General features: G+C 36.3%; 19 protein-coding genes across 32 annotated transcripts in view; 10 read left to right on the top strand and 9 right to left on the bottom strand.

Annotated features, from left to right (window-relative positions):
- Positions 1-47, bottom strand: part of LOC113730653 (transcription factor DIVARICATA) — a 2,322-nt gene extending 2,275 nt beyond the window's left edge. The window contains exon 1 of one of the 2 annotated variants that reach the window (XM_072078666.1): positions 1-47. This exon is cut by the window's left edge and continues 526 nt beyond it. The gene's annotated coding sequence lies outside the window, so the exon portion shown is untranslated. The other variant, XM_027255491.2, reaches the window with a different exon arrangement.
- Positions 48-19,433: 19,386 nt separating this feature from the next.
- On the top strand, positions 19,434-23,435 carry LOC113730652 (cationic amino acid transporter 6, chloroplastic). Of its 2 annotated transcripts, none has more exons than XM_027255490.2 (5): positions 19,434-19,928; positions 20,034-20,250; positions 20,345-20,693; positions 20,906-21,140; positions 22,488-23,435. In XM_027255490.2, the coding sequence occupies exons 1-5, from the start codon at positions 19,508-19,510 to the stop codon at positions 23,153-23,155; spliced, it is 1,890 nt and encodes a 629-aa protein (XP_027111291.1). In that variant the 5' UTR covers positions 19,434-19,507; the 3' UTR covers positions 23,156-23,435. The 2 variants fall into 2 exon arrangements, with proteins under 2 accessions (XP_027111291.1, XP_071934766.1); XM_072078665.1 differs by lacking the exon at positions 22,488-23,435 and adding an exon at positions 22,072-22,481.
- A 4,886-nt stretch (positions 23,436-28,321) lies between these two features.
- LOC113730651 (pentatricopeptide repeat-containing protein At5g04780, mitochondrial) lies at positions 28,322-30,655 on the top strand. The gene has a single exon (XM_027255488.2). It carries the CDS (start codon positions 28,520-28,522, stop codon positions 30,386-30,388), a length of 1,869 nt encoding a protein of 622 aa, XP_027111289.1. The 5' UTR covers positions 28,322-28,519; the 3' UTR covers positions 30,389-30,655.
- A 422-nt stretch (positions 30,656-31,077) lies between these two features.
- LOC140036613 (small ribosomal subunit protein eS17) lies at positions 31,078-32,886 on the bottom strand. The gene has a single exon (XM_072078664.1). The coding sequence runs from the start codon at positions 31,682-31,684 to the stop codon at positions 31,256-31,258; it is 429 nt and encodes a 142-aa protein (XP_071934765.1). The 5' UTR covers positions 31,685-32,886; the 3' UTR covers positions 31,078-31,255.
- Positions 32,887-34,698: 1,812 nt separating this feature from the next.
- LOC140036612 (uncharacterized) lies at positions 34,699-42,479 on the top strand. 6 transcript variants are annotated; one of them, XM_072078658.1, is made up of 10 exons: positions 34,699-35,731; positions 36,000-36,127; positions 36,493-36,633; positions 37,380-37,466; positions 38,637-38,790; positions 39,497-39,556; positions 40,368-40,796; positions 41,048-41,343; positions 41,572-41,701; positions 41,939-42,479. In XM_072078658.1, the coding sequence occupies exons 1-10, from the start codon at positions 34,811-34,813 to the stop codon at positions 42,443-42,445; spliced, it is 2,853 nt and encodes a 950-aa protein (XP_071934759.1). In that variant the 5' UTR covers positions 34,699-34,810; the 3' UTR covers positions 42,446-42,479. The 6 variants fall into 6 exon arrangements, with proteins under 6 accessions (XP_071934759.1, XP_071934762.1, XP_071934763.1 ...); XM_072078661.1 differs by having other exon boundaries at positions 34,794-35,731; positions 36,008-36,127; XM_072078662.1 differs by having other exon boundaries at positions 35,593-35,731; positions 35,991-36,127.
- Positions 42,480-48,895: 6,416 nt separating this feature from the next.
- Positions 48,896-49,982, top strand: LOC113730649 (transcription repressor OFP13-like). The gene has a single exon (XM_027255486.2). The coding sequence runs from the start codon at positions 49,112-49,114 to the stop codon at positions 49,874-49,876; it is 765 nt and encodes a 254-aa protein (XP_027111287.1). The 5' UTR covers positions 48,896-49,111; the 3' UTR covers positions 49,877-49,982.
- Positions 49,983-52,549: 2,567 nt separating this feature from the next.
- Positions 52,550-54,145, bottom strand: LOC113730648 (eukaryotic peptide chain release factor subunit 1-3). Its single transcript, XM_072078657.1, has one exon. The coding sequence runs from the start codon at positions 54,059-54,061 to the stop codon at positions 52,748-52,750; it is 1,314 nt and encodes a 437-aa protein (XP_071934758.1). The 5' UTR covers positions 54,062-54,145; the 3' UTR covers positions 52,550-52,747.
- Positions 54,146-60,240: 6,095 nt separating this feature from the next.
- On the bottom strand, positions 60,241-67,323 carry LOC140036611 (serine/threonine-protein phosphatase 7 long form homolog). 2 transcript variants are annotated; one of them, XM_072078656.1, is made up of 6 exons: positions 67,123-67,323; positions 62,003-62,790; positions 61,832-61,914; positions 61,656-61,743; positions 61,078-61,524; positions 60,241-60,979 (listed from the first exon to the last, which is right to left on the bottom strand). In XM_072078656.1, exons 2-6 carry the CDS (start codon positions 62,771-62,773, stop codon positions 60,398-60,400), a joined length of 1,971 nt encoding a protein of 656 aa, XP_071934757.1. In that variant the 5' UTR covers positions 62,774-62,790; positions 67,123-67,323; the 3' UTR covers positions 60,241-60,397. The 2 variants fall into 2 exon arrangements, with proteins under 2 accessions (XP_071934757.1, XP_071934756.1); XM_072078655.1 differs by lacking the exons at positions 60,241-60,979; positions 61,078-61,524; positions 61,656-61,743; positions 61,832-61,914; positions 62,003-62,790 and adding an exon at positions 62,848-65,764.
- Positions 67,324-70,938: 3,615 nt separating this feature from the next.
- On the top strand, positions 70,939-74,381 carry LOC113730647 (protein SMAX1-LIKE 3-like). The gene is made up of 3 exons (XM_027255484.2): positions 70,939-72,345; positions 72,597-72,849; positions 72,951-74,381. The coding sequence occupies exons 1-3, from the start codon at positions 71,138-71,140 to the stop codon at positions 74,115-74,117; spliced, it is 2,628 nt and encodes an 875-aa protein (XP_027111285.1). The 5' UTR covers positions 70,939-71,137; the 3' UTR covers positions 74,118-74,381.
- A 13,344-nt stretch (positions 74,382-87,725) lies between these two features.
- Positions 87,726-91,912, bottom strand: LOC113730646 (uncharacterized). Its single transcript, XM_027255483.2, has 7 exons — positions 91,670-91,912; positions 91,382-91,499; positions 90,598-90,681; positions 89,711-89,750; positions 88,867-88,935; positions 88,673-88,782; positions 87,726-88,112 (listed from the first exon to the last, which is right to left on the bottom strand). The coding sequence occupies exons 1-7, from the start codon at positions 91,800-91,802 to the stop codon at positions 87,977-87,979; spliced, it is 690 nt and encodes a 229-aa protein (XP_027111284.1). The 5' UTR covers positions 91,803-91,912; the 3' UTR covers positions 87,726-87,976.
- Positions 91,913-92,788: 876 nt separating this feature from the next.
- Positions 92,789-100,281, bottom strand: LOC113730644 (exocyst complex component EXO70A1). Its single transcript, XM_027255482.2, has 12 exons — positions 99,850-100,281; positions 99,253-99,348; positions 98,777-98,982; positions 97,223-97,486; positions 96,378-96,516; positions 96,098-96,310; positions 95,689-95,894; positions 94,825-95,025; positions 94,625-94,724; positions 93,876-93,982; positions 93,619-93,765; positions 92,789-93,292 (listed from the first exon to the last, which is right to left on the bottom strand). The coding sequence occupies exons 1-12, from the start codon at positions 100,027-100,029 to the stop codon at positions 93,175-93,177; spliced, it is 1,977 nt and encodes a 658-aa protein (XP_027111283.1). The 5' UTR covers positions 100,030-100,281; the 3' UTR covers positions 92,789-93,174.
- A 2,153-nt stretch (positions 100,282-102,434) lies between these two features.
- On the top strand, positions 102,435-105,752 carry LOC113730643 (nudix hydrolase 26, chloroplastic). The gene is made up of 6 exons (XM_027255481.2): positions 102,435-102,942; positions 103,042-103,092; positions 104,047-104,139; positions 104,351-104,445; positions 104,955-105,069; positions 105,173-105,752. The coding sequence occupies exons 1-6, from the start codon at positions 102,541-102,543 to the stop codon at positions 105,236-105,238; spliced, it is 822 nt and encodes a 273-aa protein (XP_027111282.1). The 5' UTR covers positions 102,435-102,540; the 3' UTR covers positions 105,239-105,752.
- A 186-nt stretch (positions 105,753-105,938) lies between these two features.
- On the bottom strand, positions 105,939-109,141 carry LOC113729252 (protein CHROMOSOME TRANSMISSION FIDELITY 7-like). The gene is made up of 5 exons (XM_072077355.1): positions 108,954-109,141; positions 107,895-108,156; positions 107,093-107,161; positions 106,839-107,013; positions 105,939-106,404 (listed from the first exon to the last, which is right to left on the bottom strand). The coding sequence occupies exons 1-5, from the start codon at positions 109,076-109,078 to the stop codon at positions 106,211-106,213; spliced, it is 825 nt and encodes a 274-aa protein (XP_071933456.1). The 5' UTR covers positions 109,079-109,141; the 3' UTR covers positions 105,939-106,210.
- A 3,562-nt stretch (positions 109,142-112,703) lies between these two features.
- LOC113728468 (inositol oxygenase 1) lies at positions 112,704-115,161 on the top strand. The gene is made up of 11 exons (XM_027252872.2): positions 112,704-113,100; positions 113,180-113,315; positions 113,426-113,507; positions 113,610-113,814; positions 113,929-113,988; positions 114,085-114,137; positions 114,219-114,341; positions 114,423-114,492; positions 114,580-114,658; positions 114,777-114,858; positions 114,938-115,161. Exons 1-11 carry the CDS (start codon positions 113,070-113,072, stop codon positions 114,962-114,964), a joined length of 948 nt encoding a protein of 315 aa, XP_027108673.2. The 5' UTR covers positions 112,704-113,069; the 3' UTR covers positions 114,965-115,161.
- A 461-nt stretch (positions 115,162-115,622) lies between these two features.
- LOC113730642 (uncharacterized) lies at positions 115,623-116,629 on the top strand. Its single transcript, XM_027255479.2, has 3 exons — positions 115,623-115,914; positions 116,087-116,133; positions 116,243-116,629. Exons 1-3 carry the CDS (start codon positions 115,740-115,742, stop codon positions 116,372-116,374), a joined length of 354 nt encoding a protein of 117 aa, XP_027111280.1. The 5' UTR covers positions 115,623-115,739; the 3' UTR covers positions 116,375-116,629.
- A 376-nt stretch (positions 116,630-117,005) lies between these two features.
- Positions 117,006-119,518, bottom strand: LOC113730640 (uncharacterized). Its single transcript, XM_072078652.1, has 3 exons — positions 119,248-119,518; positions 118,962-119,118; positions 117,006-118,832 (listed from the first exon to the last, which is right to left on the bottom strand). Exon 3 carries the CDS (start codon positions 118,827-118,829, stop codon positions 117,315-117,317), a length of 1,515 nt encoding a protein of 504 aa, XP_071934753.1. The 5' UTR covers positions 118,830-118,832; positions 118,962-119,118; positions 119,248-119,518; the 3' UTR covers positions 117,006-117,314.
- Positions 119,519-119,673: 155 nt separating this feature from the next.
- On the bottom strand, positions 119,674-123,512 carry LOC113730641 (uricase). 2 transcript variants are annotated; one of them, XM_027255478.2, is made up of 8 exons: positions 123,190-123,511; positions 123,017-123,109; positions 122,494-122,569; positions 121,583-121,692; positions 120,992-121,083; positions 120,642-120,815; positions 120,380-120,473; positions 119,674-119,994 (listed from the first exon to the last, which is right to left on the bottom strand). In XM_027255478.2, exons 1-8 carry the CDS (start codon positions 123,397-123,399, stop codon positions 119,911-119,913), a joined length of 933 nt encoding a protein of 310 aa, XP_027111279.1. In that variant the 5' UTR covers positions 123,400-123,511; the 3' UTR covers positions 119,674-119,910. The 2 variants fall into 2 exon arrangements, with proteins under 2 accessions (XP_027111279.1, XP_027111278.1); XM_027255477.2 differs by lacking the exon at positions 119,674-119,994 and having other exon boundaries at positions 120,068-120,473; positions 123,190-123,512.
- An 8,706-nt stretch (positions 123,513-132,218) lies between these two features.
- LOC113730639 (uncharacterized) lies at positions 132,219-136,700 on the top strand. Of its 5 annotated transcripts, XM_072078650.1 has the most exons (7): positions 132,224-132,820; positions 133,116-133,163; positions 133,246-133,338; positions 133,459-133,508; positions 134,067-134,323; positions 135,210-135,655; positions 136,320-136,700. In XM_072078650.1, the coding sequence occupies exons 5-7, from the start codon at positions 134,107-134,109 to the stop codon at positions 136,587-136,589; spliced, it is 933 nt and encodes a 310-aa protein (XP_071934751.1). In that variant the 5' UTR covers positions 132,224-132,820; positions 133,116-133,163; positions 133,246-133,338; positions 133,459-133,508; positions 134,067-134,106; the 3' UTR covers positions 136,590-136,700. The 5 variants fall into 5 exon arrangements, with proteins under 5 accessions (XP_027111274.1, XP_027111273.1, XP_071934751.1 ...); XM_027255473.2 differs by lacking the exon at positions 133,459-133,508 and having other exon boundaries at positions 132,219-132,820; XM_027255472.2 differs by lacking the exon at positions 133,459-133,508 and having other exon boundaries at positions 132,219-132,820; positions 133,116-133,338.
- Positions 136,701-137,190: 490 nt separating this feature from the next.
- Positions 137,191-138,892, top strand: part of LOC113730636 (vacuolar protein sorting-associated protein 60.2) — a 4,701-nt gene continuing 2,999 nt past the window's right edge. The window contains exons 1-2 of the mRNA XM_027255469.2: positions 137,191-137,620; positions 138,546-138,697. Coding sequence (XP_027111270.2) covers positions 137,552-137,620; positions 138,546-138,697 — 221 coding nt within the window. The 5' untranslated portion in view covers positions 137,191-137,551. The remainder of the gene's footprint in view (positions 137,621-138,545; positions 138,698-138,892) is intronic.

The raw sequence follows: 138,892 nt of genomic DNA, 5'->3' as shown, positions 1-138,892 counted from the left end.
GGGATTTATATATATATTTGGGGAGAGATTTAAGGGGTTTTGACGCGTGACAATGGCGTAAATATAATATATATGGTGGGGTCTGAGAGGCAGTATAATTGGCGGAGGAAGGAGTTTTGTTAGATTACGTAGTTGGCTTTTGGAGTCCAACCTCCTCCTGTTTTTTTTTTTTTTTAACTTGACCTTTCCTTTGAGTTCTCCTTGACTTTTCCTTTTAATCTTTTCTTTTTACTATTTCACCATTTCAATCTTCTCCCCTTTTTGCCAAAAATTTTTATTTCCATATTATGTATTGATTTATTTAGAAAAAAAAATCAATCCCCCCTTGGCCGTGTTTCATCTTCCTCACTGGTGGCGTACCGTTCCCTTTTTCAAGGGATGGTAAGGACGAAAATTGCATGTTTAAAGGTCAAATTATACTCAACTTTGACTCATTAGATTCCTTAATTGAATAGTGAATCTTCCGTGCGGTTCCTTAATAGACTTTATCCTACATCACTTCGATGCATAATGCTACCAATAACAACAAAATGCGCAGCATCATATTTTTGTGTTCACATTATTAATTGGAATTGGAATGGAAGGTCATATATTCTTGGAAAAAATAAAGATTAGCTTCGTATATTTCTTTTTTTTTTATTATTTAGCTAGAGTGAGAAATGAAGACACTCATCATTACCTTTCACATTAAATTTATAAGATGGTGTACCCTCTAGATTATGCACTTTCTGCATCATAATCAACCTTAAATTATGCGACGCAAGTAAAGTCTCATCACTCGAAATTTGTGATAAATAACCCTTCAATCATGAGCATAACTATCAAGGTAATCATTTTAACTCGTAGATTTTGTTAGTATTAATCATTAATAATATGCAATCTGATTTTTTCAACTGATTGCATCGCTGTGAGTTATTAACTTATTAACAATATCAATACCAAACAACTATTAGGTATTGGGGCATATTGACAATTAAGCCTATTTAGATTGTTATTTTTTAGAGTTCTTGCAGAAGAATGTATTGCAATAATTTGATGTATGTAAGATAAAAAGATGATTGAAAAATGTGTTTACGAAAAATATAGATTTTTTTAAGGGATAATAACAGATACCTCCCTTGAGGTTTCTCCTAATATCACCTGATGCCCCTAAAGTTTCAAAAATATCACTTACATCCCCTAGTAATTGCAAAAAGACTATTATATTAACCTTCACGTAAAACATAATTCACATATCAAATAAATGGAACTTAAAATTTAAAAAAAAATGAAACAAAAGTCACTTTCTTTTCTTTTCCTTTTCTCCAATATTCTCTCTTACTCATTTTTTGGATGACTATGCAATTTTCTATTTGTAAAATATAATAAAATGAATTTTGTTACCTTTTACTTTTTATAATTGTGATAAAGTGGGGTATAATTTATTTGCTTATTTTGAGTTATTTTTTATAATGATCAGTATAATTTAAAATTTTGGGCACGAGTTGAGAAGAAGTTGGAAAAAATATAAAGTTCATAGGAAATCGGTTTCAAGCATATAGAATTAAATTAGTCAACTGTATCTCTTTGCAAATATCTTTTTTATTTTTTAAATATATATTTTTATAGACTATAACATTGCAAATATATATTTTTTAAATATATATTTTATAGTACTACTATAAATTATTTTTAAATGATGGTTTTTTTTTTGAAATAAACAAAGCGATCTAGAAGCACTTTTATTTAGGAAGTAGAAGGGTAATTTAGGGTTTTTAAAAATTTTGTTACACAAATAACAAATGTAAGGGAGGTAAGTGATTATTTTTAAAACCTTAGGGGTGCCAAGTGATATTAAGAGAAACCTCGGGGGAGGAATCTGATATTATCCCTTTTTTAAATGACAATCCAGACAAGAAATTTTAGAAGTTGCATTTATTTGTTTGCTTCGTAGTTAAAATTCTAAATTGTTCGAGACCTCTATAAAAGCCAACTGTATCTCCTTTCCAACTCCCTCCCACGCACAGATAGAAATAGAGATAAACGTTAGAAGCACACATGCATATCTTCATTTTCACACTTGCAAAATCCAAAAGCCATATGGCACTATGACAGGGTTATATTCTAAGGAATATACTAATTCTTGGTATCAGAAGCCTACATAAAGACTCATAATACCCCTTCTTACTACCCTAATACCCCCCTTTTCATTCCCCTCTCCTGCAGCATAATGTACTGGTATCTTTTGAGTTAATTATTCTCCCTTATCGAGACATAAAAATGAAAAGATTTTACAGGTGATGGTATTAGGGACTAAAAATTAAACCACTTTGTGCAATGAAACTAAAAGGCGCCCAATGCACATTCAAGAGCTAGAGATAGAGGAGTTCTTAAAACTTCAAGAGCCGTCAGCTGGCTGCTCGCATGTTTCCCAATTAATACGAAAGAAAGAGAGTTGATAGCAACAAAAGAAAGATATGGACCAATTATGCTAAAAACTTTCAAAATTTCTCCGGTGTCAGATTCAAATTTACCGAGAGAACTCTAAAAACTTTTCCCTAATCACTGAACCAGCAATCTTCAGACGTATTATCTATTTTTCAATTCAATATCATAAAATCTTCGTCATCTATCATATGTATTTGACTTTTTACCAATTGTAATTAGAGAAAATTGGTCGATAAAATTCTTTTCACCATGCTATCATGTTGTAATGTCAACAAGGACCGTAAGCCTCTAGTCAACCCTCTTAAATTTTCAACTTAGACCATCAAACAATGCATAGTTACCACTACAATATAACTACATTGTAAAGTTCCTTATTGGCGTCCATCACTTCCAGCCTTCATGCCACATCTGAACTCTTAAATAGATCATATATCTCCTGCCAAACCCCCTATCCACCCTTTCATGTTAATGTGAAGCCATCCTTCGAGACGCTGACTATCCAATTAGTTCAGCTGGTAGGCAAAAATCAAATTTAAAATAGATTACATTGAAAATAAAAACAAGAATGTCGCGTAAGAATGTCACATTGAAAAAAATACTATAATAGATACATGTTGATTCAATTGATAAAAATAGTATGAGACAATCGAAATACACTTGTAAAACAACCAATGCTGCTGAGGTATGCTCTATTCCGTGGAGATAATCGAAATCGAAACCGTTTCAAACCCTTCCTTACCCCCAAAAAAAGGGGGGGGGGGAATTGAATAAATTGCTGTAAATGGGACTACTATGGTAGTGCTAGCATACAATTCCTACTACTACTGGGGGCATATTTTAATTGTTTGGTACTGACAATGTTACATGTTTCTGTTTATTGATGCAATAATGAAGTCATAATTTGTCGACATTAGAGTTCGGGTGAAGCAACGTTGACGAGATGCCGGGAAGCGTGCGCTGTCGGCAACCGCATGGGTTGGGGGCGTGGAATGGAGCCAGGGAGGGAGGAGGTGGCTTTGTCGTCTTGTACAGATTGGTGAGTAACAGATGTCCCTCGTCAGCCGTCCTCCAGAATAAACTCCTCCTTATTATTGGAAAAAGCGTGTTCGTCGAATCTTCTTTCTGTGTGGAAAGCGCTTGTCCGGGCAGAGCGGACTAGGACGTTTCCGACTTTAGTTTTTGGCATGATTGAAGCCACCTCCTTTAGGGTTTGAAAAATTATAGAAACCTCCCCTTAAAAAATATGTCTTGAAAACAAATGGTGATGTAAGCACAAAAGGCCGGTTGAATATGCTATACTGTCCCAATTTGATTTGCAAACAAATTAAATGAAAAAGGAAATCAAATATCAACATTATTTGCTAAGTAAAAAATTTTAAGGTAGTTCTTGCAACAAAATTTAACCCATGTTTCAGGGCATCATTTTCTAATGTTTGGACTTCCTTTAATTTCCTTTGCTAAGTAAGTTGTGAAGAAAATGTTTTTAACAAATGCATCCCTACTAGTAGGTTATTTATAAAACTAAGCAAGAAATCCATTTCAATGACTTAGGAATTGAATATAATATATTAGGTGAGATAAGTTTAAAACTATTAGAAAAAGAAATATTTGCAAATTGCGAATTTCTTTTACACCCACTTTTCATTTAAGATTTAGAGAATTGTTAAGATTGTTTTTTATAGTCCTTTCGTAGCATCAAAAAAGATAAGTGTAATTTTTCGAACTCAATAATAGAAGTGAGTGTGATTGTCAGAAATCCCATGAGTTAGGTTTATAAAATTATCCCTAATTTTTTCAAGTCGACTATGTGGCAAGCGACTATACCCGCCACGTTTTCTCCGCTAGGACTTGACAGTTCAGATTATCTAGTTCTGGATAAGAATATTTTTGCCACATCAGAAAACTATTTTACAGATTACTCGCGCGGTGCGGCGTTTGAAATTTGGAGTCTATCGGTGTGTTCAATTTCACACTTGCACCTTTGCCCTTCGCTTCACTGCGACGGTGGCGTCATCATGAAAATGATACAGTACCATAGTGTTAATCCACTGAGCACTTTCCACCTGCAATAGAACAAGGGTGACAAAGATGCATCATTGTCAATAATATTTTGGGGGTGGTCGGTGATATTTGGAAACGGGCAGGAGCTGCCATCAGAATCACGGCTCCTGAGCTGTTAATGGCCATGATTTGATCTCAACAAATTGTGCGGTTCAGATTACAAATTATACATCGATTTTTACATCGTGTGTGGGATCCATAAAATTTTGTATTAAACTTATACGTTGTGCAAACAAAATTACGCCGTGTGCAACCAAAGTTACGCGCTGTTGAAAATGGTCAAAACCGTTGGGGACGGTTGCAGGTGCCCCTTGTCCGTGATATTTATTAACATCAGGAATTAGTCCCTTGACTTAAAAGCTATACACATCCACATTAACATAACTTTTTGTCGTGTTTAGGTCATGGTGCTGTGACCTTAACACGGCATAACTATTAACACATATTTCTTGTGTCTATAAGTCTTGCAACTCAATTGAATTCCTCTGCTTCTATCAAACTGGACGATTGATTTTGAGCAAGTCTCGTGAATAAAATTTCTTCTTTTTTTTAATATTAAAAATAGGGTCATGGCACTCTGATGTTTATTCAATTACAACCTTTCTGCCTCTGCATAATGGTTTCTCTTTTGTAAACAACAACACAGCATCCGGGGCGATCAAAAGTTATTCTTCACTCCCTAAAAACATTTTTTTCCGAGTGAAAACTGCCATTCAGATTGAGCGAGAAAAGGACCTTGTGGGGAACTATATATATAATCTGACTTCCTCTTTTGCTGCTTCTCAAATTTCCGGCACCATGCACATTTTGGGAACTCCAGGATTCATTCATACGGCCAACGACTTTTATAGTTGATTGCAAAAGAAACAGAAAAATAACAGGAGAACAAATGTACTCAAGTCTATATAGTCTCAGTCAGGCCTGCAATGTGCACAATCCCTCATCAAACTGCAAGAAATCAGCTCCAATTGTAGCTTTTTATTGGTTGCTAAACATACGATTGACATACCTAACAAAACATGAATGTTTAGTTATTTCTAGGGAAGCAAAATAAACAAACAAATGAAACTAAAATTATAAAGGTTGTCAAAAGGGATACTGGTTCATCAGAGACGTCTTGCCAACCTTGCCAAGCACCATGCAAATCCAAGTCACTCATGCTTCCATAACCTTTAAAAAGATTACTCCACGTCAACAAATTCCTGCTCTCCTTTTTTTTTTTTACCGTTTCCACCTTAAAAATCATCACTTTTCTTAAACTCTCCTGAATGCCAAGTATTTTAATGAGGTCCGACAAAAGATTGAGTACCTTTATCTGCATGAAGTTATGGAGCTTATAAAAGCTTTAGAAGATTTGATAACATTCGGGAATTAATCAATTTACTCTAGAACTAGTTCACTGTATTTGTCCTTTTTTAATGGAGAGAAGAAGTGAATGGCGTACGTTCTCATTTTGGATTGAATTGTATGAGTCTTAACTGTTTGTTTGGATTGCATTTTTCTGGATTTTTGTAGAAAAATTTCTATAGCAATTTGATATATGTGAGATAAAAAAGTGATTGGAAAATGTGTTCACGGAAAACGTAACAAATTTTCTTTGGAAAATTGCTTTCCAAACAAAGTAATTATGGGTACTTTTTTTGTTCAAGTGTAAGTTCCAAACCTCATAAGGGAGAAAGGAAAATGTTTAAGAGTTAAATCAGACACTTCACGATCACCTAATAGTGTTACTATTAACTGATTATAGCTTCTAAGAGTATATGTTTATTTTTTAAGATATCATTTACTTGCATCGTTATACTTCTTTTAATAACATTTTTATTTCATATAGATCACATTATAAAAAATACTGCAGTATTATTCTAAATATTTTTCTAAAGAAGTTCCTATCCGAATATGACTTCTATAGGAGTCATATTTGGAGTTATGACTTCCCTCTGGTTTGGGCCATAGTTGTGTACGAATCATCTGGGCTGAAAATTCCATGATAGGTCTCCCTTCACCCGCCTCCCAATACATGTCGGCTTTCATATAATTCAGCAATCAATGAAAAAAGAAATGAAACTCTAAGAGCGACATTTCACGGATTCCAATTTTCCACATTGGAAGCACAACAATTCCATGGAAAGTTTCATTCACCTTTTTTTCTTCTTCTTTGAGGTATTCGGAATCATCATAGATTCGTGAAATATGAGAATCCAATGATTTCTTATCTTGGTATCCTGCCAACAAAGTCAACGTACGTGCATACTAGAAAGAAATTAATAATGTGCACGTTTCTTCTTCTTCTTCGCCTTGCTTTGAGTTTTCGGCTGACGAGGGAAACGGGAGAGTGGAAAGGCTGAGAATTCTGGGCGAGATGACTGGGTTAAGCTAGAAAGGGACACACCATTAGTTGGGCCCAAAATATGGACATATCAGATAGGAGTTAGGAATTGGAAGGGAGATCCCATTAGAGTGGGCCAGTGTCGTGCATGTGTTGTTAGAGAAGCCCTTGTTTGGAACTGTGGTGCATTTAAAAATAATAATAATAAATTTTTTATACGCTGACAGTGTATACACTAGCGGGTCTAGATACATATCAGATACATAAAATCATATATATATATAATAAAGTCGTATTCTCATTCTTATCCCTACATGTTTTCTCTTTCCTACGTGGCTTAACGAGACGGCAAATAGTTTCCTAATAGAATTCTTAATAAATCATATATATATATATAATAAAGTTTTATTCTCATTCTTATCCTTTTAGTTTATTTCTTTCTTACGTGGTTTATTGACATAGCAAGTAGGTGCAACGTGCTCTATGAGTGAACCCCCTAATAACCTACGCTATTCTATCTCTCTTTTTTCTTTTGACTTTACAATTCTAGATAATCCTTCCATAATTATCTCTTCCATTCTCTCACCTTTTTTTCCCTTAACCCTAATCGTCAAGCCTAAATTTTCAGGGGATTAGTATAAATAATTTTGAATTATGTTTTTTACTCTCTCTCATCTTCAACTCAAAAGTTTAAAATATCAATTCAAATATTAGATTATCTTTATCAGATTATCACTATCGAAGATACTCTACATTTTTACTCATATATATGGTTATCGATCTATTACTTATCACTTTATCAAACAGTGCAGATGTTTACACTTTTCCACAATGTTTTTGGAAATATTTTTTTTTTCAATGCAAGGACCGAATTTGGAACTTCGTTTTTATTCCCTTCAATGCAAGGACCGCATTTGGACTTTGTTTATACTCGCTGTATGTGGTCTGTAATTTCCTACACCTTTTTCAGAGTTAGGTCATTGAATTTGAATTTTCTAACTCTTCAAAAGTTACAGTTTGGTTTTTATTTCTGGCAAAGTTTTTGTAATTAATTTGTTATTTCAATTTATGGATTCACTCTTCAATTTATGGATTCACTCTTCAATTTAAGTAGAACACATATTGCTTTTTTGGTTAGTGATTTAGAAGTGGCCTTTTAAACTATGTGTTTTCACACGATTTTTTAATTGCCTTTGTCAATTTATTAATTGTCTTCAACAACGTATTAAATTTTTTTTATTTTCTGGGTTTCTGGGGTTAAAAAAATTTTGTGCAGTTTTCAATATTTTTTTTTAGACTTTGATAGAAAGATTCTAAAGAACAAGAAGGTGTCATTGATTACATAAATGGCAAGGCATCAAGTTTATTGTCATACAGCAGTTTACGTCATGCAATATACATCAGACTATTTAGATTTTTTATGTTTTTGACTTAATAGCAAAATACATCTTATGTTTTCGTTTTGGTTTCTATTAGCCATGAACAGATTTAGAAGGTTGCTATGTTCCTGTGACTTGATTGATTCTGAATTATTATCTTTTATTAATATTTCATTCGGTTTCTTTTCTTTTCACATTAACCTTCAAGCCATTTATATTAAGTACCAAAATTGATGTTTTGGTAACGGGTTGGCCATTCTTTTGTTTACAGAAGATCAGCCAAGATTTGATCTTCCCTATTTTCAAGTTTTTGAATGTCATCATATTGTCGATTTTTTTTTTTTGCATTTCGAATTATTAATCACTGAATTAGATGTTTAAATATACATTATAAGACTATTTTTTAATAACAATGTATTTAAGAAAGGTTATAATAGATTATACAATAAGTTTGTATTTTATGAAAATATTTTTATGAACTACACTAAATAATTTATTATTTTTAGACAATTCCCATTCAACGAATGGGTACAAAACTAGTTTTATATTTAAATTCAAATTCAGATGATGTGGCATTCATCTAATCTTATCAGTGTAGAAAAAATTAATTCTTTAAAAAAATATTTTTAAACACTAAAAGTACTTTTAAAATGTTTGATAACTAATCCTTTGTAACCTAAGTAGTCCAACTTTTGAAAGCTTAAAAGCACTTGTGTAAGAATTTTTTTTTATAAGCCACTGCAACCCTAAATGGGGCCTTAGTTTTGTTGGGAACTGTAGCATAAAAAAGCTCTTTTATAATAATCGTTGGCTATTTGGTTTTTGGGGTTAAGTTTCATTGAGCATTCTCTTGGGGTGCATTTGGTTCACAGGCTAGATAAAAGGAGATTATTTATTTTCGGATTATTCATCTTGAGTTGAATCATTCTCGGATGAGTAGCTTTATGTTAGATGGAATGTCTTAGAAAATGGTCTCATCCTATGTTTAGTTGGAGATACAACAAGGTGGAATTACTTATTTATAGATCAAAATGCCCTTTTTAGCAGACTAACAATTAGGGGTGTTAATTAGGTTTTGGTAAGTCCTAACTCAACTTATAATATATATATATATATATATATATGGAACGAATTGAGCATGAGCTTGATATTAGTAAATAACACATATGTGAGCTTTGTGCGGTCTGGACCCAAACCAATATATAAGTTTTTTGTATTGGACCGAGTTTGCGAGTTTGACCTTATTAAGTGGATTTACAAGTCTCAATTTACATGTCTAATCTTTTATGAATTAAAATTGACCAAGAAAATATGGTTATACAGTTAATTAGTAGGGCCAAATTAGTATAAAATTTACTTTTGCTTTTCGTAGGGGTAAATAAGTTTAAAATTTTAGTAGGTCTAAATTAGTTAAAATTTTAATATATTAATAATAAGGGTAAATTAGTCCAAAATTTAGTTATTTCATTAAAATGATCAGATTTGTTTAAAACATAAATTTTTTATTAGTAGAAGTAAATATGTCCAACAGTTTAGTTATTTCATTAATATGGGCAAATGAGTAAAAAGTTTAGTTTTGTTAATAGTAGGGGCAAATCAGTCCAAAATTACAGTATATCATTAATATAGGCAAATTAGTCAAAAGTTTAATTTTTCTTATTAATAGGGACAAATTCATCCAAAATTTTATTATATGATTAATATGCGCAAATCAGTTCAAAAATTAGATAATATTATATCAAAAGTGTAGGCTTATACACTTAGTATTGAAATAAAACATACTCATCCCGAAATAACTTATTCTAGTAGCAGGGATAAATAAGTCTCAATTGTTATCATCCCAACTTTTACTCATTCCGAACTAACTAATACCACATTTCCCCATTGGATAGGATGTATTATCCCATATACAAAACATAACTAAACATGGAAAGACGTATGATTTGTAATGCAAATCCCTTATCAACCGTCGAATCAAACGAATCCTCAAGGATTGAAATTTAACTTGGGATATCGGGTTTAGCAGCGTTTAAATGGATTCCGATTTCAAATGGGGCTGCACTTGGTTCAACATATCCAACTTATTTTCATCTGACTTGGAAGATTGGTAAGCTCTTGAGTAGGTACTAGGGATTTGGGTTTGTTATTTCAATCATTTTTTGCACGAAGAGAACTCCTACGGTGAATCGTGCAGCCATGTATAGCTTGAGTTTGGAATTAGATGTTATTTCATCACCAGATTTGCCGAATATTTTTCGGTACTATAGTTTCAGATCTTGTGGGTGCTTCTCGCCATAAGCTGGCGTCTCTAAGTATAGCGTCATTCTGAACAACCAACCCCCCCCCCCCCCCCCAAAAGTGACAAGTTAATTATACATTTTTTTTCGGAAACGATAATTGATTATATTAGCTTGTGTAAGAAATATATACCTAATGAGTAAAAGCTCAAGTTGAATTATACAAGTGTCTGTGACAATGGAGATTTATACCAAAAAGGGATAATTTCACGAACCACCCTGATGACAATAACAGTCATATCTTTTGAGGTTTAAAAAATGACATTTATCTGTCTTAATGTTATAAACAAACTATAATAGTTTTGATAACTCTACAAATTCTAAGTAAAAAATGCGTATTAAAAAAAAAAAAACCACAACTTGCAAATAGTTTTTTATCCAAAAGTTCTAATCCCATCTCACCTAATACATTCTATGCAATTTGTAGGCCATTTAAATGGATTTCTTACTTAGTTTTATAAATAACTGACTGGTAGGGATGCATTTTCCAAAAATAGTTTCTTCACAACTTACTTAACAAAAGAAAAAAAAAAAGTCCAAACATTAAAAAATGATGTCTTGGAAGCGTGGCCTAAATTTTACTACAAAGAACTACTTTAAAATTTTTTACTTAACAAGTAATACTGATATTTAATTTCTTTTGTCATTTAATTTGTATCATACATCAAATAGGGACACTGTAAGATATTCACCAAACTTTTTCTACTTACATCATCTTTTCTTACGAAAATATACTTTCAAAGGAGGTTTCTGAAACTATTCCTACGGAAAAAAACTACAAATGATAAGAAACAATAGACATAATTTACACTCTGTTTCAAAAATAATCAAATGATTAAACATATTTTGCTCCCAAACTAGCTTTTTTTTTCACAATTTTTGTGCTCTTGAACACAATTGAACAATAAAAAGCCACTTGATCAATTGGGAAGCATCTTAGCACCTTTCACTTTACAAGTAAACGAAGAGATTTGCTCATGCAAAGAGCCAAATCCGACTAACGCATTATACGGTACTAGTATTTCCACCACTGTAACCATGTATCTTCTCAGGAGGCCAGAATCCTATTCTATTTGTAATATTCTTGGGTGAGATTTATATGCAGCCCAACGTCTTGGCCCTTAGTTGTCAATTTCGTCATTCCATCTAAAAAGTCAGTCAAAGAGTTAGCGGTTTCTGGTTAACGTTTCATCCCTCTGCTGATGTAGATAAAGTATTCTCCTCCTATTGGCCCGCCCACCGGATTTCTTCCGAGGATTACTGTCGACTTGTTTAGACTCCTTCCCTGATTAGTCGAAGGATTGATCCGGACACTCACTCCGTCAGAAAAAAAAAAAAAAAAAGAACCTTTTTTCTTGTTTTGGTCTTCGTACGCTAGAGTATGATCCTACCATAAATGGGTTAATATCAAAAATCTCTCACATACCAGGGGGACCATAAAAACCTCATGTCCATATTAGCAAGAAGCTGAAGTAACATCTCAAAGAAAAATGAGCAAGTCAAAAGCTAATAAACTTTGCGGAGAAAAGAGAATCTGAAAAAGCAAAGGACGTAGGTCTGTTTTGTGTTTTCACATATTTAATAATCACAAGTCACACTACCCCATTTTCTATTGTAGTTAGATCGGGTGACATAGGTCTGCGTCAAAACATAATTAAGCTGGTCTTCAGACTAAATTATCACTTAACCCGTAAGCAGGCCGTTTTTAAGAATTGTCAATTGACTTGTCAATGAATGCTCCGAAATGCAAAGATTGTATTCTTATCTTTTGGCAAAGTTTGCACGAGGCAATTAGGTACGGAATTCTAATTAATTAGGAGGACGACATTTTACAATTGATCCAGTTAAGAGCGAGTTTAGGTAAGAAGATTGGTACTAATGTCGAGAAAAAAGCTGTTCAATAACGAAAGTTTTGGTTTTAGCACCCTAATTGGCTGACACGTGAATCTAAGCACAAGATCTTAAAAGTTTGATCATGTTTCAACCCACTAACGATCTATGGCACTATATGTGTAGGTGCAATTGATTAAGTAAACCTTTAAACATCTTCACACTTGGCGTGCTAATGGTCAAAAGTCAAAACCCACAGGCAACGGTAGCTTCATGCTATATGAATCATACTTCCCTCCAATATTTTATGGGGAGGCACAGGCAGCTGCTACCACAGTGCATTTGTTCACACATCCAACAAACAAATGGAGTTTGATCAATTTTTCATCGTGCGAGAAGAAATCAAGAATTATCATGACGCATTAATTCAATTGATGATGAAACTTGACTAAGAGTAGTTTTTGACTCGGTCTTGTTACACCCAATGTTGTTAAACTCGGACCGGACAGCGATTCGGCTACACATTTTATATTGAGTCAGGGGTCGACTGATCGGATCGGTCGAACCGTTCTAAAAAATTCGCTGACATCAGCATGATGTTATAATTATTTTATATTTTTATAAATTTCAGAAATATTGAATTTAAGTTCTTAGCTATATTTGGCCAATCATGAAAAATGTTCCAAAAATATTAGACTTGCAATCAAATATACACCTAATAATTATATATAAAAATGTAAATTCATGATTTAAATATATCCATTCTTCAAAACTACTTGAAACACTAAATTAAAACAAATTAATGCAAGTTGGAATCACTGATGCTAAATTAATGAGATCATAGGGATGAAATCATCTTGATTTAGAGATCATTTAGGAAAATGAGTGATTTTGATATTTACACTAAATGGGTAACATTTTCTTATTCCTATTAATAAATGAAAGTGTTTACAATTTAGGTAACTCAATTCATATTTGGGAAAAAAAAAAGAAAGAAAAGTTTGAGAATCGGGTTAATCAATTGAATCGAATCACTGGTTTAGCCATTTTTTTTTATTGTTTTAACTGATTTTTTACTAAAATAGTTTTATACTACAAATTAGTTCTAAAAGAAGGCTGATTCGACCAGTTTACGATTGGACCGATCGATCCAATTTGGATCTAACAACACTCGTTATACATCAAATATTGGACAGATGCAAACGTATTGTGGATTTTGATCCCTCTGTAACTTCTTGAAGTAGTATTTTGGACATTTATGGCTCGATTTGAATTAAGATATCTGCACAAGTTCAACCGGCATTTTAATGAAGCAATTCAGAGAGAAGGCATGTTGACATTAGTCTAGGACAAATCCCTGCCTCGAGCACTATATAAGTAATGGCGGTGACGGGGCATGCGGCTTTTATTGGCATCTAAAAAGCTGCAGATCTAGGATCATCTAATCTAACAAAGCCAGCTAGAGCAGCATTTTTGGGTTCGACAACGTCTAGTCAAATTTGCACGGTATTTTTGACAACCCTTGGACCAGCCGTATGGACACGAAAATGGCAACATGGTAATATTAAGAGCTGATGAATCGGTCCCATAGAAAGAAGGGTATAATATAGAGTAATTCATTCGAATTTTCCAGCAAAAGAGGAAGGAGATCAGATCAGCATGACCAGTCTCTTCCACCTCTGAGCCAGCATCGGGGCCCTCAAAATGGGGTCCCGTAATTCTGATTTAGTAGGGGGCCACGCCCTTAATCAGAAGGAAAATTTAATAATTGGTTGCACCAGTTGTGATTGGTTATGGAACTGATAAGATTTCGCCCATGCTATAGCCCTCACACGCCTTCTTCATTTCATTTACTAGTAGCTGGGTAGGCTGTGGCTGCTGACTGGCGGTGTCGCTGCACAACCACAACTGGTGTCCCTCACTCACTCACCAGTGGCAGCAGCAGTAGACCTCTGACCATTTACTGTGTCAGATTGCTTTGTGGCAGACATGCCCATCCATCCATCCATCCATCCCCAAAAGGGAAGGGGAAAGGGCAGGAAGAAACAAGGGAGGGAAGGAGAAGTGGCTGCTACGCGATGAAATTAATGACGGGTGGATAAGGGTGGCTTTTCGGGTGGATAAGGGTGGGTAAAGTTACTTCCAAGCCCTCATATTCTGTCTACTGCTTCAAGACTTTGACCGGAAAATAGTAGTCGTGTCAACGACCACTCAGAGTATTTCCCACAGGAAAAAATTTGCAAAATCAAAAGTGGCAACTATTATGGGAAGGTTAGACTTTTAGAGGGGGTGATTTTTTTATTTGAACAATTGAAGTATAGAACGCTAACAATTTTCTTGCATCACTTTATAAACTAGTTCGCCAGTAGCAATGACAGCGGGACGGTTTTGGAGGGAGTGAAGCTTCCCTCCATCTCGTCCCACGTCGAAAGATCATGGGGCATTAGTCTCTGAATTTAAAGTTTACAGGTTGTCGATTCTGTTATCAATTGGCTGAATTCGATTATTTTGTGAGTTTTTTTTAGATTGTCCGTTTGATCCGTTCTTTGATGACTCTTCGTGTGTTAATATATTTATGTGCGCGTGTTCTTGATCATTTGTGAGAAAAAAAGCTTCCCTCCACCCCGCCCCCACATTGTTCTGCAAAAGTTCTTCTCACCTCTACTTCTCCAATCTAGCAAACCGTCTCCACTCCGTCCCATTTCCCCCTGCAGGTGCACCCATTTTGCCTCTCTATCATTATTACTATTTTTATTTTATTTATATTTTTTAATTTATATAAATCTAATAATAGTTATAATAATTATTTTTTGAAGTTTTATTAAAAAAAAATATTATTTTATTATAACAATATAATGTGTTACTTATTTCATATAATATATTTATATAATAACAATGACATAACATTTATTTTATATTATACATATAAAAACATAAATATATATTATACTATATTAAATTATAGGCAGAGGCGGCCTTCCCATTTAATGCGAGAGAGGAACAATTGCCCCGTCTCTGCCTTCCACCCATCCCTAATCTATATCCATTTTTTCACACCGGCAGACATCCGTTCCCATTATCATCCCTATTCACCGGGATGTGAGAGACTCATTGTGGACAAGTTAAGAAGTTTAATAACTTGTCCGCGGCTATTGAATTATGGTTAATTTGGAGTTAGGCATGCAGGTTTACTTATGCATCAAATGTTAAATATCAGGTCTAGTCTGTGCTACTTAAAACAAAAAATAAAATAAAATACTAGTGTCTGTTTAATGGGTCAAACTTATGAGTACTATTTATCGTTGACCGCCATGGGAGATTATTTAAAATATTTATTATTATATTTTTCTATAATGTAATATGATGTAGGTAAAATAAAAAATAAAATATAAATTATATTTATAAAGTAAATAAAATAATATTTGAAACAATCCAAACCCACAAATTTCGAAGAAATATCTGGTTGCATAAACGGCACAGCTTACCCAAAAAGGGGGCAGGTTTTTTGAGGGTTATGGTTTGGTAACTTTGGTATGGCATGAAAAATAAGAAATGCTACTGGCTGTACAAGTGCACGCGATCGGGCGAAAGAAGGCAAGAAGCTAAGACAAGCAACTGATTAAGCCGAGACCAAAGAGGTTTATGGAGCCTTTCCTCTTTTTCTGGGCAACGTGGCTTGTGCATTGCCGCAATTAAGTCCGTGCTTATCTTTCACCAAGAAACAAAAACAAAACCAAACAAAAAAAACGTTCCCTTACTTTTGCTAATGTCTTAGGTGTTTTACCACTTGTCATCGTGGGAGACTTGCGTCCATTGTTTGTAATCTACAACCCAAAAAAAAAAAAAAAAGGCTGATGCAACGGCCAAATCCCTTGTCATTACTAACAAAACCTCCTCCAAACACTAATTACAAGCCCACTACTGTGAGATTATTTAAAGATGGCAAGGTGGGTATGGCATATGCTGGCAATTTCTGCCATTTCTGCCTTGTCAATTGCTTGGCTTGGCTGCTCTGTCACCAGAAATCTATATGAATTAATTGTTCATTTATTTAGCACTGCTGAAAGAATGATTACCTTCTGGTCAGCAATTGCATTCCAGCTGAGAAGATAGTAGTGCTCTTATGAATATCTTGTTGATCTGTCGAGAAATTGTTGAGAATTCTGTTCAGAGTTATAAGGGTTCAAAGATTTCTTCTTCTTTTCTCTCCATTTTTTCCCCCTTGTAATGAATCGTAGCTAGAGGTTAGTGACGTTGTAATGATGAAGATCCAACGTACAACTCTATTCCGATTGTCCCGTAATAGTGGCAAGGTCGGAATAAATGATAAGACGAGAGAAATTATAAATATAAAATATCTCACATTTTTTTTTTAAAAAAATAAGTCCTATACTACTGCATATTATTAATGATGTGCTAACAAATATCATCCTCATTACCTTAGAAATTTTTTCGAATGCTTTTCTGACATATTTCTTAATTATTTTTTTGATCTAACACACCTCGTAACACCACGGGACATTTTTATACGAAAACTCTAAACAAATCTATATTCAAACAAACCTAATTTTGTCCCAAGATTTTACCAAAAGAGATGGACATTGGACAGTGGCGAGAGTTGACCAGAAGAAAATGACACACAAGTTCATTGTGCACAATAAAGAAGAACCACTGTAATTGCATGTTTTGATCAGGACACAATAATAAGTTTTCATGGCTTTTTTTTTGTGACGATATAGACTGATCAAGCAAGCCCCATCTCGTTTTCACGCTCATATGCGCTAGCAAATGCATGAATTTAGATCATTCCAAGAATCAAAACACTTAGGGTCTGTTTGGTTGGAAGTAAAATATTTTCCTTGGGAAAATATTTTCCGTTGAAGTAATTTTCCATGAAAATCATTTCCCTTTCATCATTTTCAGGTGTTTGGTTAGCTTATTGAAAATATTTTCTTACTTCATTTTTCTAGTGTTTGTTTAACTTTTGAAATATTTTCACTTTTATCTCTATCTTTACTTTCTACACATTATAACTACATACTTCTTCCCATGCAAAATAAGAAAATTTATCTCATTGTTTAACTTTAAAAAATCTTGGAGAAAGGTATATATGAATAAAAAATATCTCCTTAAGCAAATAAATAAATTGCTGGCCATTTAGTGTCAAATATCAATCACATGCAATGCTTATTGTGACATATATCTTACACTCTCACTGCTGAAAGTTTCTCTAGAAAAGAATGTCCATATTATACATAATTAATTACTAGCATAGGATGAGCAGGATGGGGTTTTTTGTTATTTTGAATATACTAGGGGGAGGGTTGGGTGGTACGGGGGAGGGAGTGTAAGGAAGAGGTCTTGGGTTCGAGTCTTCCTGTTTACACTAAAAAAAAAAAAAGAACATACTGCAAGATGATTTCAGTAAGTTTGGAACATACTACAGGCAAGATGCATGCATTTCGGAAAACAACTTCAAGAAGTTGGGAAGGGAAGTTGTTTTCCATAAGATGAGTGAAAATATTTTACATAGGAAAATGTTTTCAGTAACTTTTGTGCAACCAAACACGAGAAATTAGGAAAATATTTTTCTGGAAAACATTTTCACCCGAAACAAACGGACCCTTAATGGAAAAATTTATGACTTGCAAGAAGTCAAGAACTACTAATAATGCAACTCATAGCTTATGCACTTCTACCAAATTGAGGTAAATTGCTCCATCGTTGTTTGCATACGGCCTATCCATTTTGTTAGAGAGCAATAATCTCCTTAGCTCAACCCAAAAAACTTAGGCCTTGTTTGGACAACAATTTTTCAAATGTTTTTCGTGAACACATTTCTCAATTATCTTTTTACCCCACTTATATCAAATCGTTACAGTAATTTTTCCATGAAAAATGACGGAAAATGTAATTCAAACACAACCTTAGATTTCTATATACTTTCGGTGAAGTGATATAATCTCTAATTATATTTTTTTTTTTGGTTGAATGTACTAGAAAATGAGTGACTGTTGAATTAGCATCTAGGTTAGCTGAAGATGACTTATTATTATTAATCATAAAAATGATTAGATATATGAGTGACCATTCTTGTGGTACACTCAATCTTTGTCTGCAAATGTGGCACACTTAATCTGAAGTATTATATTGTTAGGATCCATTTGTACATCATCACTACTCATGTGCCTTTTTTTATTTCTTGACAAAATAAGACGAAAGACTTGATGCACAACAAAACAAATAGAACTTTGATGATGGGAAAAAAAAAAGAGGGCTGCGGGCTGGATGAAGCTTATTTCACTTTCCACCCAAGTAAGCAAGTCTATTGCTCCATAATATAATTTCCATTAATCCTACTTGCGCACAGAATAGATAAGTGGCAAACAAAATTCACATCTATTTTGGTGATTTTCTTTTTTTTTTTTTTGGGTGAATTGAGTTGCCATTTTATTTACAATCCAGCGTCAGTCTAGTCCTTTTCTTAATGTCCTCATAAGTCTATTGTATATGCATCTCACGCACCTTCGTCTTCTTCAAGGAACTTACACATTAGACCGTGCATGTTAACATTAGCCCATAACCCCATCCCACCCTATTTATGCACTACTTTACTTATTTTTGCACCTTTTTTTCCTGATTTTTTCTCTGATTCTACCACCTAATAATAGTACGACATTGCCATATATACACCCCACGAAGAGTGAAAATAAAAGATAACCGAACCATTAATTTCAAGATTCCCGGCACAATGCAAGGTATACATACATTCAAGGAACTTTTTTCCAAAGAGTTTCAGTGAATATTAGTTGAAACATCTTATTCATGCTAAATTTGTCATTTACTCAGTACTGAATGTGGAGTTAATTGCAGTTTAATATATTAATCTCACAATTATGGTCATAAAAAACCATCTTACATATATATATATATATATATGTAAAAAAAAAACACTTTTTTTTACTTCCCGATCAGCAGAATGCAAAATGCCAAACTGCTCTCGATCAGCAGAAAACGGAAGTCAAAGAGAGAAAAAAAAAAAAGGAAAAAGAAAAAAGAAGGCCAGCCTGATAAAGGATTTTTCCCTTCTATAAATCAAAACAATCGCGTTTCAAAAAAACACACACTCACACACTAAGAGAGACAATAAAAACAGGGGAGAGCAGACTTATTATTAGTAGCGGGCGATGGTCCAAATGGAGAACCATGACTCCTCCTCCACAACCACCACCACCACCTCCTCCTCTTTCTCCAGCTTCAAAACTTATTTTCATGCACTCTCCCACACGCCCCACCGGCTGGCCCGCCGAGCCTGTTCCGTTTCGACATCTTTCCAAGAAACCAGCCGCGTCCGAGCCATGTCTGGCACGGACATGAAGAGGACCCTTAGATGGTATGACCTTGTCGGCTTTGGGGTCGGCGGTATGGTCGGTGCCGGAGTCTTTGTCACCACCGGCACCGCCAGCCGACGTTACGCCGGCCCTTCTGTTGTCCTCTCCTACGCCATTGCCGGCCTCTGCGCCCTCCTTTCAGCTTTCTGCTACACTGAGTTCGCCGTTGACATGCCCGTCGCCGGCGGGGCCTTTAGTTACATCCGCGTCACTTTTGGTCCGCCCCCAACTACAACTAATTATAAGCCACAAAAAAAAAATTTTTTTTTTCCCTACCCGAGTATAATACTGAGAAGTTTAACACGTACAACATTTTTTGCAGGTGAATTTTTGGCGTTTTTGACGGGGGCTAATTTGATTATAGATTACGTATTATCAAATGCGGCCGTGGCTAGGAGTTTCACAACATACTTTGTTACAGCTATTGGTGTATCGACGAAGCTGAGAATAACAGTCCATTTTCTTCCCAAAGGTTTTAATGAGATTGACATTTTAGCGGTGGCCCTCGTCTTGATTCTCACCTTAGTCATCTGTTACAGGTACTCCGCCGCAATTACGTTAATGAATTTCTTTTCAAATATAATTTGTTTATTCTGGCTAATTACAGATTTCTTTTTGGTTGGCGCCGGGCAGTACGAGGGAGAGCTCATTGCTGAATATGGTGCTGACGGTGCTGCATATAATGTTTATACTGTTTGTGATATTGATGGGGTTTTGGAGGGGGGAATGGAAGAATTTTAGCGAGCCAGGGAACCCAAAACATCCTGGTGGGTTTTTCCCATTTGGAGCATCAGGGGTTTTCAACGGGGCTGCCATGGTCTACCTAAGCTATATCGGGTATGATGCAGTTTCAACAATGGCTGAAGAGGTCAGAAATCCGGTTAGGGATATCCCTGTTGGGGTCTCGGGATCCGTGATCCTCGTGACGGTTCTTTACTGCTTGATGGCTGCCTCAATGTCCCTGCTTCTCCCTTATGACATGGTATCATCAAAATAAGATAATTACTACAATCGTACCGAAATTCTAGCAGTACAAATGCAATGACTTTTTTTCTGAAAAAAAAAAAAGAAAACAAAAATCATGGAGGACGTACAATTTTTACAAGGACGACATTTGTATACAAATTCTCGTAGGTTTTTTTTTTTTTTTTTTTTGGGAAATGAATGAATTGAAGGAATAGAACAACTGTGCAGATTGATCCCGAGGCGCCGTTTTCAGGGGCATTTAGGGGAGGATCAGACGGTTGGAAATGGGTATCGAATGTGATAGGGGTGGGGGCCAGCTTTGGGATATTGACGTCGCTGTTGGTGGCTATGTTGGGTCAAGCTCGTTACATGTGTGTGATCGGACGGTCCAGTGTTGTCCCTGCATGGTTCGCTAAGGTCCATCCTAGGACTTCTACGCCTGTCAACGCCTCAGCTTTTCTTGGTACGTGGTAGTGTACTTAGTATTTTATATGTATGTATATAGTTAAAATGGTTTGTTAATTTGGTCTCCATGCTTCAGTGATCTGCTGAGACCATTTGGATTTATTTGCCTGTTGTGTTTGTCAAGTTATGCCGTTATTGAATTGGGCTCCACCGACAACCTTTTCGGTTAGGGAAATTTCAGTTGCCAGTTTTTAGGGGAAATTAGGGAATGCTCGTGGGTTTATCCCGGGATCAATTAATTCGCAGCACCAATCCATGTGTGAAGTTTTTTTTCTTTTTTTAATTATAGAGTTTTTATGAGGGAATCACGAATTGATGAATTTTCTTGACGAAATAAATTTTTTTTTTTTGTTTTTGGTGTCAAATCTTAGCAATAATGAATGATGAGGTTTTGCTTTGACTTAGTCAGCTGTCTTTTTGCACTTTTTAAAGTGTTGTTGCCTGCCTTGCCTTCAGCTCCATCCATGTGGATGCTCTCTCTCGTTTTCTCTGGAAGATATGATACTCTGCTAGATTTCATCTGGCCCAGCCTTCGCTTTCTGAAAGTTTGGTTCATTCAGTAGTTTCTTTGATGGCAACTTTTGTCTGTTTTTGCCAGGTTGAAAATCCTGCCTGCTTGGTTTGTACAATTGTATTTGCAAAAATTGACTGCAAATTCATTTTACTGTTGCTTTCATGATTGATTATCTTCCAAAGTTAAAAATTTATTTTGCCAGCACTTTCTTTTATTACTATCAACAAACAGAAAATGGAGAACCTTTTTTAAGAGTACAGAAAGTCTCTGGTAAAATAAATCATAGTAATGTAATATTCCTTGAAGATCATTTCTTTCTTTAAAAAGCATATTTACCGGCAATAGCACTCACTATTTAGTTACGGTTGTGATCTTTCTATAGCTTTTTGGATTATGACTTGTTGATAAGTTTTAGGCGAATATGGATGGATCATATTAGGAGGTCCTTGGGATTGCGATAGGAATGGAATATGGATGACTAGAGAATTTTGACAATTGCGATATCTGGATGTCTTATTCCATAATACTACCTTTGGAAAAGGTCAGTTCCATGTTGATGCATGGTGGTTTTAGTTGACAACAATTGACGCTTGACACCAGCATTGCAGAAGAGATCAATTCATTCTGTCAAGATAGCCACTAGAAAAGTTCCTCACTTTCTCAAAGAATAAGTGATGTTTTAAACTCTGCATTATTATTGTATATTCACTCACTGCTTTAACCTCTTGTTAACCTCCCACTGAACTTGATGGATGGCTGGTTGCTTTTTCATCAGTGAAAATTTTTTTTTCTGCTGTGCTGATGCATTTAGGATTTGAATGAATCTTTCAGGGATCTTCACAGCGGCTATTGCCCTTTTCACGGACTTGAATATACTACTGAACCTTGTGTCCATCGGCACGCTCTTTGTCTTCTATATGGTTGCAAACGCTGTAATCTACCGGCGCTATGTCTCTGTCGGAACAACTAATCCATGGCCAACCCTTTCCTTCCTGTTTTGCTTCTCACTCACGTCCATCATATTCACCGTCATGTGGCAATTCGCACCCCCGGGAAAGCCGAAAGCCTTCATACTCGGTGCCTGCACTGCCATTGCTGTTGGCGTCCTCCAATCATTCCATCACCGTGTGAATGGAGGTTCTGGGACCCCCCAGAACCGTGTGATGGAATCAAAGGGACCCTCCAATGATTGGAGGTTCTGGGGGAATGGTTGGCGTCCTCCAATCATTCCAGAAGCCAGAAAGCCCGAGTTCTGGGGGGTCCCTTTGATGCCCTGGATACCATCCATATCCATCTTCCTTAACATATTCTTGTTGGGTTCTCTTGATAGACCGTCCTACGTGAGATTCGGATTCTTTTCCGCTCTCGCAGTTCTTGTTTACCTTCTATATAGCGTCCATGCTAGCTTTGACGCTGAGGAAGATGGGAAGCTCGGTCATAACAGCGGTGAAAATGCGAAGGAATCTATTGAAACGGAGGACCACAAACTTGAAGTATAAATATTTCTTGTTCTTGTTTTTTCCCTTTCAGTGACTCGACAACTTTTAATTTTGGATCAAGGATTAGAGTAGGGACGAAGAAGAAGTAGATAGGTTGGAATAGGCTGCAAAAAATTAGCAGCAGCAGCTAGCAGCAAGTTGTACAGCTGGAGCCTTAGTAGTGGATCAAGGTTTGAGGTCCCCTGTACATGTTGTCGTCTGATCCATCACCTTATAATTCTGACATGCATTATCTCGACAGAGAATGAAACCAGAAAATCTTAACAAGAGATTTTTTGTTCGTCTTCTTGACGTTATTGTGCTTTACTTCTTTGTCAAATATGCTCTAGTCTCGAGAAGTTCGAAAGGGTGCAAATTCACAATCAAAGAGTATTTCGACCCGAAAGAAGCTACTATCGAGCATTGACCATTTAGCAGAAAAAACACCGAATCGGAGCAGCATCTGGTGGTAAAGACTCCATTCCTATGCAAGCTATAGGAATGACCTTGAAACGCCTAAAGCTTATCGGGATAAACATGTCATCAACGTTCATTGATAGTACTAATAATTAGGAACTTATATCTAGTGCTGTTAAGCGAGTCGGGTTGAATCGAGCCGAGTATTTGGCTGCTGAACTCGACTCGATTTAATTCGACTCGATTTAATTCGAGCCAAGCTCGAGTTCGCTCGATTAGGCGACCGAGCTTTGAACTTTGAAATGTGTTCGGACTCAACTTGTCAAATGGGACATGTGGTTCGAACTCGAGTTCGAGCTCGACTCGTTTATTACAAACGAGCAAACTCGAACTCATGCAAATTGACTCCAATAAAAATTTATAATTTTTAAATTTTATACTTTTAAATTGCGAAATGACATATATATCATTCCTTATCGAGTCTAATCAAATTACTCGAATAACAAACGAGTCGATCTTATTCAGTTTGTTAATTAACGAGCATATCTCGAATTCGAATTCGATTTGTTTATCACAATTAACGAGTCGAGCTCGAACCTAATTGAGTCGAGCTCAATCGAGTTTTGGAGCTGTTCGTTCCATTTAACAACTCTACTTATATCTTTTAACACTACTAATTGGGCTTGTTTGGAAGTGAAGTTTTTGGCCAAATTTTTTAGTTACTAGTTTTTTAATAACTTTTGCTACTGGAACCTTAAAAAATTTCTTAAAATTTTTTTTCTTACACACTTCAAAATAATACACAAAAAACTTTCCCTTCAATTTTTCTTCTTTTTCCTCCCCCACCCAACCGGCCACCACCTCCACCACCGCTTCCGGCGCCGGTAACTATTCCGGCCAACTTTTGCCGGCCTTCCTCTTTTCTTTTTTTTTTTTCTCTCCCTCCCCTCCCCCTTTGACCGATATGTTGGTTTCCAAAATCTCTTTTTTCTTTTTTTTTTCTTCCTCCCTCCCCCCTCCCCTCTTTCCCTCTGCCTTTCCCCGCCACCTTCCCCCTCCCGCGACTTGGGGAGAAGGAAAATTGCAAAAAAAAAAAAAAAAAAAATTACACTCGGCTGTTGCTACTTATTCTGTTGGCAAGATAAGGAGAGGAGAGGGAGATGGAACATTGGAAAAAAAAAATCATTTCTGTTGCTGCAAAACTCATGTGCAAAACTCAGGTGGCGGCAGAGGGAGAGGGAGAGGGAGGGGTGGCAGGGGAGCTTTTGCAGGGGTGGGGGAGGGGGTGGCGGGGCAGAGGGAAGGAGAAGGGGAAAGGGAGGAGAGGGGTGGCGGGAGGTGGCATTGGTGGAGTTGCTGCTGGGGGTGGCGGAGGGAAGGGTGAGGGGAAAGGAAGAAGAAGAAGAAGAAGAAGAGTGGAAAGAAAAGAAAAAGGAAAGAAAGAAAAAGAAAAAGAAAAAGAAAAAGAAAGAGAAAGAAAAAAAAGAAAAGGAAAAAAAAAAGGTTTTCACCCTACAAAAACTTCTATAAAATTTTTCACCTTACAAAAGTTTCTACAAAATTTTTTCAAAAACTTCTACAGTGCACTACAGTAAAGTTTTAGACAAACTCTCAAAAAACTCTCAGGTTCCAAACAGGCCCATTGTTTCAAGCCAATACAAATGCAAAGTCATCGATGAGTCACGACCCATCCATTTTCGCCTTTAAGACAGCGCAGAAGGTATTTTAGACAAAACGAGCCCCTTTATTCTGAATCTGAATTAGAATAAAAAAAATCTCCAAACTAGCTTGGTTTCCATCCAAAATTGTTGGTGAAAGCTGTAAAGACGAGTCACTACTGTAAAATTCAAGAGTGCAGACAAATATTTGTGAAAGGGCACTTCACGTGAATAATCAAATATGTAAATGTCGTTTTGTAGGTTGTAATGGACATCTCTGTAGTTAAAGTGAAATTTAAGGAAGATAATCATGATTTTACCGAAAGGAACTAAAAAGTGAAGGATGGATGGATGGAATCACCAAGCACGAAGGAGATAGACCACTGGCTTATCTTCTTTCCTAGCTTAAAGCCATCAGTGATTCCTTTGTGACAAGACGTAGGATATGAACTGAAATACATGGGCCATCCTATCCTTCCCTGCCTTCTCTTCCCCTGAAATTGTATCGTTTTTGTCCATTTTGTGGAGCCCCTTCTATATATCTCTCTCTCTGTTATCCTGTATGATACTATTCGTCTGTTTTCTTCTTTTTCATTGTCTTTTTTTTTTGTCCCTCCAACAGGTTAATTACCATGAGGTATATATATATGTATGAAGTCAATCATTTTCCATGGGTCGATTTTATACTTCGTTAGCAGTCCCTGTTTGTATTAGCAACAAAAAAGTCTATTACCGATGATTTTTTATTTTTATTTTTTGTACTCATCTTCTTTCTTGCATTCTTTCTTTGTCCGCAAGCAACAGGAAAAATCTAGCCGAAGCTTATCCGAAAACGAATGTTGGCTGAATCAGTCGGGAGTAATAGAAAAACTGCATAATGTTCCAAGGCATCTCGAAAATGCAGGGTCTAAAACCCTCCAAGTGGTGAAGCATAAAAAATTAGATTCCAAGCCCAAGTCAAAACAACTGCATATGGACTCCAAGATTGCAAATGTTCATATCGAATTAGTGCATGAGATTTTGTTCTCAATGTCTTATCCAAAAATTTTGTTCTTTTCTGACACCAAGATGTTTTTAAGTGGTGGTGGAAGGTTAGAGCCCACTGCATCCCTCTTTGGGACAACAATCTAAAATGGCTGGTTTTGAAGTCCAGTGCAGCAGAAATTGTAAAATTCTTCAATATCTGCATAGGAAAGTTATTTAGTTTCGTGTTAAATAGGTCAATCTCCAAAATTATGTGGTGGTGCACAGATTGGCTTACCAAATTAAGTCTTGGATTGAACTTAGCTGCTTTTCACTTTTTTTTTTCTTTTGCTTTCTGTATTTAGGCCATTGGGGCGATGCAGAAACCAGTTGTCCCCTTCAAGCACAACCCCTCTTAGTGGTCTAGTGACATTTACCATTAATCCGACCAAAAAAGGAAGGAAAGGGAAGGCTTGATTTTTGTCCACAACAACTCTGCAATATCTACACTTTCTATGGACTATGAAAAGTCTATCCCGAAAAGGTTCGCTGAAGAATGATCATGAATTCATGATTCATGATTTTGTGTAAATTTGGTGAGTGGGTTATTGTTGTTATCATGTTGTGGGTTTTGTCCCTATCTTTCCCTGTCTCGTAGTCAAAGATATGGGTGTTATCATTTGAGAACAACTTTCCCTTAAAAAGCCACACAACAGCTCTAATAGCAAACCATTGGTTGGTTTGGTGGTAGACGGTGCCAGTCGTAGACCTAATTGATGATACAGCTGAGCATATATTGCTTTATCACAAGAAAGATTGCATTTCTCAATGAATACAAGATATCACTAAATTTGAAAATTGCAAATTTATGGAGTTGACTATATAAATAATGGATGCAATATATCACTTATTAATCTTTAAGTGATTAAGAGTGTATTTGGATGGTAAATTATTTGAGATATTTTTACTGTAACATTTTTTTTTTATATGAAGTATGTGAGATAAAAAAGTGATTGGAAAATGTGTTGATGATTCAAGCAAATCAGTGTGTGTAAATAAAGTGAAATAATCTTCAATCCAAACACACTCGGAGAGTTAGAGAATGAAAGCGTTGCAAGATTATTGTGCAAAAGGGTCTCTTTAGCTGGTGTTCATTAATATGTATTTCACGCGTTAAGTTTTTAAAAATATAGAGTTAAATAGGAAAAATGTATATAAATGTAAGGGAAGATAATAATTGTTAACGTGTGTATACACATAATAAGGTCAGGTAAAATTTAAGTGTGTTAACGAATATTTATTGGGTGTACTGAAACGCGGCAAGCTGTCTAGTAGAGGTGGCAAAATGGATTCAAGTACATTTATCCATCCATATAAACCAAGTTTAAATGGATTTAGACAGTGTCTAGCATATTCTATAAAAGGATTCGAATAAGTGGCAAAATCTACCTAATTTTGGTCATAGTTCTATGCGTCCAAGAATCTTTAAGTTGCATAAAGCAAACAATGCAATCCACCTAAGCTAGCTTAGCCTTTTCTAATATTTTATGAAATCTCACCCAAATGGCTTATTGCATCCTTATTATTATTTGTTTCCAAATAGTCCACGCCAATAACTAACTTGGGATGAATCCATATTCCATAACAAAAGGCAAATGAGAAAAGATGTTAATAATAATGAATCAGAGTCACTCTGCAATTTTCTAGTCTTGCAAGTTGCAAGCACAATAATTACACTACTGTATAAATTGACGTTTACGCAAATCTTGCAAAATTATTGAAGTTTTATTTCATTTTACTGCTTTCCAATGCCATTCAAACTGACTAATGAAAACTTTCATCTCTCTCTCTTCACTGAGAATGAAACTGGAAAAGAAAAAAGAAGAAGAAGAAAAGAACAGTTACTTGAATAATTATTGGATTCCTTCTCCATATGCTAAATTGAGAAACTACGAATGAAATTAGTTTATCCACCTCTATATATGTCTTTTCACATTCATTAAAGCCACGCAAATGATAGGATGAATTTTTTTCATCCCATCACAAAAATAGCAAATACAAAGCTAAAAACTTAAATTGAAATGGTACCAGATCAATATATATATATATATATATCTTAGGGGGCAGAATTTTTGGGTTTCCTGTTGAACTCATCATATTTCCATCATCTGCCCAACAAATAATTGCAATAGCCCAACTGCGTGGGCTTGTAGAAGTTTGAAGAAGCCCAATTGCTCACCCGGTAGAGAAACTAAACTCATCTTGGCGCCAAATAATTTGGCGCTTGGTTGATTTTGACCCTTGAACGTGGCAGAGGTTTCAAACCAATCGTAGACGATGACTCGAAATGAAAGGCTTTAGGATCCAAAAGTTAGAGAAGCTTTATCTCAAATTTCGTCACCGGAACTTGTCCCTTGCCGCAAATCTTACTATTGACGAGCTAACCCAAGAACAAGTCCGTGTTTGGGATCACAATAATATACCAATCCCGACATTGCAATACCTTGTACAAAAATGCGCAAGGGAAAGAACAATCTGGGGAGGCAAATCTTGCCATGCCCAAATCATCAGGCTGGGTTTTCTAGCAGACAATTTGACTTCTAATATGCTCATCAATATGTATACAAAATGTTGCGACTTGGGTCATGCTCGGAAAGTGTTCGATGAAATGCCCCACAGAAGCCTTGTTTCCTGGAACACCTTGATTGGGGGCTACACCCAGAACGGTAATGCGGAAGAGGCTCTCATCCTTTTCAAGGAGATGCATAGAGATGGGCCGTATTCGTTTAGTGAGTTTACGGTCTCAGGTGTTCTTTGCGCTTGTGCTGCACAGTTGGCCCTGATTGAATGTAAACAACTGCATGCTTTTGCTCTGAAAGTATCACTTGAGTTAAACCTGTACGTCTCTACTGCTCTGCTTGATGTCTATGCTAAATGTAATTTTATAAAGGACGCGAATTGGATATTTGAATCCATGCAACAGAGGAGTGATGTTACTTGGACTTCAATGGTTGTAGGTTATGTCAAAAATGAGCTTTATGAGGAGGCTTTGTTATTGTTGCGAAGATCACAAAGAGCTGGCGTGGAGTATAACCAGTTTACTGTGTCTTCGGCACTGTCTGCTTGTGCAGCATTGACCTCTTTGATAGAAGGGAATCAAGTTCATGCAGTAGTGTGTAAGAGCCCCTTTTGTGCAAACATTTATGTGGCCTCCGCTCTTATTGACTTGTATGCGAAATGTGGGATGATTGAAGATGCTCATGCTGTGTTCTCAACTACAGAAGAGAAGAATATCGTATTGTGGAATTCTATGGTTTCAGGATTCGCTAGGCATGGTAGATCTCTAGAGGCTATGGTATTGTTTGAGAAAATGCAGCTGAGTGGCTTGCAGCCCAATGAGGTTACATACGTTTCTGTGCTGTCTTCTTGTTGCCATATGGGCTTAGTTGAAAGGGGGCGGAGATACTTTGACATGATTACCAAAGAGCATAATCTCTCTAACAATATCTTCCATTATTCGTGCATGGTCGATATTCTTGGTCGGAGTGGTCTTGTTCATGAAGCTAAGGATTTAATAGACAAAATGCCATTTGAGGCTACCCCCTCCATGTGGGGGTCACTTTTGGCATCCTGCAAAGTTTATGGAAATGTTGAGCTAGCTGAAGTGGCAGCTAAATATTTGTTTGAGATTGAACCAAATAATGCAGGAAATCATGTCTTGCTTTCAAATGTTTATGCGTCAAGGAGAAAGTGGGAGGATGTTGCACGTGCAAGGACACTTCTCAAGGAAAGTGATGCAAAGAAAGTAAGGGGCAAGAGTTGGATCGAAATCAAGGACAAAGTTCATACATTTATGGTTGGAGAGAGAAACCATCCAAGAATCGCTGAAATTTATAGGAGGTTGGATGATTTTCTAGAAGAAATGAACAAGCAGGGCTATAGAGGTGAAAATGAACATGATCTGCATGATGTGGAAGAGAGCAGAAAGCAGGAATTGCTGAAGCACCACAGTGAGAAACTAGCTTTCACATTAGGGTTAATGTGCTTACCTCCTGGTGTACCGATAAGAATTATGAAGAACCTTAGAATATGTGGTGATTGCCATTCTTTTATGAAGATGGCATCAAGTATCACGGGAAGGATAATCATTGTCAGGGATAATAATCGTTTTCACCATTTCAGAAATGGATTCTGTTCTTGTGGTGAATTCTGGTAACCGGGTTGCATTGGCTACACAAGACTCCTGTATTTGGAAATACACCTGGCTCCAAAACAGTGAGCTTATGACCCCACATTTTAGAAGAACCTTATTGTTGTAATCACAACAACAATTTCAGGTAATCAATAGCCTGTCTACCTCAAGGAGATATTGTAAAAAAGATCAGTTTTTAAGCATCCATGGTCGGAATTTTGTTTTTCTCATTGTATTCAAAGAGCTTTTACAGAAATCTGAAAATAGGTGCAAAATTGTTGCTTCCCAGAACTTTCTCACTGGTGTATTAAAAAGATTGAAAAAGATGCAGTCGCCAGACAGCATGAAGATGCATCCTTAACCGAAAAAAAAAAAAACATGAAGTATGCATCCTTAACTCAAAAAATGCAAAAAAAAAAAAAAGGACGACATGAGAAGCAAAGCACACATCAATATTGGCAATTGATGGGGCTCATAACGATGCACCAGGTTGATAGGTACTCCAACAACTGCTGGAGAGGAGGAAACAGTAGAATTCCTGTCCTCAAGTTAGATTATTCAAAATATTGAAATGTATTCAATCTAATATAGAGAAGTTGAAGAAGCTGCTAAAGATAAAGAAATTACAAGTACTAAACAGTATACAAGTCAAAAATCTTTGGTAATTCAGATGATATCCATGAAAGAGAGCAGCCGGATAAAAAAGATGCAAATAAACCAGAAACTAGAAGCTCAAATATATGGTGTCAAGCTCTCATTTAACATGGCATAAGCTCCACCTAGGCTTAACCATTTATGCTAAAAAAGAAAATGATGAGTCCTAACAACCAAAGGTGGTCAGCAGTTTCTAAAGCTATTGAGTGTGAGAGCCCAAAAATATATTAAAGCACTTCAGTATCTCCTGGCAAAACCACCTCGCCCATATGCAGGAGCAGAAGGTAGTGCCTGGGGCTCAGCTGCCTGCTTGACAACCCCAGGAAGGTCAGCCATACCAAGTTCAGTGAGCATTTCAATGGTCTCCTTGTCAACTTCAATAACATCAATCTTAATAGCAGATTCATCAGGCACAAAGTCCATGCGTCTCTCACGCTCTTCTTCCTGCAGCTTGAGTGAGATACCTCGAACAGGACCCTTCTGAATCCTCTTCATGAGATGGGTGGAGAACCCAGCAATCTTGTTCCTGAGACGCTTTGAAGGAATTATAGCTACCTCCTGCAACAACTTCTTGTTTGTGTGGAAATCCAGTGTCATTTTGGAGTAGTACCGCTCAATCACCTGCCTAGAGGACTTCTTCACTGTCTTGGTGCGTACACGACCCATCTTAATTGCAGCTACTCAGTAGTACCTGATAAAAAGACAGGCTTCTCAACATAAACCCATTCAACACAAAACAAGCCCTCAGACACATCATCCCACAGATAATACCAGAAGGATGCAGCTAACATTTCCAAAATCATAAACGTATTATCTGCACCAAAACAAGCTACCGTACATTCATCGTTGACTACAACATACTTCAACTACATAAAAAACAATACAACCAGCTTTAAATTGGGCTTTATACCCCACTTTCCGTTACCAGGCATCCACAAAGTAGGAAACATTCTTACTCAGTTTGCCACCAACTTACAAGACTAATATGGCAATGGAGCTCTAATGAAGCAAAAGACTCCATGCTCCTGATACGAAAAGGTTAACCCATCCATACAAGGCCCAGAAATTTCATAACAAGCACCCCTCCTTAGAGGCCGACGTCCCCGTTGGCCTGGTAATTCGGGGCTCCCCCTCCTTCGAGGCAGAGTCCCGCGAGACTCGAACTTGGGACGTGGGGTTATTTGTCTGGCTCTGATACCATTGATACGAAAAGGTTAACCCATCCATACAAGGTCCAGAAATTTCATAACAGCTCCACATGAAGGTCAGTCTACAAACCAGCACTCCTAAAGTATGATTAAGATGAATATTCTTTGCAGTTGGCAATTGAACAATAAGAGCATATCTTCGGCCGGAGAAATGCACAATATTCCACCAAAGGAAAAAACGTGGGATAAGTTAATCATACTACGTCTGTCAAAATCAGATTCATCAATTACACCTCAGTACAATCCGACATAGAGCACCTCAACAGATAAACATGTATCGAGTGGGAATTAGGCAAGTTTTTTGCTAAATATGAGCTACACAATTTTTTTGCTCCTATGGGCAACAGAAGAAACTACTTCCAGAGCATGGATCTACCGTAAAAGAAATATATAAATCAAAGATTAATTTCATGCTAAAATTGAAACAAGCAATCAACTATGAGATTTGGCAAATAAATCTCAGAAGAAAAAGACATTGAGGACCACTTACTTGATACTTGGAATGCCAGACGGTTAAAGAAAATGCCAGAGACGGCCGCCGAGGATGATGACCAAAATAATTTCCCGCCAGCAGCCGATGGTTTTCGAGGACTAGGGTTTTAGCGCAGCAACCAGTTATAGGACTTCCCCCCGGGGCATGTAATTTGAAAGGCGACTGATATTCTACGACAAGTTAATGCATGCGGCTTCGTCAGGCCTCTTCAGCCTTGGGTCATGACAACATACAAGGTCCATATTCGATTTGGGCCTTTTGTGATTCTTTCTCTGTTTTACTTTTACTCTTTAAGGATTAAACTTTAAGGATGCTCTAACATCCTTAGATATATGACATATGTACAAAATTTGAATTTATTTATGTGTCATCCATTAATCAAAATAATGTATATACTAATAGTGTATATAAAATTTACTCTTATTTTAATGTGTAACTTTTTTTAATGTGTAAAATTTACTCTCTTCCTTCTTCTCATGTGAAGTTCCTTTCTTCTTCTACTTTTTTTTCCTTTCAATTTATATGTAATGTTTTGTGGACTATCATATGAAACTTTAACTAAGCAGTGAAATTTCGGACTCGAACCCATTTTTATGTAATAGACCTGAATCCGACTCGTATACCCGATGAGTCTTGATCTTAGAATTTCGGAACTGAGTCCGACGAATCCTGGGTCGAATTCGGGTTTACCTGGCAAGAAAAGTTCCAAATTTAAACATTCCAAAATTAAATTCAAAACTAATTACAAGTGAAATCTCCAAACTTAAACAAATCAAATTACAAAGTTAAATTACAAATAACTTGCAATAGTCAATCCAAAACTAACCACAGATCAACCTACAAAATCATTACTAAATTGTTAATTTGGTAAAAGAAAGTATTTAGAAATATTTATATTTTATAATTATTAATATATTATTTGGGTCCGGGTCATATACGAGTCGGAATTCTATATTTCATATCCGACTCTTCTTTTTGTTTGAGTAAATGGGTTCCGGTTCGAGTGTTGATTTACTATTTGGTTTCTATCCAAAAGAAGAGACACATTTCACAGGTGCAAGAAACCATTTTCATCCCAATATATTATTATTATTATCCAGGGAAAAAAAGCGAAGGTTATATGGAGCATAAACGAAAATAGCATATACATTAAATGAATTGTATTTATTTAATAATGAAGCCCTACACAACGCAAAAGTACGATCCGCTGTAGCACTTAAAACAAACTTGGTAAAAGTGATCCTTCCGGGTTCGATTCCCGGCAGCGGAATGTTTTTCTTTTTGAATGTTTTTTTTTTCTTTTTGTTGGTCATAACGTTCCTGAACACCAAAATTTAGTCCCCTTGCCAATATATGCTACCTGCTAAAGATTTAAAACTCTTTTTACCTTGTAAAAGTAATCATACAAGGCAGAAGATTAGCATTATTGTTCTCAATACACTTTTGGATAATGCTACAGACTGTGCCGATTTTGGTTTGCTTATAAGGTGAAAACAGATATGTCATTTTTGGTGTTTTTAGGTCCAAGACGCAGCCCGGATAGAAGGTAAACTGCCACACAGGGGTCATGGCTACAGGCGTATAGGAGGCTTAAATCGCAAGTAGATTATCAACAATTTGGCCTTCAACTCATAAAGCTCTTAAAACTCAAAACAGGAATTTGCAGGTAGTACAAAGGGATTATGGAAGTAATTTCTTGAATTATTATCAATTTGTCTGAATTGAAAAAAAGGCAAAAAAAAAAAAGAAAAAAGAGAGATGTCACACATGCCAAAGTCAAAGTAAGTTTAGGACAAGAATTCAATACAATTGTTATATGTTGTGCGAATTCATCCAATTATTATATATGTTCAAAATTTTAGTGTACAAACATATCATAATATTATACTGATTATAGATTAAATATTTTATTCATGTACACTACTATTTTTACTTTCAATACAATAATAGAACATATATAATTGTACAGCAAATACTAATGTAAAAGTGCAATAGCAGAACACCAAACTCCCACTCCAGCGGCTCCTTTCTCGTAAATTTATAGTAGTAAAGAGAGGTGAGCGCTTTGAATTTGAGCGGAGGATAGCAGTAATGGATATGTTCTCTTTGTCCTCTACAGCACACTACGCTAACACTCCACCACCCTTCTCCGCCTCCATCCTCGCTGTCGTTAAACACCACCACCCCTCCTCCTCCTCCACCCCGTCTATTGTTTCCCTTAAAACCTCCCCACAGCCCCCTGACAACACCCCTTCTTCCACCAGTCTCCGCCGCCCTACCTCCAATAAACCCCTCAAAACCCCAACCACTTCCCACAACTCCAAAAAGCTCTCCCAAAACCCGCTCAAGAACCTCATCGTTTCCACAAACCCCCCTGTTCCCATTGCCCTCACCTCCACAGCCCAATCTCCGCCTTTACATACTCTCAGTAGTAAGCTTAGGCTTTCCAGTAAACTCTCCCCGCCGCCCCCACCTTCGGTTCCCGAAGAAATTCGGCCAAAAAAATCTCAAGTTTTGGAGGATTTCGACAATCCCAGTGAGGAAAATGACAAAGGCCAATCAAGAAGGGAGTTTGTTGAAAAAGGGAAGATTTTTGTGGGGAATCTTCCACTGTGGATTAAGAAAAATGAGTTGGCTGAGTTTTTTAGGCAATTCGGGCCCATAAAAAATGTGATTTTGATAAAGGGTTTTGATGAAACTGAGAGGAACATGGGTTTTGGGTTTGTGATTTATGATGGGCCAACGGCCGAGAAGGCGGCCATGAAGGCTGTGGAATTCGATGGGGTGGAGTTTCATGGGAGGGTGTTGACTGTGAAGTTGGACGATGGGAGGAGATTGAAGGAGAAAACAGAGGAGAGGAGGAGGTGGGTAGAGGGGAAAGAGGAGGGACAGCTGCATCGGACGAAGTGGCATGAAGAGAGGGAAGGGTCGAGGAGGGAGTTCAGGAACGTTATTGAGACTCAACCAGAGAATTGGCAAGCTGTCGTGACAGCTTTTGAGAAGATTAAGAAGGTAGGGAGGATATTTAGACACCTTGGTTTGTTGCATTTGCTTGCACTGGTGTTCCGGTCCTTTAAAATAGGATTAGTAATCGAATTTTGAGTTCTGAGCAGATACTTAGTAGAAATGCTTTTTCAAAGACTGGTAAATGTAAGAAATCATGCTCCGATTTCATGTTGCTAATTCCTAAGTTTTTTTTTTTTTGGTCCCCCTAATGAAAGCTTGGGCTAGTATTTGCACTCGTTTTACTCTGAATTCTGCTTATTTAAAGCTTTTGTAGCCTTCCAGGAAAGAGTTTGGACTGATGGTGAAGTATTATGCAAGACGAGGGGATATGCATCGTGCACGTGAAACTTTTGAGAGAATGCGAGCCAGGGGAATAGAGCCAACTTCACACGTCTATACCAGGTATATACCTCTACCTGGTCGTCGCATTATTTTGCTTTTACATCTGTTGGGAAAAGTATAGTTGTACATTTTACCTTGTTAGAGTAGTTTGGCCAAGTTACCTGGGCGCGTATCATTTGGAAGTTGTTTAGATTATGTGCATTTTTTTTTTAAATTTTGATTCTCTTTGTTTAAACTCAGCATACTTCTTTTGCCATTGAGCACCATTAATATCAGTTCTGATTAATATTACACACTGTTTAAACAATTGGATGCCTTCGGACAACCCTGCCGGGAGTGTAGAACTATCACGATTTAGATAATGCTATCTGGCATTTGTTTCATCTATTAATTGCATCACTTGCTGATTGACTTGTTTTATGCAGCCTTATTCACGCTTATGCAGTAGGTAGAGACATGGAAGAAGCACTATCTTGTGTGAGAAAAATGAATGATGAGGGAGTTGAAATGACCTTGGTGACATACAGTATTCTTGTGGGCGGCTTTGCAAAAGTTGGAAATGTTGAGTAAGTGGAAGATTCGTGGCTTGTTGTTGAAGTAATTCCACTTACTAAGCTTGTAGAATAATTATCTTTCTCGTTATTCATGGAGTCTTTAAATTTCTCACTGTTTAGCCATTTATCTACAGATTTGTCATTTTGTTCGCTTATTTTTCTGTCTTTTATCATTGTTTCTGGGTTGAAATGTTATCCTGGTTTCAGTATATAGTTGATCTATTTTAACTTGAGCCCCTTGCGGGCTACATTGTGGCTTCCCATCAATTTGATGCTAGGAAACAGGAAAGAAGGATTAAACCATGTGAAACTAAACCTTAATAATCTATCATGTAGATTGTAATCAGTTTTGCATTAAATCTTTGGTTTATGAATTTTCCTGCTTGCCTGATACTGTTGCAAACTTATATCAAGCAACATGCTTAGGGAATCAACGGTTGAGAATTATTTTTATCATATTACCCGTGGTCTAGTGTAAGAGTTTGCCTTAAAGTGCTACTCTAATTGATTATCAGTTAGATATTGTATTAGCACGTGGAATCTGATGAGCGTTTTAAGACATTTTCCACATAATTTTAACTGAGGTGTATGGGCTTTAGTAGCTTTTTCTCATGGACTAAATTCTTGTTAGCTCTGAAGCTGTGCTTTGACTATGTCATTACTCATGTGCATCAGAATGGTTAATAGTTGACGTTTTTTGCATGGACTTATCTTTTTCAGTTTTCTTACCTAATATCTCCATCTGCTGTTCCTGGAAGTGCTGCAGAGTTTTGGTTTAAGGAGGCTAAAGAAAGACATGCAACCTTGAATGCAATCATCTATGGGAACATAATTTATGCTAATTGGTGCGTAGTTTTTCCCTTTCTGCAATTTTTTCCCTAGCCGACATTCTTTATGCTGCATCCACATCTGAAATGTTGCAGAGACTATAATGCTATTCTTTGTCAAGAGTAGGATATTGCTAGATTCCATTGCATTGTTGTGATAGCTTTTGTTGGGGATGATGAGAATCACGATAAAATGGTAATGATTCTTACATATGTTATTACAAACTAAGTTTGTGCACAAGACATCTATCTAGGCTTGGGCATCCCCCTCTTGGTGAGTTCTCTTGCTTGAATGTAGTAAAAAGTCTGTCAGCCACAGATACCTTATTCAGTTTGAAATAGTTTCAAACAAACTTCCTCAAATGCAATGAGAACCAATAGTTGCTAAATTGGTTCATGAAGTATCTCAAGCTACAAAAAATGATTTTTTCTTTTTATATTAGTTGGAACAAAATAATGTTTTCTTCAGGCTTAATATTCAATGAAGCAGTGACATCTCACATATTTTAACATCTTCAACAATAAAAAGAACTTCTGAATGTCAATTTTTCGGCAGACGAATAAGCGGGAAAAATAAAGAATACTGACATTTTTTTTTCATTAAAGAGTTAGATATTTACTTGAATCAGTTTCTGTTTTGGTTGGATAATTAGTAGAAACCAAGAAGAAACTTTAATCACTTTAATTATGTAGTGTATAAATGTTAATCTTGCATTAAATAAGGAAGACAGATCATCATAGAGGACATTGTGAGACAGCATTAATAAGATATGTGATCCTATGAGAAGGAAATAGCAATGACTGCTGTTGCTTGTAAATTATACACCAATGACCATCCTTTTATGTGTTTGAGGAAGGTAACACCTATGTTAATGCATACTGGGGGAGTCTAGAGCAGACTAATTGAGTAATGGCTAATATCATCATTTTTGTGTTCTTTATAAGTTATGCCATTTAAGTAGGTATTTGTTACTTGTTAATTAAAGGTGCCTTGACCTTGGAGTAATCTATGTGATACAAATAATTTCATGATTAATACATTTCTAAGTGTCCTTTTTTTTCCATTTCCTTGTATTTGTCAATAATGTTTGATCTTTATCACCTTTTTTTCCTTTTCAACTAGTTTCAAAATGAGGGGGTAATATCCTCTGATCAGTTAATTTCTCTTAATTTTACTGCAAACTACAGTCAAAGTGGTGACATGGATCGTGCTGAAGCATTGGTCAGAGAGATGGAAGAAGACGGTATTGATGCTCCAATTGGCATATACCATACGATGATGGATGGTTATACCATGGCAGGGAATGAGGATAAATGCTTGGTTGTCTTTGAGAGATTAAAGGTGCAGTTGCTTAAAAGTCTTTATTGTTAACAGCAAGCTAGCTTCTGTGGGTCAGTGGATAGTAAAGTGTTCAAGTTTTTTTCCTTTTTTTGGGAATCTTCCTTCCTACGAAGTTAAAATATCCACGGTAGAATGTACTGTTGCTTGGTACTTCATTTAGTTTTACTACTTTAAATATGTTATAAGGGATGACACCACATGCATCCTGTTATGACTGAAGTATCTTATGGTTAATTTGTTCTGTGGATAACTAGATGGAAGAGCTTAATCCTCTCAAAGCGGGAAAGAAATCAAACATCAAAATTAATCTATGTTATACAGCTCAAGGAGCTATCTTTTTTCCCTGGGATTGTATGTCTCTATTTTCATCTTGGGACTTGGGTAGTCCAGAAATTATATCATGCTTCATTAGTTAAGAAGTTCTATTTTTTATATTTCCAAGAAGATATGGCCTACAGGTTCATTATTGTCTAATATATGAGTCTGGGTTGGCAGACAGTGTCTGTGTATTTGGGGGCTGCCTTCAATTGTTAGAAAAAATTTGAGAGGATAATCTCTTTCCAGTTAAGGATGTGAATGAAAATGTCCAACCTCTGGAAATTATTCCTTTAAGTAGTGGAGTTGCTTGAAATTGATAAGCTTGCTAGCTATCATGTTGTGATGATCATCTGCAAAATTATTATACTGATATTGGATTGTTGTTTAGGAATGTGGCTTTACACCTTCAGTAATCAGCTATGGATGTCTTATGAACCTGCATATTAAGGTAAACTGAATATATCTTTCATTTGTCTTTGACATCTAGTTTGTCTTGGATGTAACATGGTTTTTCCCCATAATATTTCATTAGTTTCTAGATCTCTTCATCTTTTGAAAGTGTTGTACTTGAGGCTTGCAAAAGGAAGAAGGGAAAAAACTTCCTTGTGCTTGATTTTGTGAATGTGAGTACGCAGTTCTCGATCTGAACAAGCGATGAGGCAGAACAATAGGTTGCAATTAAGCATGTGCATAGCGAATATAAATCAATGATGGTCAAACATAAGGAGTTGTGGGTTTGTTCCTGAGATGCAAATATAATGCTTAATGGAAGGGTGGGTTGGCTTGCTCTATACTTGGCCTTCTTACACCTTCATGATGCCTATACTTTAATATTTCAGTCTTTTTCAAAGAATGGATGTTTCCTATGTTGAAATAGCATACTAGATTAACTTATTTGTAAGTCAATCATCACAAATATTTATTCGCTCAAAATTTTGACTAAATATCTGCTTTATTATGAATTAATACAAATTTATCAATTCGTATTGTCTTGTTCACTACTTAGTTTGTTCGGTGAGAATTTATACAACTCTGCAGGCTCTCTCAAGTTTTGACTTGAATGTTTGTGTCTCCAGAATTATTACGAGTTTGTCCGAAATTATAGCATTTGCAAACTTGTGGTATATTTTTTTGTTAAGTGTTAGAAGTTAATCACCACTGGCAGCAATTTTTGTTCTTTTTTTTTTTTTTTCTGAGTTCTGGCGTGTATTTTAACTTCAGTGCCTTAATGCTTACCTATTGCACATTTTCTACTGCAGATTGGTAAAGTTTCAAAGGCTTTAGAGGTCAGTGACATGATGAAAAGGGCAGGGATTAAACATAACATGAAGACATATTCAATGTTAATCAATGGATTTGTGAAGTTGGAAGATTGGGCGAATGCCTTTGCAATATTTGAAGATGTAATAAAAGATGGTTTAAAACCAGACATTGTTCTTTATAATAACATTATTGGGGCATTCTGTGGCATGGGTAATATGGATCGTGCCATTCGTACTGTCGAGGAAATGAAAAGAGAAAGACATAGACCTACATCACGGACGTTTATGCCCATTATACATGCATTTGCCAGAGCTGGAGAATTGCGAAGAGCTCTTGATGTTTTTGACATGATGAGGATGAGTGGTTGCATTCCAACAGTGCACTCTTTTAATGCTTTAATTGTTGGACTTGTCGAAAAGCGTCAGGTATATTGTGCATATGCTTTGATTGATTTATTCGTCCTGTCTAGCTTCTAAAAGTGTTCTAATGTGTATCGCAGAACCATGTGCATAGATGCATTGGTATGTGCATAGATGCATTGGTTGATTTTTGCTTCCTGTCTTGCCTGCCAAAGTGTTCTTATGCATACTGCAGAACGTTGTCCACTCATGCACCCAGATTCTAATTCAGTTATTGGTGCCTCCATGGTCATTTTTCCTTTCTGTGCTTGTTGCAGATGGACAAGACTGTGGAAACTTTAGATGAGATGTTGCTAGCAGGCATTAGTCCAAATGAGCATACTTATACTACCATAATGCATGGTTATGCATCAGTGGGTGATATTGGAAAAGCTTTTGAGTACTTTTCCAAGTTAAAAAACGAGGGTTTGGAGCTTGATGTGTATACATATGAGGCACTGCTCAAGGCATGCTGTAAATCAGGGAGAATGCAGAGTGCTTTAGCAGTGACAAAAGAAATGAGTAATCGAGGAATCCTGCGGAACACTTTTGTCTACAACATATTGATTGATGGGTATGGTTTCTATCAGTAATATTTGTGAGTTGGAGGTGCATGTAAATGATAGATTCAGTATTGAACATTTCATCCCTGTGTCCTCGGCTCTTTTCATTTCCCCAGGTCCTTTATTTTGGGGGAGGGGGGGGGGGTTTGTTTGTTGGGGTTGATTATTATTTGGTTATTCTGCTATTTTTGTGAACTTTATAGTTTTTGTCTGTTTCATTTCTTGGTTGCTCTTTGCAGTTGGGCTCGAAGAGGTGATGTTTGGGAGGCTGCTGACCTGATGCAACAGATGAGGAGAGAAGGAGTTCAGCCTGACATCCATACTTATACATCTTTTATAAATGCTTGTTGTAAAGCTGGAGATATGATGGTATGCTTGGGATCCATCCGGCACTTTGCCTTAGGCTGATTTTTAGATTATGGAATGCACATGTATTATGTTATCAAGCATTTACAGCAAGTCTTTACAGTTACACGCTTAAGTTGTTGTCGTTTATATTTAGTTGTCCCTGAAGCTTAGGGCTCATATATTTTGCTGTGAAAGTACTTATTTTTTGTTTGCAACACTTTGATCATTAACTATGGTAAAAATTTGTTCAATTTGCAGAGAGCAATGAAGACCATTGAAGAGATGGAAGCACATGGAGTGAAGCCTAATGTGAAGACGTATACCACACTCATACATGGGTGGGCGCGTGCAGCTCTTCCAGAAAAGGCTTTGCAATGTTTTGAAGATATGAAGCAGAGTGGACTAAAACCAGACAAAGCTGTGTACCATTGTTTAATGACCTCGTTGCTCTCAAGGGCCACAGTTGCTGAAGAATACATTTATGCAGGTATTCAGCGTATCTGTGGGGAGATGGTGGAATCTGGGCTGACTGTTGATATGGGGACTGCAGTTCATTGGTCGAAGTGTTTACGCAAGATTGAGAGGAGTGGTGGCGGGATCACTGAAGCCCTTCAGAAGACATTCCCCCCTGATTGGAATTCTCACAAAACTCTAAATACCATTTCTGATACTGATGACAATGATGATGAATTAGATAATTGTGCTTATGATGATTTTCAGGGTGATGTAGGTAGTGATGCTGAATTTAGTGACTTTGAAGAATGATCAGAAATATGAATCTATTCTTCTTTTTCCTCTCTCTCTCTCTCTCTCTCTCTCTCTGTGTGGCGCTGGGGGGTGTCTGTTTTAGTAGCATTTGAACTGTGCTTGTGTCCTGGATGCGACCTCTTTGATTGAGCAGTTAGCTCATAATGACACCAAGCAATTTTTTGGAGTCAGATGAACAAGAAAGACGGTGGAGAACACAGAAGGTCGAGTAGTTCCTTTTGCAGCCAAGTTGTACTACACCCTTGTCCCTTTTTTCGTTTCTATAATTGATCCTTTCTTGGTAATTTTCTGTGGCACTTGGACATGGAAGTGTACTATCCATTTTGTAACTCGGTTGTTTCTGGCTACTTTTTTTTTTTTTATTTGCAGAAAACTCATATATGGGTTTTATAGTCTTGTTAATTTCACGCAAGCTTGTGTATAAAGAATGAGAAGTACAATTCCAGAAATATGAAGAGAAACACGAAATAGTTTTGAGGTTTCTTATCACTGGGCTAAACTTTACAGTAAGTATCTTTTAGAGACTAAATAAAAAATTGACCAAAAGCTATGAAATGAGTATCAAAATCCCATGGGAAAAAAAGAAGAAAATTAAAGGGGAGGGTCTGGGATTGGCTGGTAAAGGGGAGGGATAAAAAGTATTAGATATGTTCGAATCCTTCCACTTATTCAAAAAAAAAAAAAACCGAAAGTCCATGGAAAGCCCTTTAGTTGCATATTCAGCTTTTCTTTAGTAAAGGTACGGAAGAGAGATATGGTTTATGTCCTGGTTCAAAAACGGTAACGATGATGGTTTGTGTCCTGGTTCAAAAATGGTAAAGATGCATCATACATAAGACCTTGTTGATTTTTTCACAGTAAGATTAGTTAAACATTTCTGTTGCTTTCATAAAGTAAAAGTGGCATCTGGACAGCATTGTGTTATGAGAACTATGAATGATGGCAACTTCTTAACAACGACCATGGGAGGGAGAATCCCATTGTTATGACATTTAAATAAGCTTAATCCATTTAGTTTCTTTTGTCCTCATTTAACGGCCATAGGAGAATCCCAGATTCCTATTATTGTTTGGCTGATTTGGTCTCTTACCTCCATGTGCCTTTCTCTGTAATTCATTGGATATATAAAAAAAAAATTGTAGGTAGGGGCTTGGAAAATGTTTGTCTCAACTTTCAAGTAGCCCTTGGATGCTATTTTTTTTTTGTTTTTTTTTTTTCCCAAACAGTGTACTATTAAAGAAACTTATGATTAGACGTACGAAGGGGACATGATGACTGGTGGTTGTGTTTCATAGTAATCTCCTGCAATTTGAACTTCAAATAGAATAATAATTAAGCTTAGAGCTCGTAATAATTGATGCATGTGCCTCTTCCCTCGATGCCTTTGACAAATCACTTCAGCGATGCTGCGATTGTAGGGCGAGACAGAACAGTGCATGCTTTGCAATTTTGCCTTGCATAAATATCCTTAGGCATCGAGACAACGACAAATGAAGCTTCTTGCATAAAACCCACAAGCCAAAAAGGTTAATTAATTTTAGTTACTTAAAATATAAGTTAGTAATAATTGCAGAAACCTCAAGGCCTTGAGGTTTCTAATAGTTGCACTTACCTCTGCTGCTACGGTTTTGAAAATAGCATTGACCTTCCCTGAATTTAAGGTTTGATGATTATTTTTTATACCCTTTTTGCCTCTTGTGAAGTTGTATTAGTAAAAGAATAAAAAATATTAAAAATCGGAAACAATTAGTGAAATTCAAGGGATATAAGTGCAGCAGCAACAAAACTCAAGAAGCTGCTTTTGCACCAACGTATTTTAATCTATAGAATTTTACAATCAACACATTACACGACACAATCTAACAGTAGCTAAAGAGCAACAAATTCATTCATGAACTTTGGAACATAAGATTCAGCAAAATAGACTTGTCTTGAACTCTAATGCATATTACCTATCTCTTATTCTCAATAGTTTTACAAAATAACACCAATGATAAAACACATGACAAATAGAGCATCAAGTGTACTTTTGACCCAAGAGCTAATAGGAGCCACACATATCATTCATCATCATCATCTAACTATCAATCCTTTGTATTCATTACAAGAGACTGTTGATTAGGCAAAAAAATTCACATGTGATCAGTATAAAAGAGTTTCGTATTGTCATACTTTATCGATCTCACACAAGTTACTTTATTCCATACATAACTATGTTCTCTCATGATCAACACAATAGTTTAATCATACAACAATTAGCACTACAACTTTGTGCATTAAGTTAAGATAACAAAGAATTGCTTACCTATTATCTTCTGAATGCCATAAATTTTTAACAAAAAAATTTTAGATTTTGCCTTGATTTCTGCTTTCTTTTTCCTTCTATTTCATGAATGTTTAAGATGAAATGAGTTCAACCAAAATCATCAGAACTTATTCTGTTACGCAACTTTTCTTGGAGATTCTTTCCCCTACATTTGTTTTTTGCTTTTGCTTCTCTTCTATGCAAATAGAATATGACTTGAATTATCCTCTCAAATGCTGTCAATCACAAAATGGTGCCATATTGGAGTATCAATTGGTGCCATTTTGTAAGTGCACTTATAATGCCTAATCAGGCAAGAAAAAATCATTAATTGTGTTTAATTAGTTATCTTGAACTTGTTTACTGCTCTCATTGTTTTGGCCCCAAATTTGTTTGCTAACAACTTTAAACTCTTAGGGTATAGAAGTAAATTCACCCTATCTTATGTCAGCAATAGGTCCCAAATTCATGTTAGGGGAGGTCAGTGCTGTTTTCAAAATCTCAGGAAAAGTGAGTGCAACTGTCAGAAATTTTAAGAGAGGTTTATGCAATTATCCCTATAAGTTAGTGTCATCATTGAAATTTACAAATTAAAGAAATGAAGGAGCCATAGAAGTTTGGATGCAATATAGTTAACTCTTCGGATCAGATGTGCGCTAAAAACCGAACACCAAATTAATTCTGTAAAATATTTGATGGATTGAGGACAATAAGAAAGAACCTATTTAGACTCATATTTAAAGTTTAAGTATCCCCCAAAAATAAAAGCGTAGAAGAAGAGTGGGGTCTTGTTGTTTGCTTCAAGTTGCAACAAGCTTCTGATTCACAGATTTGTGCCAGTATCGTGTCAATGCTTGCTATCCTACGTAGCGTAAAAAATCATGAACCAGATCAACACCTTATATATATCCCCGCATGAATTGACGCTAAGGTTAACTGCTCAAGGACCCCAATTCCTTCTGTTCTGTCTTTCCCAAGACATCAAATAGTGTCAATTATGAGGGAAGACGTACACAACACAACATACCTTATTTGATTAATCAAGTTAGTGCACATGATAGTGTACAAACATATATGCTTCCAAGAATGAGACGACTTGTCCCTTCATCAATTTCATGCACCGAAAAAAAAAAAAAAGCAGTAGTGCAAATTTCTCCTCCTCCAGATATTTGAGAGTCGCTCAACCAGAAGATTGGCGAGTTGGAAACGGCTGATTAAGAGGACATTTGTATTATTGCCAGCAATTCTTGTATCCCACCCAACTGCAATAATTCGACTGAAAGCAAGAAGGATTTCGTTGCTTAGGCTTCGATTTGATTGGCCGGCATAATCGAAGGACTAAAATCAGCTGCCCCTCAGAAGATGATGAATGGTCGTTGTTAAATACTAGTGGTACTAACTTTTTAACTCCTTGTTTATTTCTTCTTAAGCCTGTCCTACAAGAGGTCCTTCAGAAAGGCAGTATAAAACTTCATGCAAAGAGTCAATTCAACGGAATAAACAAAAAATTAATAAGTGAAGGAGGGAGCACTTGAGTCTGAGATGCTGGGTAATCAATATTACCCATGGAAGTCGTTCCCATTCAGTTGAAGTGTCAACTCTACACGGGTTATAAGGATAATTGCTCTGATTAGTGACTATGTTTTGTCGCTAGGCACAATCCAAATGAGTCAAATCAGGCCCATAACTAAATTCATGAACTCGAGTCAATTACAAGCATTTAATTTAGGTCCATCAACGCTAAAGCCAGGCTGGCTGGATGGTGGATGATGTATTTTAGTTCACCAAAATCTGTTTGACAGACATTGCTCCAGGAACATAAGCTTGGTCCATCCCACATTGTCTCATTAGCAAGTATATTATGCTACCAATTAATGCCAAATTGCCTCATTAGGAGGTATATTATGCTACCAATTAAAGGGTTGCATGTCCATTGAAGGCAAGCCACCCTTTCCTGATCATGGTTCAAAGTCGCGGTCGCGGCTTGGAGTGTTCCACATCGGTCTTGACATATCGGTCGTGATCTCGGTGAGACGGAAATTTTTGAAATATTTAATATTCTAAAAATTATAAAAAATATGATCAACAAAAATAATTAAAAAATTAGTAAAAATAATAAAATTTCGAGTTGATTCGGGATGATTCGGAGCGATTCGGTGTGACTCGGCCGTTTCAACCCTTTACGGTGGATCTTTGAACCATGTTCCTAATCTTAGGGATGCATTGCTGTTGGGATTGCTCACTTTTGTCATAGCATTCGATTTCTTCTCTCCGGTGAGATCAAAATACAATATACTTAAAAAAAAATAAGGGGGCTTTTAAATTTATTCCATTAACGGCAAATTCTGTCCCTAACACCCAATTTAACCGGTAGGGAGTATGGACATTGGCTTGATTCGACTTTCAAGCTCTCCATTTAGCCATGTTATAATTCCTTTTTCTTTTTGGGTAAGATGAAGAGCTTTTATTATGTGAGGCTCTGGCCTGCAAATCCCAGAGTAGAGACTGATCTTGGCAGAGGTAAAGAAGCTTTCATTTGCACAATTAATTGAGGGGACACAGGAAGGCTGAAATTGGGCGTGGAAAAGATACACTGGTCGCCAGTAATAGAGCAACGCTTGTTTCTTGGGGTTCAATAGTCCGGAGATATATTATGTATATTAGCAGCTTGCACAGTGGCAAAAAGAAAGCTGAAGAAGTAGGACTGTAGTATTGTCTGGGGTGCCTGTAGGGCTATTAGATGTCCTCTCTTATAGTAAAAGCTAAAGTTGTTTGAGGTCCTATCTTACCTTACCTTACCTGACCTGACATCTTAAATACTCTGGCAAGGACAAGCGTGCATATTTCCGTGGGAGTGTTCCAACTGCTTCCAATAATTATAAAATTCACATGATATCTGCCTTTTCATGCTTTTGTAGAAAAGAACTCATTATGCATGGTTAAATTTTGGGTTAGAAATGGTTCCTTCTTGATTGCTGCAATTATCCATCCTACTAGAGCCAATGCATGAAGGTTCCAAGCTGACTTTTGCATGCTGTTCATTAGCAAATAGTTTGACATTTTTTTTGAATAAAGCAGTTCGTTGTTATTATTGCTATGGACCCCCTTGGTCGATTTTTCAGCTGATACCTGTGTCATCTATTCATAAATACCAATCGGCTGCCCTTGACATACCAGACCACAAAGTGTTTGATGCTTTTCGAAGTTGCCTGCTATCTTCAGGCACTTAGTAACAGAGCTTGAATGAGCATTCTAACAAATTCAAAACTTCATGTTTCCAAAATATCCTTCCGCACTAAAATTTATTTACCAATTGCATTCTTATTGGATTTTTATATTGTTAACGCGTAGTTTTATGTCTATGGTGTATATTCTCACCTTTTTTTTTTTTAAAAAAAAAAAAAGCAAATTAAGAGCGATTCTCCATTTATTCTCTTGAATACTCGAACCCTGTCGATTACAATTGAGATTGATGTATATTCTCGCATTTTAAAATTTGATACGATTACCACATAATTTCATGTCTATGACACACATTCTCGTATTTATTATTATGCCCCATTGTTTGTATTCAGTCACTATTGGTGAAATTCCAAATTAAGCCACCCCTCATCTTAAGTCAAACAGGGGAGCTGATTGCTGACCAAGTCTAGCATTTCATGGGATTTTATTTTACTCGGTCCTCTGTAGGATTAAACCGCGAACCAAAGTTCCAACGCGGATCCGTCATGATTAACTTGATACCATCAGCATGAAAGAAATTTCACATGCCAAAACATAAAGAGCAGGAACTCTTGTTCGATTTATTTAATGGTATCTTGATTTACTTTTTGTTCCAGGCAAAATCTGAAGGATCGTATGTTTGGGTAGCTGAAATTAGAATAAAACCCCCAACCACGTTCCGACATGGGATTTTGTCATTATCCCGAAACATAAAGAAATCAGGACGAACCTGCATGAACAATTAACATGAGCAGGCTGGCCACATTTGATTAACAAACAAAACTGTTGATATGAACATAATTTGTGTTTTAAAACCAGTTTAGTTGACAAATCACAAAACCAAAAGTCTATTATATGTTGTTATACGTAGTTCACTTGTTGCAAAGTAAGCCTGGTGTCACAATAAATTCTGTCAAACCTACAATTTAATACCCACATGAAAGGTCCTACCAGCCCCATCTTCTTTCCACCTCTCTTCCCTCTCCTATTCCTGCTGATCTTCATAAATACCAACCCCCCTCTTCATTGAGAACACACGTCATTCACAAGTTTACATATCCCAACACCTCCCTAAAAGAAAGTCAAGAAAAGTTAGATTTCAGATCACAACCCCATTTAGGAAAACAGGCAGGAAAATGAAGCTGATCCCTTCAATCTTCAAGAACAAAGAAACAGCAAAGAACCATCATTCCTTGATGCAGAAATGGCCCTCTTGCAACCAGCCCAAGACACTCTCTTTTCGAGCCGGGGATGACGTGTTCAAGACGGTTAACTCTGTCTACTTCGACCCTTTGGATATCGGGATATCTGAAACACAAGATTCTTGGTTTACAAACTCATCAGAGTCGGCCAGCTTCTCAACTGAATCCGAGGAAAACTCAGGGGAAGAGTCACTGGAGATGATACTTCGGGGAGTGAGGTCAGAAAGGTTGTTTTTTGAGCCTGGAGGAAGAAGTTCTATGATCTTAGAAGAAGAGGAAGAAGCAGCAGAAGTTGAGAAAAGCTCCGAAACTTTTCCACCTCTGAAAGAGAGTGTTGTGCTAGCCATGGAATCGGAGGATCCTTATTTGGATTTCAAGAAGTCTATGGAGGAAATGGTGGAGACAAATGGATTAAAAGATTGGGAATCTTTGGAAGAGTTGCTTGCATGGTATCTAAAGATGAATGGGCAGACAAATCACGGATTTATTGTGGGGGCTTTTGTTGATTTACTCATTGGACTTGCGTCTTCCAATTCTAACAAGTCTTGTTCTGACCATGATCATGATTCTTCATTTTTGTCTGCTTCTTCTTCTTTCTCTTCTCCTACTTCTTCTCCTCTATCTCCCGTTGGTCGAAAGGAGAAGAAGGAGATTGATAATGATGATGCAGGAGACCAGATAGTGGAAGAACTGCATTAGTCTTAGCGTTCATTTTGTATACTATTAAATTTTGTATATTAGTAGGATGCTCAAGAAATGAACAATGTACACCACATGTCAATTTTGATCTCTCTCTTTCACATAAGTCAGGGAACGTATTCACTCACAGTTGCGTAGGATGTAGGACAAATGCAGTTCTTTGATGATCTACCGCCAACCACTTCCAACAGAAAAAGCATCTCAAAAGAGACAAAAAAAAAAAAAAAAACCAGGCTTGTAGATAAAAAAATGTTCAGTTGTTTAAACGCTTCTTGTTTGCTTTTCTTTTGTTGATTTAGGGAGTTTTCTTCGGTTTGAGGACACATCTTGGTGAGCAAGAACTGGGGTCTTTGCTATTTGATGACCAAGGCGATGAACATCACTTTAATTAGCAACAGACTATTTATGATAGCATGCAATGGATGTACGTGTAGTCTCTCCATTGTCTTGTACTATGATGGTTTTGATAATACCACTATCAGCTAGCATCTCCTGAGGTGATAAATGGTAAGAGCCCAGAAGTCATGGAAACCAGAAGAGGAAAGAGATAGGGAAAAGTTAGAGGGAAGGAAGTGGGGGAGGGGAGTGGGTAGGGCTGGTCCTTACTGTTGGAAGAAGCATGGGAGGAGGATAATGCGGGACAAGGGCCAGCCTGGAAGAATTGAAAACCTGGAATAGGACCAATGATCATGGTTGATGGCATTCAGGCTCAATCCAGAATACACCATTGATCATTTCATCTATATTTTTAGCCCCACCAATGATTGTGATCTTGCAAAATACCTCTTCTTCTTTTGTTTCCTTGTACTACTACTTATCCGGTTGAATATAAATGCTTCCATCTACATCTTCTTCGATTTGATCAACGTAGGTAATCTGAAGTTCGATTGGAAAAGGTAAAATCATGCAATTTGAAAGAAATTAGGGTGTAAAAGACACTTCTCAGGTATCTCAAGCAGGAATGACAAAAAGGAAAATAAACAAACAAACCAAAAGAACAAAAGAAAAATATTAAAAAAAAAAAAAGGCAAAACAATGGGTAAGAAAGATACTTGCTCAGGTTGCGAAACTGATTAGTTCTGGTGTTAAATTTTCTTACGACTAATAGCTAGATTGACTAGTAAGTTATAGTCGACAGAAGACTTTTAAACAACATCAAATTATTATTGTCTCTGTTGGGAACAGCGCATCAAGGACCAAACTTACCAGTACTGGTTAGACACCACGCCTCAATATTTTAGCTGGATGACAATGACAATCAAATAATTACTCGATGATTGAAATTTTTCGTGCACAGCTTCAGTTCTCATCCATTTCATTTCACCAACGCGTCTTCCTTCCCTTTCATCCATGCATGTGAGAAGATGAATCACATGGGCTTGAAGATGCAACAGATTGATATGCGACATGTGTTAATGTCTGCAGTAAAGCTGTGAGCTGCTTCATCTGCCTTTGCTGCCCGCGAGGACATCTGAGCATCGCATAGACATTAGTCTTTTAACAAATTGCTATATGAAGTAAAAAACAGCAGGACACATCCCTTAGTCGGAACTGCTTGAAGGTTTGTACACTTCACATGGAGCAAGGACATTAGGTAACATCAGTCTGAACAGGGTGCAATGGTGCAAGAAGCAGAACACCATCCGCATTTAGAAAAGGGTCAGTGGCCACCATGGATGGACTTCATCAATTCTCTGTCACATCAACTTTCCCCACATTCCAAAATTTTGCAGATGGAACCCGGACCACCGTAAAATCTCCAAAGCCCTGTTCACCTGTTTAATGTTACTGGTGGACAAAGACACCATTTCAAATTGGTAGCGAATCTAGCACAAATGTTCAATGAAAATGCGGCTGCAGCTGGATCGAAAATTATTTGACATAACAATTCTTCCTCAAGTTAATTTAACCAGTAGAGTTTGATTATAGCCTTCATTATTCAGATATCATGAGAACCCAGATCATGTATCAGTGGAATTGATCTCTTCAGAATGATTTGACAAGCTGTAACTTCCCCTTAGAGACTTCTTTAGAATTAATCTCAATTCTATGTTTGTCGAAACTTGTTTCTTGCCATGTAGTGTAACTATGTATTTACATAACCAGGGATCTTTTCATCTACAATCCAATTATATTTCTCAACAAGGACAGGAACCCCAAACACCGTATATTGACGCTCTCTGCAGTTAGAAGCAACCATGATATGTATAACAGAACTATCATGGTTTCGCCAATTTCCACCCTTTATCTCATGCAAGGCTTCTCCTTATTTAGTAAAGAGAAGAAAGCAGTCTTGGCAGATTGCACTGCCGATACAACGACTGATGTCCCACAATCACTCACGGAATGATTTTTTAGTCCATTTTGACAACATAAATCTATCATCCTAACCCTATTTTATTGAGGTGGCATGAACTATTTTTATCCAACAAAAATAGGACATAATATGTCATTCTGGTATCTTAGCAAGACCTGCACGTGTCGATTATCCGAGAGTACATATTAATCTTCATCCTGCATTTTTTTAAGCCGCCAAACAAATTCAACGTAGTATTCTCTGCCTTCCTTGTTAGTATTGTTTATATAAATGCAACATCAGGCACCACTCCTTGAAGCTAACAATTTAAAATCATCTTCTGCAAACTCAGACAAACATTAGGGCATACAGGTCCATTCAACAAGAATTGCCAATTTGCATTACTCTAGCAAAATGCAATCTTCCAACACAAGTCCAAACAACCAAATGTAAACATCTTTAGGCAAAACTCTTTAATCAAAGTTGTAATACAACATCCAAAACTCATGGGGCTAACTGCAGACCTTACAACATTCATCTCCCAATTCCAATCAGAAGGAGCAGGCAGACGTAGCTCAATCTGAATCCTCATAGAGCTCCCCTTCATCAGATGGCTCATCAAAAGATCGCATGTCAAGCTGGTAGCGAAGGATTCCACCAATGCCACCAAATCCTCGGCAGAACTGAGATCCCTCTTGAGATTTGTTTGTCACAAACTCGAGCACGCAACCAAACTTCTTGTATTCGTTAGCAAACCACTCCAGCAATGGCATCTTTTCCTGAACCTCCAATTCACTGGACGTGGTTGCGTCCCTGAAGTTGCTCTGGTCCGCCTCTTGGTCCTTGTTCAAATGTTTTATGACAATCTCGTTAGTCGCACTGTTTTTAACAGTGTAGCGATTGATATCCAGATTTTCCCACACGATAAGTGTTTCCACAGCTCCCATTTCCAAAGCTTTTAGCGTGTCATCCACACCAAACACATATTTTCCAGTATCCTGACTGATTTCCTCAAAAAATTTCCCTATCAAGCGCTTTTCTTGTATGAATTTCACATTTGCCAAAATTTCGGCAGATAGTTCAATGGCCTGATTGAAACCATTTTCCCCACCATATGATACATCTACCACATTAAGTATCTTTGCTTGGAGGCGTGGATCAAACATATCTGATTGGCTTAGCTCTGTTTTGAAATCAGCTGATCCAGCAAGTATTAACCCCGACACATTTGGCTGACTAGTGGCAGGATTAATAAAGAACTGTGTTGCAAGCTCTGCAGTCTTCCTTACATAATTGTGGCGCTTCTCCATTCGAAGACGTGCAAAACGAAGAGCTGATTGCCCACCTCTTCCATGCTTTTTTGGAAGGTCAACTGTGAACTTGTGAAGTACTTCTCTGGTGTTGCCACTCAAGGTTCCGAACAGGGTTCCATTTCCATCCATGACAATAAATCCAAATTTCTCATCAGATTCTAAGAGTTCACTTAGAGGCTCTGTGTGAAACTTATTGTCGCAAAGGTACAAAGAAGCATTTATGGGCTTAAAAGGCTCAAAGGCAAATGTAACCTTCTTTTCCTTGCCATCTTCGGTCACTACAGTTCCAGTATACAGCACTAACCCATTAGGGGGGACCTTGTTGTAAAGTTTTAGCTTCTGCTGAGCAGAAGTGATTGCAGCTAATACAGACTGACGATTCACCCTGCTCTTAATATTTGAAGCTGTTCCATATTCTTCTGCCAGCATCTTATTGACCCTAGATATTTGATCACCAGGGGGAACGATTAGGGAGATCATGCTGGTTCCATTTCCTCTAGCGGATTCTAGGGCCTTGATTAATTTTTTAACTTTCCATATTTCTATATTCTTATCATTTTCTGCACCATCAGCCATTGCAAAAACAGCACCAGAGAAACCTGACAAGATAGCATTTCCGTAGTACAAAAATCAAAATTTACAAGTCATGAGTAGACAAATCCCTTGCTCATAATACTAGACAATAAGAAAGGCATACACAAGAAACAGAAGAAAAGACCAGAAATGATATGGAGAAATTTCTAAAATTATTATGATTTTTAAAAAAATTCTACAAAGGGGGTATTTTGTGTACTGGTTTCTGTTTTTGGGGTGATCGCATTTATCAAATGCGAGCTCCTTGAGCTCGCATTTGGTAAATGCGAATTGCCTTAAATTGTGTAACAGCAAAAGTAAAAAAAAAAAAAATAGGTAACCTCGCATTTCAGAAATGCGAGGTACATGACCTCGCATTTCACAAATGCGAGGTACATATAACTCGCATTTGTGAAATGCGAGGTCATGTACCTCGCATTAAACGACAAAACCTCCTTGTCCAGTGGGCGCTGCAAGCTGCAATTTTACAGTTATGATTATTGCTAGTGATCAAGTATGCACTATGTACCTATGTTGTTTGCTTTCCAATAACAGGATTCTAGATTTTGCCTAAAAATTATTCTTTTTGCTTCAGTTGTAATGCCATTCTGTCTTGCTTTATGAATTCATTGAAAATTGTAAATGAATTCTTGATTTACAATTTGCAATGCAAATTTCTACAAATTTTACTGCTTAAGGCTCTAAATTCATCACAACAGGAAAAAAAAAATCCCATAATATTGACATCAATAGTTGATAATAATTTGGGGGAATAAATCAACACCAATCTAGCAAGCTTTTTGGTTGGACTTTATGTTGCATCCGATAAATACGAATTCCTAGAAAATTGCATAAAAATTGTAATAATTTTTAAATTACTTTTTAAATTTGTTTATTTGTTAAATTCATTCTTAATAATTTACCATAAACTCTTTGTTCTTAAAAAATATATGTAGCTGATGTTGTAAAGTGTAATAATCTAGTACGTCAACAATTTTTGCAAAGTGTATTAATCTAGTAATTCAATAATTTAAGTATCTATAAACTAATTGAGAATTCGTAGTTACTCAACAACTTATATTAAAAGTAACATATTATATACCGCATAAAAAAGAAAAGTTAGCAATTATTATTTATAGTGAAATAAAAAATAAGAATGAACAAGAATAGTATTTTATTATTTTGTTATTGATACTAGTAATAATTGATTAATCAATTTCTCTAATTTGCTATCATGTAGTGGAAAAGTTAAATTTCTTAAATGACATTTATAATACATTTATAAACTTGTACATAAATAAATGTATTTATGTATTGATAAAAAAACTGTAAATGTATAAATGTATTATATTATATATAATACGTAATATAAATTTATTTATAAATGTATAAATTATAAATGAATATTATAAAAATTTATAAATTATAATTTATAAATATATATTAATATTATGTATAAATGTATAATTAATATTATTCGTAATTTATAATTTTTATTGTTTAAATATTTATATACATTTATGCATTTATAGCAGCAAAACTTAACTAATGAGAGGGATTTATTCATATTCCATTTTATTTTAATAGTGAAAACGCCTTTTTACGCGAAAATCGACACTTTTATGTGAAGATTCTGGGTTATTCAACATTTCACTTATTAAAATTGCTAAGCATACTCTTAATTTCGATACCTTTTTACGCGAATGTATGGGTCTGTAGATGCCAACCCCCGGTTACTCGGTATGTGAATCATTGGAGTAGAAGATTAATATATATATTTTTTCTCTGTCTCTTTTTTTTTTTGAAATGATTTCTTTTCCCTCTAACATCATTAAAGGAAGAATTTGGCCTTGTTTTGACTATATCAATCACTTACTTATAAAATGAAGTGAAAATGAGAAATATCATTAACCTTGCAAATTTGTAAGCATAATTTTTCTTATTTAACCGAATATACTTTCTAAGCATAATAATTCTTGCCAAACAAAATAAGGACTAAACCTTCCAAAATACATATAGCATTCTATCCAATGGAACAGTTTGAGCACTTAAAATGTGAACATTTTGGCCATTAATATTGGAAAATATATTTAGGAAAATTTTGACAGAGTTCCCCATAAAAATGGACAAAACTCCCTGCCAACAACCTCAAGACAATATTTCCAAATAAAAGTTTAAGCCATAGACAATCAAATTCATGCATTTCAAGACACAATAACCACAAAATGTATGTAATCCCCCCCCCACACTTAAAATCTACAATGTCCTCATTGTAGAGGAAGGTACAAGAAAACAAAACTTCCCACTTGGTAAGTGGTGATGCAGTTTCAACCCCTTAATCCTCACGACCATCCAAACATCAAGGGTACTAATTATCTTATAGGTAGAACAAGAAACTCCAATAAGAAAACAACAAAGGTTGAACCGAACACAATAAAAGAAAAATAAAGCAATAAAAGATGGAATCCTCGGAAGGTCTTCATGACTGCGCAGAACGAGGGTCTACTGCCTCCTCAGCTCCCTGAGATGTACCACTAGGCCCCTCCTCTTGATGAGGGGTAGGAGTAGGTGAGCGGTGAATCTGGAAATGATCCTCCATTGCTCGAAGGCGACGATCCTGCCTGTCTAGTCGCTCAGTCATCATCCGCTCGGTCTGGTCAATGCGCTCCATCACACGTGTCTCCATGCAGCAGATGGCATTGAGGATCTCTTGCAACTTGGATCGCGGCGGAGGCGGTGGTCGTGGAGTGGGAGGAGGAAGGGTCTGCTGTGCCTCCGTCTCTTGAGCTTGCTCTTGTTGTTCAGTGTGAGGTGGAGGCTGAGTGGAGGTCGAAGCTTCTCTTGTGTCCCGAACTAGAGCAGCTCCAAAATCCGTAGGAATGCCTAAAGCCTTGAGTATAGAGGCATTGACCTCTTCAGCAGACCGAGTCACCACTGCTCGTTCGGTTCCAAGAGGAACCTTGAGCTTCTCAAAAATGAGGGAGAGGAGCCGGGGGAACCCGAAACATGTATGACCGGCCCCCATGCGAGCTGTGGTCCTCATGTAACTGATAATGATGCTGGGCAGAGGAATTCCAGTCATATGATTACCTATACCATGCATCATTTTATCGAGGAAGTATAGGTCACTGTTGCGGAGCTCCCGTTTTCCACTCCGTTTTGGTACCACATTGAAGGCAAAAAGATAGAAAATCAGGTGGTACCTATGCTCGAAGGAATCGGCATATACGGTGAGCTTTTTCGAACTTCCTCGCTCACGGTATTGACCCTTAAGACGTGCCACAGCTTCTCCCACTTGCCATGGGTCACGAGCCTTGAACTCCTTAGTCAATTTGATATCTTCTCCTGAGTCTTTGAGTTTGGCCCACGTGGCAACTTTGTCTCGAGTGAGAGCCACTCGTTTGCCTCGGACCCAGGATTGGATCAGATTGCCACTATGGCTATGTTTGTCTTCCACATTGGCATAAAACTCTCGGATCAGGTTAGGATAGTAATGCTTGGGCAACTTCAGTATGTCCTCCCAACCAAGTCGCTTGAAGGCCGTGGAGATCTTGTAATGGTCATCCACCTCCGGCGCCAAGTGCTTCTCAACTATTATTTCTTTGTCTAAACCGGCTTCGTACCACTGCTGATTCTCAATTGATGTGAAACGTGTGGTATCGTAGTTCGGAGGTGGTTCGTCACGACTGGTAGATGCCGTCTTACGCCTAGAACGAGGTGGGGACTGAGGAGAAGGAGATTCGTCTTCAGGCGACTCCTCTTGTAAAGAGGGTGTATGTTCCTCACTCGATGAAGGTGTAGGAGTGCGAATCACTGCCCTTCGTGTGCGAGCCATGATGCCTGGATTACAAACAAGATTCAACACAAATTAGAAGCAATACAAAACATAACAAACACAATTGTCTTAATGAGTTAAGAAAATTTCGGCAGAGTTTCCCCTTGAAAAAGGGCTAAACTTCCTGCCAGCTGCACCCAAAAACAAGCACAGAACCTGGTTAAATAATTTTAGATACAGTGGTGGGCATGTATAATATGAATTTCTATCCCCATTGTCAACACATGGTTTGAACAATCCACTTTTCGATTTTGTGAATCCCATCTTTCAATTAGAAGGTCATTTAAAAGTCCAATCTCATGTTGTCAATGTTAAGCTTTCAAGTAGTTGACATATAGAAGTAAAATGACCCAAATTAAGAGTTCATGTGCATAAAGCTAAAAATTAAGAAATGTCAGCTGCACAATAATACCAAATCCACGAAGCTTAATGATAATTTCAGGTGCCTTTGAGGCTCAAATAACTCATCTTCACCTAGTTTATTATTCTAAGCAACTGATAAAACTTTTAGAGACCAGTCGGTTCAACATTGCAAATTTAATATTGTCAATATCCAATAATTATGGTTGCAGAAAACCACGTATCTTCTGATATTGGGAGAAAACCTGAGTAACTAGTGCATCCTATACAAGTAAAATTCAGGAGCCAAATGAGGAATGCTCTTTGCGAGAAACAAAAGTTTGTGACACGCCACATTATATATACTGTTTACGACTCTTTGAATTATTGCAGCACCAAGCTTAATGAGTAGTTAAACGTGATTTCCTCCGGTGTATCAAAAAATTTGTCTAGATGAGTAGTTAAACAAGACATTTATACAATTAGTAGAAAAGCATAACTCGGATCCTTTTTTATAAAGACGCGAGTAAATAAAAATTGCATAATGTAGCACAATTCTAAATAAAAATTACAACAATTATACAATTACCAAAATATTGACAAAAATTGAAAAATAATGAAAACTGGTACGTGCCTTAAATTGCAAATAAAGTTGCAAATTGTTACCTCAACTGGTTGGAATGATGGAGGAAGATGATAAAAATGGAAAAATTGAAAAATCAGCGACCCAAATTAGTCCCCAAATTGAAGAAATGGATTTGGGCCCTAATTTTTCGTTGAAGATCAAAACACCACAAATTTCTGTTTTTGATTGTAGAAAACTCAGGGTTTAAGCGCAAAAGAGGTTGAGAGATGGTTTTATGATGAAAAAACAGATGATAATTGGTCGAAATGGAAGATTGGTGAGGGTGGGGAAGGGTTTCGTTAGGAGGAATGCGAGAAAACTGGAAAAAATGACGAACCGAGGCCGCGGGTGACTGTATAATGCTAAGGATCCGAGCTCGGATCTAACTGTGTTTGTTAGATCCGAGGGCGGATTCACAATTTTCAGTATCATGATTTCGAGGATCCGAGCACGGATCCGTGTTGATCATCCCTCGGATCCGAGATGTCTCGGATCACCGCTCCCGGTAGTTCAGACGAGCCCTCGTATCCATCATAGTTTTTTGGATCCGAGGGCGGATTCACAATTTTTGGATTTTGAGTTCGAAGATCCGAGGTCGGATGTGTTTTATCACCCCGCGGATCCGAAAGGGCTCGGATCATCGCTCACGGTAGTTCAGACGAGCCCTCGGATCTATCATAGTTTTTTAGATCCGAGGTCGGATTCACAATGCAAGGGTTTTTTGTTCGACGATCCGAGGTCGGATGTGTTTTATCACCCGTCGGATCCTAAAGGGCTCGGATCATCGCTCACGGTAGTTCAGACGAGCCCTCGGATCTATCTGAGTTTTGTTGGATCCGAGGTCGGATTTGTAAAGTGAAAGCCATGGGTTCGAATGATCCGAGCGCGGATCCTTTCTGGGTTTTTTGGATCCGAGCTCGGATCGTTTCGACCCTGCATCATTTACAGAAACTGCAATTTCCACCAAACTTTTTCTCCAATTTTCACCAAATTCGGAAATACACATTTGACAACCTGTTCATCAAATCTAACCCCCCACGCAAGTGTAATATACCAAAAACACAATATCCAACCAATCAAAACACATCAAACATGTCCACATTTCAAATCAAGGCGTGAGGTTCTTTGATCTTTTTTACACATTTACACCAAAATGACACCTTTAGGTCTCGTATGCACATTGAATGAGTCCATGTGCAATTATAAACATGTTTTCACCGAAACTCACTGGAACATTCATGTGGTGGCCATTTTATATGCTCCATGAATATATATATATTCATATATATATATATATATGTATATATATGTTTATATATATACATCTACTATCTTTTGAAAAAAATTGGACAGAATCTCCCCTTAAAAGTGGACTAAACTCCCTGCCAGCAAATCCAAAGTCATGAACATTTAATCTAAGCAATATTTCCGACAACTTGTCCAAATACAAAACATAAAACTACTCCAAGTCCCACACATTTTTCTCCCCTACACTTAGAATAATATTCATAACAGGAGCAACCAATTACAGTTTTGAACATCAATGATGTCCAAGTTTTCCATGCGTGCCACATCCTCTGGGTTTGTGTGCTCTTTGTGTGCGACGTGGCTGGGCTGGCATCACTATATCGACTTGCGTAATTTGTGACTCAAGTCTTTGATCAAGTGCTTGGGTACTTTGGCCTGCATCTGTACCTCCCACATGTTGTTCACCACTGCCATGGAGCTCGTCTGTATTGGGCGTAAACGCCTCCATAAGTACTGGGGACCTAGAATGACCAAAAGGTCCGGTAGAGGTGCCCTGGTGCTCAGTAGCCTGTGACCTTCCATCAAGTCCGGTTTGGACGGTGGGTTCTGGTGATCGAAATCTACGACGGCGTCCACCGCCATGCTGACCTCCGTGAACATTCCTAGGAGCTCTTTCAACGCGATTGGGGTCGGTTGGCTGTGGAATTTGCTGTGGCACTCGTGAAGGGCGAAATGCAAGTCGGGATGACTCCCCTACAGTTTCCAATGTCATGGATGCAAAGTCCTTCATTGCATTAAAATAATTCGCGTGCTGTTCGTCACTCTGCGTTAGAGAGGTCTCTGCCATGTAATACACCTGAGTCATAGCATCCATCTGGAGTGCAAATATGTGGATGAATAAGGAATAATAGAGTTAAATCTATATCGACAACTCCCACATGTTGTATTTAACTAGTTGTAAGGAAAACTGACCAGATATTGTGTTCTGGCGCTATCACCCTGAAAGCCCTCCGGTAAAATGAGCTGCCTAGTAGGATTTGAAACATATACCACTGTTCGCTCGCGATACCACTGACGATACTCATCGGATGGATATGTGGGATCTTCAGCTACAACACCATCTTCCACATGTGAATGACGATCAGTCCACACCTCAACATATGCTCGATGTGCAGTTAACCAGTCTTGGTTCCCCTTGCCACGACGATCAAGAGAATGCAGTTCCTGTTGATTTTCGGTCAATCTTAGATCAGGCACGGGCTGATGATATCCGAACTGTCTCATAACTCGATTGGAAAGATGTGGCTCGACAACTTCCCAACATATGAGATACGTGACAGATGTCCAAATGCGGCGTCCTGCAGTACAATAGGGAGGCAGAGAAGCGAGAATATCGTCCGAGTATGGCTGCCATATGAACTGCAAGGCCAATAATTATTCAATGACATAACCTTCAACCAGCATATGACCCTAATTTTAATGGAAAAAAGTGTTGTGCCATATAACGGCAAAGGACCCAATCGTAAAAGCATCAAATGATGTTACTGTACCTCTCGGGCCCGTAAGCCCGTCAACTGATCTCGGAATATAGATACAACATGTCTTGCAACTCTATGCACATCAAATTGAACATTCCACCTGCAGGGAACAAATTAGAGTCGTTGTGTCTTAAAGGCGAAAATTTTGATTTTTATTAGTATTATATACATATATTTGATATACATACCGAGCTCCATATGGACCAGGATAGTGCTCTAACGGATGCACTCGATCAGGGCGAACTGTTGGTATACGTTCCCACGCCCATAGCTGTATTTAAATTGTATTTGAATATATTAATTGACCATGTAAACTCCTCTATAGTTAAATCTAGACACTTTGAACGAGACAAATGTACCTGAAGCAACATCAATGGTCCCGCAATGGACGATCTATAGGGAGATGTGGCGCTACACAATGATCGATACAAAGTTGCTAATATCGCACTACCCCAGCTATATTGCCCAACAGTTTCCAAATCTCGTAGTAATGGCATATACAACAACGGGACTTTATTACCAGATTTATCTGATAATAAATGACCGCCTAATAGCAGAAGCAGGTATATGCGGGCCCGCTGTCTACAGTGGACATCCGAAGCATCGGGTGGCAACCCTGCATCTAATACTCTAGATAAACACCCCAATTTCAGCCGTCGCCCATCAAAATCTGACATCAAGGGAGAAAAACCAAGCAACTCCTCACATAAATTCACCCACTCCTGAACACTATGAGTTGTATCTATCCCTATAACTGGAGGACCATCTATGGGTAGACCCCACAGAACCTCAACATCCTGTAAGGTAACTGTAGTCTCTCCAACGGGGAGATGAAAGGTATGAGTCTCGGGCCGCCATCGCTCCACTAAACTAGTGATCAAAGCATGATCGAGCATCATATATCCACAGTCAAGCACCCCTTCAAAGCCAGCCAATCGAATATAATGCCGAACAGTCTCTGGGATAGGTGTATGATCCCAAAAATGCCTATCACATCGTCTGACATCAAGCTGATCACCTAGAATGTGCCCGTCAAATATAGAACGTGCCCGGTGTGCAGTGCCAGCTGAGATGATATCATACACAAATGGGCCTGGATGCAGGACTGCCCCCGTAGAAATGTCGGCCATACCTCTGACAACAATAGCTGCAAATACATTATGTAACATATAAGCCTACACACATTTGAATAGAAGAATAGGAGTTTCTTCAACTAATGCAACACTTTAAATACAGAGCTGCTAAAAATAAGGTCAAAATTATGACCCGATTGAAACATTGATCAACAACATGTATCTCATAAATCATATTAATTTCATAATCCCAAAAATTACAGATATCATAGTACACTGGTTCATATCCCTAAAACGGATGACATCAAGCTCTAAAATTTGGACAATTTCTTCTATTATGGCCCGATTGATGACAATTTGTACATCTTCTTGGCTCCTCTGGGTCTCTCTCATCCATCTCATTCCGAATTCTTCTAGCTCGTACCCTTCCAGCCCGACGTGCAACATATTTACTACTATCTGCCCGCAGCTCCCAATCTGGTTGGAACCAAGTATCCGGATGTGGCAAAGGGCTAAACTTTCCTGAATACTGCACCGCCCACCGCCTATTTGTAAATTGGGGATCTACAAGTGCACCAGGATTATCACCTCGGTGCCTGCACACGGCCATCACGTGCGAACAGGGAAGTCTGTAGCACTGCCACTTACCACAAGAGCATGTTTTATCAAAATACTTTACCGTTTGTGTATTACCCCCTTTACCATCCACACGTCTACCAGTCACAATTTTGTACACCCCCGATGAGCCATCGAACTCAACAACCCTGTGGGTTCCCGCTTTCAGGTCCGAATTCTTAAACCGCCGCCATATCTTTGGAGGAAATGGATAACGGCAATGTCTAGCATCCTCTCTTCTTGTTTTAAACAACTCAACAGTCCGATGAAATGTCATATCAATACAAGCCCGGATAGGCAAATGACGAGCTCCTCTAAGTACATTATTATAACTTTCGGAAATGTTGGTTGTAAGAATACCCCAACGGTTCTCACCGTCATGTGTTAGACACCACTTCTCAGCTCCAATGTTAGACAGATAACTCCATGCATCTGGAAACATGTTCCTCAATTCTCGTTTGAATGCCCGCCACTTGCGCAATTGTCTGGCTTTTCCCATTGCCCAACATAACCTTCTAAGGTGCAAGCCTTTGAAGTGACTCATTAGGTTACTCCTAACGTGTCGTAGACAAAATCTATGAAAGGCCAAAGGTTCTTGCCAATAGTCATAATGTGTCATGGCATGGATGATACCATTATGCCGATCCGAAATGACACAAATAGGATACCGATCACGGGCCACATTGTATCTTAGTTGTTCCATGAACCAAGACCAACTACAAATAGTTTCTTCGTCGACAATGGCATAGGCTAGCGGAATAATGTGGTTGTTGGCATCTTGCGTAACTGCAACAAGTAGTTTGCCTTTATATTCGCCCCGCAGATGAGTGCCATCAACACATATAACCGGTCGACACATGTGAAATGCATCAATAGCCGGTCCAAAAGCCCAGAAGACATACTTAAATGTCTTCAGACGATCCGTACTATCAGAATGGTGCAACCACCTGATCACAGATCCCTGATTTGACTGCATAAGTGCATCAACATATTTCGGCAGTTCAGCAAAATTGGCATCCCAAGAACCAAATATAAGTTCAATAGCTTTGCGTCTGCCGTACCAAGCCTTTTTATAGGACACATCCACCTTCAAAACTTTCTTGACATGGCTTACTATATTCTTTACTTTAAACCCAGGATCATCTTCAATGCTACGAACTATGTGTCTAGCAATAACCGAAGATGTAAGACTAGCATTGCTATTACTCATCAAATCACCAACACAATTATGGTCGTTGACCCATTTGGTTATTTGCCACAGTCCATGAGTCTTTTTTTTCACTGCTCGGACACACCAGTCGCATGGAGGATACGATACGTTGGCCACAGTGGTGGTGCTCCTTTCAAATGCAGATTTACATTTGGCAACCCAAGTATTACTCTTGCTCTCAACAACCCTAAACTCCCTATTATGATTGATAGACCACATTCTAATAGCCCTGCTCAGCTGTTGTTTGCTCTCAAATCTCATATGTAGACATATGTGATTATTATCCTCACTAAATGTCACAATACGTTCCAACCCACTTTCATCAGTGAATTGGTCGTCATCATTTATATTTCCAAGGTTAGAGAAGAATTCGAATCCTCGTGGAACATACGAAAGGTTGGCAAATGCAGCAAAGGGCTGTTGGTTCCCAAGATCCTGGTGGACTACACGTCTTTCATTTTCGCCATCTGAGTCACTGTCTGACACATCTACCGACTCAGATTCTTCCACATCTTCTACATCATTTTCCAAATCATCATCTATCAATGTGTTACAATGACTTGGACCAGCAGTCGAATCGAAGCCATAAGAAGGCACATGATTCGGCGATACGTGGTCTCTAAAACTTTGAATCGAGTCAAGGCCTTCAACATATTCAACATCCGTCCTTAAGCCTGACGTGAACCGTGGCTCTACCACGTCCCTAACACAATCCCCATGTGGTCGTTGTGATACCGATGCTGTCTCTGGTACCACTGTACTAGAGTAGGATCGATACCTAGTTGGATCCATGCATGCATGGACAAGCGACATCATCGGCCCAATATTGGTAGTTGGTGGAATGAATGTGCTACTGACGAGAGGATTTTGGACTATTTCCTCCTTCTCGATATAAAGTTCAGCGATGTATGGGACAAGTTCGTTCCAGACATCATACATTATCTCCAGAGTTTCATCATCCACCACTGGAGAGACATTATAAGAAGTACGGCCACAAGGTTGGCGGAGAAATAAATTCAACTTGAACAGCCCCCTATCGACCCCCATGTATTCATAAATTCTATCCACCAGCTCATCATATCCAATTCTATGCCGTAATGAGAATGTACGGTTGGAAGTACGAGGCAAATAACAAATTGACCCATCTTCATAGTGTATTTTACCTCCCCAATAAAGAGATACTCGCAGAGGTCTTTCTATAGACATATCAAAGAAAACAATCCCTATGTTGGAAAAAATAAATTATAATTAGTAGTACAAAACTATGTAAAGTGTATTAATGTAGAAGGTCACCAATTTTTGTAAAGTTTATTAATCTAGTAATTCAATCATTTAAGTACCTATAAACTAATTAAGAATTCGTAGTTACTCAACTACTTATAATAAAAGCAACATATTATATACCACATAAGAAAGAAAGGTTAACAATTATTATTTGTAGTGAAATACAAAATAAGAATGAACAACAATAGTAGTTTATTTTTTTTCCTATTGATACTACTAATAATTGATTAATCAATTTCTCTATTTTGTTATTATATATTTGAAAAGTTAAATTTCTTAAATGACATTGAATTCAACATTTGGGAAAAAATCTTTTACTCACATACATTTTTTTGTATAAAATAAAGCAATACGAAATTAAGAAATAAACAAATTTTGACTAATCTAGTCTACTTATTTAAACAATTGTTTAAAGAAAAAAAGGAAGAATTTAAAAAGAAAATTAACAAATATGATACATTAAAAGGGGTATATTTTTCCAAACATATCATTCAAGAGGGCAAAATGCCTATTATTATAGTTTAGGGGATAAATTGTAACTGGGTAAATAGTTTATAGGGATTTTTTGCATTTAACCCTTTATCAAACGAAAAAATTGTAATTTATTATTCCTAATAGATATATATATTTTGAAAAAATTACTTTTTATTATATATATTTTGCAATATATATATATATTACACATTGTCATTACTTTTTTTAAAACAAAAATTTGATAGAATCTCCCCTTAAAAGTCTAATTACTTTATTTAATGCTCACAAGAGCTTAGCGAAGGCTTTTATTGTGAAAAATTGGAAGTTTTATGGATGAAATGGAAAATTAAGGTTTCGGTGAGAAGGGGGAAGAGTAAATCTGGAAACGGAGGAACCGAGCCCTCGGTTTCAGACATATTGCCAAAGGATCCGAGCACGGATCGGTTCTTGAAGCCCTCGGATCCCACAAGCCTCGGATCCGTCTCACAAAGAACACAGACGATCCCTCGGATCCGGCCGGGTTTACTTGGATCCGAGCTCGTATCTTATGGATCCGGGGTCGGATTTGTCTGGATTGATTTCGATCCGACCTCGGATCTTACTTCCTCTGCACTAACTGCAGAAAGTGCCATTTGCCAAACTTTTTCTCCCTTTTCCAAACTAATTGTCAGACTAACCATGGCAAGCTAATGCGACTCAAACCGAAAGAACAACAACGATTCATAAATTGCCAAAACATAACAGCCAGCTCAATTCAGCAAAACAAAAATCATGTTGTAACAACAAACAAACTGACAAACAAAAAAAAGAGATAAATTCATACCTCTTATGGCAAATTGGGAGGGAGGGGGGAGATGCACGGATTCCAGACAGCTTGGCAGGAATGGGACAGGTTGGTTTCAGCGGTTTTTTGAATTGGGTTTCAGACTGAGCTTTGTTGCCTTTTTTCTTTGTTGGTTTTTTTCTTTTCCGCAGAACAATAATGCGAGGTACATGACCTCGCATTTCTGAAATGCGAGGTACATACAACTCGCATTTGTGAAATGCGAGGTCATGTACCTCGCATTTCTGAAATGCGAGGTTACCTATTTTTTTTTTATTTTTTTTTTTACTTTCGCTGTTACAAAATTTAAGGACAGTTCGCATTTATCAAATGCGAACACCCCAAAAAACAGAAACCAGTACACAAAATACCCCCTTTGTAGAATTTTTTTAAAAATCATAATAATTTTAGAAATTTCTCATTCTAGTTCCCAAAAAAGAGAGAGAAAGAGAGAGAGAGTCTCCCTCCCTTCTCATTTTTTTTTTTTTCAATTCAAATTTTTTCTATGAGGGGAGAAGGCCTCAACTTTAACCTTAGATCAAATCCTCTCCAGCCTCTCTCCCTCCATTATCACTCGTACTACTACTAATAGATATGTTTCCATTATTTTTTCCTTTGTCCAAATTTGTAGATATATCGTATTAACAATTAAAGAAAGAGAAGCTTCTTGAGATAGACATGTTTTGATTTAGAGTTCAAGTTTCCAAAATTTGGATTAGTTTTCTAAAAGATTTTTTTACTATATAAATTAGGAATTGTTTAATTACTTAAAATTTTATATGTTTTAAAAAAGTCAAGGAAATCTTCATCTAGCAGTTAAGGTTCAGATTCTAGAATTTGTAGGTTATTTTAAGTTCAATTTCCCCTTCTTCCTCCCCGTTTTTTTAAAATCTCCAAAATCTCAACCCTACCACGTTGGAAATTTTAAAAAAATAGTTGCCTTTTGGATTTTTGCTTTTCTTTTTCAAGTGTCTTTAGACATAGAGATAAATTTTTAGGTATTTGCATTTGGAGTTTTTTACCATTGTGCATTCATTCTCATGCATTGCTTATTAAAGTGAAATAATTTTATTCATTAAAAAAATTTAACACAATTTATCTTTATTCTTACAAAAAAAAAAATTAACACTTAAAGGGCTCCCTTAATGAGTACCCTTATTAGCCAAATCCCAACAAAAAAAGTAAGTAATTACATTTAGAAGGCTAATTGATACATGGAATTAAAATTAAGTACAAAACGTCAAATTTTGGCAAGACAATCTTTGCTGCAAATTGTTAGCATCTACGCTCTAAATTGCTCCATGCCATTTCTGTATTAAGACGCTTTAGTAAGACTCTCATTTTTTAGTACGCCATCCATTGTTCCGTTAATCGGAGGATTGCTGCCATGGGGCATGTGCTGGACTCTGGTAGGGGCCCAAAGCGAAAGGTAAATCAGGAATTCCATTTAATCCTTGTCATTTCGTTTTTCTGAGTCCGATGCAGAATCTAAACTATACAAGAGAAGGAATTGACAGGAAGTCCAAGAAGAAGGCTTTAGAGGTTATAATTAACCATGGGCTTACTGCCGATCCATTAGTTGCCAGTGTAAAAGTAACCCAGTCCATTTCTAATCAGCCCGAATACATGTTAACCCTTGCTAGCCCATGATCGTGGGAGAACGCATTCAGATGAGAAATCAGCTAGGGAGCAGAAAGTAGAGGAACCGCAAATTTTTTATACGTTGAACAGAATTGGGTTCGGCCTCTGGGATTGTTTACTAGCGGAAATTTGGGGTTTTGTTATAGCAAGGTTTACAAATGGTTTGGGATTTTGGCAGTCGTAGATGAAGTTGGATATCTTGCCGTTTAATTTGGATTGGGCCTCCATTTAACCGCAAAAAAAGAGAGAGAGGAAGAAACCACAATTTTTTAAAAATTCCACACCGGGTAATCCCTTGCGATCTTGATTAATTTGCTAAAGAAACTGTACAATCTCAGTCTTTCACAACCACAAATGCTTAGCCCCGAAAGAGTAAAAAGAAATGACATCCTAATTTTATAGTATACTTGCTTTTCGCAGAAACGGACAACAATGAAGATTAGTAAAAGTGGATGAGAAGATTAATATAGTAGTTTCAATCATTAGCGGATGAATATTATCAAAATTGAATCACATGTCTCGGTCTTGGGGGTCCAGAAGATGACCAAAAACAACAAAATAAAAAAATCTGAAAAATTTCAATACGGGAAAAGTGAACTAAAATAAAATGGATTAATATTTATACACTGACAACATAAACACTTTCACCATTACATGCACAACAGTAGCAGCAGATGACGGTGAAGAGTGATTTGCCATTTTAAATCTTTAAAAATTGGTCAAGTGATGTGTACGTGATTAATTTCAACAAAAATTCGAACGAAAAAGTAATAACGAAAAGTGATATTTTTTATTTGTTAGAAATTAAAATTGCTCATTTTCATTATGAGAGACTGAATTTTTTCATCAATGATACTGAGAGACGATTCCCTCACGATAATCAAGAGGCGGTGGAAGAGTTTAAAATTTTTTATAGTAGAGCAGAAAATTTATCTTTTTTGGGTCCCAACAAAGCAGAACGTTTCTTCATGGGTTTCAGGCACACAAAATGTACGTTTAGGAATCCTTTATTCTATCAATCATTCCAAAAATGCTTTATTCCTTTCTCTCCTACTAGCTTAACTTCACAAAAACACACACACACAGTTCCCGATTCCTTCAAACAGACAGACAGTCCGCTCTCTCTTTTCAGGCCCCTCTCTCCTTCCCTCGGAATTGATGTTAGTTTCTCCTTTCTCCTTTTTCACCTTTTTCTCTTTTCGCGAAAGTTTTGATTGAGATATCTGTTGGCTAATTTTTTTTTTGAAGGCATATTTGTTGGACATTTGATTACACTTGCATTATTACTCAAATTACTACCATATAATATAATAGTAGGTGTTGTATGTGAACGAATTAAAGTATCTGCTATTGACTCTTCTTCTATTCAGATTTGCATGATACTAAAAATCTAGCAAAGACTTTTTGTTTGTTTTCGATCGTTTTACTAAACATGTTACCGTGGAAGTTTCTTGAGGCAGCTGCTGCTGTCCACATTTACAAAATGTTATTCATTAATTCTAGAATTGACATCGTTATTTCGAAAATTCTTGTTACTCATCAGGGAATATCTCTAACTAGTGTTGCAAAGCTTATTATGCCAAAAAACTGTTTCGAAATTAAGAATTTCTAGACAGTACTTCTCTTCCCTTCTTCAAATTCTGTTCAATCAAACATGTATGTTTGTTTGGATTGCTTCATATTTCCCCAATTTTATTTGCTTACATCATCTTTACAATTTCCAATACATCTTTTTATCTTCCCAATATCTTTTTATCTCACATACATCACATCACAAAAAGTGCTACAGTAAAAATATCCCAAATAATTTCAAATAATTTACAATCCAAACAGACATTATCATATTTTTGCTTGCTTTTTTCCCACTTTCAACTTTGCATTCTTTTAAAATTCAAATGGAAACTTATATCATACACTTTTCTTTTCGATTAGTGTCCACAATTGTTGTTAAAACTTTCTACAAAAGATAGCCAGTCCAACTTCTTATTATCTACTCACCTTTATCCCTGTGAAAGAAAGTTAGAGAAACAACTTTAAGTCTTTAACCAAAAATAAAGAAAAAAAGAAAGAAAGAAAGAAAGAGAGACAGTTTAGCTTTGTCTCACATGCATTCCACTTTCGCGTACAAAACCAACAACTACAAGAAAGGCACAAACCCCACTTCACATCCTCTATTAAGCCCTTCAGCACTGCTAAATGTCCAAGCCACAAAACCTCAGCAAAATCCTCCATACGGACAAGTGACCAACTTCACTTCCTGACCTAATGAATCCAAACAAGCCGAACATTCTTCCTGTTATCCATCTTTAAACCTACGAAACCCTAGAGTTCTTGAAAATTGTTCAAAGAAAAGCAACTCTCAAACACAATCGAGATGAGAACTGGAGGTTACCCTCTCCAACAATCTCTAACAGCTGAAGCTACAAACATAGTGAAACAAGCAGTTAGCCTTGCTAGAAGGAGAGGCCATGCTCAAGTAACTCCTCTTCATGTAGCAAATGCCATGCTTGCTTCTTCCGCCAGCCTATTCCGCCGCGCCTGCCTCCAATCCCACACTCATCCCCTCCAATGCAAAGCCCTTGAGGTTTGTTTCAATGTAGCTCTCAATCGTCTCCCCACATCTACATCAAGCCCTTTATTAGCCCCTCACTCACACCTCCCTTCCCTCTCCAACGCCTTGGTTGCTGCGTTCAAGCGTGCACAAGCCCATCAACGACGCGGCTCCATAGAAAACCAGCAGCAGCCCATTTTAGCCCTCAAGGTAGAGATAGAACAGCTAGTAATCTCCATCCTAGATGACCCTAGTGTTAGTAGAGTCATGAGAGAAGCCGGTTTTTCGAGTACTCAAGTGAAAACCAAGGTAGAACAAGCAGTGTCCTTGGAGAATCGTACATCCCATAATAATAGTCCTGCGGTCAGTGCTCGTGAGTCTAAAGAAAGTATCAAACCATTACTTCTTAGAAATTGCATATCTTCTCCAACGTTGTCTTCGAGTCAATTTAGGTTGTCACTCAGCAGAGCTGCTGAACATGTACGGGATGATGATGTGATGAGTATTGTTAGCTCAATGATGAATAAAAGGACCAAAAACACTGTTATCGTAGGGGAGTGTCCAGCTACAGGTGAAAGTGTAATTAAAGGAGTGATAGATAAATTCGACAAGGGAAATGTTCCTGGGGAAATGAGGTCCGTGCAATTTATCAGTGTCCCTCTTTTTACTTTGAGGAATATTTCTAGGGAAGAATTTGAGGAGAAACTTGGGGAGCTTAGATCATTAGTAAGAAGTTATTTGAGTAGAGGGGTGGTTTTGTACTTGGGTGATCTTAAGTGGGTTTCCGAGTTTTGGTCTACATATGGAGAACAAAAGGCTAGCTTTTACTCGCCAGTGGAGCACATGATAATGGAGCTTAGTAGATTGTTGTGTGGGATGGGGGATAGTGGAAAGTTGTGGATTATGGGGATTGCAACTTTTCAGACTTACATGAAATGTAAGGCTGGCCGTCCTTCTTTGGAGACTCTTTGGGATCTTCATCCTCTTACAATTCCCGTTGGAAGTTTGGCTCTCAGCCTTAACCTTGAGAGGTAAATGACCAAATGCCATATTCTTAACGTTAGTTCTTTTTCCTTGTTAATATAAGCAGCATTTATTCATCATAATGACTAACATAGCCGGATATTACGTCCTTCTTTTCATCATTAGAGGAATGTTGTACTTTATTTAGCACTATTTTCAGCAAAGCAAAAGCAGCTCTCTTTCTTGAGTAGTATTTTATTGCTAGCTAGTTAATTTTTGGTAGATGTGGTATAGTCTTTGAATCACTTTTTTTTCCCAGCGATTTGAACAATCATTTCAGAAGCAAGGCAGCGGGAGAGGGGTCCAGTTGGTTACTGAGTAAAGCAGGAGCTGAGAAGCACCTGACGTGCTGTGCAGATTGTGTGGCCAATTTCAAAAGAGAAGTTAGAAGCATAGCAAGAGGTCCTCTTGAAAGTGACACCATGAATGCCACTTACACTACTAGCTCAAGCTTGCCTTCATGGCTCCAACAATACAAGGAAGAGAAAAGAAGAGAAACAAACAATGATCAGGTTTCATTTCTTGATCAAAATGTCATTTGTAAATTCGTTTATAACCTACAATTATTAGGTTCTCCAACTGACATTTTCTTTTTGTTTCTTTTGTTCAACAGGAATTTGACAAGATTAGAGATCTGTGCATGAAATGGAACTCAATCTGCAAATCGGTTCACAAAAAGAGCCCTCACTTTCTCGAGAAAGCCTCAAACTTTTCTTCAGCATCTCCTTGTTCATCTGCTTCAATATCCTCAAATGACAAACCAAGCTCTAAATCGCATCATCAAAGTCTCCTCACCTGGCCATTGATTTTTGAACCTGACGGTCCAAATCAATCGCCTAAAGAACGCAAATTCTTTGTATCAGAAAGTGAGGAGGAAGCACTTGAACCAAAAATTTTGGCAATGTACAAGCCAGACATCAAACCTGACCTTTTATCTAATCCAAATTCTAGTCCTAATTCAGCTTCCTCCAGTGAAGCAAGTGGGGATATGGATTGCTTACTGCCTAAGTTCAAGGAGCATAACCCTGAGAATCTTGAGATTCTTCGCAATGCATTGGAGAAGAAAGTTCCATGGCAGAGAGAAAATATACCAGAGATTGCTCGTACAATCCTGGAGTGCAGGTCAGGAAAGAGCAACAACAAAGGCAAGAAAAGAAATAAAACGGATAGAGAAGAAACATGGTTGTTTTTCTTAGGTGTTGATTGTGAAGGGAAAGAGAAAATTGCTAGAGAGCTTGCAAGAATTGTTTTTGGTTCTCAAGATAACTTCATTAATATAGGTCTTAGCTCGTTCTCATCGACAAGAGCTGATTCGACCGAAGAAGTTAGCAACAAAAGATCAAGGGACGAACATGGGCGGAGTTATCTCGAGAGATTTGCAGATGCAGTTCATGAAAATCCTAGTCGTGTGTTTTTCATGGAAGATGTGGATCAAGTTGATTATCATTCCCAAAAGGGTGTCAAGAAAGCTATTGAAAGCGGAACTCTTACACTTCCTGATGGAGAAATGATTCTTTTTAAGGATGCCATTGTCATTTTCAGCTGTAATAGCTTCAGCTCAGTCTCAAGAGCTTCTTCTCCTCACATGGGTTCAGAAAGAAACAGTAATTGTGAACAGAAAGAAGAACAAATTGGAGATAACTCGGAGGAAAAGAGACCTTGTGCCTCTTTAGATTTGAATATTGCTACCGAAGACCATGCAAATGAGCACCCGTTTGCTGACATTGGGATTTTGGATTTGGTGGACAAGCAAGTTATGTTCAAAGTTCAAGTGGTGTGAAAAGAATTAAGGAGCTAGCTGACTCATCTTGAAAAATTCTACGTTAGGCTTTTCCTGAAGTTTTCTCCCCTCTCTTTTCTTTTTAAATTTTTCATTTACTTTCAATATTGGGGTGAGGGTCAAAGATTGTTAGCCATAAATCAAAAGTTTTACATTTGTGCTTAAGCTTGGGTTTGGACGTGTAGAAGTCAATGTATATTAGTAACTTCTATTCCATCTTTTAACTTGTTTAGTGCTACTATATAAGATTGGCTTGTTCTACTCGGTCAAGTTCTTTTTGTTTAGGCAACTTAGTCAAGTTCTTACTTTTTCATGCTTTTCCAATTTGTCGGTGTTGTTACCATCTTTATTTATATAGGTATAATTTTTTTTCTTTTTATCTTGACTATCGATAGATTCTCTGATTGAATTGATACTTGTGAATCCCATCAAAGTTTTTAAAAATACAATCTAGTTGAAGATGAATATTACGATTTCTAGTATTTATCATGTGCGAGTGTCAGCATTTATCAAATGATGTCCACTATCAAAAGTAAAATGAGAAAAATATCACACATAAAGCCAGCCAATGTATCTAGTTTTTCATCAAAAAAAATGTTCACCAACACACATCTAAGGTGGTTTATGTACCTATATATATGCACCGATTGGTGGATGCATGTTACGGAACAAGGTTGCATCTATTTGGCAAGAAATTGGGGAATGAATAATTAGGAAGACATAAGTTCCTTAAATGGTAATTGGATTGATTATATTTCTACATGTTTTGGGTGATTCTGAGAAGCCAGAAATATTTAGCGGCATCGAAGATATGCGATTACATCAATTAAGATAGTACGAAGAAGTACCATGGAATAAGAATAACAGACATTATTAAAACATGAATTATTATCCATATATTGAGTATGTATGTACTTAGAGTCGTTAAAGATACACTGCCCACGTATCTATAATATCTGTTTCAGAGAAAGATTTTGCTTAGTGGATTTATCATTTACTCCTATAATATGCTTAATTAAATCAAAAGTATTGTCTTACACTAAGTTGTGCAGTCTACATATAAGCATTTATTCTATTGGCAATGTAATATATATTTCTTGTTTTTTAGCAGTAGTTCATCTGTACGCTGAATATTGTAAAGTAATGATCTCAAAGAAGTCATGATTCAGCTTAATGTGCATAAGGCCAATGTATACAAAATTAAGAATATCATACGTACATTTGAGAAACACAAGTGATCATTCATCGACAATATTCACAATGCTGTACGTTTTCTTAATATGGCCGATGTTGCATGTTTGCATGAGTGCACCTGCTAGTTCACGTATATGCTGAAGAGGGATGCGATAACCATATCAGGGCATGAATGCTCAATGAATATATGTGTATATATATGTGTGTGTGTGGTTGGGGGGAGGGGGGAGTTTTTGAAGTCTGGTGCATTTTCTGCAGTGGATGGGTACTGGGGAGCGGTGCTGAGCTTTGTCACAAGGGAACTTGGTCCTCAACTTGAATATACTTACAACGGTTAACAGGTTATATAATTTGCTATCGTTATCGTTTTCTTTCTGTTGCCTTTGCATTTTTGTTCACGTACTCCAGATGCATCTGAAACAGTTGATATTCAAATTTGTCAAACCGCAAACGTGAAATTTTTGGCGAGGAAAAGCCTTTCTTCTCAAGAAGATGGCAGTAGGCCTACACGATTGCCCAACCTGTTCATATTGCTTACACAAAAAGATATTAGACGTCAAGTGCCAATCGAAACGCAACTAGCTCCAACTCAAGGGGACTGTTGGGCACGGTTGTTGAGATGATAAGGCTGAGCATGCATATACTGTTGGATAAGGACTTCCTTCTTTTTTTTTTTTTTTTGGCCTGTTCACATCCCTCTTGAAGGGGCTCCTGCAATGGAGGAGTGGTTTTAAGTTTACGTATTAACCTCTTGGTTTACATAGGCGTTTTTTGTCACAATTTTAACGTTCTCGGGACCATTACAAAACTAGTTTTGTACCCGTTCGTTGAACGGGAATCGTCGAAAAATAATAAACTTTAGTCAATTTATAAAAATGTCGATATAAAATATAAATTTAATGTATAATCTATTATAACTTGTCTTAAGTATATTACTATGTGCGCATTGTAATGTAAAGTATTCTTATAATATAAATTTGAACATCTAATTCAGTGAATAATAATTCAAAAATAGAAAAAATAATATTCAACAATACCATAACATTCAAAAACTTGAAAATAAATAAAAAGTGCAGTAAATAGTATCAAATAATATTCTACTATTCAGAAACTTGTTTTTATTGTTTTTCTGTTTGAACATTCTCCTCGATTTGTCCGTGCAAATCAGCATTTATTGATTTTCTATTATCACTGCATGATAGCAAAGTAGGATAACTAAGTATAAAAAAATAAATGATTTATCGCATTCAAGTTTGTGTATAACAATACGTAAAGATTATAATTAAGTAAACGGCCAGAGTCTTTTAATTAACTAATGAATTTGCAGATATATCTAATAGAGATATTTATGTCTCTTATATTTATATCGCATTACTTTCCAGTGCCTTTTGTTTTTGGTTGTTTTTCCTGAAGGCAAATTAACAAACATCGTAGTATATGATCACAAAAATCAATTAACAAACATGTTAGAAAAAATCCTATAAAAATAACGATGAAAGTACTTGTTTAAATCCTATGTCTTCATACAAAACAAATAGAAAATAAAACAAAAAAAAAACAAAATTCAAGATATGTTACTAAACTCTTACAATTGAAGATCAACATGCCTTTTTAAAAAATATATAAAGAAGATGTACCTGATAATCAAGAGGAGTGGAAACCCAAAATCGATACTTTAATATGCCAACCGCTTGCACTGGAAATACCTAACCATGAATTTGATGCTTGAAATCAATATATTAGAGGCTATATGTAGTGTAGACATAGGAAATAAGAATTGATAAGAATACAAAGAGATATTGATAAGAACATTAAAAGTATGTTTATCTTAATTTAAGTTGCTTAAAGTACGTAATTTTGGGTAGGAAATAAGAATCCTATAATATTAAGAATTCTTGTAGGAAATAAAACCATAATCGTCCAAATAACTTTGGGTAGGAAATAAGACCTTATGTGACCCGTACTATGCACGTATATAAACCTGTACGTAATAAATTTACAAATGCGTTATCAAAATCGATTTTACCGACCTTAAAAGACCACCTCCACTATATCGAGTCTAGAGGTGTCAAATAAAACCATTTAATTAATTTTACCCATACCCGCCCATTAATAACTGGATCTGGGTACATTAAATTTTTATATATGGATATAAATGGGTTACCCAATTATACCCATTTATTAAATGGGTTTAATTGGGTAACCCATCTAAGCCATTTAACCCATTTAACTTACATTCCTGCTCTAGAAAAATAAAAACCAAGTGAAATCCTCGCTCTAGAAGAATCGGTCGTGACTCGTGAGTCGGCAGCGTAAGCAAGAAACGAGGGAAATTTTTGAAAAGAAGGAAGCAGAGAGCTAATAAGAGAGAGGAGAACTTGAGACTTTGAAATCATGATCAGCTGGTGAAACAAATGCGACGAAATTTTAGTTGCGCAATTCTCTTACGAAGCTCCGTATATTTACCGGTTTTGAGTTTCAGTTTCTTCTCTATTTGGTAAGATACTTCTAAACCTCCTTCTTTTAAGTTGTTTTTTTGAGAGAAAATTTTCAGTTTTTTTAAGTCGCTTGTTATTCGTATTTATTGAAAATTTGTCTTTATTTGTATGTTAAATGAAGTGATTGCTAGTCTTCATAAGGATTTTTAACTATTTTTTATGTTAAGTATTTTTGTTTTATTTATTATATTTATTTGTTGGTTTTATCTTATCGCTTTATTTCCTTGTAATTTATTAATTTGATCATTTTTTAGCATCATCAATTTATGACAAATTTTAGCTTCCTTTCTTACCTTTTCAAATGAAAATTTAAATTTATAAACGAAAAAATACTAGGGGTTCAAAGTTTTGGATTAAATTTTTTTGTTAACTTTCATATTATTTAGTCCAAATTTTTAGATTCTCATTGTTCAATTATTAAATAATATGTAATTTTGCAACATGGCATGCGGAAGGAAAAAAAATTGATAATTAGACTTATTTGGCATAACAAGTAAATTTTTAAAATTAATGATGGGTGTAAAATGGTATAAATTGATAATTTAGTTTACAAAATGAATTTATATGAGCTTGTAAAAAATTAGAATAAATGGGTTATAAATGGATAATTGGGTTACCCAACTCATTTTTTGACTTACCCATTTATACCCATCTAATTAAATGGATATAAATGGGTTGACTCACTTATACCCATTACCCATTTTATCCAACCCAAACCCGCCCAAATCACCCATTTTGCCACCTCTAATCGAGTCCTTTAAGTGCATGGACTCCTATGATGTGGGTCCACACACAAAATACTCCCCACCATCTGGACAGAGATGTATTATGATTAAGGAATTATTAGTAGAAATATATTAAAAAAAAAGACAGGCGAAGGACACTACGGACGGAGGCCTTTCTCTTGGATTGGAGGACACTACGGACGGAGGGTCGGGTAGGGGCCTTCGGGGTGCAAAACTTCAACATATATCTAATGTTTTATCTCATATTTCTTTAACTATGATAATGGGATTTTATTTCTTTGGTTGATGACACTCCATTTTCTTTATGAACTTTTCCAGAATTTTTCAATCAGATGAAGTGCCATTTCTCTTTGTACATCAATTATGTATGGAGACTGTGAGTCTTGTAAAAACTTTCTCGGGCTAACTTTCTTTAATTTCCATGTCTAGATTGTTTGTATATTGTTCTATATATGGGTAGATTATCTTAAAATAAAAAAGGATCTATGATGAAGCTGTAAAAAAAAAAAAGAATAGGACACTATAAAAAAATATATTATCATTTATTCCTATATATCTAATAGAGGAGATTTATGTCTCTTTTATTTATATCGCATTACTTTCCAGTTCTTTTTTTGGGTAGGAAATAAGAATCATATAATATTAAGAATTTTTATAGGAAATAAGAATTGATATATATCCAAACAAAAAAGGAGCAAGCCACGTAGGAAACTACTTGCAGTCTCGTTAAGCCACGTAGGAAAGAGAAAATATGAAGGGATAAGTATGAGGATACGATTTTATTATATATATATATATGTATGATTCAGTTTTTGACTTGTTAATATTCAGCACAGTAGAATATTACGCATATCATAAGCACTTTCATCAATTTTCTCGACATTTCGTTCTTATCAATATTGAGAATAGTACATTAGTATCCATATTTTTCGTAACTTGGATTGGTTAAAAGAAAAGGAAGAAGAAAAAATGCACAAACTTAACAAACGCAGACCCAAAGGGGATAATGAATCCTTTATAAAGTTATGCATTGCTAAAATCTAGTCATGCATGTAGTTCCTTTATGAATGCACTCTTTCGTGTATGCTAATTTTGAGCAAGACCCATTTTTGCATATTTATGCTTTCACATTCTTGTTATAAGCACCATATTTCTTACAGGCTCACGAGTCATGTGGTGAGCAAATTCCTATCCGTAGGTTGGTCGACTAGATCAAAAGACACAAAAACACATTTCCCGAAAAGAAAGAAAATTTCACACATGTCACATACTTGCTTTGAGTTTAAATAAGTAAAATTTATCACCATAAATCAAGTATTTCATCTGTCTCATTTTAATAATTTTGATTTTTTTTCAAATAGTATAAGAAAAATTAATTGATTTTATTGGAAAAGTAAATCTAACCTATAGTTTTTTTAGAATATCCTTACGTTAATATTAATAGTTTGACTGGTCACTGTACCTTTACATTAATTACAACAATGATTTTGATGAAAAGTTGTACTATATATTGAGGGTATGAATTAAAGCAATTACTACATAAAGATAGGCCAATGGCTCAGTGGCCACCAGGGAGGGATTAAGTCCCTCCTTGGGCTGTTGGTGAGGGTTCAAACCTCACCAGCAGTGAAAAAAATCTAAGGGTTGTGCCATAGCACTCCCTTGGTTTAGTTGGGTCTGTATACCCACTAGCCCCTACAACAGCCTCGTTAGACTCCCCCTCCCCCTAGATTAGGATAGAGTAGGTTATACACATGTATCGTTGCTGACAAAAAAATAATAATAATAAAGATAGGTTATATTCACTTATAACAAAGTATATTAAATAAGGGAATTTTAGACAAGTTAAAAGTTAACCCTAATTTTTTTTTCAACAAACGTTAATAAAAGTTAACCATATTTTTTAATTGAAAAGTAGACTATAATCTTGAATAAATGAAAAAAGAAAACAAGATTATTAAAGTGAGACGATAGGAGTAATATCCAAAAATCATGAAGCCAATCATTGGCTACCACGGACACAGCACCGACAACTTTCTGAATTGTAAACCAATTTTATGGGACTAATGTGTGTAGGATCAAGAACCAGAAAACAAAAAATGTAGGATCAACAAAAACATGTGTTGTCTAGGTTCGGTACTGGTGCAAAGGGGAAAAAATTTGTTGTATTATACAGTACGTACTACAAATAGGTGGTCCTTGTCATTAAAAGCAGTAGTTCCGTATTTAATAAAATCAGCTTGCACATATTCTGCTTGAAAGGTTCAATGGGAGGATCAAAACCTAAAACACATATAAAAAGAGAAAAAAAAAATAAAGGAAGGAAGAGATCGATGCATAAAGAAGAGGACGAATCTAATCTTTAAACGTCCAAGAACTTCCTACTTTAGTATCAATAAAAGGAGAACATTTGCAGAAAAGACATGGAGATTAGAACCGCTTGTTGAATTAGGGAATATGTTACTACTAAATTACTTGAGGACGAAGGCCGGTTTCATTGAGAATAATCTTTCTTAAAAGCACAAACATGGGGCCTAAAACATATCTCTTCAAACTCCAAAGTACATTTCCCACATTTCTCCATAATGATTCCTTTTCCCTTGCTTTGGTTGTTCAAACAAGAATTTGAATTGTTTCCAGATTTCTCGAAATTAAATTGGTTCCTTTATAAACATCAAGTACGATGTGTCAAGAAATAATTCACCTCCGTCTATTTTATGCTGTTAGTAATGAAATAGATGGGTGGAAGCGAATATCCCTAAACTATACCAAGAAATAAATAAAAGTATTCACAAAACAAGACTCCTGCATGAGAGATCAAACTTGTTACACACCATGCTCTCCACTGCATGAAGTATTATGTCAGAGTACATAATTATATCCCCTCTTAATCCCATAACCTTTCTTTCTTGCCACTGTAATTAACCGTTATTGCTAGCACCAATTTCCTCCAATGACCTAGCCTAACAATGACAACCTAGTTAATTAGGGGAAAACTCTTAAGAGTTCTTCTCAGATTCAGAATTTCTGAGCCTAACAGTTTAGGATAAGAATGGCGTGTAAAAGAAATTTGCTATGTTCATGTCTCATGTGACATGTGTATTTCTTACTCGGTCCTTCTATGACAATTGGCAATCTTCAGAAAAACAAGAAACAATATCACAAACAAATCAAATTTTGGAAACTTTGCGGCTTGGTGAAACTGCTTGCCTTTCCTCACATAAAAGAAATTATGGGTCATCAAGTTTATTATGAGAACTTTAAGAGAATTGGAATCAAATCAAACATTTTGAGAGTGATCCCCACCACCCAAACATGCATGAAGATAGATATAACGATAGATACAGTATAGATCAAGCTAGAACAGATTTACTTTTACGCCTCAAAGTTCAAGAATCGGACCAACTTATACAATAAAAAAGCAAGGGAGAGAGGCTATACATGTAATCAGACAAGAAAGAAATCGCCTTTGTTAATTTCCTTGTAAAGAGACTACAAAATTAGATCTCCACATTAAGGTTGCTCCTTGACTTGTCTGTGTGTTGGAGATGACTATATATCCTACTATAGCTCTTCTGCCAATCTTTCTAATCTCGTCTTATACCCTTTCACACTTGTCTTCTTCACTAAATCACTACTAATTAAGATTTATGTCGGCAGAGACGACCGGTCCTCGACTCCTCGCAGTTGGCAGCGCTAACTTTTTTGACCCCGCGCACATATATGATATATCTCATCTGATCCTGTAGAAGCATGCATGATAATTAGTGGAGGGTATTTGTCTTTCGAAGACTTTACCTCGAGCTGTGTTCCCATTATGTAGTGCAAACTCCACCCCGGATTTGATTAATACTCAAAAATTTAGATGCAGAATAGTAATTAGCAAGCAAATAGTAACTAGTCCCTCCCTCCTAGTCTTCTTTTCCTTTTTTACACGTCTCAAATTATAATACACCTTTCAATTGAAAAATATAGTTAATTTTTAATTTTTCTAAAATACCCTTATTTAATATATTTCGTTATCACTAACTATAGCCTACCTTATTTAATATAGTCAATTTTTCTGCCAATGATTGCGTTGATATATGTCTTGACTGGTGTAATATATCATCATTATTACTGTTATAATTAATTTAAAGGTATAGTGATTAGTGATACTTCTAATATTAATATAAGGATATTTTAGAAAACACTAGGTTAGATTTACTTTTCCATATAAATTAACTAATTTTTCTTAAATTGTGTGAGATAAAAATCAAAACTATCAAAGTGGAATGAAAGGAGTATAATTTTATTGTAAACAAATTTTTTCAATTAATTTTTTTGAAGAAATAAAATTTCAATATCAGGGTAGCAAATTTTCATTCTAAGAGTCCAAACCTCAAATCTTATTAATTACTTGCATCAATATCTAAAGTTATCAACCAACCACAAACTTGAGTACACGTATATCTCTATACGGGACAATTTACCTATACAACACTAGCCATTAGGCCAGTTAACAGGTCGGATTCGAGTCGAAATTGAAAATTTTGGACCAACTCATTCTAATGTACTAAACTCGGGCCCGACCCGTATATCCGATTGGTCTTGCACTTAAGATTTCGGAACCTGGTCCAACGGTCCTAGGTTGGATCCGGGTCTATCCGGAAAGAAAATGCCCAACATGTATTATTTATTTTCTTTTGTCCATGTTAGCAAAAAGGTCTAACATGATCTCAGGATATTTAGCGAAAATCACTTATATGCAATTTGTGATAAATATATTTCTGGTCAAACAAGTTTGCCTCTTCTAAATCCTAATGTTTTAGATGCTTCATGTGGGATACAGGTAATTTGGTAAAAGAAATTTTTGTTAATTTAGTAAAAGAATGTATTTAGAAATATTTATATTTCATAATTATTAATATATTGTTTGAGTCCAAATCGGATACGGATCGAAATCCTATATTCTGTATCCAACCCACTTTTTTGTTAGAGTAAATGGATATGAGTCCGAATCCGAGTCCGGGTATCAAAATTATTTCTCAACCCATACCTAAAAAAAATTACCGAATCCAAGTCCAAACCCGACCCGTTGACAGCCCTACCAGCCACCCCAAGTGATCATTATAGTTGAGGTTTTTTCCCCCATTTTCACTGTGCTCCAGAATAGAATAAGAAGTAGAAAATCAAAACCTTTCTTCTACGCTGAAAAGCCAGGACCAAAGGGTTTGTGCAGTGTGTTGTGGAGATATGTTTGTCATTATTAGGAATTAGGAAATAGATGTACCTCAAAAAAAATGGATTACTTTTAGAAGGAGTCATTATCACGATGAAACGATCAATCGTCATTCTTATCTCAAACTTTATGCATCTCTTTGGGCACAAAATTGCTTTACGAACAGAAACTGAGTAGCAGTACTTCAAAAACCATCACCAAGTCAAATTCACCCCAAGGAATTTGTTTTTTGGGAACATTATTATTTTGTCTTTATGTGCATAAATTTCCTGCAAGAAGTTGAAGAGAGACTCCTCTCTACTTGGGGTAACAAATTATACTTAAAAATTTCTACTATAATTCTCCAAAAAAAAGAAAAGAAAAGAAAACGCATTAGATTGTAATCCCCATCCAACTCGACCTACCCCTCCTTGCCACCTGGGACTATTACACAAAAAAAGCAAGGAAGATGTATAGGCAGTTAGGCAGTAGGAATAATTTCCCTGGCTTCGAAACGACAAAAGAAGATAAAATCTCCTTTTTCTTGTTGATTATAGCATAATAAAAGAAGCTTAATCTTGTTTATGCAGTCAAAAAATTTTGGTTATCTCCTGTCCACACTTTCTGCCGTAACCAATGATTGAGGTGGCAAAAATCGTCTGGTTCGATTATGTCTAAAGTAGTGTCATTAAGTATAAAATTATGAGAGGGGCTAGCCGTTTTTGAATGTGATCTGTGATTCCTCTGAACACGATCTAGAAATGATTACAGTTTGGGGAAAAGGGAAGAAAGAAAAAGGAAAGGAGAACCAAAAAGCAACGAAGCACTAAATATTTCTTTTTGGCCGGGGGGGGTTTATTAATTAATGCTCTAAAGTAAAGCATTATGTAACGTACTTTTGAAAGGTAACGCAACTTTTTCCGCTTTGCTTTTTTGCTGTATAGACTAGCCAAGACAAGCTTCTACACTTGGTAACTTTTTTTTTTTTTCCTTCTTTCTTTAAATTTTGAGTTTTTTTATCAGTACTAGTAGCATGATGCTGGTGGTTTTCACGAAAGATTTGGGCATGGAGACAAAGTTTCCACACATAAAATCTTTTGCAGACTTTCTTTAAGAAAAGGGAAAGAAAGATGAGAGAAGTAGGTCTCTCTTCTCTTTTATATATGGTCACAATCTACCTAAAGCTTTTCTCTTGCTTTCTGATACAACTTACAGGCGATTTTGCATGAAAGTAAGGGAAGTCTCGGATCTGAAGCTCTCTTCCCCATCTATTTATCATTGAGTGAATAATACTACTGATAGAATCTCTTTATTTCTCTTTTACAACACCATCTTTTTTTTTTCCCTTTCTTTTTCTGTTTCGTATGATGAATGCCTTGGATCCCTCAACCATCAGAAGCTCGTTAAAGATTCATGCACAAGCAAGCATATACACGAATAAAGAGGGCTTATTTTGCCCATATGCATCTGGTGGATCGTTCAAAAATCAAAATATGCGCAGCTAGAATGGGCAGTGGATAGACTTGGTCAAAAAGAGGCTTCTGCCTCTTAGCATAAAAGTTGACGAGAATGTTTTTTGGTTTGGGTGTTAAAATAGGATATTTGGATGTGGTACCATAAGGGGGTATTATGCTGTTTCCAATGATTGTTTAGTCATTGTTTTTGCTCAGAGGAGAAAGAGTGGGAGCATGTGAATACAGAGAACTTACCAGTACAAGAAGCTGGGGTGTCAAATCCCATGCACCATACTATTATTATTATTATTACGTTTACTCTCTGCTTCTCGTGCGTGCTGATGTCTTCCAATCTAATCTAGGATTACCAGTTGTTCTCAAGATACACATATCTGCTAATAATTTAAGGTTCCATCCAAATTGACAATATATAATTAAGGCCCGCTTAAGGTTGAGAAAGAGAAGAAGAAGAAGATCATGGATATAATTTTCAAAATGGTACTACTAGAAGTTAACTTATCAAAATATGATACTATCCAACAATTTGCAAAAACAAATTTTGTGAAAAAGAAAAAAGAATTCTCTACTTTCCTTTTAGAATCTTACTAATAAACAGGCAAACACCATCTATTGACTTCAGTGACACTGCATTTCCTACATTTTCATGAGTAGTACTTCAATTTTCTTCAATGCCAAGTTTAACCGGAGGATGATGATCTCCTCCAAGACCTACAAGTTCACAACCCCCATGGGATAATTAATCTTCTCTTCGTGCTGTTGAACATCTAGCTGGTTCGATAGTAAATTATCTCAAATAATATTTTGCTTGTATCATAAATACATTTTCCAACCCACCTTTTTATTTTTCATACATCGCATTACAAAAAGTGCTACAGTAATTATTCCAAATAATATTTCAAACAATACACTATCCAAGCAAACTTGCACTCCCACAATTTGTTTTATCTTGTAATTTAATAAATTTTTTATTAATCTTTTTTACACTGACATTGTAGACACTGTCAGCATTGGATGAATGACAAATATACAAATTTTGAATTTAAAATTCAATTTTTGCACATATTTCATAGATCTAATGGTGATAGTGTATACACTGTCAATATATATAAGATTTTCTTTTTTTTTTAACGGGTGCACATTGAACACTCATCAACATACTTAACATTCACCTAACCTACCATACATATACACACGCTAATAATTATTATCCTCCCTTGCATCTATATATATTTTTGTTTAATTATACCTACCTTCTCTTGTATTTATTTACTTTCTCTAATTAATCTTACATTTTTAAAAATATGACACCTAAAATATATTTTAATAACTATTCTATGGGTACCCGTTAGACAGACCCTAATTTAATAATTGAAAACTATATGATTAAAATGATTGTGGGAGTGTGATTAATAAAAACGGAAGTGCAGATGACACTTCCCTAAAAAAGTGTCCTTGCAAGCTACTAATGTTTTGTTATTTCAGTTAGTTTTAAAACGAACCTAAGACACCATATATAATTTCCACAAGGTGCTTCAGTTGACAATAAAATACTAAAACACTTGTATGTAGGACTCAAACTAGATTTCTCCAAATTATAATTACTTTTGTCCGTGTATAGTAGTGAAACTTTCCTCTGGTTCCAAGCAAGCTCGGCCCCAATAGGGCTTTTTGCTTAAAGTTCATCACGTTCCTTTATAATGTTTATCTGCCGTTGCAACAGAGATGAATTTGAAGTATTTTGAACCGACCGACAAAAAAAGATAAAAAAGAAGAAGTCGAAATTAAGTATTTTCAGGTCCTTGAAGGAAACTGGAGAACTCACAATCGTAGGCCAAATTTGAACATATATTTTTGTAGTTCCTAATTCCTATATCGTGTTAAGCTTCCTTTTTCCTTTACGGGTTCTCTCTTTATTTTGTTATTATTTTTTTAAAAATCTACTTCTGCCTGTACCGTTTCACCGAAAACGGAGTAGCGAAGGTGAGCATCAGAGAAGGCCCAAGAAATAATGGCCCAATACAGAATAGCGGATCTATATGGACCTTCCGCATCCCTCTAAAAAATGTCCAGTGTAAAATGTCGACTACGGCTTGCCAGAACAAAATAAATCAAAATTGCGGGCCCAAATTGTTTTCAGTAGAATTCAGGAAGTGCTATAGCCCTCCTTTTGACGGAAAAAAAATTATTGTAGAATCCATGAAGTATAAGTGATCATTTCTTCAACAATTAACCTTTATTTTCTGGCAGAAAATGGAAAAACTTCATTGCCTTACAAAATTGGTTGTTTCATAAGCTTTTCAGAGACACTCAGGTGCGTTTAATAAAACTGAAATTTGAAATTTGAATCCATTAAATTATTAAATTGTTAAATATTAAATCCAATACATCTGAATGTATATCACATTCAATGATAAATGAATAAATTACCATTTTATTTTTAGAGCAAATTTTGCCTAACTAATTCAAATGTTCAATTTTTTGTTATCAAACGTGTCTAAACATATTAAGATATGAATTTATTAAATTTAAGTGCTGAATTAAGTTATCAAACACGATTAAACCTGGGATCCAATTACAAATTCATCTTAACTAAGTTCAACTCAGAACCCCAAACTATTACAAGTCCATGTCAGCTGACCCTTAATTCCAAAATATTTGCAAGTTTTAGTTACAATACAACATACCAATTGTTTTAAGATAGTAACCAAAGCTTTATACGCGCGCGCGCATACACTTTGAGTAGTTGTCAATTGCTTGGATCCTTGCCAAACCGCATCAGACAATGAGTAACCAACATTGAGGCCCGGCGAGTCATTGCTGCCAGCCGCCCGACCAGTGGCAGCCGAACCGTCTCACTGTTCCATAGGGGCTTCTGATCCCACCTGCAATCCACATTTCACATGAAAATGTCCCGAGTAACCGGGGATAATCACCGGTAGTGGTAGAACTAATAGCTGTTGAATGAGACATGAAACTACAAACAAATTCACAATGACGACAACTCTGTTATACCAAATGGAATCATCCAGTTTACCAAGAAAAAATCATGTTTGAAACAACCCTGTTATCAAGTCTAAAATCTGTGGACAATCATCATATCATTAGCTATCTCAAATTATATTTACAGTGAAAGACATTCAGATTACATTGATGTTGTTAGAGTTTTTGTGAGAAGAGTATGAGTCTGAAGCATAAGTAGATAAAACTGATTCATTATGATAATTAGAAAGAAATGAAAAGAAAAGATAAGAGAGTTCGGGAAAGTGCATTAAGGTTACAACAGTAAACTTTGTCTGAGAAAACTTCCTTGTGGTAATCAACATCCATAGTTTAGTTAACTTGACAGAGACCAACTCCCATCACTCTTTGAATTTCCTTCCCCATGAAGATCATAAAGATTGCAGTTACGCATCAAAGACAAGCTAAAAGAGTAGATGCATACCAATCTTCATGTCGAACGATCTTCCCGTTCTCTATCTGCAATTTGATAAGGGATATCATATGTATATCTTTCCCCAGAAATTTGTAATACTGCTTGTTGTCCATGAGTACCTGAATCAATTACAAATATCAGAATTGTTAATCTGACAAACTATATTTTCTTTAAATGTCATGTAGGCAAGAAGCTGAGTGGACCTCCTTCTTTCTAGGTGAAATTACATTCTCTTTGATGCTATATTCTGTGATTCTTGACTCACTGAAAACCTGAAAGTATATATGAGGTTAATATCCAGATATATTCTATAACAAACAATGGGAAACAAGAGTCGACAAAACAGACTAGTCAATGAATTTCATCAACACGTGTATAGAAAGTGACTTTGAAAGCGATGATTAGAAACTACAAAAGCCACTTTTACCTCTCATCTACATTTTATTGGGTTTATTAACACTGATGAACTGACAAGACAGAGAAAAGAGGGATAAATAGCAAATTTCTCTGCCAAGCATTGTAACTTCCTCATTTTCTTTCTCATGCTATTACTTCTTCGTCGCGTTCCTTTTCGTTTACATGTTTTATGCCAGAAAATTGGTTGGAATAGGAGCATACCATGGATGGGTAATGATATAAAAACCACAAACCAAAAGAATTAAGAAAAATAATAAATTTTTGAGCAAGTAAACAGAAAGATGCAGTGAACTGGACCCAGCCCACAGGACACTCATGCAATGCACAGTTCAATTGTAAACAAGGTAGGATAGATGATGTGCTTTAAATTACATTCTAAAATCTGATGACTTCACCCACTTAAATTGAACACAGTTAAAGAAGCAGCATTGCTTGCCATCCTCCAACATTAATATATTTGAAGAGCAAACCAACTACAGGTGAAAACAAAAATCCAACGCATCTATGACTCAAAAAAATTGTTCAGAAATATCTCAAATCATTTGACAAGCTTTTTAGCACATTAATACTAGAAGTACCCTGCAACTTACAATTATATGGAATTATCAATAGAAAGGAAGTCAGGAAAACCTTGGGAATTGAGTAGAAAGCTGACTTAATCTGCTTTATCCTGCAACATTTGTTGAATTCACATGAGAGAAAACCATGGTCATAAACATCATTATGCAAGCTTACACCCGAGAAAGCCGTTCGAAAGTGGCCTCACAGAGGCACCCCTTTTTGTTCCAATACAATAAGTGAATACAAGATCTGACAAAAAATATACTTTAGAAAATAAGAAACATTACTATGTTTACCTGATAACTTGCCACTATAACTGGTTCTTTTTCTCCTTTGATTATTTTCTTCATCGCACTTCATCCTTTTTGTTTGCATTTGCTTTTCTCCACATTTTTTAATCTAATATCCATTCTCCAGTCTATCTTACTAACCCCTTACATGTTCTCTCATTTCGTAATTATGCTCTAACCTGAAGTTAAGGTGGCTACAAGATGACAGGTTGTACTAGGATTAGAATTGCTACCATCTAACACAGCTTCAGCTTTGATTCTCAATCTCAGACTAGTGTAAGTAGATAGATCCAAAAAGGGCCAAGGTTTTCATCAAGCTTCAGGGTGGCAACCCACTAATACCTAAAGTTCTCTAGTCTCGATGTGCACTTCCTTTTTCATATATACCATTGACTTGAGGCAAACATAAGCTTAGAAGATATCATTTGATCAATTAAAAAATTTAGCAGGATGTGCTTTTTGGATACGAATATGAAACGCAACAAATTAGGTATGTAGAATTACTGTAAACTTGATTCCCATAAACCAATTTCTAGAAAGTCCAATATAAGCAAAAAATATTTGGTAAGTGGAACATTGAAGAGACTAGTCATTATGAGGATTGTGAGGCATAATGTCCTATTCTTCTGCGTGACAAATTGCTTGAGTTGCTGTTAAAAAGCTTACCCTTGAGCTCGCATCAGCGGGTCTTCAAAGGTTGCATCAGGAGCATAGATATCAAAATCTTGAGGTGTGGCATGGGATGCATAGCTGAATCAATCATTTAAGGTCACTGAATTAAAATTCGACTGGTTCCATGAGTTTGAAGATGAAGGACAGATTAATAAGCCTTCGATAATGTGGCATTTCATTGAGAAGATGAATCAAAGAACAGAACCGCCAAGTAAAACTAAAATCTTTAATAAACTAAAGTAATCAGGATAGTTAAGACCCGGAGTATTAGAAAATCACGTGTTAAGGGTCTGTTCCCGTGTATCAGTAGGTTAAAACTGACTTGAAGATTCATTTGTACTATTGAACAAGCATTACCAATTAAGACTTAGGGCAACCGATGAGCGCCAATAACCTATCAACTATGTAAGAAATTATGCACAAAGTACCTACCAATGTCATCCAAGATTGGTTCAATCAGTTTTTTGCATTTTCGTTAAGACTTCTATTCATGAACACTTTTTAATTAGAAATCTGCAAAAGAGGCAATGCCTCGTCTACTCCACAAATACGAATTCACATGTTGTACAAAATGCATTATTAGTATTTTTTTTCTTTTATCGTTTTGTTTTAATGGTTTATATATGACAGAGTTATGATTACAGTTCAATTATAATTATTTTTTCCATATTTTCTGAAAAGCTTTGGTCTCGGTTCAAGCCAAGCCAAGCCTGAACCAGAGCTTTGATCAATAATAATACACTCGCCCCATATTACTAATACAAGAAAGAGAAGTTACATGTTTAGAAGATGAGGGAGAATGTCATCAAATTCACGATTGGAAGGATCATAATCGCAGGCATTTTTGGCAAAGCCTTCCCTCAGTTGATCCTTGATCGCCTCCTCGCCAACAGCATCTTCACCATCAACACCCACCCCAGCAGCAGCACATATAAAAAGCAACACGCCCACAAAAACAGTTTGAAATAAACAAAAACTACTCAATCCACAGAAAAAGAAGGAACACAAAAAATCATAGACTGAAATAATATATAAAATTAAGGAGAAGATACGATAAATCATATACCTTTGGAGTACTTCTCCATGGTGGTGCGTTCAGATGTAGTAGTAGTAGTACGGTAGTTGGGGTATGAAAATCGGAAATTGTACTTGCGGTAGTACAGGAAGTGGTGGGTTCTTGAAATATTAGAAGAATGCATGGTGACGAGGAAGAATGCATAGTGCAAACTGCAAAGTGGAGAGATTCATGAGGCTACCTGGACGGCCACGTGGCAAGAGGTCATCCTTTTGCGAGATCCGGATCACCCGGTTCAGTTTCATCTTGAGAGCTTCGTACCCGGGAAAAGGAGCCGTTCATTTACAAAATTCTTCTCCAGTCTAACGGCCCGCTTGGCCACTGCTTGTTGAATTTTCTTCTGGCTGTTTGTGGTGCGAGTGATGCACCTGTGCAATGGCTAGCATCTGTGAGAACTTTCGTAAGTGATTTATAATTTTGGGGATATTTCTGATTCGCGATAGTAATAAGAGCAAAATCGACCTAATAATGGTCAGTACGGTATTCCTGACTAACTCATGATAGAGACAGAAGTCAAACTCACTCAAATTTAATTATAAAAAGAATTCTTTGTATTGAAAAAAAATGGCTAGGATCTCCACTTTCAAATTTGAAGCCGGTACGACTGGGCGTTTGATACAATTATATATAGTTGTTACACATTTTACATGATTTGATGCATATTTATATTTCTTTGTTCGTATACACTAATTTAATAAATGAATACAACCATAATTGTACATGTATGAGAGACGCCTTTTGGAAAAAGAACTATTACTGTACCAATTGTACAGCAGCCCAACTGTCCCAGTCCCCTACTTCCCGTGTTGAAGGAAGGCCGGGTACGCAGTCTAAGCCTCAACACTCGAGCATGCATTTATCTTCATGATCATTTCTTCAACAAGCCTCAATACTTTTTGCCAACACTCGAGCCGAATCCCAATTTTCTTCCTAGTAAACGATGGTCGTTACCCATCACCATTGGTTCGAATAACTCCTTCCTTCCACCCTCTCTCGTCTTTGGTTAGTTTCGAATCTTCGTAAATGGTGATTAGCAGCAAACGCAAAGGGTCAGTATTGATCAATATTGATACCGCTTACCTAATTCTAATTCAACCGAGTAGCTAAAAATTTGCATAGTATGGATCCATCAAACAGATTGGGATCCACCATGTATTCATCTGCATACACACCTCTTTTCCCCCACAGAAAACTCTTCCATGGTCCGTCTGTACATACATCATCAAAACACAAATTGAGAAACAAAAGACTTTACACCAAAAAAAAAAAAAAAAAAAAACATTTACATAGTAATTTTGCTGAGGAGGAAACAAGCTTCCTGGATAGCGGCAATTTCTTCCTTATCTCGCTACTTTTTTTTTTCAATCATTTCCATATCAATCAGAAAAATGAAGAAATTGTTACAAGAATACTACCATTAACGTCCAATTCCTGATATCTCCACCACCTCGAATTCCTGATTCCAGAACCAGAAATAGCTCATCTAAGTCGCAAGTTTACCGCTTCGGCTCATTTAACGTTTTTCCTTCGAAAAATTCATTAAGCATGTGGTCGAGATCCTCGGGTGTGTATCTGATATATTTCTGGGGATTTTTACCATTCTCAACCAAAGGCCTGTGACACATCAAAAGGCAAGCATATAACTTCAACAGAAGATAGGGTCAACATGAGAAAAAATTATTTCCAGGAAGTCCAATAATTAACATAACACTAACATTTGAGAACCAAGTCTAGTGTGTATTTTTGTTCTCAATCAAGGGGTTAATCAGCTTGACCAAAATGGCTCCTTAGAATACATGTCTATCTAGTTTTCCAAGTTTTTGACTTTTCATGGAAACAAAAAAAAAAAAAAAAAGACATTGTTCTCGAAAAATGTAGTTTGACATGAAAAGGAAGGCATTTCAAAGTGTGCATGCTTATAAATACTTGGAGGATCGTACCCAAAGCGTTTAAGGAAAGATCTGTATGCTGGCAGCAAAACTTCAGCAACAGCAAGTTTCAGAGAGTCCCGTAGCTCAGTATCAGGGACAGTCCACTGAGATTGTCTTTGATGAAGCTCCTCAAATTGAATATTAAAAGTCTTCAATCTAGAGAGAGAGAGAGAGAGAGAGAGTGATTTTAACACATAAGATCAGTTTGGTCAAACCATAAAAGTAAATATAACACTGATATGCCAGGGTCCGCAAATTGAACAAACCTATCTTTCACCATTGCTCTTGAAGCTCCACTACTATTTCCCCCATCAGCACTAACACCACTACCACCTGACGATGCCAGACCTTGTATGGAGAGGCATTGCAGAATCTATGGAGAGAAAAGAAATCAAATCATATTTACAAAAACAAGAGCTTACAGTGAATGTAAATTAAGCTTTGCCAAGCAACTTTTATCTCTTAATTAGCAGTTACTTCCACAATCAAGAAGTCATTTCATAATAATTATAGAACACGAAAATAATACAGTATCAGAACATGCAGGGGAAGTTCTGTATTCTTCTTTCTCCATTCATTTACAGTAATCATTTCTGGATGTATTCCAATGACAAATAATTGCAACTCAAGCAACACCTCAAGCACCAGTATACTGAATGAAATTAAATTACAAGTAATATAAAACATATCATTTGTAAAACATTGTTTTTGCATGCCCCAAGTTTATGAAGTTTTTAACCACATAATTCCAATTCTTGGAGTCTAAAAACATTCTAACTCTAGTTGACTCAACCCTGGAAGGACTCCTATCTACATGCACAATGAAGCGGATGTAAGATCATATCTAACTCAACAGAAAATTCATGAAAAGCACAAAGCCCAATTTATAGATCTAGACATTTGAAGACAAGGTAACGAATAAGGATGACTTCAACTGATGTGACAAGGAAGGTAAATCTGAATGGGTTCACAAACAATGCGGCTTGTAATAGCAGTAAAGAGGGTAAGGTAAAACCTTGGCCCAAGCAATCCTCTTATACTGATTTGCATGTTGCTGCACAATTCTCCTGTGTCTTTGCACCCAATCATCCCCCAACAGGTCTTTGGCTTCAGACCTAGAAGCAAGAAAAATATAAGCACCAACTTGTAACTATATAAGATCACAATCCAATGCTCCAAACCCTAAACGTAACAAAGAAATGCACAAGAACAAACCTGCGGACAGATCTGACCATGTAGTGAATGTTGTTCATAAGAAACAAGTTACTAAGAGCAGGATCTTTATATTGCTTAGATTTCCCATCCAAATTGGTTTGTAAAGCCTGCATTATGTGCATTGTTACAGCAGCTAATTGAGAATCTGACCCATCTCCATTTTCAAATTCTTGAAAGAGCTGCTTCAATGTTGATTGGTAGCTGAAAGAATCAATTTCACGAAGTCAGATAAATTAGATCAACAAAGTCCTATACAGATGAAAAACATGCAGACTTCTCCCACGTTAAGAAGGAAACATTTACTGGCAAACTACCTATATCAGTGCTCTGCCTGGCATTTAATTACATACCCTTTTTAAATTGCTAAGCTTTTAATCAATCAAATCCTAAAAGCATTTAAAAGAAATCTTCCAGAAAATTGACCTTTATATACAGCAAGAATTTTCCTCAGCATGTTTTCACATGCATTTGCCCTCAAAAATTCCTTGTGTGTACAAGACGAATTAATGTTTTTGAAACATGGTGGAAATTAGGTCACCTACACACCTTCCAATGCAAAGCATGACACGTTACAAACTCAAACTACAAATGACCCCATTTTTGTCTCTTCATGAGTAATTGCAGAAAATAGTTTGCCAAAATGAGGTTTCATACTTGACAAGAGTCTTCTAGAAAAAGATTAATTGCAACCAATAACATGTTCTCTCCAAAAAGGCTGATTAAATGCAAATAGCTTTATAATTGACTAACTGAAAATGCAGACTATTAATTCTGTGTATAAAGTTTGTAAGCAACCAGTTAGTGCACATGAAGCCACATACAAAAAGAACAGAACAGAAAAAAAAAAAAGCAGAATTCACTTACTCAAATAGGAACTTCACATAGTTAATCACATAGCTGGTCAAAGGATGGACAGTTCCATCTGCAACCGCAGTTTTGGTTGCATCTTTTTCAACTGCTTCTTCAAAATCACTGAAGGTCTCTTGTGCAGTCTGGGCAAGGCGCTTTGTCAACCCCAAAGCAGATTCTCTAATATCATTGCAAGCTTTACCTCTGAAAAGAGTTTCAATCTGACAATTCGAAAGCAGATTTTTAGTCATAAGAACTAACTCTACCACCATACCACCATAAAAAGTTGAGTTTGATGCAAATACAAGATATTTTGTGGGCATAAAAGCCAAAGCACAGCCAAAAAAGAGGAATACCTAGCAAACCAGAATGCAGAGTGAAATGCCAAGCGAAATGTGATTTCATTGAAGTTTGTAATCCATACCTCAGAGTGCAGTTCTCGCATGATTTCATACATATCCAGCAGCACAAATAATTTTTCAGGAGATCTTTTACTTTTGGCAATCGCATCACCAAAACTAAGGAGAACTGCAACACTCCCAGCTGTCACTTCAGCAAAACACTGGTCCTTGAGGGACTCAAAGCCTTCAAATATTTGGTCACAAACTTTCCTTTCCCCAGCAAATAGCAGTTTGACCTGTTCAAGCATAATTAGCTCATATACAGAATCCCAGATTACGTTCAAGACAGCTAAGAGAACCTACAGCAATCCGCATAAAATGAATCCAGTTCCCAATCTTGGCTTCCAAAACTTCCCACTGCATCTTCTGAACATCCTCTTTACTAAGTTTCTCCACTCCCAATTTTCGAAGACTTTCTTCCAAAACTGAAGAACGAGTATCCCTGCATGGAAATATGAACACCATCAAGACAAGGAACGCAATAATGTTACTCTGACAAATGCACAGACTGACACATGGAACGAGGTAAATCGATCTATAGTCACATTTCCATACCTTTGCATATACAGGGCACAATTTGACCACTGGAAAGTTACTAAAAGTAACGGATACAACACAAGACAGATGATTCTAAATATATATACGTGTTTGAAATGCAGATATTGTAAAATCACAATACTTTAAACCCCAACCCTGTGTGGAATTAATACAAGGATAAAGTCCAGGCACGTTCCACCTAGCACAAAGCATACTACTATAATAAAGTTTAACTCTTTCCTGATCCCTATGAAACACGCCAAGATTTATGGTGTCAGGAAAACCAGATTGTAGATTCATACTATTAAATGCATACTCCCAGCATGGAAGACGGATTAGAACTTTAAATTCTTTCCTTAAATATAATCCACTAAAATTGACAAAAGCCTAATATCTCCTGACCTGACATGCAGAAAAGGAAAACAAAAAAGCCATAGAGAGACTTGACCACTTATCATTTCATCCCTCATTATCTTGGGAAACTTGTTGATACAAGGCATGCACCCGAGTCCCCTGATCACTTCAGAGTGACTGTTTAAAACCTAGTTGATTACCCAGCACATGAAAAGTAGTCGTCAATATTATCAGATCTTTTTGTAATAGGCCTTTACCTGTATATTTTCAGTAACTGCTGTTGGTGGCCAGCTTGAACCATTTGTAGGGCTAGATCATGCAACAGTGGCAGGACTCTTGGTGGTACAAGAGTTGGCGGAGTGTAAACAGCATTTTCTGCATTAGCATGATGATGCTCATGGTGCTGACCATTTGGTGAAGGGTTCTTCCCATTTGCATCAGGCTGCTCTCCTGGTGATCCAGATGATGGTCGCATTGAACTAGGAAGTCCCTCAAAAAGACGATCAGGTTCGACAGGCTTGCTGACAAAGTGAATTTAGGGTAGAGTAAGTACAGCTTCATGAAGAGGTACAGGCCTAACATATTTAAATATGAAAGTAATGCTTACTTTTATCCAAGGCAGGAAAAGTAGTGAGCATGTCTAAGTTTTCATGCATAATGACAAAGCGATATCAAATTTTATTAGATTATTTCGTTTCTATTTCAAAGAATGAACATATACAGCAAAATCCAAAATTACGGACTCTTTAGTTGAGAATCAATTCCAAAACGAAAGTTAATACAGGAAAGCGTTATTTTACAAGAACGAGACATGAAGACACCAAAATCAGGTGATCAAGGTTACAATTTGTTCTTGTTTTGGAAAAGAATAAATATCAATTAGATGATGACCAATGTAGAAGAATATGAAAGTAATTAAGTGCCTCAAAGTTATGGGAAACAAGACATTCTGAAAAGGAGAAGGGGGGGGGGGGGAATAGGGGGAGTATGAGTTACAATAATACTCAAAGCTTTGAGGTACCTGATTCCTTTAGAAAAGCTAGTTAGACCATTAATAGTCATTTGTAACAGAAGATGCAGCAGTTGGAACTTGATTTGGTGGGTTTTTTTATTAGTTAAGGTAGAAATGAAAGTTGACTAGGTTAGAGAGGAGGTTAGGCAAGAAGATGTAACTTGAGGATTTCAATCACTCATAAAAAATGAAACTATTTATGGGACATTTACTGTCAGCTTAAGTTGCAATTCAACGGTATGTAAATGCCCAATCATGATGGTCCCAAAGATTGGTGCAGTCCATTATTTATCAATGTTTCTCATTGATAGTAACGATGGAAAAGTCAAGTTGTTTTAGGGACTTCAAAGGCTTTTGCTGTAGAGATTAAGAGATTAAGAACATAATGAGATTGAAATGGAACTACAGCAACAAGTTTCCCATCCAAGGGACTAATCTTGATACGCTTGCCACATTTGGAACGAATATCCATGTTTGACTTTTGGCCAAGATTAGCAGTTTCAAGAATTTTAGTGCTACAGCAGGACTCGCACAAATGCTCTAGAGACAGCCATATAAGTACATATAATCACCAAATGGCCGGAGAGATGTACAACAAAGTTGTCATAAGCTAAACTAAGAGGCTGAATTAACATTTATTAAGTTGACACACCAAAAGAAAGGGATCACTATCTCACAATACATTGAGCTTAATAGGATTAGCAGTAAAGCATAACAATGAGTGTAATAAGTTATTACTCATATGAAAAGATTAAACGGGGCAAACTGTAGCTTACAAAACTAAGAGTACCAAACTGACCTGTAAGATGACAGAAGCTGCTTAAACTCCTCTTCCAGCTTTGAAATGGCCTTGTTAAGCAAACCATTGGCATGGCTTAGTACTCCATCACTACTCTTAAAACTTTTATTGCTACTAAAAAACCGAATGTTTTCTCTTAGTTGTTCAATTGCAACAAGATAAGTTTCAAGATCTTCATGTGGCCCCTTGAGTATTTTACCCTCTGCCTGCATGTAATTACACAACAAAAATTTCAAGATATAGATATATATACAAGTAAAAATTTTTTTGACATACAAGAAAACTTATGACATGATAAAATACTAAAAATAACAGTCGTTCAGCAGAGCAAGCAAGTCAACTGGAAATCAATAATTCAAATAATTCTCCAAGTTAGCGTGAATTAACGGAACCCCAAATAAGGGAATATTCGAATTAATCAACAATACACTCTTCAAACTTATCCAATTAAAAGCTGGGAGAATGAGCAAACCCACCTGGCGAGTAAGATCAAACTGGGACAAAATGACCTCTGCAGCTTTCAATGTCCTGTCAATATTCTCATGAGCTCTCCTAATAGCATGAGTCCTGATCTGAGAGAGTAGCAAATCAAACATTGACTTACAAACTTAAAATAACCAAGCTTGAACACATTTCAGGAAAATCATAACTGAAATTCTATTGGCCCGAGAAGAAGACGTCATGAAAGGAAACAGACCAAGCATATCATTCCTAAAACCTTAATCACTTCCTTACAAAGAAAAGGAAAGGGGCAAGTCAACCATACTGCTTAAGCCTTTTGCTTTAATTCTTTCCTTATATTACCAATAATGTTCTCCTAATCGAGCAAATTTAAGGGAAGCACAGAAAAACGCTCCTCTTTTTTTTATTATTCTTTTAAATTTTCGCACAAAAGTCAGTTGCCACCAAACTCAAAGCCCAGAAAACGAGATCCAAAAATCCGAACTAGATATTTTCCTCTCCAAGTTCAGAGTTAGTTTTACAAGAACCAATCACAAAACTAACATAGGATTTTCACCAAATGCAAGCAAAATATAAAAGGGTATAACAGAGATCAATGGAAGTGGAACTACCTGAGTTGGACGCATGGCGGTTTCGAGAGCAGAGAGGCGGTGATCAAAGGAACCCAGAATAGAAACCATGTTATCAGTAATAGATTGACTCTTGAGCAGCGATTCTCTCATGGTAGCTGCTCTTTCACTCAGCAAATCCGCTCCCCCTGCCCCTCCTCCTGAACCCCACGGAACTCCCATCTTCTTTCTTCTCCTTCTTCTTCTTCTCTACTGAAAATTGAATCGAATCAAATTCAAGTTTCGTTTGCTGTTCGGGGGCTCTGTGATAGTAGTAAAGGGAGACTTGTTCTTCTGGTTTTCTTTGTGATTGAAAATGGAAAGACCTTTATAACCCAAAAAATCAAATAAAGAAAAAACTCGGAGTCTAACAAGATGTGCTGTGCTGTTCAGTGCAGCGGTGGCAGGGCCCAGGCCCCAGGCCCCGCGTTAGTTGAAAAATCAGCTAAATAAATTTGGCTAAAGCATACATAGTTAGGGGGAAAAATTAAAGCAGATAAGTAGCAATTTTAATCTACCTCAAAGGATAATTCTCAATACACGATATGCATCACTCAGGCAATTGTAATCTACCTCCAGAACAAATTGAAACAATATAATATAAATGTAGGACGATCAATTAAAAAAAATGCCTAGACCAAAATTATTTTCTACACATAGCTCCAAATTGTTAAGATGGTTTTAAAATATTATTAAGATAATAATTTTTAACTTCTTAAATATATTGCCTGCAGTGAAGGACTTAAAAATGCCATTTCAAATTTTCTTGTTAGTTAACATGCTTTTACAAGTATATACATGTTTTTTTTTTTTACTTTTTTCAGTATATATGAAAATATCAATTATTATAAGGAATATCATCCAAAACATATTTCATATTTTATCAAATGAATTTTTTTTCATTCTTTACTTTTAAAAATAGTATCTTTATGATCCTTACAAAATCAAGTCAATAAATTTTGTTCTCAATTTAAATTTTTGACCTTTTTTTTACCTTGAATTCATCAAGTGACCCAAATGTAGTCATTTTTTTAGGAACAAAAAAGTTAAATCCTATTTGTAATTAAACAAATGACTTGATCCATATTCATTTTTACCTTTTAAAAAAAATAACATCTCTATTCTCTAAAAAAGTAGAGTCTAACTTAATCCATATTCATTTTTCCACTAGTATTCATTTTTGTCACTAAAAAAAAGTGAGATCTAGCCTTTTTGTAGATATAAAAATGATTGCATATGGGTTATGTTGTGATTTCAAGTTAAAAAGTGATCAAAAACTTAAATTGGGACCAAATTTTGCTAACTTAAACTTGTAAAAGATGTAAAATTAATATTTTCAAAATAAAAGATGAAAAAATTCATTTGAAAAGATATGATAGACGTTTGAAATGATTTTTCCTTATTTTAAACTAGATTAGGCAATGACATTGGAGCAAGTGTATTAGGATAGGATATTATTTTAGAAAAAATAACTAAAATAATGCTATAGTTCACTTTTTGTGATGTAACGAACGTAAAATAAAATAATTTTAAAATGTGCTTATGAAACTTTTTATTTATTATTTATTGGTGTGTAAATGCTGGCCATTCCAAAGTCCGAACAAGTTTGGACGTAAATGTGAACAGCCTTTTTTTTTTTGTTACATTGAATTTGACAATTGAACGGGAGCTCATCACTCACTGACCATGCCCATGTCAGATTCTCCTTTCCTGTTTTCATTGCATCAATCAACTTCTAAGATGCTCCCATTTCACTCAACCCGAAAGAGGTAATGACAAAGGAACAAAGATGGCGAACGTCCACTAACCAGTCACAAGACTCTAGAGGAGAATTTTCCGTGACGTTTGTCGGTTGGTTAAAATAAGTATCATATTCCCAATTCCGATTGCAGGGGAGCTCGAATTGCTGCAGCTTTCTTGTGATTAATGCCGTCTTTAAACTACTTTCCACTTCCACTCCTTCCATCCTTTTTTTTTTCTTTGGTAATGAAACAACTGCAAACTCAGTGCATATATGTAGTTTGTGAGTGCATGGATGGATAAATTAAGGAGTCAGCAAAGTTTATCAACCCTTTTCAAACATGTTTATTTTGTTCGTTCACTATTCTTCTGACACTAGCAATCTTTTGGTTGAGCTAAACTGGCCGAATGTCTTATGTATAGTTAGAAAAGAAGAATCTCCATAAACTCATAGGTGAGCAAGACAGATACACTTGCGAAGTGGTGAAAGCATGAAGAGAACCAGCTATGAGAACAGATATAAATGAAGCCTTCTCCATGTCTGCAGAAAATAATTGGAAAATCGCAGAGACACCTATGTGCTATTTTCTCGAGAGGTTGAACGTATGTCGTTTCAATGAAGATGGGCGTCCAACTAGTACCACATGCAATCATCAATGCGCCAAAGTTTACGGTCCCGTTTGGAAGGTAAATTTCCTGCACTTGTGCACCCTGCCTATTAAAAATAGGCAAACGATAGAGAGGTGATTCAAACACGCAACATTGAAGTCTAAAGAGGCTACTCTACCCCAAACTATCCGAGTCAATCCTGAGAGTCAAATATATTTATTTTTCAGAAAAAGAAAAGAAAAAAAAGGAACATGTGACACCAAACAGTTGTAATTTCCACAAAACAGAGGGGTCAATTTCAAAGTATCAGATTCTCCATTGAAGCTGTGGAATCTCGTGAGGAACATGTGCCATCAAACAGTTGTAATTTCCACAAAACAGAGGGGTCAATTTCAAAGTATCAGATTCTCCATTGATGGAAAAGATGAGACGCCCATCAACAGTAGAGTGGGCTTGCGAGCGAGTGTGATGGCTTTATGTTTGTGCCGATACATCATCCTAAGCTGCCATCCTCGGCACCGCCATCAAGCCCTCTCTGCCACTGCAAGAAATAACAATTTCTCTTCGCTTTATTGTCCTCCAAATCACTGCCAAAAATTTACTTCTGCCCTCTCGATTGATCCTCGTCATCGTCATAAACGCTTCAGAGCTTCATTTTGTGCTCAATCATCATCAATCATGCAAAACCCGCCTCAAGGTTATAGAAGAAACGTTGGTATTTGTCTCATGAATCCCTCTTCTAAAAAGGTCTTCTCTTTGTTTCCATGTCTCCGTAATCCTACACAAATTTATTTATCTTTTTTTTTGTTTGTGTCAAGAAATGAACTTTTGGATTGTTGCTTGTAGATTTTTGCAGCATCAAGACTTGACATACCTGACGCCTGGCAAATGCCTCAGGTCGATCTTTTACTAAATTCATCTTATTCTTGGATTATTTTTTTCCCGCTGCGAATTGGTAAGGTCTGCTCCTGAAATATTGGGGAAATATGATACACTATCTGGGCTTATAGGATCTATTGGGATACATTACATATATCGATTGTATTATCATGGTAGTGCTTTATGTAGCTGGTAATAAGCAGCAGCAGGAGCATATATATGTAATTTGTTTACTGGTAACTAATGCTGCATCAGGTGTCTCTCTATTCTGATGATGTGCGAAGGTATAATAGTACAGAACTAAGCTACTAGCTGAATTTTGGGAACCTGCAATTTACTTGCAGTGCAGCCGAAAATGTTACAAGTTCTTCAACAGTAGCTAACATCCTTGTATTTAAAGACGGTAGAAAGTCATGGCTGAAGCCGGGATTTTACTTTTGCGTTTGAGCCTCAAGTGAACATGCTAACATTCTGAGGGGAAGAATGGTACTTGATGATGTAGTTTCCTAGAACTGTGGCACTAATTGAGCTCCATAGTGTTTTTCAGATCAAAAATTTGAAATCCGAGGACATTTTCTGAAATTCAATAATCATGTATGAAGTAATATATTTGTTCTTTCCCTGTGCTCTTTTTTATAGAGTGCTGATTTTCAATGGGTGACAAACTATCATCAAGATGAATTTCCAAGTCATCTAAGAGCTTAAGTGGAGAGAGTGAATAGATATTTAATAAGTTTATGCACTTCTAAGAAGAACGAGTGTAAGAAATAGATCAACTTTCTGTTTCTAGTTAAAAATGAGATTCACCTGGTCATTCTAATGTTTTGAATTTAAGAAATTCTCAATTGAGGTTACTTTTCTTGGTGTCTCAGCTGATGTTTAGTACTAGACTGTCTAGTAATGTGACTTTTACTTATCTTGAAATCCTCGTGCACAATATAGGACATAATTGATTCCTGGCTGGATTAACAGGGAGGGATTGATGAAAGTGAAGATCCAAGAACTGCAGCTGCAAGGGAATTGAGAGAAGAAACAGGAGTTACTACAGCAGATATTGTTGCTGAGGTGAGTTCCCTTTTGAAATGCTGAATTGATTTTTTTTTTTCTATCTCTACACTTTGGGTTAGAAAAATGATTATCTGCATTTTTGGCATATATGAAGCTGCCATTATGCATTTTCTTGTCTTCTACGGATTCTCTTCTTGTTTTTTGGTCGCATAAAAATTTCTGCATATGCATTAACAAGGTCAAATTTGGCATTCGAGTCCACATGCAGGTGCCTTATTGGTTGACTTATGATTTCCCTCCAGCTGTGCGGGAGAAACTAAATCGTCAATGGGGATCAGACTGGAAAGGTCAAGCTCAGAAATGGTCAGTTCACCTATTTCCTTGTTTACTGATAAATTTTTTGCAGTAGCAAGGCTTCACCTTTTACCTAGTTTGAGACTACCTATCATTCCTCCTCTCTTTTTGGGGGTGCTTGGTGGGGGTTGAAGTAGGTTTATGAATATTAAGAACTCCTGCGTGCAACTTCTTAAAGTTGTTGGGGCCAAAAGGGTTTCCAAGCTTGAAAATCTGGCTGCTTGTCATGATAAAAAAGTAAAGACATTCAGAAAAAAGAAAAAGAGTTGAGAGAATCAAGAAAATCTGCCCATGCATGAAGTTAAGTGGACTTCAGGTTTGTACACTGAGTTGATTAAAGTTTCAGTGGGGGTGGGTGGTCGAGGTGGAGAGGAGATAGCTGCTGCTTCATATAGCTAAATGCTAGTAACTTCATGGTAAAGGGAGGTTTTTCTTGATCTGTATTTTCCAGCATTATGGGTTTACTGTGACACTTTAGCGTGCTAGCATCTTAGATTTATTCAATGGATTTGGCTCAGGTTTCTTTTCAAATTCAATGGAAATGATGATGAAATCAATCTTTTGGGTGATGGTACTGAGAAGGCTGAATTTGGAGAATGGGCATGGATGTCAGCAGAACAAGTAATTAATCATGTAATTGCCGCTCAACTCTCTGTACTGAAACACTTCCAAGCACTTTCTTTTGTCTTTCCTAGAAAAATAAGACTTTTACCTTGTCTGAAACTCTTCTTTGCAGGCAGTGGATTTCAAGAAACCTGTTTATGAGGAAGTTTTGTCTGTTTTCTCAACATATCTGCAGTAAATTACTGAAGATTATTCTTTTAGTGGACGTGCAAATTTACTGGACTTTTTCAAGTGGAAATCATGCAGCAGCATCTTGTCAAAAGCTAAAATTTATGACTCTAATGATTATGTTTTAATTCCGAACTATTGTCATACGGATCCACAGGTTCAAAGTACTTCATTTTGCTTGGATGTGTTAATGCATATTCTACAAGTTCAAGGACAGTATCGACAAAGTTGTTATAACTCGTAAGAAGGAAGCTGCCAACGTTTTGCAGCCTGTTTATATTCGGAGAGGGAATCAAAGCTTGCATGGCATTTGCGGATACTAGACTGCACTGATCAAATACATCACATTGAGAAAAGTAATGGATGACTTGACAGCATTACAAATTGTCTCTAAATTTTGCATGGTGTCTGTGTCGTGCTTAGAGGTTGAACGAGGGGGAAAGTTTGTGATGTGTCTATCTCTTGGCAATACTTCGTTCTCATTCAAAAACTTATCTTGCATTGGCATAGGATGTTTCAACTAACCTGATATCAAACTCTGCTTAATTTTCCTCTTAATGCTTTCATTTTTTGTGAATTTATCATTGGCTTTATTCTGGTAAATAACTAGCTATTTATGGCACCCATCGGCCCCATCCTTCTTTTTATAAAAAAAAAATATACGCAATCCCCAACCTGCCAGGCCAGGGGCCGTGGCTAGCCTCCTTGCTACTGTTTCTTTTCCTTCAAGTAGTTAAGCATTCAACAAGGTTAGAGTCCGAGTCCAAACTAGTAAAAAAGGTGTTTTTGACAAAAAAAAAATAACAGGAGGACTTCTGGAGCATTAATTAACAGAAGGGGTGTTAATGAATTTAATGAATATGCAGCACACAGAGTCTCAATGAGAGAATCAAAGATAGAATGCTTCTGAAAACTACAAGAATTCCTGCACAGCACATTATCAGATATCAGCCCTGTAAGGTAAAAATGAGGGAGTACCAAACTATCTGGATGCGAGTGCGCTGCCTGTGGAGGTTGGTTCAGAGAATGCCAGCTGAGATGGTTCCAGGAGAAAATCCTTTATGAAAGTTATCCTATAGGAAGTATGACAGAGAACGGAAATGGCCTTAGTATCCAAATTATGCGGAATGACAAGAATGCCAAAGAAAATATTGGTTAGAAATTGGGAGAACCCATCTCAGATGATTTCTCAAAAAACAATGTTTCAAAGATTCGACTCAAAGAAACTCTCTTTGCTTATGTATTGCTTGTCCTAGTAACTACTCGATGTCAAAAATAGTACAGTATTTAACTACAGCCCATGAGCAGAACAGAACTACAAATGCACGTTGTCACGCTAAAGTAAGTGCTTTTCTCTGTATTGTTGGACCAGCAAAAATCCCTCTGAGGAAATTTTGCGCATGTACGTACATAATCACATTGTCATCGGGAAAGCCAGCAGGTCAAAAGGCCTCAGAAGCAAATCAAAGATGATCACATGAACCTTTTGTATCTTCAATAGTTCTCATCACTCTGAGGAAATTTTTGTAGAATCATTCAGTCTGATGTGAGAGACTCAGCTTCAGCATATGGTGTTACTTTACTAGCTCTAAATATTGACTAAAACATACAAAGACCGATCAACGATAATTGTTTAGGAGGCTTCTTTACAACTTGCCTCTGCAAATTGTTTCCTCCAATTTTGAGTAAATATGGTTCTTGTTTATTGTTCTCGGAACCCGCATTTTCCTGGTTTCTTGAAGTCCCTGATTTTGATACAGCTCTGTAGGCTATAAACAGATACACCTGCAACAGAGTGAATATGAAGAGCGGAATCAAACAGAGCCACTAACATCATCATTCTCATAATAAGACAAAATGGTACCTTGCATAACTTGTGGATCAGACTTCCGCTTCCTAATTCAACCTCCATCATTTGCAGAACCTTTTCAACCTACCAAAAAACAATAAATTCATTATACTAAATGAATAAAGACATTGTTGCCAGGAGTGCAGCCGGGGTTGGGTAGTTTGTGCTGAGAAATGAGTTCATGCAGTGATTCATGGAAGCCCAGAGCACACAAGTTTCACCACCATGTGCACCATGAAATAAAATTACACATGAACTTGGTACTACTGTGAAACTCAACAATCAAGGTATGCCAAATGATCAGTGCAAGACAAGCTTTTAAAAAATATTCAAATTTGCACCCCTTCAATCTAATTGTTGGTTATTCTTCACTAAACGAAGTAATATTTGGAGAGGATTGCTCAATGCAAACATTATCGGATGATCATAAACCTGCCTTATAAGATCAATAAGAGGTTCTAAAAACACAAAATGTGGTGGTAAATGCAGGGTATAATGCTGTTATTCCATCTACCGATGACGCTTGACTGCCAATATTTTAGATACACATCAATTGATGTGAAATGATCCACATTGGTAGACAGTCAGTTTCTAAAGAGATGCATGTATTCATGAATTTCACTTATTTGAAGACAAAAGCATGGACCATTTTCTTATGAGCAAGTGGGTCCCCTTCCAAAACCACAAGTATGCGCCCTGCCTCACTTGAAGGCATGCTAACAACTCTTTCATTTTTCCAGCCCTGCGAGTCAAATTTTTAGCTTACTACAAAACTGGCAGAACTAAACTTCATCATGAAAAGCATTTCCCAAAGAACCTTGAATTTGATGCCATGAGGGTAGTCCTTATGCAATTCCTTGTGAAGCTTTTCATCTGCCTCATCCCCACAAGCATACTTCACACCACAAGTAGAGCAAGTATGAAGAAGAAAATCTGACTGCCCCAAATCCAGGTGAAGTTGTGCATAACGTCTCTTAACATTTAGGACTTTGCTTGAGATAGTGGTGGATGGCATCTGGACACCTACAGTCTTGGGAGCATTTACAACACTGTGACTGCCAGTCTCATTGTTACTGAAAGATCAAAATGCCAACGTCCTGTTTATTTAACCGTTAAACACTGCAATGATTCTGATTACAAAAGACACAACAAACATCACTTTTCCCATGCTCATTTGTTGATGACATGCTAAGTAGAAGAGGAACTAAAACCTCCTACAAAAGGAATGGAGTTGATAAGCAAAGAAGTTTATTATAGTGCTGTTGATAAACTTTTATGTATACAAAGGAGAAAGATTTGGGCATTGTATAGAAGGTATCTATTGTGGCTTATTTTGATACATTTTCAACACTGATTTGAACAATATAGTTGATCAAATGAAGGGCTTATTTTGATTCTTAAAGGCAGCAAAAGATTTCATTGCTTAATCTATTGGAACAGCAAATCATACATTTGACAGTTTACATTGTCTATTCAGTGAAACTGTATAATATGAACCATGATTCTTCAGGAGACATGCACCTTAACACTGCAGAATCCATACAGGTGTTAATAACACTGGGTTGAGATAATAATCTAACATTTTTATAATGCTAGATACCAAATTTTGAATGGGGAAATAATGGACAAAAACCAGGAGGGCTCCAAGGGTCAAAAGAGAAAAATAAATTTTAAAACTGTGTGATCGTATTCTACATAATTATGGAAACCAATGAACTAATTAAAATTAAACGGGTTGGCGAAGAAATTCCAAACAAACAAAATGAGACAGAAGAGAAGAGCAATAACTGATAAAATACAGAAATTAACAATGTATCTCAAAGAGAGAGAGAGAGAGAGAACCAAAAATTATACGCAGAAAAAAGTAGAAGCAGACCTTGAAATGGTTGTTTTGGTATTACTAGTTTCAGAATTGAATGGAGGAAGATTTTGGGTAGGGGTTATGGTGGATGATGATGATGGGTTTTGGGGCTTAAAGAAAGCATTTATCTTAGTCTGCATAAACTGCGCTGTTTTTTGGGTATCCGATTTGCGAAAAGATGAAAGCTAAAACCAATAGGCATATTGCCAAGGAAGAGGGGAAAAAAGAAAGGAATGTGGAAGCTGGGAATTTCTCAGGCGAATAGGGAGAGTACCGATCTACCGACGGAATAACTTCCCGCCAAGAATTCAATTTGACAATGCATAGTATTACTATTAGGGCCTGGACACTTGTGAGTCCCTGAATTTTTACCAAACTTGTGGCCCATTCTGGGTTGCATCCAGAGTAGGCCATGACCTAACATTTTCCCTCAGAGTCAAGGAGAGGCCTCTTTGCATTTCTGGATATTCCATTCTAGACTGACATGGGTATAATTCGGGCCTGAAGGCGGATCAGGCCCATCACAGTTCTGATAGCCTAAAACAGTTCCAATTTGGATCTCCCTATTTGCCTTGCTCATATTGTCCCAATTTCGTCTTATTTGATAACCCAATTCAGCACGTAAATTTAATGGATTCAAATCTTAATATATTAAATCATTTAATAATAAAAAATTAAATATTTAAATTACTTAAGTAGTACTAAATTTTCTAGACAAAATTTGCTCCTAAAATTAAATAATAAGCTATTCACTTATCACTGAATGTGATATGCACTCAAATGTATTAGATCTAATGCTTAACAATTCAATAATTTAATGAATTAAAACTTCATATTTCAAATTTCAAATTTTAGTTTTCAGACTTCAGTTTTATCAAATGCACCGCTCTTATTGTTTGATCTAAGACGTTGTTTAATAATCTAATTCAATACTTAAACTTAATCGATTAAGATATTAGTATGTTTAGACGTGCTTGATAATAAAAAATTAAACATCTTAATTAATCAAGTAGGTTTGAATTATGTAGGCAAAACTTACTCCAAAAAAATAAGTTATAAAATTATTCATTTATCACTTAATGCATAAATGCGCTCAAATTTTAGGATTACAAAATATTTACACTTCAATAAATTGGTGGATTCATATTTCAATTTTCAATTTTATCTAACGTGCCATAAGATTCATCAACATAACTTTCGAATTAACTTGTACAATCACTGCTATTTCAAAGATACGATCCATGTTAATTGTTTAACACTAAATAACTAATTGGAAAAATCTCCTTGAACCTTTCCAAGTGTACTCGCAAAAAACTATCAATTCGTGATTAAGAAGGATCATGTACGGTTTACTAATGACATTCCAAGTACTTTTTTTTTTCTCTCTTTTTTGAAATCATAATTCCACATGGTACTCAAACTAGTGGGTGAAGCACCGCACACCCTGTGTGTGTGTGTGTATTTTAGGGAAAAAATAAATAATGAAAATGATACAGAATAGCAAATTAGTTGGAGCAAAGGAATTAATTATAGAGTAGTAAGATTTTCCGGTTTCTTGATTGAAGTTGGTAGGAAGACTTGGGATAAATATGATGGTAGTGAACAAATACAAAGGTAGCAGTAAACACGTGGAAAGTGTCATCATATATGGAAAAAATTAAAATAAAAATGATGACAGATTTTCTTTTTTCTTTTTTTTTTTTTTCATACGAACGCATAATTGATTTTTTTTTTTTTTTTTTTTTTTTTTACGAAACGATAAGATTTTCATTGACTAAAGGAAACTGTACAAAGCGAGCAACGGCTCGAGAGACTTTACAACTAATGCTCAATTGCACTGAGGAAAATACCATTCCTCATTCAGAGTAATGCCTAATGCATAAGAACTTAAACTTTTACATTTAGATATAATACTTCCCCTGGCTAGCTCAAAAGAGCACATACGAAACATTCTCTGTAATTCAATAATGTCCTCAGTCAGAGTTGTTAGACAACTGTCTAGGGAGCTCGGATTCTTGAGCTGTCTTAGTAACTCTTTGTTCTGGAGCAAAATATTGATTTTGTCCCAGTTCTGCTCCAAAGCTTTACACAAGACCAGTTTGACTGCTGCTGCATCATCAAGAAGCTTGGTTCCAAGTGATCTCTCCTTTAGAGCCCATTCTGCAATCCTTGTGTGCGAAAAGGTCTCAGCTACGACTCCAATCCCAGTTGACAATTGCCTTTGCCGACTAGTTGAGACCACGTGTAGTGCTATGGACTCCTCATCTTCAATCTCCTGATGGTGTACTGACTGAGTAGAAACTGTTTCTCCTGTGCTCATTCTGTCCTTAGTTTTCCTTAGTTCCTCTAGTTCTAGCCACTCCTTCTGCATAGATACTCTGTGCATAGATATTTTCACAACTAGCATTTTAAATTATTGCCTCGCAACGTGGGCGGAGGATCGAAAGGCCTTGATAATGGGGATGACCTCCCATCCAACAGCAATTCAAGTTCCCCGTGTGGTTGAGGTATAGTATTGTGGAATGTACGTATTTGGTTTCCGCTTTCCAATTTGGGGTTGGATATGGGCACTTCACCTGAGAAACCTCTGGTGTTGTTATACTCCCTCCGTCCCGGTTTTTTTTTCACACAGATTAAGAAAGTGTAATTAATTTGGTTGGAAACATAAATTTAGATTAATAATTTCCTAAAATACCCTTATGCTAATCACGAAAAGTGCCAATTAATATCAGTTACAGCTAATGGTGCCAATAAATATCAGTTACCGCCAATGGTGCACCCTGATTGTTTCAATTACCACCAATGGTGCCAATAAATAACAAAGATAGACTTTTCATTTATCTATGTATTGGAAAAGCTCAATGTATTCAATGTAGTGGGTTAGTATTTAATAACAATGTATTAATAACAAGATATTTAATAAGGGTATTTTAGACAATTTGAAAGATTACTACATTCCTTAATGGGAAAGTGGACTACAATTTGGGACAGACGAAAAAGGAAAACAAGACTAACAAAACGGGACGGAGGGAGTATTTTTTTTGGTAAGAATGAAATTAACTCAGAACACGCACAGAATCCTTAGTGTCACTTTTTCAGTGGTAATTCAGTGTCACTTCTATATTTATGTCAAGTGTCCTATTTATTTGATTTGTCATGTGCTGTTTATTTAAATTTCTTCTACCATCACATGATAAGTGAAATTGACACTGAATTTGACACTGAATAGTAGCATAGAGGATCCCAACTGCTTAGAACAGTGTCTAAATAATAGGGCAAGAAATGTGATCATGCATATTTACATAATAAATTAGATATAATTTATGGCTAGCAATAAAATAATTTTTGAACTATTTTTATTAGAGAAAATTATTTATTAATCTTCAAAACACTTAGGCGCCCCTTCCCTTCCTTTGCATTATTAAATGAAGTTTTATTAGATTTTTTTGAGAAGTGCTAATATCATTTCCCTTCTTATTCACGTGGCAAGATTATCCTCAATCAGTTTACTCCATATATTCTTATTGATTTTTCTAGATCCATTAAGCACTAATTACTCATCTTCTCCTCTATAATTAAATTTTTCTCCCGTACTCTCTCTCTCTCTCTCTTTCTAACGCTAACTGGGAGAGTAAGTGAGCATAGGAGAAAAAATTAATTAGATAGAGAGAAAGAGAAGTAATTAGTGGATAATGAACCTTAAGAAAATTAATGAGAATATATGGAGCGTGTGATCTTCTTTTTATGTATATAAATTTCTTTCTTCCTTTTAAAGGAAAGGTTAAATGGCAATATGACGTGCAAAATCTTGCAACAAAAATCTGGCGGATACCCTCGTTCAAGTCACTTGGAAAAATTGATATGGAGCAAAAATCAGGCATGATTCAATCCTCTGAATTATGGAGTTTCCAAGCAGAGATGAAGTAGATAATGTCTAACAGCTGATACACGTCGAGCTGAGTCATCCACTGTGCTACAAATTCTAGTTCAGGAGTTGAAGCTTATGAAATTCTTGGATAAGGCCTTCTTTTCTCTTCACTATAAATAGTCAGCTTCAACAATGGCGCATAGGTTCATTGCAATAGTGCTTCTCTTACTCTCTGTTGTGCACTTTTTATCATTGAAGCAGAGATGACTATCAACGCCCAGCAACATAACCATGGTATCGTGTTTTTAGATATTTCCTCTTTTTTTTTCGTTGTTTTTTTGGGTTACGTTCACTCTTCCCTTTCTATTATCAGGGTCTGAAGTAGAGGATAAAAAGACAGATTCCGTCGCTGATGATCTCTTCTCAGACAGTGGAGTCGTGGTTCCAAAGAGTGCGGCAAATGATGGATTTGTTGTGCCTGGAAGCAATGCATTTGGCAACTCATTTAGGTAGTTGCTTTCCGTAGCTGTTGTTAATCATATAAATACGATCTTTGACCATAGAGGTATTCTTGATTCCCACAAGAATGATCAATTTCATGACATAAATTGTCTTGCAGGGATTATCATGCAGAAACCGAAAGGAAGAAAATAGTTGAAGAATTATATCGACTCAGCCACATTAACCAGACCTATGACTTTGTAAATAACAAATTACAGTTCTTCAGTTCTTCGGCTCCTGTGGTGATATCTTACTTGTTCATCAGCCGCTGTCTTTTTCGCTTTTGTTAATACTTAATGCAGGTGAAGAAAATGAGGGAAGCTTATAAGAAAATGGACAGGGTGGAGATGAGCATATGGGAGTGCTGTGAACTGCTTAATGATGTCGTGGATGATAGTGATCCTGACTTGGATGAGCCACAGATGGAGCACTTGCTCCAAACTGCTGAAGCTATCAGAAGAGACTATCCAGATGAAGATTGGTTGCACCTAACTGGCCTAATCCATGGTATCTACTTTCTTTATTTACCAAGACCTAAACAAGTAAAATATTTCAACTCCTCAGATTAGTTCTTCCAAAACATTCTCACCGTTTTCTCAATCTCCTCGCCCAAAACTTCAGACCTCGGCAAAGTGCTTCTCCTGCCTAGTTTTGGAGGGCTTCCACAGTGGGCTGTTGTGGGTGAGTGTTTTCTTGGTCCACACAAAGATGGCTTTCTTATTAAATCTTAACAAGAACTTTCAACTCATAGGCATGCATGCAAATTCTGTCCTGCAGGTGACACATTTCCCCTCGGCTGTGCATTTGATGAGTCAATCGTTCATCATGAGGTCTGCCTTCTTATGGCCAAATGTTTTTACCTCTACTACATACCTGATCTAGAAGCTTTTCCAAAATAATGGTCAGTGCAGTTTTTCAAGGACAGCCCTGACTATAACAACCCCGCTTACAACACCAAACATGGAGTGTATACTGAAGGATGCGGGCTGGAAAATGTTCTGATGTCTTGGGGGCACGATGACTATATGTACTTGGTATATTATTCACATCATCCAAATATATTTCAAGAAGTTGACTTTGATCACTAACAAGAAAACGTATATGAAATAACGCAGGTGGCCAAAGAAAACGAAACCACCTTACCACCTGCAGCATTGTTCATCATCCGATACCATTCCTTTTACGGTAAGAATTTGCATGGGTATCCTTCTTTTTTGTGACATCTATTGGATGATGATGCGAATGATTAGTTGTTTGCGATCAACCATGAAGCCTTGCACAAGGCTGGTGCATACAAGCACCTGATGAATGAGGAGGATGTTGAAAATCTGAAATGGCTCCAGATATTCAAGTAAGGGATGTCTTTGTGCTTCTTTCTCTGTTTCCTGTCTGATATTTGAATTTGCTTGTTTCATTTCGATATTTTAGTGCATATGGCTAAATGGCCTGTTTTGCCTGGTTATACTCAGCAAATACGATCTGTACAGCAAAAGTAAAGTCAGGATTGAGGTGGAGAAGGTCAAGCCATATTATCAATCCCTCATTGAGAAGGTGAATTTAACTTTTGGTTGGTTTTCTTTCAACAGTCTATTCGCTGCTTCCACTGATGTGTGAGTATCATTATTTGCAGTACTTTCCTTCCAAGCTCAAATGGTGAGATGACCATCAAGAAGCTCAAAGAATAAAGTGAAGAAATAAAGCACCATGCTGCTGAACTTGGAGTTGCGATAATGTTTATGTTCGATTAATCTTTTTGTTGCCAAATTCTAGTTTGTTTCTGGATATCATGTACTTCTTATTAATCACTCCTTTCCGCCGGCTTTCCGCCTCAATATTTTCTGCCCGTTCTTTTGCTTCCCTTTGTTCAGTTGGGTTGGTTGCGTTTTCGGTAAAAACATATGCAGTCTTCTCCACAAGGACTGCCGGTATTCATATCATCAAAATAATCTCAATTTCCTAATTGGTGGAAACAGCCTAACATTATCTTTCCCTTTGATGCAACAATAGAAAATTTGGTCGGGTAGAACAATATTGCGACTTGTGGTGAAAAAGGGAATATCCAATGATCAACAAAAAAGGGGAAAAATCTTTTTTCTTGGTTCATTTTAGTACTAATTCTTTAAGAAGATAAAATGCAGGACCACAAAATATCACAGAGCTAAAGTCTACCACTTACATCTAGTCTCCTAGTCAAGCAAAGAAGGAAATCTGAAGGCGGGGTGCCCTTGGAAAAACACATCCTGGTGTTAGCAAATTCCGTCACATCATATATGTCCTGATAACAACTTGAGAGAGGCTGAATGATAAGACTACCAAAAAACATACTGCCATCATCTCCTATAAAAGATCAGGCAACTGTGGTTGTGATTGATTCGTAAAGGAAGCAAAAAAGCATGTAAAATCAGCAACTAAAAGAAATAGTAAAGCTCCTCATGGCTACATCTGCTACAGTTAGCATTTCAGCTTTATCTAATATACAAGGAGGTGAAACCAGGGAAAGAAAAGGGAACATAAACAGAGCAAAAGACAAGGGAAGAAGAGAGCTGCTTTTTTCTGCTGCAGCGACAGTTGCTCAAGTAACTGATTCCAGGACCGACCTGCTTAAAAGTATGGGGCAAAAAATAATTCTATGTTGGTATGGGAAAAAATAATTCTATGTTGCAGACCATTTTTGTTGGTACTTTTTTCCCATACCAACAAGCTATTTACTCATGTAGATCATTATTTGATTAAATGAAGCTTTTTTAAGAGCTTATTTGCTACAATTTTTTTCCCTCAGAATATTTGAAGAAATCCGAAGAAAACAAGACCAAAAATGACAAAGAGGTACATTTTCTTCAATAGCAGAATTGGATATCTCAATTTGACAAAATTAGTCTATCCTTGTTTCTGGTAGAATTTTCTTAATCCCACGTTTCTTATGTTCTTGTCTAAGAGATTGGATAGTTACTACAAGCGCAACTACAAAGATTACTTTGGCTTGCTGGAAGGGACTCTGAAGCAGAAGAAAGAACAGCTTTCTGAATCAGAGAAGGGCATACTTGAGTGGCTCGAAAAGAACAAATGAATGTGCATGAGATTTAACGATTCATGCTTCTCATGTTTGCCAACCTCTATTTTCATATGATGCAATGCAGAATATGCTAGAGGAAGCTCATTGGAGTAATGAAGGCTTAGACCATCATATCTTTGATCTTGGTTAGAGTTACATTGTACAAGAACTTTAATTGGTCCTGAGCTACTTGTAGCGTACATTTAAACCAGCATACTATGCTGCTGGTATACAACTATTTTAGTGATAGAAACTAATTTCGTCTGTCTACCTTCTTGATACACTACAAATATTTTCTTTCCTCAATCATACAACAACTTTGTTTTAGACTCTGCTGATGTTTTTCCCCAGCCAGCATCAAACTGGCTGACAATAGATATCTTAAATCACGGGTTAGCAAGAGTGTCATCACTTGAAGCAAAATATTAATAAAAAATTTGAGAAGAACAAGGAAAAAACCTAAAAGAACAAGGAGTAGATAGTTACATGTTGAAAGGTAAAACCAAAATACAAAAGTATAAAAATAATTGCATATTGTCACCAAAACATGCTCCAGGAAACCACCTCCCACCCTTACTCCCCCCCCCCCCCTCCCCAAAAAAAACAAAAACCCAAAACCACAAAAAAAGTTAACAGGAAGAAGAGAGAAGGAACTCATTTGGCTATTCATAAATTTCAAAAATACTAAACTTTTAGCAGTAATGCAGTAAGTGGTTTCATCATTTGATAAGCATTCTTTGCATACTAGACGGATTTTGAATCCTCTGAAGGCGTATTTTCGCAATACAAAAAATAAACTAAATGTCTATCTAGAAACTCACCTACATGTTTGAGTAACTCTCCAGCAGCTTAAGAAGATCAATGTTCAACATGTACTCAGTCAGCAACAGAACCAATCATCTGCATAATATTGGGCAAAGAGAACTAAATAATTGTACAATATGTTGTCAAAACTCTAGGACACGTTATCAACAATCTGCTGTATGCTTTCAGTAACAATCCGGGCAACAATATCAGGGGAGAATCTACTGATCATGTCTTCCCTTGCCTGCATTCCTTTGGCTTTAGCTTTTTCAGGGTTGGTAATTACATGCCTCATCAGAACTTGCAGCAGCTGAACAGAGGGCTCAGCCCATAAATGGCCTTTAAATGGGCCTTCTTTCACTTCACTCATTCGTTCCACAGGTAATGGGTAACTATTATCCTCTGTCAAGTACTCAGTTGGCCCCGACCAGTTTGTAGCAATCACTGGTAATGACATAGCCATGGCCTCCACTACAGGCCTACCCCAGCCTTCTCCTCTCGATGGCAGAACAAATGCATCAGCTGCCTTGTAGAGTCTTGGCAAATCGACCTGAGCTATATGTGCATCAACGACGTAAACTGGAGCCCAACCATTAACAGGTTTTTCCAAGTCTGAGTCCTCTACATATTCAACAATCTTATTACCAAAATCTCTATCAGAATGGTAAGGATTCGTTAACAAATACAAAGCAACATCATCAGCATTTGAAAATTCCTTCAAGTAAGACCTCAATAACACATCCCACCCTTTTCTATACTCCCATTTGAAAACACTCAAGAACACAAAATTTCTCCCCATACTCAAGTTCTTAGTCTCTGACCCTAACACCAAAGACCTTATTGAGGCAAGTTCCAAAGGCTCGTGCTTTACTGGATCAAAAAACTCCAAATCAACAGGTTGAACAATCTTGACAACCTTCGATGGATCAACCCCACTTTGCACAAAACTCCTTACATGAAATTCAGTAGGAACCCAGACATAATCCATCTGATTACACCTCTTAACATGCTCAGCGTTCACCCTATCAGTCTCAAACATAGTCCTCCCAATCACAACCTTAACATCACCAAAACCGGTTGGTGGGCATGGAAGGGTCTGAAACAGTGGAGGATACCAAGCACCTGGCTCACTATGACAAATTACAATAGTCTCATTCCATCTACACTTACTTTGATAAAGCTCAATAGCCAAGTTCCTCATTCCGAACGGTAAACCCTCCCAAAATTCAAGATTTTCTAAATCACCGTGCTGCTCAATGCTCAATCTAAATTTAAATCTCGGGGGTTCATTCTTTTTCATGTAATTATTTAAGGATAAAATGTAAGACCAAGCTTCAGAGCTGTACCCACCTCCTGAAAGGAAAGGTGCCATCCACAGCAGACAGTAAGGGGAAGTGAGACTAATGCTCGAGGGATTTGGGGCATTTTGGTTTGCAATTGGGTGGAGGGATCTTAGGAGTTTGTTTAGGAAATTGGGGTGTGATGTGAGGGTTGATTTTAGTTGGTGCGATTTGTAGTGGTTCGTTTTGGGGATACTCAAAGAAATTGCCACAAAGAGCACCAAGACTGATAGTAGATAAAAGAGTTTCTGTTTAAAGATAAAGGAGTGAGCTTGGGGGGCTTGAGTTCTTGATTGATGGGATTCTTGGTTTGCCCCTGAATTCATAATCTGATTTCCCGGAGAATGGATAATAAAAGCCAAGTTCAAAAAATGTTGAAAAGAAAACGAAGAATCTAGTTCATAAAATCCAATTTAAGGAATTAACTAGCAAAACATAGATAATTAGAGGGGGTTTACCGACTTAACAGGTGCTCTTCCTTCGGCGAGGCAAGAGAGACCCCTTGATCGAATTTGAAAGTGCTGCAGCCTTAGCTAGGGGGCGAGTTGTTGGAGGAAGTGAGTCCTGGGCTAAAACTATTGCAGAAGAAAACAAATTCCTTCTTCAAGCATTTCACTGGCAATGAAGAAAAACACTAAATGGAGGATCCCTATGAGGTCGTCAGAAAAGCAATTAAACTTTATTTTCCTTTTCCTTTTTCTTTTAAAGCGAAAAGAAGTCACAAAAAGCGTGGAACATTTTTACCGGCTTTTGGTTGGCTTGATTATCCTGATTCCATGACATGAAAAGTTACTGGAGCATTTACATTTGGTGAAAAAGCAAGCAAGCAACCATTCACTCCTCTCGGTTGAAAAACTGATTAAGAGGAGATTGAATGCTTAGTGCCCAGTCATAAGGAACAAAGACATTGAAGTTAGTATTATAACCTGAAGGAAGCATGCGAATATAGCCAATAGTTGAAAAATCCGTTCTTTTTATGATGTGATGTATGTGAGATAAAAAAGTAGTTGGGAATATAAAAAAGTGGATTGGAAAATGTGTTTATGATGCAAACGAAATATTATTTGGGATAAGTTTTGTATCCAATACTTCTGCTGTGAGTCGGGATGCTGAGGTTACAAACTGTTCTTTGTACCATTGCTGACCAAGTACTAAAAGCTGAGACACACATTTACATAATCGTTATTAGAGAGCTTTTTCCGGTGATGATTATTAGAGTCATGTACAATTGGATGACTAATGAAAGCATCCTCGTGGAGTTCATGTACAACAGACAGAATAACCATATCTACAAGCACAAGTCCTCAGCAACGGAGGGAAAACTTTTCCCCAGGCACTACACATTAAGGATAAAGCAACTGGATCAAGGAAAATGTATGGCTTCATCAGTCACTTCTAAAGAAACTTTTACATCTTCGAACGAATGCGGCTTAGACTCGCTTCAATTGCTCCATGTGGTTCATCAGTTGGTAAATATACATCATCTTCAAACTGCAAAAGTCAATTACAGACAGCAGTTACAGCTTAGCATATCTGTAGATGAATCTAGCGTGCATACTATCAGTTCTCAACAGAATTTCTCATTTCTATCGTCTCATCCAGACTGCCACTGCAGTGTTACAAAGTTCAGAGGAAGCACTGAAGTTAAAAGTCGGACTTCAGCCAAAGATCAAGATGCATTTTAGTATAAGATTCATAAAACATGACCTCCTATGCAACTTATGACTGCTTTTCACAACTACTGTCCAAGACTAGTTGCTCAGTCTCTTCACAAGCCTGCAATTTTGTTAATTTGCTTTATCACATGAACTATGTACTCCCAAGTGCATGTCTGACAATAGTTATCCCAATCAGCATAGAAAGTCAGTGATCTTACTTTGACAATGACTGGATTATCTTTGCTCGACAGGTTAACTGGTAGGAAATGAATGTTTGGCATCTTCAAGTCAACTGATGATAAATCATGAAACCTGAGATCATGAAAATCAAGTGTCACTCAACTCCAATAATAGCATGTACAGGCAAGTGTCATGCCAAATACGAGTGGAAGATTTTGTCTCAAGGTGGAGACACCCGCCCATTCACCCAGACACACACACACACACATAGAGAGAGAGATAGAGAGAGAGAGAGAGAACCTTCCCAGAACAGCCTTTGCCATCTTGTATAGAGTGTACTGAACAGATGGACTGTATACTCCCATTTTTGGAGTGCCAAAGAAAGTGTCGACCAAAACCTTTTTCACACCAGTATAGCTATTGAAAAAGTAAAGTGGCTGCACAGGGATATTTTCAAGAGAATCGAAAGCATATCTGCACAAAGCAATGTATTTCAGGACCTTTAAGTAGCATTATTATGCAGAATTTAAGTACCAAACTCTGTAAAACAGAAAGAGATGAGAATCTTAGGGATTGCATAATACCCAGAAATTGGACAGTTCACATAATTCCTAGTGTCACATTTTTTAAGGTAAAAGGGAATGTTGTACCTCCATGATGCAGTGACCTCAGTTCCCAATAATCTCTCCCGTGTATCTGGCAGCATCGTGTATTTGTCCCTTATAAATCCTTCAAAGCCTGACTGTTAAGAAGGCAAATGAGAAGCATGTTGTGCATGTGCTACATTTTATTGTACAACTGGCTGCTTTTATTCGAAATCAGATTTCTGAATAAAAAAAATCAAGAAGTTCACTTTGCATTTTTCCTTTTTTGTAGCATGAAAAGGAATTTCTATTTCCTATAAGTTTGAAAAAATAATATTATGCTTTGTTGTCCAACAATGCACACTAGGGACATGTGGAAGTGACCAAGACAGGTTTGAAACATCTATCATCAGCCTCACTGACCTTAGTCATTCTCTACTGAATAAGCAAGGCAATTTGACTCGCAAAAGGAGAGTAAAGGAAAAACTCTAAGCACAACCAGAAGAAAAATTCTGTAAGGAAACACTTTCTTCCAATTTCAAGGTGTTTCAGATAATGATGCTTGTCAAAACCAAATATGTTGCTAATTAGAAGATGACAGAACACAGATAGAACAGACATACAGCAACAAATAGATTGATTCCATGAATGACTTACTTGAGTTGTCTTAAGCAATTTCAGTTTTCCAATACCAGAAGTCACCTGCAAAGCTCCGCATTTCTTTACTACAACTTCTGTCGTATGCTCCTCAGATCCAAACTTAAAACCTATCGGCAAAGAAGTAGCAATGAAAATTTTTATTTGCAGTAAATGCAAATTCAATTTTGTTATGATGATGAAATGAAAGCTAAATTTTGAAAGCAAACTGTAGCTTGAGCTCTCACCAGGGAAGGATAAGTAGATTTTACAGCACATGATAGGAAATTCATACATCATTTTCACAGTTGTTTGTGTATATGTGCACAAAGATTGACATCATTTATGCTAATAAGTCTATCAATAACCATAGTTTGTGTGGGAAGAATTAAAGCAACTGTACGCTTGCTATTACTCACCAACACAGACTCTGAGATTAAGCAAATAGTACCAAACTTAGATCTCAGCTCCAAAAATATGACAATAGGCTAAAGCTTGAAAAAGAAATAGTCAATACATAAAGCAGTTATTGCAACAGTACAAAACTGTTGAATAGCATCCTCAAATGAGCCAAGAATTAGTAGATGTTGCAGTTTGATCATCATGTCTTAAGTAATTCAATTAGTCATCAAGTGAGTACCAAAACGTGTAATTTTTTAAGCATGGCATCAGATAGGAACACCAGATCGGGTAATCTGCTTCTGATGTAGCAAGATTTTGATATATAATGCAGGAAACCAGAAAAAGAATATGATGCAAAGGAGAAGTTGAACACACAAACATAAGTATTAAGCCTTGCAGCACTTCCAAGTTAGAACAGGTCAAGGAATAGCTAATTGGTAAGTTCAGAAACAAGCAGAATTGTAATTAACCCGGAAAAAAAAAATCCTCAACTGCTTCGTGTGTTCTTTTAATTGATTCAAAAAACTTACCATGTTTATGGGATTGACCATCTACAGAGACACGCTCCCATTGCTTTTCCGCAATATTGACAATTGCAGTGGTGACCTACATTGGAAGATTGGAAGCAGAAATGGATGTCAGAACTACTACGCAAATTCCTGTCAGTTAAGCAGCTTGGTCAACGCACTAAATTTGTTCTCACCCATAAACCCCACCTCCCCCAAAAAAATTTTTTTTTGCTTAACAAATTTATAGCCCTTCTGGAGAGGAAGAAACCGAAGCAGATCATATTGCTTAATGTTCCAGAAAATGCATATAAAAGTGAAAACCTTTAATAGTTCTTTGGATCCATAGCAAATAAGCAAAAGATGAACTGTTTTATTAAAGATGCATCATATGGCATGGTGACCATAAAAAAGTGCAGGGCAGAGCTATAAACATCAAAACTGAATTTTTTAACTATAACAATTTAAGATACAAGATTCATATAATATCATAATCGGATAATTGTATGAAAGATCAAAATTGATAGATTTGATAGTATGAAATTACCGGGTCGTAGAAAGTAGAGAAGTGGTTGGCAAGTTTAATAGCAAAAACCTCCACTGGGATCCGTTCAGAACATTCCTTAGCTTTAACATACACCTGTTTCAAATGGTCCATGAATACCACAGAGAGATGATTGAAATACCGTCTCAAAAAATTAAGTTTTTTGACTTTCATACGGTGTTTTTCATGGTATCGGTGGCGACGATGTTAGAATTGTCGCCGGTGACATATGCAGGGATACAATCGGAGAGGAGGCGGATGCTGACGTTCCACTCGACAAAATGATGGGTGCCGTCAACATCTCTCCACACTCTCCCAACTCTCACTCTTTCCTTGCCGTAGCGCTGCTCTAGCTTCAGCCCTTCAACAACCGCCCCTTCTGCCATGCTACGCTGCAGATTCGTCCTCTGTTTTGGTGGAAGCGTTACTTACCCTCTGCAGTTAGGAGTGGTGGAGTGGCCTTTGCGTAGGCTTCATGTGCGTACTACATATAGGCAAGATTCTGTTTGGATTGCAATTATGGAGGATATATATTTTAATAATATGATATGGATAAGATAAAAAATAATTAAATATATCAATAGAATATCTAAAAATAGTTTCAATGAAAAAACTAATGTTGAATACACAATTTTTTTAAAACCAAATACTATATTTACTACGACTGAAATTGAAAACTAGTTTTGTATTAGTTGCAGTACATTTTAAGGGTTTTTAGATAAAAAAAAAAAACTTTTTTCTATAATGTGAATATAAGTTTTTTCTATAATAAACGCATATTACATGTAAACAAAAAATTAATAATTAAAAATTTTGTTGGAGATTAATGGTTATGCACTCATGTCAGTTAGTATAAAAAAAAATTCTCATAGGCTATCTGAAAGAAAATTAAGACTTCAAATAACAGATACATACGAGGGATCACTTTTTTTTTTTTCTCAAAACTATACACAAGACCAAAATATTTGATTCCATGTATGTTTATGTAGAACATTTTGGTCAGGCATTAGGATTGAGAGATCTTGGGTTTTCATCTCTTTCTTTCTCCTCGCATCTGAAATTCTACCATATTAGAAAAAATTTATACAAAAATTTTTCTATATGAAAATATTTGGATAAATTCGACTCTAATTACTACTACAGGTCAAAATAAGGTTCTAAAACCATAAGTTGCTTGAAGAAGCCCAGAGACCACAGATTGCTTGCAGAATTTCTGATAAATAGCCCACTAATACAATTTTCATATTGACAAGAAATTTGAACTACAATTTTTTGTGAAGAAATACTTTTGTTCTTATCAATTCACCTAACTTGTTTTGACGAATGCTTTAGTGTTGTTGCCTAGATGAGACTTGAGAGGCACCAGGACTAGGAAAGTTCGCAGGACATCAACCTAAGATTGTGAAGCCACGTCACCCGAACACAAAAAAGAATGTTTGGATTGCATTTTCCGTCATTTTTCATGGAAAAATTACTGTAGCGATTTGATATATGTGAGGAAAAAAGGTGATAGGGAAATGTGATCACGGAAAACGACAATATTTTCCGACGGAAACAAGCAATCCAAGCAAGGCCTTATTTGCACTCGCATTCACATATATTCCAATTTCCAACCTTCCTTAGATTCCATTGTCCACAGTAACGCTCATTCCTGTGGGCATTCCCCCAACTTAGACTTGTGGCCACGTTTGAAAGAAGCAAAGATTTGATTCTAATATTTGTATGTTGGTAGTGCGGTCCCATCATCTGGAAAAATTGGTAAGGGCACCGAAATGAGGTCATTTTCCTCTTACGCTGGATTCATGCAAAGTCTGGAACTTGCTCAATGTTGTAGGAGTAACTGATTAATTACTACTCCCTCCGTCCCATTTTGATAGTCTTATTTTCTTTTTCGTCTGTTTCAAATTATAATCCACTTTCCAATTGAAGAATGTAATTGTATTTTGATTTTTCTAAAATATCCTTATTCAATGTAAATTGTTGTTACTATAAACTTACTCCATTTAATAAGAGTTTATTCTTTTTTTACCATCAATTCAAGTTCGCATAAAATTGTACTCTAATTAATATGAGGGTATTTTAGGAAAATAGTTACCTAAATTGGTTGTTCCAACAAAGTTAACTACTTTTTCTTAAACTGTGTAAAAAAAAAATCAGGACTATCAAAGTGAGACGAATGGAGTAGTATTTATAAAATCTTGCCGTTTTGTGGGGGGAATCTTTACTATACTAAAGGTGGGAGTTCGGATTGCTACAGTGTAAATGGGCTGGTTATAGTGCGATTGTTGTGACTTTGAGGGACGGTTTGGTCTTTTGCCATTCAGTTGTAGTGGCTTTGCTGGAAATTCGCTGCTATCCGCGTGGCTTGGTTGTGGACGGTGAGTTTGCTGTTATCAGCTGTCTGCATGGCCTTGGAAATTCGCTGCTGTCTGCGTGGCTTTATTATGGGCGGTGAGTTTGCTGCTATCAGCTGTCTGCATGGCCTTCGATTCGCTGCTGTCCGCGCGGTGGCTTTGTTCTCTCTGATTCTTAGCGATGTAGTCGGTGAGTTTACTGCTATTCGCTGTTCGCATGGGCTTCAACCAGGTGTTCTTATTTTTGGTACACCTGTGCAGCGACGTGCATGATACGCGTGGTTTATGGACTACGTGTAGTGTTCTCTTCTCGCGGCACTTTTCTTGCTGCCATTCTATACAAAGATAAGGCCCTTTTTCCTGCTAAATCTTCCCAAACGGAAACTATTCAATTGGAATGGATCGGAAGGGACAAGTGACGAAGTCGGGCTTTCAATAGTTTTGTTTCTGCAGTAATTTATTTACACAAATGTGGTCAGATTTCTATTTCGGCAATCAAAAAAAAGGATTTTTATTTGTAGTAAACTTTTAGATTAATTGCATTTTGCACCCCTCCACTATGCGTAGATTGCATTTTGCATATTTAGCTACGCGAACTCATTATTTTTGCATTTTGCATTGAGCTATGTGAAACTTGAAATTTTCTTTTTTTTTAAAAAAAAAATCTCTAAGAATTTTATTTCAACATGAATAGATTAGTGTAATTGATGTAATACGACAGAACCATTTGTTCATTAACGCAAAATGGCTGAGCCTAGCCCCTTCCAAACCGGGCCCATTTTCAAGTCAATCTTAGCATTGATGAAGACCCGAATCATATAAAATCAGTTATATCTATTGGCGGGTCGAACAGGTTAAACTCATGATAGTTATATATTAATAATGGTCAAGACTTAAGTTCCGTTTGATAAAACTGAATCTAAATTCTGAAGTCTAAATTCTGAAATCTGAATACTGAAACAATTAATTTGCTGAATTTTAAGCACTGAAAAAAAAATATGAATGCCTGAATTTTAATGCTAAACTTATTTATACTGTTTGATAAATATTTATAATTGAATGCTTAATAAGTTTAATTTGACAATTTAGCCCTTATATCTTTTCATTCAAAAAAGAAATAGAACCTATGATTTAATTAAGTTAAAATTATTAGGTATGAAAATGACAATATTTATTTTTAAATCAAATTAATATAAAAGATGAAATATATTATATGATAAATATGAAAAAGCTGTAAAAGTCATTAAAAAGAAAGAAAAGAGAAACAGAAAATCGTCAGATAGAGAATATCAGGTTGTTTAATTAGATAAGAATTTTGAACATAATTAACAAACAATAGTAGATTTGGTATATAAGATAAAGTAGTTGAAATAATTCTATTGATTCTTATCAGAATTAAGCATTCAGTTAGGATTTTTGTGCTGAAAAAAATACACACAAGTTCAGTACTGTTTAACAAATTCAGCAGATGGATTTTCATTTATCAAACACTCAAAACATCTGAATGTCTGAAAAGATTCAGTTTCGGCACTTTTGTATGTTATCAAACAGACCCTTAGCTTAATCGAAAGCAACATTAACCAGGTAATTGTGAGATCTTTAATTCAATAATTAAGTTCGTCCATTTTCTCTTATAAGGTTCTCCTCTTCAACCACCAAAAAAAAAAAAAAAAAAAAGAGAGAAAACCAATAAATGTATTACAACAGAATTTATCCGCGATCAGTAGGTAAATAAATCTACTACAACTAAATAAATGTCGTCGGTGATGGATTTATCTTTTGACGGTCAAATTTATGAAGAATCGAAGTATAGCCAATTGTTAAAATAAATCCATTGCCACAGATATTAATGCACTGACTGTTTAAAACTCTTATTACGATTCGATGTAATTTGTATGTCCAATTACAACTTCAATTTGTGCAGAATACTCTGTTATTACTAGTAATACAATTTAAGAAGGCTTTTCTCACATTGGAAACTTAATTAACCCTGCCAAAATACTTCTCCAACTAGTGGGAATACCCGTGCTATGCACGGTGCTGATATTATTGAAAAAAAAAATAAAATGGTGAACAAATAAAGGTGAAAAAATTTTACCAATAAAATTAAAATATAATATCTGTTTAACAATAGTTTGAAATATAATAGAATGTATATATCATTCAAGAACAGTCTTTTTTCGATTGTATGAGAATTTTTTTTATCATTGTATGAGAATTGTTAACAAAAAAATACAATAGTTAATATAGAATAACATCAATATAATTTAATGTAATTGTGTTGTAATCAAATGAAAAATACGCACCAATTGAATTGTTATTAGCACCCATAGTTAATGAAGCAATCCCTATATAAAAATATTTTGGTACATGTAATAATTGGTAGGGTATAAAATAAAATAAATTGCTAATCTATAAAATTGCTAAGTTGTCTATAAATAGCATCAATAGAATGTAATACAATTGTATTGTAATCGAACAATTGTAATACAATTGTATTGTATTGTATCTATAGTTGATTTAGCAAGATAGTGCAGCCAAAAAGTGAATATGTAAGATGAGTATAACGATATAAGAAACTGTATATTTACCATGATCACACAAAATCATTGGTGATGTGGATGCCTGGCGATCTTGAGAACAGTTAGATTTTTCATTTCTTTGATATAGAAATAAAATATATATTAAATTAAAAATCAATAGTTTATGTATTTATTTTATGTGTAAATAGTGATACATTGCATGAGAACTGTTAACCAAAAAAATACAATAATTAATCTAGAAATAGCATCAATATAATTTAATAGAATTGCATTGTAATCAAATGAAAACAATTACAGAGAAGTGGTTACCTGAACTAAGGAATACAGTTTTAAATGCTCAAAAGTGCCTTGACGATTGCACATATGTCAGGGGCTTGGTGAGTTTTTTGCTCCTCTTGAATCATTTTCTTTTTTCTAATTGTAATATATTACTTGCAAGTGTTAAGTAGGACTTGGCTCTAACCTTTCGTTTAAGTACTTTAAGCAATGAACTATTTATTCCATGAGTTGAATTGTACTGTTGTTAGATAGATGAATCACGTAGTTGTAATTGTCATTGTTGATAAAGAAAATAAAGGCTAGAATGCAATTTTGCCAAAAGGATTTCTGACGAAATTAAAAATTAATCCAATTTTAATAATGGATGTATAGTGCCTTAGTTATTAGTAGTATCTGAATTGTTTTTCTCCAATTATAAACCATTTTTAATTATTTTTTTTAATTATCAAAAAATCTTTTTTTTTTATTTCATGCACGATCATTTTTAGAATAAAATTATGAAAATAACTATCGTAACACTTATTTTATGTGATAAATGTGCAATAAAAATAATTTAAAAAATTTCAGTAATACAAACAAATAAAATTTTATAATATACAATTTATGTTAGAAATAGTAGAACCCTTAATCATGAACCTATACCATCCGCAATTATATAAGCAAACAATACCTTTTTATCTTTGCTTTACAGTGTAACAATAAGCAAACAACCGTTCATAAGATTTTGTAAAAAATTTTCAGAAATAATTGATGATCAGAAAATCAATGCAATATCATTCATGACAAAAAATAAAGCAAAAGCAAAACATACTTAAAAGGCAGAGGGGACTGACCTGGAAAATTAAGCCGGCCGCAAGAATGTTGATTTCTGCTGGAGTCTCTGCACATAATATCTTCCACTACTGTTCACAAAAGAAACAAAATCAATACATTTACAAAATCAATAGAGAACCCAAAACAAATAAGAAACTGAGAGAGAGGGTGAGGGAATTAACTCGATAAGTTAATTAAGTCGATCAGTAAAAGAAGAATTTGTAGGAGTAATTGTAGGATGAGTTAAGATAGTGAGATAGTGGAAGTGAGATAGTGGGAATATTGATTGGTGATAAGGTGATAATGGGATAGTGGGAATATTGATTGGTGATAGGGTGGGTTATAACCCACTACTTTTTTACGTATTAAAATAAATACAAAAATATGAATTAAGATAGTGGGTTGGTGGGAGTGAGATAGTGAGAGTATTGATTGGTGATAAGGTGATAGTGGAATAGTGGGAATATTGATTGGTGATAGTGGAATAGTGGGAATATTGATTGGTGATAAGGTGGGTTATAACCCACTACTTTTTTATGTATTAAAATAAATACAAAAATCTAGAAAAAAGTATGACAAGTTTAGAAGGTATTGAGAGGGTTTCTGCTAAAAATCCTTTCCTGAATACATATAGATATAGATAGATAGTCACAAATTTGAAAATTTTGCATTGCATTGGAATTAAACTAAGTAGCTAATAACCTTTTTATATAAGGGATTAGTGTGTGTGTGTTTGAATAAGTCACCGAGAAATGGTGGGAGGTTAGGCGTAAACGGACTTGATTTTAAAAATTTTTTTTAAAAAATAGTGGAAGGTTGAGCGCGAACTCTAATTTGACCCGTTTTTCAAAAAGAAGCGGTACAATGGGACGTTTAATCATAGACCCAACCTATTTATTTAAAAAAAAATTTAAAGAGTACAAGATACGGAGGTTATACCTCCTTAATTTAGAGTAATTGAAAATGTCGTTGATTTATATTCTTTTGTCCAATGACTCCAATCTAGTCGAATAATGAAATTCTAGTGAAAAAGGTTTTGTAGCATGGAGCAAATAAACTTGTGCTTCTTTTTCCTTTTCCAATTGCGGTTGACTTGTGGAACACAAACAGATGTTTATTGGTGTATGCAACATTTATAAAAGTAGACATCTAAGCTAAAGACGAATTTTTTGTTGTTATTGCCAGACAAAAAAAAGGGGAAAAACGATGATGCTGCAACCAAAGAAAATCAAGAGACCCAAAAAAAAAGAGAGAGAGAGAGATTAGTTTTTATTTCTTGCATGATTTACAAAACTCTGGAATATCAGGGACATATCTGAAAAAGTTCACTAGAAGACGATCTGATAAAAGATCAAGATTGGGAATTTCTCCGGGAACTTCAACTTCTGATAGTGGTTGACAGCATGGACAATTTGACACCGGAGATTGATGATTAATTACCACCTGTCCTTCATTAATTTCTTCCCCATCAACCGGTACAGGATGACCACATTGATGCAGGCAACCCGAAGAAAAATATCTCTTATTGGGTTTGGTGGAAACTTTAGTCCTAGGCTTCCTCCAAATTGGTTTTCTATTCTTCAAAACACCATTATCGCTACGAGGCCCAATCTCACGAACGTCACCCTCTTCTGGTGGCTTGGGAGGCCTTCCACCTCCACGGCCTCGCCGATTATCGGAAACAGCTAGCGGAGGAGACATGGAGGAATTATCAAATCCTACTGGCTCTTGGAGCTGGAGGACGTGAATTGCTTTGTGAAAGGGATTGGTCTAATTATATATAATATATAGTACGAATTTGATTTGGTTTAGAGCAACAATAATAATATTTGGTAGTCTATTTTACTACATGTAATCGGATTAGTGTTGGTGTTCAGATGGTAACTCGGGAAGGAAGGGTTTTGTTAAGTTAACTATTAGGAATGTTAGACTATTGAGAATTTGGTATTATTTGGGGGAGGGATTCATTAGAAAGGCTAATGTGTATGTGCTTTTGGCCGCAAGTCCACTTCCTAATTGTGTACGGATCTTCTAAAATAGTGTACAAAATTACTTTCCTGGAAGGAAAAAATATATTTGGTGCAATTCTTCATTATGCAAGTTTAAATATTTGGTCTTCATTATACAAGTTTGATTCGTTTCAAGTCCCCAAGGGTACGTTGCTAGTTCGAACTCTACCTTAGTATTGCGATTGAATCCTTGGACAAGGCTCTATAAGCCAGGAGATGGAAGTCAAAAAAAAAAATTTTTTTTTTGATTTATTTCATAAAATAGTGTTGGTGTTGGTGTGCATCTCATAAATCTATTTACCAGAAATTAAAAAACACAAAATGAAAATGTCTGTCTGGCAATTCCGTCCATTTCATATTTGGTATAAAAACATGAAAAATGATTTGTAGTTAATATTTAAAGAGTATATAGCATCATGTGATCTGTCAGTTAATTTAGACGAACCTAGCTAGGGTCATTATTCATAAACTCCAAATAAGTATCACGTATCAATAATGTAAAGACTAATTAGCATACTGACAGTATGTACAAGATTAATTCATATATTATCATGAACTATGTAACTTTTTGCTCTGTAATTATTGGAAAGGCATTTAATATATTTTATTCACAATTGATGAGATATTAAATGAGTAAAATCAAATACTATATGTATTTATACATTCCTAATAAGTTCTAACATATCGAACATAAATCTTAAGGCATATCAAATTAAGAACATTCAATGTAAAGATACCACGTGAAAAAAAAGAACAAAATCAAGTTTCGATTAAATTTGAAATAGATAAATCAAATTTAATTTAATTCGATCAGAAATTCAATTAATTGATTTCTTACTCACTCCTAATTAAAGACATCTAGGGATAAATGGATGTGAGAAATTAAATAAGTAGAAGATGGTGTCTATGGTGTGGAGGTAAATGGAAAAGACAAATTAAACAAGCATTGAAGGTGTCTTGGTTGAGTGTAAGACATTGTACAATACTCTTTTTTATTTCCTTTTGATAATAAGACATTGTACGGTATTAGCACGAAAGTTTATTAAATCTTTTTATCAATCAATTTATTGTGTTTCATTTTTAAAATTTTTAATAAATTAATAAGATGTTGTACGATACAAGCATGAAAGTTTTCTAAACCTTTTATCAATCAAGTTATAATTTTTCTTTTTAATAAATTCTGTAGAGTCCCGTTTAACCGTTTAAGTAACGGATTAAAATCTAGGTGTATGAAAGTTTACACGTACCACGCGGGGATTATTAAACACCCCGCCGCTACAGTCCCCATTTTCATAGGCGAAATGGCTCTTTTTTCTCAACCGGTCCCTGTTTGGGAAACGAGTTCTTGATTATGGTGGCGGTAGTAGAAACGTTGGATCCTTTGCTGCCTTATCCTTTGTGCTTTGTCCTGAGCTCTGCGTATCTCATGACAACAATTCATAAGCATATCATAGAAAATGACTCAACAGCTCATATGAATGAACGGAATAAGTTTATAGAATCTCTTTGCCAGCTTTGACACTATTTCTTTGTCTTTTGAGTTCATGTCTTTCTTCTACCTAGAGGAAAAGCCAGGTTGTTAGGCACCTTCGCTCACCAGACCCCTGTTACATATCTGTATTAATATCTGATGTGAGAGCCCAGTTGTTCAATTTGCTTGATTTTGGGGTTTTTATTCGATTTTTGGAAGATGGGTCTGGACGATTTGGCCGTTGAGAAGAAGAGAGTTGTGGTTATTGGTGGCGGAGCTGCGGGTTCTCTGGCAGCTAAGACCCTTCAAAACTATGCAGATGTTTACCTGATTGATACGTAAGCCACACCTGACATCACTCTCTCATTCCCTCGTAGATACTTAATTTTGGATCGGGGCATGAGGCAAAATTGTTAACTTTTCTCCTCTTTTGTAGAAATATGGTGTTTTTTAATTGTAATTTCCTTTTGTTCTATGAGGACTTCCTCTATTGGATTTTAATTATGTTTCAGTAATATGCATCTGCTGCATGCTGTTTGATTAGTCAAATCGAGTTACATCTTTGGGTGGTATTGCATTAAGTGCTTAATTTACTTTCCAAAGGAATAAGCCTAGGAAGCTTTTGTTTTGTAGTGACATGGACGAACCGCTAATTGATTTCATTTGGAAGGTGATTTAAGGGTAAGCAAGGAAACTTTTTATAATTGACAAGAATTGTATAGTCATTTTTAAATAATTTGCTTAAGTTCTGGAGAAATGTCAGGTGGTTTTGTTAATTTCTTCTCGGTTGAAAAATGCAATTTCTCCTGCACATCCTCTCCATGTTCAGGAGCAATGTCAGGTTCACCAATACCAGGTTCAGAGCAGAGTTTAATTTCCTAAATGCAAATTATGCATGTTTACAGCTTAAGACACTGATCTTGATAATGGAGGTGCTAAATATGGCTCCATCTAATTTGGGTGGTTTTGTGCTTAGGATTGGGAACGGAGGCTAATTATTCTCAGTGTTCTATCTATCTTTGATAGGTATGGCTTAGAAAATTCAGGGATCAAATGCTTAATTACAACGATCATAGTCCTACTATTTGTAGTTGGTTGTCACTTTTATTAGCAATTTGCCAAAAATATATGAGCAAATAAAGTTTCTATCTTCTTTTTATATTCAGATATTATTGAATAGATGTTGGTTTCAGCCCTATAACCAAATTCCATTCTAATTTAGTAGTCTTTACTCAATGTTAACTCCAGAATGTGTAGTGAACTGGCTCTACTTCTTAAATGCCAAATCATTTTACATGTCTACAAGGGCATCGAAGTGTCTGAATTTTTGATCTTCTAAACTAAGGATGCTATGACAGTACTGGAGACAGGGAAAGGGGTAGGGCAAACGAACTGCAACATTAATCTAGTATTCAACCTTTATAGGTATCTAAGATACATAAAACTCGCATCTCTCAAGTTTGAGACTAGCATGAAGTGATCAGCTGTCAATCCATCCTCTACCTTGATAAAACCATTTTAATTCCTTTTGGTTCTATTTGCTTTATTGAAACTTCACTAATGAAAGCTGCAAAATATCAACAGGAAAGAGTATTTTGAAATCACCTGGGCAAGCTTGAGATCAATGGTTGAACCTTCATTTGCGAGAAGATCGTTAATTAATCATGTAGAATACCTGCCTAAAGCACACGTCGTCGCAACCACTGCAGTTGATCTCACAGACAGTGAAGTCCTGACCACAGAAGGACGCATGGTAGCTTATGATTATCTTGTAATTGCCACAGGCCACATGGGTGATGGCCCCAGCACAAAGGCTGAGAAGCTTAATTACTACCAAGCAGGTAAAACAATGGATGACTTAAATGTATAGCATTTGCATTGTCTCAGACTTCATAGTTAAATGATTGATCCATTTGCTTTTTCCCATTGCTACATTCTCTGTCTTTCTATAACTACAGTCCTCCTATAGTTGCTGGAAGGCTTAGTGTTACTTGGGTTGGGTGATACCTAACTTACAAGTTTTATTTACCAGTCAAAACTCTTGCCCGTGTGCGAAATGAGAAACTGAGGATTAAAAGTGTCTTTTAGCCATCAGAACGTGCATGCTGGTCTACACGTTATTGAGGTTGAGGCAATTGGTTTCATAGTTTCTTTTACATTCTTGACTTTCTGTATTGCCCTACATTTATCTTCTACAAGATATTCTGATGCTTGCTTCTTCTGATGTTAACATTCATCTACTCTCTGTATCTTATTATATATACTTTGATGTACTTGAGATACATTTCCTCTAGCTCCTGAAAAGGACACTATATGAACTGGATTAATGATTCTGACAAGGCCTGTTGATTGGTTTAGTTTTTGAATCCTAGACTTTCATATGTTAATAGTATTCAAGGAATAAGACCTATCTCTATTGGAGCATAGAGAAATTGACTGCATGCTTATTTCAAATTTTGAATTTAGGAATGCAGATGAAAACTAGGAAACGGCTTAAATATAGACATGAATTAGTAGACTGTTGAAGCCTGCTGTTTTTTCCTAGCAGAAAAGTGATATTAATTGCTGTAAGTTAACTGTTGAATGCCGATTACCTAATATTTAAATGTTTAAAAATTTTCCTTTTTTTCTTTTTCTATACTATCGCTTGTTAAGTTTACAGTGACTCTAAAGAAACTTGCTGTTTTAGTTGCCGGTTGGTCATCAATTTACTTTTTCTTCTTACAGAACATGAGAAGATAAGTTCTGCAAACTCAATATTGATAATTGGCGGGGGGCCAACTGGTGTAGAACTTGCTGGTGAAATAGCTGTGGATTTTCCTGATAAGAAGGTGACACTGGTTCATCGGGGATCTAGGTTGTTAGAGTTTATTGGAGAAAGGGCAGGAAAAAAGGCACTTGATTGGTTGATCTCAAAGAATGTTGAAGTCATCCTGGGGCAGTCAGTTAACTTGAATGAAAGTTCAAATGGCGTTTATCAAACATCTGCCGGAGAAACCATCGAGGCTGATTGCCACTTTATCTGCATAGGCAAGCCAGTTGCTTCATCCTGGCTAAAGAAGACTACTTTTGGTGACAGGGTGGATGTCCATGGAAAGTTAATGGTGGATGCAAATTTGAGAGTCAAAGGTCACAAGAATGTGTTTGGTATTGGTGATGTCACTGATATTCCTGTAAGTATATCTACCTCTTTAAACAAACTATTCTTGTGGACGTGGGGTTACTCTCTATTGCCGTAGTTCTGTCAAAATTTATTTTTTCTGGTTGTAACAAATAGATGTTTCAATTCTGCTTGAAATTGATTTTTGAAACAGCGGCTAGAACTGCCCACAACCCATCTGTCCCCACTTTCTACAAGCTTAGAAGAAGAGATTACCATGTGTCAACGGTTACTTTATCTCTCAAAAGAAAACTGGAATCGGCTTTGGAATGTCGTAGGTTTCACGTTAGGGTTAACAAAGAATTCCAGAAAAGGTGACCTGAGAATAGCACCTTGTCAGCATTTATGGATTCTACTCGAGGAATGACGGAAATTTTCAATTTGAGTACTTCCATCGAACTGCATCTAGCTAGTTAACTCTAGATACTGATTTTCCACTGACAGTAATCATACAATACAAGAGCTTCTTTGCTCTGGGGAAACTTATCCTGCCATCAAGGCTTTAGTATTTCTTTTCATCTACTGCGGTTATCAAATGCAACAGAAGATGTAGTCATGCTCTCTAATTGACTTGTAGACTCATTTAAATCACTTGCAATATCTTTCTTGCACATATGTTTGCGAGCATTATCCTATCCTGTAGCAAGATGTCCTTACCGAACCGCATCTTCATTCAGGAACTCAAACAAGGCTACCTGGCTGAACAGCATGCTTTGGTGGCTGCTAAGAATGTGAAGCTGTTGATAAAAGGAGAAAACGAGAAGAGATTGGCAACGTATAAGCCTGCTTCATCAGCATTGGCAATCGTTTCACTGGGGAGAAGAGAAGCAGTGGCTCAAATTTTTTGTATAACCATTGTTGGGCGCCTGCCTGGCTTGATAAAATCTGGGGACTTATTTGTTGGGAAGACGAGAAAACAACTAGGCCTAAGCTCCAATGTTGACTAGGATGCTTACTTTTGTGTTCACGTGAATTTGTCAAAGTGCAATCTGTAAGTTTATAAAATGCTCACTGTATAATTATTGCTTTGGGAGAAGGCAAATTCTCCAATTCTGCAACCAGTTAGATCAATAAGCTCTCAAGAAACGCCATAAGTGGTATATTAGAAAGCCATTTTCCCTAAACAAATTTTTACGTTTTTCATAAACACATTTTTCAATTATATTAAATCATTACAGTGCATTTTTCTACAAAAATTTTAGAAAATAGCAATCCAAGCGGAGCCTAAACTACTTGCTATGGAAAAAAGAAAAAAAGAAACTTTTCTAGCAAATTAAATGGTAATGGTAATATTGGAATAATGGAATGTAAACATTTATTTTTTTTCCTCCTTTTATTCTGTATAATACTTGATTTGAAATTCCAAAAAAAAAAAAAAAAACTGGAATTTGTGCATGAGAGTACTATTTAAAGCTGCTTTCCGAATGCGGTGTGGTGTACAACCTGCGGATTGTTGTGTACATTGACACGTGCTGTGCACATGCAGAGGCCGGCAATGGCTTCAATCTGCAAAGGCAGTAGAGTCAAATTTATACTATTAGTATATACTATTAGTACCAGTAGTGTATTTTCTTGGAAGTTCCCATTTGCTTCCTTCCATAACGAATCGTAAGAGTTAAGTCTTTAGATACGTACGTTTCCTTGGATTGACGAAGAAAATACTACAGAAAATTCCCAAAGGTCGTTATAGTAAAAAGCCGTAATCAAAATTCCCCTCAATTTCCCTCTCCGCTTATCTAACTTAACATTCTATCTCTTCCTTGTACGCTTTTAATTTGGGTATCATCTTCGATCTTCTCCTTCGAATTCGGATATTGCCTCAAATTTTTTTTTTAAAAAAAAACCCTAATTTTGTCTGCAAGTAAGAAAAGTTTCACCGGAAAGGAATTGCAGAGAGCCACAGGGGAAGATGAAGAGAGTCTTTGGTGTCAAGAAGGACAAAGAACCTCCACCCTCCATCAACGACGCCTCCGATCGGGTATCTTTTCTTCTCCTTACCCTCTTCTTCTCTTCTATTTAAAGTTTCTTTACACCTTAGTCAAAGTTTTGTTTACGTATATACCAGCATTTCTCCAATTTGTTTGTTAGAGGAGTTGCAGCTTTTGTTGTTCTTTCTTTACGATCCAATTTTACTTAATTAGGGGCGCGAATTGCTTGTTAGCCGATTTTAGCATGGTTGAAGTGGAAGATTTGTTGTTAATTCGAAATGGAATTGTGCAATGATTGTTAACTACTCTCGAATAGTTGTTCGATTCTATTCTGTAGTTAGTTTCATTAATAGATATTCTAGTGTGTGTTGGATGTTTTCATCTACTATTACATTTGGATGGCCGTGTTTTCTAAGGATTTTCTCAATTCTCAGTTTTCTGGAATGCTATAAACAGACTGCATTGATAGAAGATGTAAATCCATTGAAGTAAGGAAACGAAGAGCTTAAAGAAATCTGAATGTGAATGCACTACCTTGATATTTTGTTTTCATAGGATTCTTGTGCTTTGAGAGTTATTTATAGTTAGATCTGTCGTATATTAGCCAATTTAAACCCCAAAATTTTGTGATGCCAATCTTGAATCCGCCCTGGATGTTTGTCTTTGACATTATGAACTTAAAAGACATGAAGAATGACCGGGAGCCGAAGTTGCATCTCAATTTGTTTATATACACAATAAAGGTTAACTCACAAGTGCTTTTTATAATATAGCTAAGTTATATTTTTGGCGTTGGGTTGTGTATTAACTACATATTCTGACAACTTGTGTTGGTTCTCATGAGTGGGCCATTTAATAGCCTTGTTCTTTCATTTGTTCAATTTTATGTTTTAGTGGCTATCTGGCTTTTTGTCATAGCTTCTTATTTGTCCTCAGAGGCGACTTACTGTATATGCACTTGCATATTTTTTCCAGATAACTAAAAGGGGTGACACAGTTGAGGATAAGATTAAGAAGCTTGATGCTGAACTTGCAAGGTATAGAGAGCAGTTGAAGAAAACTCGACCTGGTCCAGCTCAAGAAGCCATCAAAGCACGTGCAATGAGGGTTCTTAAGCAGAAGAGAATGTCAGTGATCTTCTTGGCTTTTTAATTAAATAACAATTAGAATTTGAATTAGAAATCACAGGCTTTTCTGGGGTGTGTCTGTGTCGATGCATTAGTCTCTCACGGATAATCAGACCTTAGGAGAGTTGTTATGTTTTAATGAAATATACGTACAAGCTTTCGTGTTTTCCATGTTAAAATCTTCGTCATCAGTAA

The sequence above is a fragment of the Coffea arabica genome, chromosome 2e, assembly GCF_036785885.1.
Source record: "Coffea arabica cultivar ET-39 chromosome 2e, Coffea Arabica ET-39 HiFi, whole genome shotgun sequence".
Classification (NCBI taxonomy): domain Eukaryota; kingdom Viridiplantae; phylum Streptophyta; class Magnoliopsida; order Gentianales; family Rubiaceae; genus Coffea; species Coffea arabica.
The sequence above is the reverse complement of the archived record's forward strand: the minus strand, read 5'-3'. Positions and strand labels throughout refer to the sequence as shown.

Bases quoted from the DNA above. Each gene is read 5' to 3' on its own strand.
- LOC113730652 (XM_027255490.2), top strand. From the start codon at position 19,508: ATGGTCCAAATGGAGAACCATGACTCCTCCTCCACAACCACCACCACC. The intron at 19,929-20,033 runs GTCCGCCCCCAA...CATTTTTTGCAG, and splicing joins TTACATCCGCGTCACTTTTG to GTGAATTTTTGGCGTTTTTG. The intron at 20,251-20,344 runs GTACTCCGCCGC...GGCGCCGGGCAG, and splicing joins ACCTTAGTCATCTGTTACAG to TACGAGGGAGAGCTCATTGC.
- LOC113730651 (XM_027255488.2), top strand. From the start codon at position 28,520: ATGAAAGGCTTTAGGATCCAAAAGTTAGAGAAGCTTTATCTCAAATTT.
- LOC140036613 (XM_072078664.1), bottom strand. From the start codon at position 31,684: ATGGGTCGTGTACGCACCAAGACAGTGAAGAAGTCCTCTAGGCAGGTG.
- LOC140036612 (XM_072078658.1), top strand. From the start codon at position 34,811: ATGGATATGTTCTCTTTGTCCTCTACAGCACACTACGCTAACACTCCA. The intron at 35,732-35,999 runs GTAGGGAGGATA...AAGCTTTTGTAG, and splicing joins CTTTTGAGAAGATTAAGAAG to CCTTCCAGGAAAGAGTTTGG. The intron at 39,557-40,367 runs GTAAACTGAATA...TTTCTACTGCAG, and splicing joins TTATGAACCTGCATATTAAG to ATTGGTAAAGTTTCAAAGGC.
- LOC113730649 (XM_027255486.2), top strand. From the start codon at position 49,112: ATGAAGCTGATCCCTTCAATCTTCAAGAACAAAGAAACAGCAAAGAAC.
- LOC113730648 (XM_072078657.1), bottom strand. From the start codon at position 54,061: ATGGCTGATGGTGCAGAAAATGATAAGAATATAGAAATATGGAAAGTT.
- LOC140036611 (XM_072078655.1), bottom strand. From the start codon at position 65,747: ATGTCTATAGAAAGACCTCTGCGAGTATCTCTTTATTGGGGAGGTAAA.
- LOC113730647 (XM_027255484.2), top strand. From the start codon at position 71,138: ATGAGAACTGGAGGTTACCCTCTCCAACAATCTCTAACAGCTGAAGCT. The intron at 72,346-72,596 runs GTAAATGACCAA...TTTTTTTCCCAG, and splicing joins CTCAGCCTTAACCTTGAGAG to CGATTTGAACAATCATTTCA. The intron at 72,850-72,950 runs GTTTCATTTCTT...TTTGTTCAACAG, and splicing joins GAGAAACAAACAATGATCAG to GAATTTGACAAGATTAGAGA.
- LOC113730646 (XM_027255483.2), bottom strand. From the start codon at position 91,802: ATGCATTCTTCTAATATTTCAAGAACCCACCACTTCCTGTACTACCGC. The intron at 90,682-91,381 runs GTAACTTCTCTT...TGATTGATTCAG, and splicing joins CTCCCTCATCTTCTAAACAT to CTATGCATCCCATGCCACAC. The intron at 88,936-89,710 runs GTTTTCCTGACT...ATATACTTTCAG, and splicing joins CTTTCTACTCAATTCCCAAG to GTTTTCAGTGAGTCAAGAAT.
- LOC113730644 (XM_027255482.2), bottom strand. From the start codon at position 100,029: ATGGGAGTTCCGTGGGGTTCAGGAGGAGGGGCAGGGGGAGCGGATTTG. The intron at 96,311-96,377 runs GTAGGTTCTCTT...ATGCTTGAACAG, and splicing joins TTCATTTTATGCGGATTGCT to GTCAAACTGCTATTTGCTGG. The intron at 93,766-93,875 runs GTTTGTTCAATT...CTCTCTCTCTAG, and splicing joins AGAGCAATGGTGAAAGATAG to ATTGAAGACTTTTAATATTC.
- LOC113730643 (XM_027255481.2), top strand. From the start codon at position 102,541: ATGTGCCATCAAACAGTTGTAATTTCCACAAAACAGAGGGGTCAATTT. The intron at 104,446-104,954 runs GTCAGTTCACCT...GATTTGGCTCAG, and splicing joins AAAGGTCAAGCTCAGAAATG to GTTTCTTTTCAAATTCAATG. The intron at 105,070-105,172 runs GTAATTGCCGCT...TCTTCTTTGCAG, and splicing joins CAGAACAAGTAATTAATCAT to GCAGTGGATTTCAAGAAACC.
- LOC113729252 (XM_072077355.1), bottom strand. From the start codon at position 109,078: ATGCAGACTAAGATAAATGCTTTCTTTAAGCCCCAAAACCCATCATCA. The intron at 108,157-108,953 runs GTCTGCTTCTAC...GGCATTTTGATC, and splicing joins ACCAAAACAACCATTTCAAG to TTTCAGTAACAATGAGACTG. The intron at 107,162-107,894 runs GTTCTTTGGGAA...GTTTTTTGGTAG, and splicing joins CTCATGGCATCAAATTCAAG to GTTGAAAAGGTTCTGCAAAT.
- LOC113728468 (XM_027252872.2), top strand. From the start codon at position 113,070: ATGACTATCAACGCCCAGCAACATAACCATG. The intron at 113,316-113,425 runs GTAGTTGCTTTC...ATTGTCTTGCAG, and splicing joins GCATTTGGCAACTCATTTAG to GGATTATCATGCAGAAACCG. The intron at 113,989-114,084 runs GTGAGTGTTTTC...TCTGTCCTGCAG, and splicing joins TCCACAGTGGGCTGTTGTGG to GTGACACATTTCCCCTCGGC.
- LOC113730642 (XM_027255479.2), top strand. From the start codon at position 115,740: ATGGCTACATCTGCTACAGTTAGCATTTCAGCTTTATCTAATATACAA. The intron at 115,915-116,086 runs GTATGGGGCAAA...TTTTTCCCTCAG, and splicing joins CAGGACCGACCTGCTTAAAA to AATATTTGAAGAAATCCGAA. The intron at 116,134-116,242 runs GTACATTTTCTT...TTCTTGTCTAAG, and splicing joins AGACCAAAAATGACAAAGAG to AGATTGGATAGTTACTACAA.
- LOC113730640 (XM_072078652.1), bottom strand. From the start codon at position 118,829: ATGAATTCAGGGGCAAACCAAGAATCCCATCAATCAAGAACTCAAGCC.
- LOC113730641 (XM_027255477.2), bottom strand. From the start codon at position 123,399: ATGGCAGAAGGGGCGGTTGTTGAAGGGCTGAAGCTAGAGCAGCGCTAC. The intron at 122,570-123,016 runs GTAATTTCATAC...CTTCCAATGTAG, and splicing joins TCTCTACTTTCTACGACCCG to GTCACCACTGCAATTGTCAA. The intron at 120,474-120,641 runs GTTCTCTCTCTC...TCATGATCTCAG, and splicing joins GCAAAGGCTGTTCTGGGAAG to GTTTCATGATTTATCATCAG.
- LOC113730639 (XM_027255471.2), top strand. From the start codon at position 132,702: ATGGGTCTGGACGATTTGGCCGTTGAGAAGAAGAGAGTTGTGGTTATT. The intron at 132,821-134,066 runs GTAAGCCACACC...AAATATCAACAG, and splicing joins GATGTTTACCTGATTGATAC to GAAAGAGTATTTTGAAATCA. The intron at 134,324-135,209 runs GTAAAACAATGG...TTCTTCTTACAG, and splicing joins GCTTAATTACTACCAAGCAG to AACATGAGAAGATAAGTTCT.